Raw genomic sequence first — 117538 nt, forward strand, 5'->3', positions numbered from 1 at the left:
AATTGTAGCTAAGCAATAAAAGATCTGTGATGTGAGTCAAGCTCAGTAGTCTAAATGACAGACCTGCTCCTGCCAACCACAGATCCTCTAATACCCACAACATAAGACAGGCTATTCCCCAGCAGGAGCACTGGCAATAATAAGGGATATCACATCCTGTGGACATGTAAATGCAGCACAGAGGACAAATTTACATTCATATTTACATTGCGGTCCTATACTAAAAATATACAATTCTATGTGTTAGTCTAATAAAGCCTTTCTCTTTGTTTTGAGGGACTGTTTTTCCCCTGGAGCTTGCAACAAAAATGACTCGTTCTACAATAAACTGAGGAGCATCTGAATCCATTTTGCTTGTTTTTTTATTTTTCCATTTAAAGCTTTCATGGATAATGCACTAGTTAAATAGATTAATGTCCTCGCTGTGGGGTAAAATTGTTCCTATAAAGAGCGGGGAAATTGCAGTGGTCAAATTTCTCTCTGCTTGCCCAAAGTGCAGCGATGGCAGCGTTTCAGGAGAGAAATAATAGATTTTGTTTTGATCTGTGGAGCATGGAGTTGTCTGTCCCAGGGGCCTGCCAGGGTTAAACTCTGATCTGTACACTGTGACTTGCCCAAGGCTGTGTGTGTGGGGTTATTAAAAAGAAATATTGCTTCATAAAACCCCTCTGCACTACAGCCATGACTCCTGATAATGCCCACTGTTGCTGTACTATGTCTGAGGGGGAAATGGGATTTTTTTTTGTTTTAAATCTGTCCTATGACTGCAAAAACAATTAGTGTTTAAACTAGTGACTAAACTACACCTGACCAAGAAACCTCTATGAGAAGTATGAACTTGTATAATTGCTTAGAACAACAGACCTCCTGTACACTTCTTCTACAACTGACCGAGAGATAGAACAGTTAATATTAACTCAAGCATCTATCCACTCTGGTGATTTGCGATGCAATTTGCAATTTAAACAGTCTGCAGTGGCCATCTGGTCATGGAAGCACTGAGATGGCCAAAGGACATTTCACCCTTGACTGGTAATGGTGAAAAAAATGACCAGGAGGACTTTTAGCAACTTAGTATAACTAAATCAGTCCAAAATTCACAGAATATGGTGTAGAGATACGAAAGGTTAATAAGAAATTAACTTATATAATGTTTTCAAGATTAGATGAATCAAATTTAATGAATTAGCTACTGAGCTGGTGCTTACCTACAGTTATAACTTTTCCTGGCTGTGAAGCAGCAAGAAGCCACTAACTGACTTGTAATGTAGAAACTGGTGAAACATAAGGCTGTACTGTACTCTTACATAATATAATGGATTGCAGATGCATGAGCATACAACCTTTGAAGAGTTGACCTGACATGTGGAATTTTAGAGAAATAATGTGAAGTCTTTTTACTAGACTTTGATCTTTAATGCAAAATTCAATGCATGGGGGTCAGACCTTTAACATATTTTAATGTTGACCTTGATAATATCTTCCATTTATTTTGAACAGAATTGACAAATTCACTGTTATCAGAGTTAGGGTAAAGTATGTGCACATGTACTCACACACTTCAGGCCATAATCATGTAGGGCCACCCCAGTCAAAAAGCCCCGACACGCCCCTGTCAGGCATCACCACACACCTTACAGCCCAGAAATATTGAAGCTACTTGTTCATCTACTTATCAACCCATAGCCTAATTCCTCTGTGAATAACTGAGCTAAAATAGAAACCGGGAATAGTTAACGCTCAGCACCTACGCTCTTTCTTTCTTTAATTATTTTAGCTGAGAGAGCAGCTGTGACAGCCAGTCTGGTAGTTTAACAGTCGGATGAGTTTCAGAAGTCCGGTAGGTGGCAGTGAATGTCTCAGGTAGGGAGGGCAGGTTGTGGGGGGGCGTGTGTTCCTCTTGCACAAGGGCTCCCATGTTGCGTAGCCTGGAAACCTGACGTGGAGTGCAGCCGAGTGGTGAGTGACAGAGTTGCGGCGAGGCAGATCAAAAAGTGCCCGTGGCTGCGCTTCCCTCCAGCACGCGCGCGGACCGACACAGTCGCACGAGACTGGCAACACGCTCAGACACCGGTCTGCTGGCCGCGGGTGACCCGAGGATCTCACTTTGACGACCAGACTCGGGCTCCGCTGGCAGGAAAAGGTGGAACTAAACTACATTTGACTTGAGAGCGATGCACTGGCAGCATGGCCAAGTGGTTCAAGGAGCACCTAGGATTCAAAACTACCAAAGCACCCCCTCCGGCGCCTCCAAAACCGGACTACAGACACTGTCACACCGGTGTGCCCGGTGCGCCTGGCTACCAACAAACCAGCTCCGGGGCCACCTTCCCCAGCCCCGCTCAGCCGGACATCCTCGCTGCTTACAAACTACAAAAGGAGCTGGACTTCGAGGACCCGTACACTCCAGGTGGAAATATTTCTTATGGCTCCAGCTTGAACACTGTGGGGTCGCCGGACATCAAGTATGTGTCCCCAAAACACCGACTTATCAAGGTGGAAACAATCGAAAAGAGCAGTCCGGCTCCGGGCGGCGGTGTCACAGTCACACAAGCTGTTGCTGTGGGGAGTGTTAAATCTCCCACTTCACCCCCCTCGGAAAACGACAACAAGGAGAAGGTGGGTGAAGTTTGGTCCAGAATTTAGTCTGTGGTTAAATATAGAGCAGACACTACTACGTGTGGCATGGAACTTGCTTAAATGATGAATATAAGTCACCAGCCTGAAGACGAAACGCTTTTGTAGACTCGTTAACATTTTGTACTGAAAATGTGTGTGACGCTAGTTTCACAAAAAGCATTTTTTTCTCAGAAACACCGTGTCTATCTGTTCCCTAAATCTGACATGGTCAGGTTTTTGAAACACTTGACCTACTCCTGTAAGGAATGAATCGTTACAACCGGCAGAACTTGTTATCACAACCACACAACGGCTGTCCACAGTTGCGACATCCTCCCCCGTCTAATAACTAACCTGCACTACAGGGAGTGCTGCGGAGGAGCAGTGTTGACACATGCAGCTCAATATCTAACACGTATGACATGCTATGTGTCGCTTCCACTGAACTTGTAGAGTGCTGGTGACCTCCTAAACTGCTGCATATTCTCAAACGACATTGTGATGTAGATTTATTCACAGTCCCTGTGGCTAGATTGAACATTAATCTTGTCTTTATAACTAGAAAGCTCAATCATGTGAGGATGCTTTTTTTTTTTTTTTTGCAGCCTTGGAGTAAAACAACCAGGGATGGATTTATGATTGAGTGGCTCTAATTTGAGTTCTTCTAAGCACAGGTCTCAAGTTGTTGGCTATTGTTGCATACTCATCAGCAGCACACAGTGAATGTGGAGACAGACAGAAGCAGGCTGGCAGAATGCATGCCAGTTTTTGCCTTGGAGCACGCTGTCATGTCACGCTTGCTAGGAATTCATACACACAGAGGTCATTTGGAGAAACTCGAGACATTCAGTGTCAGTGAGGTTGCGGACAGAGCATACCATGTATGTGACCCTCCTGAGGAATGTTTTAGGATCTGCATGTACAGAGGAGAAAGCAGAGCTCGGTGAAAATACACACTGCCCACTGCTGCTTCCTCCTCAGGTCACGTCCCAATCACGGCTGTGCTGTGGAATATTTGTTGTCATCTTGATTTCTGCCCTTTGCTTCCTCCTCCTTTTTGTGTTTGCTCTCACACCTGTCTTGTAACTTGTGGTCAGCTCACAGTTGCTTTTAGATCAACTCTTTTATTTATATTGCACAGTGTCTGCAACCTGTCACAGAAGTGTTGCGTTGGTAGTGCTTTCTGCTCCCAGTTCTTGAAATTTCCTTCATGACCTCTACACAGTCTTGAAATCTTGTGAAGGTCTGTCTCCTGAGTTCATATTTGTCAGCCTCTCATTTTCAGGAGCGCTCATGACTTTGGTATTCTGGTTCAACAATCATACAGCTATGTTTTATCAGTAAAACAAGCAGGGAAGCTGAATTTTTCACCCAACCACTGCAGCTGTTCAAGCTGATCAAACAGATTAGAGTTGTCTCATGTTAATTGGTGCTTATTCAGATTCCCTCCCTGTCAGGAATCCAGTTGCCTTTCCTCCTCCTCACTTTTCGTTCTCTCTGCATGGGCTCATATGGCGTCAACAGGCATGTGGATGATTGTATAGTTTGGTGTAAGTACCTCACACCTCCTGGTCTAAATGATGTTATAGACGTGCTAAATCAGTACTGACAGCTGGTGGGCTTAGGCAATATGACAGCAGAAGGGTTTATAGGTTTCCTGTCAGGTGCTGAAGGTTAAATAAAAATGGTTTAATGGAGGAGACAGAAGTGTGAGGGAAAACCGCGAAGCTGTGCCCAGCGCAGAGTTTTGTCAGTCAAATCAGAACCTGCTGTTGAACTTGAAGCTTCGACGATTTGATTCTTTTCTTCCAGCTGAGCGCCACACAAGTCTTCTTCTATCATCCTACATTAGTCTCATGTTTTACCCTTAAGACACACATTAATCAGTCATCTAGAAGCACAAGATGTTGGCACGACATTAAAACATTTCCAGCCAACAAGTCTGTGAACATTTCAAGTCGCTTAACAATCATTTATAATTATATTTATCAATCATGTGATGTCTGCGAAGACAGAAAAAAAAAGATGCGCTTCAGGCAGCGGCAGCTTAGTTTGCAGTCTCTGAAGACTTAGAAAGTACAGCCAGAAAGACACAGACCTGTACCTGACACTGCTTTATTCCAGGACATATTTGGAGTGGACATGCTGGCTGGGTATATTTCAGGGGCAATAAATACTGAAGGAATCCTAAACCTTAAAACCAGCTGAGCACCTCCAAATGAGCAAGTGGCAGCTCAGCGCACAGCCCCTCCTACACCCTGATGTCAAAGATACCGAATAGATTTTTTAATGTTTAATATCTGCTGATACTGACTCCTGACCGGAAATTTGGATTTGCAGAGACAGACTTCACCAAAGAGGTAAAGAGGGCGCTGCACCCTTCTTGTGTCATTTACAATAATGAATAGTAAAAACTAATAGCTAAAAAAATACGTCTTGAGCTTATTAATTCCATTTACTACTACCAATCAATGAGGCAGGATGTGAAACCAAGTGGTTCAAAAATGGCTTAAGTCTTATTTCCCTATTGGCGCACACTGTTGGTGGGTTGATTTTTTTTATTGAACATAGCGGTTTGGAAAATATTGATTACTTGTTTGTCCAATCAAAAGCTCAGCTTATTGGACGGACGCCCTATAGCTGTTAGATAGGAAGCTGAAAGCCCACGTCATTTTTAATATGGCCCCTGCCAACAATCCGCTTTCTTACTCTGTATCAGGAACTGGGGGGGAGAGAAAGTCGATATCAGGAGTTTTTGTTTGACGGTATAAAAATCGTGATTCTTTATCAGAATTTTTTTTTTTCTTTTTTTAAATTGAAATTCTTAATTTCAGTCTTTGTTTGTAAACTGTATTGGAAAAAAAGTTACCAATTTTACTCTTGCAGTGGTTGATATGTTTCTCTAGCTCTTGTTATGCACATTTTATTGGAAAAATACGGCTCTTGGTATAGTCTGTAGACATTACCATCATCATTAACTTTTTCACATGGTCTGGTGGTAAAAAAAGCAAACAAAAAATCACAAAAATTGTAAATATTGAAGAATCACAATTTTAATCGAATTGGCACCCCCGCATCGCAAGAATAGCATTTTGTTCCAGTCCTATCAGGAACGGATGGTTGATTTAGCAGAGACTTTGTCCATATTTTTTAAAGTCTATGGTTATACATCAAGGAACCATACCTTCTTTCATTATTTTATCATCATCATGAGGTTCATGAGGCACACTCAGCAGGTTATACTGAGTATCAGCCTTGATCAGCAGTTTTTGCTCAATGACGGCTAATGTGATTGTTCATTTCAGACAAGACATTAGAAAATGAAAATCAGCCCAGATCAGATACTTGGGATCAGAAACGGGACATTCCTGATTTCAAAATAATTTTGATTTGGGCATTAAGCCTACGCTTTTATCCTCCAGGACTGTTAGTGTTAATCTGAGGGTGGATATTTTTGGCCTCTGATGAACCTTGGGAACAATGAACACTGACACTACTTTAGGTCTCTTAAACTGTGATATGAATGTTAGCCTTTTATGGAGCTGGTGTCTTTTATACTTTCAGTCACAGCGATCAATAGCTGTTTCACCTTGAGCTTGTGCCATTTTTTTTTGCAAAGTATCAGAAGTATTGTATTTTTTTTTTTAATCCTGCTGAGCTGAGTGCTTTCACTGTGTGCCTGACTGTAAGTCACCTGACACTCAGGAGGAAGAGGAACATACAATCAGTTGCAGCCTTTATTACATGTCTTGTTTATTGTGTTTCTGAACTGTCACATTAAGTAACACACACAAGTGTGTTTCATTTTGGATAAAAGATTAATTGATGGTTTGCAAAAGGAACCCTGAAGATGAGACTCAGTGCTCCGCTTTAACTACTGCGTTGTTTCACATGTATGTTAAAGCTTTTCTGGGGATTACTGTTGGTCCAAAAGAGAAGGATTTCCTTTCCAGCTGTGGCTAACCATGATAATTGTTTGTAAATCCTTGTTAGAAGGACTCTCCAGGTGATTTTAAAAGTGTAGTCAATGTGTGATCGTCCCATTCTAGAGACAAGACTTGTAACAACAGTCTCAGTGGGAGGACGCTCTGTTTGCTGCTTGTTTTACTCACTCTCCCTTCAGGCTACAGCGCTGAAAGGTTGAAAGTGTACAAGTTCACATTATGTCTTCTTGTTTGTTTTTATGGCTACTTTTCTCAAGGATTTATTTTCACAGACTCAGAGAGACATCCAGGCAGTGATTAAAAAGCAGAGTGTATAATGCAGACACTAACACAAACGTGATTGTCATCGTGATCCTCAGAGTCGGAGTAGCTTCACAGAAACTTGGTCATCGCAGTAACTAATGCACAGACTGAGCACTGCCTGCTGGGGCCTGAGCAGAGAGCACGCAAGTGGCTTAGCAGCACTGCTTGGTCACATTGATGTTTTAATTACTTGACTCATGAATGCTAATTATATCACTGCTTTCCTAATGCCTGAAATGCCAATAGCGACATCAAGTGAATTTCCACAGTCCATTTCTATTTGCCAGGTTCCCAGAGAGGAAACATGAAGCGGCTCAGATCAAAAGCATATTTTATGCAAAGTTTAATCTTTATTGTTTTTCATGACAACCACCATCTTAGAGGTGTCAGTTTATTCAGATTTCCTTAATGCCTGTGGTTGCACTCTTCATACTTTATTCTGATTGCTGCTTGTAGTTTCCATGGCATTGTGATGTGTTTTTCTTTGACTAGTGCCGAGCCCTTCATGGTAGAGTGAGTTGAGGGAGATGATCAATTATCATCCTGCCTTGCAGCTAATTAAAGGCCTCATCTCCCGGCTCATCGCACTACTCAGCACTAACCAAACTTCTTTCAAGGACACAGAAAAGTGATGACAGCCACCACTCGGAAATGTGTAAACAAAAGCAGCGTAACGCAGAGCTGATAGGCTGCAGCATCTTTGCAAAGAGGAGGCCGTCATCATCATCATCATCCGTCTGTGCACCTGGGAAGCTGCTGTTCCAATCTAACTGCAGCCTCCTCCATGGCTCGGGGACCCTTTGACTCAGTGATCCTCCCAGCCAGCTTGCATAACTATCTATAGAAACATGCAGTTGGCTCAGACAGCCAACAGAGACATCTGGATCCTCAGATTTCTCCTCTGCTTATTTTCTTATATCTCCACATTGCACCTTTTTACTCGACCCTACTCGGCATCTCAATTGATTTTGCTGGAGGTGGAAAAACCTCCTCTATCTTCTCCCAGGAAGTTGTGTCTTTGAACTTTTTTGTGTGTGTTTTTTCGTACGTTTACAACACTTCATAAAAATAGTCAACAGATTTTAGATGGAAAGCATGGCCTCGGGTCAGGAAAGAATTGATGTTTTTAGGGCAGATGCTGTCGAAGGAATCTGTTTTTTATTGAAAGGAGAAAAGTCTTTAAAAAAAAAGATTCTGTCTTTTGGTTTTCTGCCATTGTGGATGAATAAAAGTGCAGACACATCGCCTGTGCACAGAAAGAAAGATGCTTTGAGCAAAGAGAGCAGGCTTGTATTATTTCATTAAAGGGGACATATCATGCTGATCCCTGATTTAATACTTACATATAAAACAATAAGGTTGAAAACAAGACCTTACACCTCCTGAATTTTCAAAAATTAAGTGTTTGTATTTTTTCTGATATCCTAGAACGAGATTTGATGCCTCTGAAAATAGGTCATTGACATTTGGCTTCGAGATTTTGGCCTTCATGACGACACGAGGATCCTTTCTTTTTATTGGAGTAATCTGATAAAGCAGCTCCTCCTCTGTGAAGTCAGTTAGCCACACAACCACCACCGAGGGATACACCCACCGAGGGCCGAGTATAAACAAAGCTCCCTACTAGCTCTGGCTAACTTGACTGAGTGCTAACATAGTGAAGAACTGACGGTAGAGGCGATCTTTAGACTACACTTTCAGCATGATGGATAAAACAGACAGAGAAAAGTGAAGGAGCAGGATGGAGCCCTGTTATAGAAATAGTTTATTGGTGAAGTCTGCCTATATTTCCATGTATAAACTATACATGTTACAGTACTGGTTTGACTCACCACACTGAAGCGTCCTGAGATGATCTGTGTCGAAGTGGATTTTCTTCCTCCTGAGCTGCAGAACCATCCGGGTCTGACTTGGGGTCCAATACAAAAGGACGTATCCTACACTCTGCCATTTTATTAGTGCTATCAATGCCTTACGGTGAAGTTTTGGCAAACAGCAAACTCGCTCGGTCTGCTCCATTCAATGTGGCGATTTAGTAAATACTGCCATGCTGCAAAAACCGCCCCCTGGCTCTACCCCCTCCGCCCCTCTGATAGAACTGACCAATCAGAGCACAAAGGGCTGTGACGTTGCGAGGTTACTGGAGGTAATTCTGGAAACGGAGCGTTTCAACGAGATCTTCAGAATGACCTAAAATAGGGATATTGAGAACGCTATTGTGGGGCAATGAAGGAACTAGGAAAGACTGAACCATATGAAGCGTATGTTTCATCTTGATTACTGTAAAAGTCTACACAGTAAGTCAACACCAGTTAGATAGAAGTTGCCACAGTAGAAAGAAGACAGGTGTGACCCATGGGCTTCCAGAGAAGAGATACTATTTCATCCCTTTGTCTTTTGCATTCTTCAGGGTCTATTTGGGTGTGTAATGATAAGATTAAACTTCAGATGGGGCACAGCGGTATGTGAAAAAGCTGAATTACATTCTCACAGGCACACCTGCTGGGCTCACAGTCTTCAGGCGTGGGTAGAAGGCCTGTTTAACCATACAGTAGATTACAGCACCCGCAGAGCTCAGCTGAACTCAGCTCAGAGTCATTTCCCCACAACCTGAATATCTTCCCCGGCCTTTCACCTTGGCACTTCAGACATCAGTGGACTTTTATAAATACATCCCACCGGCCTTTCACGCTCTCATCTGTGCCAGTGATAGGAGAAAATGTCAAGCACAAACGTCAATATCACCTGAGTGTGTGAGAGCGGTTTTCTTCGGGGAGATGGAAAATGGACAAAACATGAAAGCCCGTCATGTTTTGTCATAGCGCGCCTTTTTGTGGGCAGTTCAGTGCTTTTCTGGATAAGACAAAGGCTGGGTTATTGCAGGTTTGACTGGATGTGGCCGTATTGGTCTACATTTACACAAACATGTTTATTTTGTTTTGTCATAGTGACGGAGATTACATCATACTTTCCTTACTTTTTTTAACACTCCTATAACTCAGGTAGGACTGTCATGATAACAAATTTTGCTAGACGATAATTTTTCAAAATATTATTGTTGATAAACGATATTATTGTCAATATTATTTTGATTTTTTTCCCATTTTTTCATTGATATAATTTTGATAAATGGGATAATAAAGTGAGTACACCATATCAAAAGCAAGAAACTTTAATTTCTTAAGAGTATTTAACTGTAATTAAAAGGTCAGGATCTTTTAAATTAAATAAATAAAACAAAAGATATAATAAATTTAACAAACAAGAAAGAGAAAAAAATACAATGAAAATGAAATGGACTCTCTTTTAGAAAAAAATACATGTCAATGAAAATAATTAATACTAATCAAAAACAATAAAACATAGACCCTGTCTCTAAAGAAAAAACGAAACTCCAAAAAAACCAAAAAAAAAAAACAATAAAAACTATAGCCTAAATAAAAGGGAGTTTATACAGTTCCTGAATTGTTTGTAACATGTACTTTTTCCCAGTCAATCCGTACTGTCTGTCAGTCATTTTTAACATTTCTGGCTTTCAACCGTATTGAAGGGCTGCATTTCTTTGGCAATGTAGCTGTCTTTGAGCGCCCACCATTTGGCGCTTTTATTTCTATTTACTTTGCCGACTAAAAGCCTCAGTTAGAGCGGATTGTCAAAGAACAAGGCTCCGCTGCACCTCCCTCTTCTTCGTCGCCACTATTTTCAAACAAATGCGACATATCAGCTTGTTGGTGTTAATGAGCTCACACTTCGTTCATTCTGATAAAAAACAAAATATTCCCACACTGGGACTGTGGCAGGCGGCTTAAGAACCCTATCTTTCGTGCCATCACTCATATTAGTGTGTGTTTCCTCCTTACCCCTTAGGACGCTCACTTCAGCTCTCTCCGTGTGTACGCGCGAGCAGCCCCGTCTTCACCCCAAAGATCGCATTTTTGACAGATGCTCACTCTGCTATAAATCTGCTAAATCCGCTATAGAACCTATGCACCCCAATGTAAGGAAAGATAGACGTAGTGAGCCATCTTCTCATTCAGCCTCTTTGGTCAAAAGAGAGGAGGAAAACAAACGTGTCAGTTTATTGAGGCTGGCAAACTTACCGGGGACGTTTTTATTTATCGTTCGGTTAATTGATTCATTGATTATCGTGACAGGCCTAAACTCAGAGAAATTAAATCTAACAGCACTAATGTTACCTTACATGTGATGATCTGAAGTCGTTTCCTGCAGCTCTGATGATGTGATTTCCAGGTTGAGAACATCAGCAGATTGGTGCTGCAGCTGTGTGGTTCATTTCTCAGATTTTGCAGCTGTTGTTTTTCTTAATTATCCACACCGTCGTGATGAATTTGTTGAGTCACATCTTCAGTAAGTGGATAAATCATTCAGCACTTCAGTTAAACAGTGTAAAAAGAAGAAAGTGCTTTGTAATAATTTCCCTGACTCATATCTGTAAAGTCTAGCCTGTGATATTGTTGACATGAAGAGCCGGACATGATTGTGAAATCCTCATTTCCACTTCATCCCATTCTTCACACATGAGTCAAAGAGTGGTATTCATTTCCTGAACTAAATTCAGTCACTGATCCATTCTCAAAAAGAAGCCCTGCTCTAAGTCAGGTGTGATACTCTGCTAATTTGCTGGTTAGACTTTTACTTTTTGCAGATTATCTTCCATACTCGCTGCTTTTTGTTGCCCCTTTTTGACAAAAGAGCACCAAATTCCTGTGACCTGAAGAAGAATCCTGGAAGGGCGCTTTGAGAGGAAGGAAGAAGCACAGAGACTTACCCTTACATGTTTAGACTCCGCCTCTCTGGGCTAGGATGAAGTCATCCTGTAGTAAAAGAAACACAGACAGCCTGAATGTCATTGCTTTGCAGCTCTGTTCCAAAAACTCCAGCTCATATCGATAAATCATGGAGTCTGATTATATTTGCACCACAGTGCTTAAATCCAGCATCTTTTACTGAAGGAACTGCTCCTGCTGGGGTTTAGTATACAAGCATCCCAGCACATGTGCTTTAAAGTTAAAGGTCTTGTTAAAATTATGGCCTTTAGCCGTTGTTTGCTCATTTTCTTCTTTTCCTCTGTCTGGGAGCTTTCTTCACAGTCTAAGGAGTCCCAGCGGAGTCGGTTGTGTTTCTTGCTTGATTTGCTTTTTCTATCGCTGCACCGGAACATCAGTCACATGATTCCACCAGGTCACAATTATCCTGCGCACCACTGCTGCAACCCCAGCCGCTGGGGAGCTGCACACACATGGCTCTGTTTTGTTTAATGACAGTGTGCGCAGAACCGAGTCTAGATGCAGGGAGTCCTGGTGGGCAGGCGTATCGTCACACGCAGATTAAAAGCAAACAAATTGAGCTTAAAGCTTGCATGCTGTCTGAGGCACAAAGAGAATATAGATGAAACATTCACTTTTTTTTACACTGTTTTTGAAAAACCAGTTGCCTTGCCCTTCTCTGGTAAAAGTATGTAAATTTAAGCCACAACCAAATCGTTATTTTGCATCCAAATCCATTCGACTGTGGAGATCATAGAGATTTGATTTGCCTTTTTTATCTCCTGTGTGAGTGTAGGCTGTTGTTTTTGTGTCACACTGCAGGAGGCAGCCAGACTTCCGCCTTGCGAACGGCTCTGCCCTGTGATCTGAGTGCCCACCAGGAAGCCCAACACTTCCATTTCTTCCTACTAGGATTCCAGACTCATTTCTTTAAAATCTGTGAATGAGACACGAGTCTGCTGAAAGAAAAGTGGGTCAAAGGGATTCTCACAGAGAGCCGTGGTCAAACGTTATCATCTTATCTTTTGAAAGTTAAAATTAGCTGCTGTTGTGATAAGAACAGTGACTGAGAAAGAGAGCCACTATCTGCATTTGTTTGGTGAAAAAAAAATAAGGAATGGCTTGGTTGCTCCAGGATTAAGGAAGTGCTCCCTTCCTGACAGGAAGTGTTTACAACTTGGTGACATTCCCTTTTTAACTTGACATGTCTGTGCTCGCCACTCTGTGCTGGCCGGGTGTTGTAGCTGCTGCTTGCTTGCTGAAATATAACCGGGCTTAATGTTCTGGGTTATTTCGACACAAGCAATCTAGATGTCAGAAATAGTGACAAACAGTGGCAGAACACGGCTGATGGGTGCTACACTGAGGGCTGTCAGACGCTCTGGGGATTGTCCCTCACTCCTGCTAATGTAGCCTCTCTGGCTTTGAGCACACAGAGGTGGGAAGCCACGTAGCTGTGGCCGAAACATGGGACTCCACCCTGTGTACTTGTTCTATTGTCAGTGTAGGCGACGTGCAGGGACGCCAGTGCATCCTCACCACACGGAGGCTATCTGAGGCCACAGAGCTTCCAGCCTCAATCAAGACGTCCTCTCCTCAAAATGTGCAGCTTTGTTTACAGCCTGACTGTGGCTTGTTTTTCTCCCTGCTCCATAAATCACCCTCCAGAAATCAAAGCTCCCATCCCAGTGGATCCCCACATGTTGTTTCATAAAGCCCTACTTTCCTAATTGTGCTGGTTTTTATCTTATAGGAGCCACAATAAACAATGATGTTTTTTGCCTTTGTGTTGTTCACAGCATCACACAGGAGTGAATTAAATGTGCACAGTGTGTGTCAGCATACTTGTGTGTTTGATGGGCAAACGACTTCATTATCCTCTTTTCAGCCTCATTCTCAACAAATTGGTGTTTTCATAATAACTGTAGTGATGAGGGAAATTGGTGTGGACCGTGTTGAAGACAAATTACTCATTCACATTGGCATGGGATTATCATTTTGCATAAAATTCCAGCAGTGTATTGTAGCACCGGAATTATTATCAACTCTCCTCACCATGTAGCAGAAACACTGCCAATAAATCTATTGCACAGGGAAGGGGGCAGAGGAAGGAAATTGGATTTTGTCAAGCGTGTCGTCAAGTACTTAATCTTGAATATCTGTCGCATATTAAGAGCACCTTCATAGGGTGCAACCCACGGCCTCCTCCCCTTTCTCCTCTGGAGGTCTTAAGTGGCTGTGTGGAGTGTGTTTCAATGAAGGAGGTCCTTGGGGACAAGTAAGGGTGCTTTTTGTGCTCCACTGCCCTGGGTGCTAAAGAAAAGTGCAGTCATTCATCAGAAGGGAAGAGAGACTGGGACTTTATTGAAAAGTAAGATTACACATTTAGCTACTTACTGTTGTTAAAGCCACAAGGTCATTTGTTGAAGTATAAAAAAGAAAGGGTGATGGGTGTGCACATGTTTACGCCAGAGAACAATTTAATCTGTTTATTGGATTTAACCCAGCAACATCTTTTCAAACACTCATTCTCTCTCTACAGCGTTTGGAGCTTTTATGTGTGGTAAATCGAAAACTCGGCTGGGACCAGAAGACTTTTAAAATAAAAAGTGTTTGTTTTTCAAACGAGTGACACAAAAAAACTTAGGAAGTTCTGATGGAAAGTTATCAACTAGGGGTGTAACGGTACACAAAAATCATGGTTCGGTGCATACGTTGGTTTTAGGGTCACGGTTCGGTACATTTTCGGTACAGTATGGAACAACACAAAACCTTGCATGCTTGTTTAGCATGTTTATTAAACCAAAAACTTGCCATTATACAGCGAGGGGGGAGGCTCTTCAAGCTCCAGTTGGTCGCTAGCAGCAGCCATGATGCACAATTCGGACACAAGCTCCTGTGGCTACGGAAGCTCTTTGATATTCATAGATAGATAGATAGATGGATAGATAGAAACTTTATTGTCTGTCACAAGTGATTGGCTCGCCGTGAGACGTCACGTCCACATGATATGCACATAAGCACCAATCACAGACCACTTTCCTCATGAATATTAAAACGCCTTCCCTGCTCAGCCAATCATAGACAAGTACTCATGTGAATATTAAAGAGCCACCAGCTAACGGCTAACAGCACTGTATCGAACCGAACGGCCTTATGGAGCGGTTTGGCACGGATATGTAGCGTTACACCCCTATTATCAACAATTGTCTTCTTCTGATTTGAGTTAAGGTTAAAAAAAGAGGGAGGAGAAAAGCTTGTGTTCAGTGTGTCCATGATAAAATAATCACCAGGATATGTCATGAGAATCCTAAAGGTTAAGACACTAACATAATTAGCAACACTTTGAGATGATTCCTTTCATTTTTGTTTTCTAGCTAGCCTTTGGGTTTGGAGTATCTTGAGCACAGTGCTGTGTAATGTTTGCATTTGACGTCTGAGAGATAAAAAAAGCAGCCTGGGATGCTACAGTAAACTCTTTATAGCCTTTAAAGGTGCTTTGGGGCAAATAATAATGTGAACAAGGCCTCTGCACCATTAATGAAATGGATAAGAGGGGCAAAATATGGTTGCTGTTCTGAAGTCAGTGAGGGTACAAAGCGGTGGTAGATCTATCTTTACATAAAGAGCTTTTTCCTTGTTCCGTTCTGACACTTTTTTTGCCATAGTTTTTTTGCACATGTTAAGATCACAATAAGGATGCATGTTATATATTACATAGGCTGTCATGCAAGTTATTTGCCAACTGGGAATACTCCATAGAGCTTTAATAGTTAACTAGAAAATATGATGTAAGTTGTCAACGATTTGATGCTGAAACTCAAAGTTCTATGGTGTATAAAGATAACTGTTGTGATAGCATGTTAAAGAAATAGAAGGGGAGTCTATTTTTAACAGCCTCGAGGTCTCAGACACATAAAAAGTACTTTTCACCATGATGTTTCATTTCGAGGTGTTCTTCATGATTGCCAAGGCCTGATGAGCTCCACTTTGAGCAGAATATGCTTTAATGCTGCCTGATTTGAATAAGCACTGACGATGAACTCCAGATACCTCTCTTTGCGCTGCACTTCCCTAACTTCAGCACACATACCTAAATTGTTAGTGCATATAGATCTACAGTCTCTGTGTCAACTATGACTGATGGTTATTTTAATATCGTACCGCTCTGAACTTAAGGGGCTTTCAAATCCAAGAAATGCCTAAAAGTATTAGCCTGTAAGTGCAATGTGGAGGCTACCAAGGTGCAAGTTTATGTCTTTTTTTTATCCTTGTTTGTTCTTTACGTTCTTACTATTTGATTATATACATACAGGGTGTCCGCGGGATCTTACAAAGTATTAAAAGTCGATAAATCAGTTGTGGGAAAATCAAGGCCCTTAAAAAGTATTAAAAAGTCTTAATCGTATGGTTATGAGGTATTATATCTTATTGGACATATCCATGAATATTTATTTTCCTCCTTCCGTCTGTTACAAACTAGCCTGACATGCCAGACAGAAGGTTCCATATATCCGCCACAGAAATAGTCTATCTGGTTCTAAATGTTTTCAGGGTCTGAACCTTCAAAAATAACCACACCTGGTGATTGGACGATCATTCTGCTCGTCACACTCATCACAGACCAGCGTGAGGATCTAGAAAAAGCTTCTCAAAATATTTCACTCTATATCACAAGAGTTTCTCAAGCCTTGAGAGAAAATTTCTTAGACTTATGAGGACCTGGGATCTTGGTTTCTTGTGATTTAGAGAAAGCTTCCCCTGATCTCAGTTGTTTTGGAACAAATTTCCTTTGTGCAAATCACCTTTTTACTGGATACAACGCGACAAGATAAGGAAATTATAAATACAGTTACGTAGCGCTATTGTTTGAGATGTGACAACAAGCAAGGTTGTAATTTTGTGAGGCGCGGGCTATATTTATCGCTAGCAGCCCAACATGTCCGTAGGCTAAAGTGACAACAAACTCAGTTTGTAGAGTAGTTTTGTAGCCGTCCGTATGTGACGCTGACAGAAAGCAAATAACACAATCTCAAGCACATGTCCTAAATTTTGACAATGATGAAATAAAATTCTTTTTTTTTTTTGGAAGTTGGCCTTGAATAACTGCTGTTACTTGTTGTGGGAATTGGAATGCCAATTAACCTGCCTTTAGTTTCACATATTCTTCCAAGCTTTATTCTTTCTCAGTTTACCTAATTTATATCAAAATGCAAACTACAACTGTCAAAGATTGGTTGCTAACAGCAGCGTAAAGTCGTAATAAGGTCTTAGGACTTTTTGAAAGGTTTTTAAAAAAGTCTTAAAAAGGTATTGAATTTAACCTCAGGATTTCAGCATAAACCCTGACATAGCTGATGTTGTTTTCTCGCTAAAGTATGGGGAAAGGTATCAGCATTGCTGCTGCTGCTGCATCTGGAAGCGTTCCTAGGATCAACAACAGGCTAAATCAGATGTGCCAAAAGAGTCTTCACCCTGGCTGCTGTGCGAAAGCTGCCCCACATGGTGGAGTGCAGAGATCTGAGGACCACATTTAATGTGGTCTGAATCTTAAATGGGATTTGTGTGAGTGTGTGCGTGTGAGTGTGTGTGATAAATAAGTCGGCAGCCAGAAGTGAGCTGTTCTTTGAACGGCACAGATGTCGCTGAGGGAGACGTATGTGAAGCTTGAGGCTGCATACGTTGATGTTCAGAATCTAATCCTCCAAACGTATATAGGACAGTATGTTTCACTCATACACTCGCTCCATCCTGAGCCTCATAATGATGGCAGCTGTCACTGTGAAGAAAACGCCATTTTTAGGCTGAATAGTAGAAAAGCAATATGGAGCGGATGTTGTTTTCAAAAGCTTGTTTCCAACTCTCACAGAGAAAACAAAGAAGAAGAGTAGGCATGTTATTGTCACGTAGTCTGAAGTCACGTTGATGAACAAGCTTTCAAGCGCCATGTTGCTGTAACTGTAGTTAATTCTTCAAACAATGACACCACAAATGAACTGGATTTGTTCATTTGCTTTCCACTGGTGCGCACACTGCTGTAGCTTGTGACTGATTATGGAGAGGTGTCTTTACAGCAAATACAATAATTTAATCACGGCTACACCTGCAGACTCCCAAACAGGCCTTTAACAGAGACACATCACTCTTCCAGCCTCACACTGGAGCAGAAGCTTGAGCGGCAACAGGGTTTCCTTGGAAACGCTTCAATAAAGTTTCATTAATGTCAGGTCTGCATGGTGGGAAATGCTCTCCTGCGATGTCTTTCGTTTGGAGGTGAAGCCCGCTTTCCTTGTGCCTAATCCATTTGGGAGATACTAAACCCAGCAGGGCTCGGTCTTCACAAGGAGCCTTTGCTGGATTGTAACCAGATTTTCACCCACTCCTTAGAAACTTGAAAGTATCTGGTTGGTAGCAACTGCCTTATGTCAACAGAGAAGCTGTGAACATTTTCACTAAAGTAAATTGCCTTTAGGGAGTTTTTCTTTCTAGAAGACTGTGGCAAAGATATCTCCAGATGACTGTACACTGCACACACAGCATTCATCCTGTGTTTATGGACAGAGATAAGACAGAGGAGCTATCAGCAGAGGCACTTCAATGACGCTCAGCTTGCTGACTTTGGCTTTTACATGAACGTTTCAACATTTTTTCAGCCAACAGGAGCAAACATACGTCATGCATGGCAGCTCAATTTTTGTGGAAGGACATGAAAAAATAGTCTCTCGTCATCTTTTGTCTTCTCTCCCCTCCCTTCCTGTCTGTCCTCACAATAGTGGCGTGTTTTCTTTTTTTTTTAAACTGAAGAACAAAAGAGCAATAGCAGCAAAAAGAGCCTTTTGAAAAGCCTTAATGCAATTGAGCTGCTAAGCACTGGGTTGTATTAGGTTATTGGTGGCTGAAATCCCCCGTGGCGTGAGACATAAATCACACACGTCAGTCCTCCTTCTTTCTCTTTTTTTCTTCCTCTTCGTTCACCAGACTGCTGACTTTTCTGGCAGCCTGAAAGGGGCTTCAACCTTGACGAGCCCCTGACACATTCAGCCCTCCCCAGACCAGCTATGACATTATATCACGTTCCTGTCCGCACCACTTCAGCTGAAATAGTCTTCATTATAATCAACAGTGATGTATGTTCCACTGACTGTCGCAGGATGAAATTATGGGCTTGTCATGTTGCACACTTCCAGGTGTTTACTCTGGATGTGTTTTGATCAAAAGAAATCAAACAAAGAGACATTAAATGTAGCTCAAATTTCAACTAATTTAGTTTGTGAAATGTTCAGCCCTTCAAGTGATTATCTGATAAGCCAAAAACATTCAAAGTGCAAGAGGGAGCCTCTCTTTTCTCGCGTTAATGGAAGACCAGGGCCCAATCGAATTGTAATCCCACAACCTCCAGCACGGTGAAACATTAAGCTAAAGTGGCAGGTGCCTGTTAAAGTCTCCCTCCTTCTCTAATGTGCCCCCTCTGCTCCCACTGATTTGAAGGCAGCTTCGTCGTCTGAGCGCCGTGGTGCATTTCAAGAAGGCTGTTTCAAGCAGCCAGAGCTCTGGCAGGTGTAAGACACGGCCAACCTGGGATCTGAGCTGTGGAGTGAAAGTAATTGAGTGATTTCTTTCTCTCTGTGCTGCAGAACAGTGAAGGACCACGCTGCCATGGGGACATGGCCTGAGCCAGTGAGGTGGCTTTGTGAGATTCATGCAGGCTTACAGTATGGCTTAGCAAAGACCTGATGGATTGAAGCTCAGCAGTCTTGTGCTGATGGGGGGAGTTTTGCTCCCATGACGAGTGTGGCTTGGCTGCAGTCCCCCCTGACACACCCTGGCATGCCGCAAGGCAGATGGTGTGTCCCCAGGCGACGCCACCGCTCTGTAGCGTTCTTCTCCTTAGAGCCCTGTGCGTCTCCTGCTGTCGAGTGGTCACCAGTGCAGTGGGACAGGAAGGACAGTTTGGAAGCATTAACCAACACCTCCACCCAAACATGAGCTGGCCCCTTAAGGAGGCAGTCTGTTAGTCAAAATGGTCAAGGACCGCAGGAATCTTTGTAAGCTAGAGTTAACAATAAAACGACTGAGATGATGATTAAACAACTCTTGTTAGTCATCCATCCTTCTGACACATTTTCATGAATGGAAGTGAAAAATCATCAGGCCACTGCATTCTTCCATGACCAGCCTCTTTCAGTTTATTTACTGTAATTGAAAGTTAGTCAGGCTGGAAACTTGTTTGCCGTCAGTCGTCTCTGCTGACTGGAATAAGAACAGGCGCCAGGTGCTGAAAAATGCTTTTACTGCTTTAAACTACACACAAAAACACTTCTAAACTGCTAAGTGTGAGCTGTTTAATCTCAGACATTTGCAGCCTCATTAAGGTCTATGGACTCAGGGGACATGAGATGTACGCTGTGTTAACAGCTGTAGATTGATATCTTCAGTATTGATTGTAGAAAGTTGCTAATGCGATACAGCTGCATCTTGTCTGAACGTGTTTCAGAATAATTTGGGGATGGACTGACTTTAAACCAGCATTCATGATACCAGCTCAGCTTTTAGCAAATAGAAAAAAAAGAGCAGAGCATAAATAGAAAATAATTGACACCAACTTTTTGTTTTTAGGGATGTACGATATTATCGGCACAATATCGGTATCGGTTGATAAAAGCTTAAAAACATGTTTATCGGTATTGGCAGATATGAAAATTTCTGCTGATAGGCAGAGCCAATAAGGTGTTATACAGACATTATTATTTTCCATCTGAAAAATAAACTCCTTAAATAAAATGTAGCACTTTATTTATTTGCACTGCAGAGCCCTGTGTCTGTCACCAGGTTGTTACAGTAGCTCTAAAATAATCAAATGCAACTTGGTTATGTTTAAAAATGCATTGTACATTTAAAGTTCATGTGATCTAAAGAAATAATTTTTCTGTATTTCAATACTGAATGTCTTGAGTTTGAAAAAAATAATACATTTCTTATTTATGGTAAAATCAAATGTTTTTTGTCTTGTTTTATGTGTCTTTCTTAAACAAATAAGACCTTCACAATAAGAGTAACATATAAATTCCAGTACAGGATAGACTCAGCTTTCTTTACAGTGAAAAAAACAAACAAACTTGTGGTTATCGGTATCGGTATCGGCCAAAAGGGGTTTGGATATATCGGCATATTGGATATCGGCAAAAATCCAATATCGTGCATCCCTATTTGTTTTGCTTTAGACCACTCATGCATCCTGCCTGAAACATAAGACTTTGATTCAGCCTGATTTGGATTGCTTGAAGCAGCAGAAAGCCCCGTATGTTAGAGTTCTAGTGAAGTGTAGTTTACATTCTCTGCAGTTTGACACACATCTACTTAAACCATTTGCAAACCAACATTTGCAGCCCATGAATGCGCAAACAAAAGGCCAAACTAAACAAAATGTTTAGATCTAAGCTTTGCTTTTATTTCTGATTTTAATCACACCCCCGGCAGAAATGTATCCGTCTTATAGAAGTTTTCATCCCTTCACCCTGTATTCCTCTGACATTATGTCTTTCAGAAAGGCCATCAGTCATCTATGGCTGATAAAGAGAATGTAAGATGTACTATTTGGAGTGTTTTATCTCATTTGTGGGCCATGGTCTCAAACTTCGGGCCGCTCTGCTACAGCATGTTAACCACAACCAAATGGGCAGTGGCCTTGATGCCTCCCCTTAAAGTGACTCATATGTTTTCATAGTGAGGGCTTCTCAGTCTAACCTCAGACTCTGCAGAGCCGGACTCCCATTGGCTGAGTTTCAGTGCAAGGTGCCTGATCAGATGGTAATGACACTATTGCATAAACTGCAGAGTGTGGGGTCTCTTGGGCTACAGAAATGATACTTGGCTGAATATTCATCACTTCATCAGTGAAATATGTATATTTGTGTGGCACAGAAACAAACCAGGACAATGTTTGTGTTGGATTTTTTTTCCTCCAGCTCAATTTCACAGAAGCAAAACATTTGAGTAACTCATAATTAAGCTGTGGCAGGAAAAAAAAAGTTTCTCCAAAACAGATGGAGTGGGGGATATTGAAGAAATGTGGTACTTACTTTCTTTTCTATAGCTGCTTATTTCACATTAAACAGGTTTTCAGCTCAGACATACCTGACGCATATCCCTGTCACTAAGCAGCTTACGAGAACATTTTAGCATTTGACACTAAGTTACTTCAGGACATCTCTTTTCTGTCTGACTTAGATGACACTTGACCTCATGAGAACTCTCAAAATGAGAAATCATGCATTGCACTTCTTTGCAGATGTCTTCGTTTGTGTCTGTATATGCGAATGTGTGTGTGTCTTATACAGTTGGCCTTGCTTCTGGGAAGCTTGCTCTCTCTGTGGCAAAGATGCCTCCACCTAGCCTCTACTTGGCAAGCATGAGTAGCAGCGCAGCAGGCATGAGGCCTGCTCAACCTCCACTCTGCCCCGCCAGGCCCCATCCACCAGATGAGTGATGAGCTTGTTTGTAATGAGACCAAATCTCTTCCTGTTACGCGTGACTCATGGGGTGTAGTGCCAGTCATCTCTGTGTTTTCATGCTTGCTTAGTTGTTTGCATAAGCGTGTCCTTATTTTTTTTATATCCACAAATTACAAAGTATTCAGCCCCTGTCTCCTAGACCTAGTCTGTCAGGAGTCTCAGCGGTGAAGAAATCTATTTTCTCACAGCTGGTCCAGCTCCTGCTGTCAAAACCCATCATGAGATCCAGTGTCCAAAAGGGCAGATGTCTCGGAGGGGAGTTAATTTCCTTTCTGAGGGAAGGTCCTACTTCAAAAGCAAGGAAGGAAACAAATATGCCCTTAATGCAGAGAAGATGCAGATCATTGCTCTCCCCTTTAAAGGTCTGAGTTGTATTTCTGGGTCTCAGGATGTCCACCTAATTGCCATCTACTGCACAAAATACTCAGCAAAAGAGCAAGACTGCAATTAGCCGTGGCTCGCTGCCAGCTTGGCATAAATCTGCCAAATTGTTCCTCTTAAGAAAGTTGAGCAGTTGTGGTCTCCTTCTCTCTACTTTTGAAATGTAGGCCTGTCACAGGGCTATCATATAATTAGGGCGACCAGCAGTAGCAGCAGAGAGTGTGCTGGAAGGCTAAGAGCTGAGGCACTGTGGCAGAGTGCTGAGGCATACAGAGGTGGGCTGTGTTCGAGTGATTCTGCCTTTATCTCCCAGCCTGCCTCTGTGGATATCACTCGGTCCTGTCCTGGGCCACAGCAGTATCTGTCATACAACCCCCCCTGACGTCTACCCATGTCGTCGTGTTCAGCAGAGCAGCAAACTGTATTCCCCTTTTGCTATTTCACTATTTTCCCCTCCCTTTGTCTCACCTTGCCTTGTTTTTTTTCTCTCCTCTGCAGCTCATTATTCTTGAAGACTATGCGGACCCGTTTGACGCTGAGCAGGCTGGTGGCACCCAGACCACGACGGAAAAAGTGACGACTGAGAATGATGGTTACATGGAGCCATATGAGGCCCAGAAGATGATGGCAGGTAGATGAAATGCTTCCTGGTTTTTTTATATAAATATGTTTAATGTCACTCAGCTCCCTCTGTCCACCTTCACACACACAGGACAGGTGACAAATAATTTATTTCATTCCTTTACTGCGGCTGCAATGTTGAGCTTCAATTAGCATGCAGTGTGATTTGCCCATATGTTTCCAAGATGGGAATAAATGAAGAAGCTCAGATGGCCTTTTGCCTCTTAACATGACAGGTGCAGCAGAGCCAAAAGGGCCTGCATGCCATGAATTGTGCCAAAACATTTTCAAAAGCAATGACTCTGCCCCTAAAATTCATACAAAGCCGCAATTGATTTCAAGACACAAATGTTTGTTTTCTGCTAAATATTGTGCATGTGGAGGCAGCCACTTGCTGGGATTTCCAGGAAGCCTTTTTTTTTGTTTTGGAGACAACAATAGCAGTGTGCTAACATAAGAATTCAGCCGGACCACATTCTCCACACGGCATTTGTCACAGTGCACATTCACTCTGTGGCTAGGGGAGCACAGCTCTGACAGGAAACAAAGAATGTGCAGAAAGGGAGCTGAAATGATGGAAAAAAAGGAGGAAACAGAACATGTGGCAGCTATTTGTTTGAATGTCAAACCTCAATCGGATGTTTCAGACTTTTGAATGTTATCAGAATTAAGGCCCTGATTTACCGACACAGTTATATTAACAATGCATCAGTAGCTGTCTCCCTCCTGCACTTACTGGACTCTAATAAACACACACCAGCTCAATTGCTCCCTACACAGACAGGGCATGAATGTCCCCGTCCCTCCACAGCAATTTTCCTGTAATGGGCCTCCAGACAATCTCTTGTTTTCATCTGTCTTACTGGTTTGACCTCTGGTCCAGTCATTGCCTCCACTGAGTGAAAAAAACTCAAGATTTATCGCCTCTCTCAGGTGGAGGAAGCTGTAAAGCTATAAAGAAGGAGAAAATCTGAGAAATGCTTTTGCCATACCACTTGAAAATTGAACTGATTCCAAGTTCTTCTTTGCTTTTTGAATTCAGCCAGACACACTTCAGTTTTTGGCTGTATTGACTGGATAACTCTGCTGGCAGCTGTTGTCTGCTTGATCTGATGAAGTCTTCGGTTTTGCTTTGTTTGCTTTGTTTGTGGTAGCTCCTGTCTTTGAAACCTGAAGAGGTGTTGTTTTCAGGCTCCCTGCTGTTATCAATCATATCTATTGATTGCCCTTTTTTGCCTGAGAGGAGGGAACAGATTTCAAATAGAGCTGCGTGGTGCTCATGGTATCCTATTTATAGTCTTAATAAAGAAGTGATTTATTCCATAGATTTTCTTTGAAATAATTGTATTTCATTTCACTCTGCAGAATATAAATGTCTGACTAAAGAGAATCAGATGGTCTGTTCTGTTGAGTCATAGTTACATGCTGTAAATATGAGTAATAACAACATTAGAAACCCTTTTTTCAGCTTTCTCTGATTCATTATTGGCTGCATATGTTGTGTGACTGATATTTCTAAACATTTATGTCCTGAAGGTAAAACACTGAGCATCAATGCTGTTTGCTCCTAATTAACCTTGCTGCACACATGCACCCTTGGAATCTGCCCAGTCCAGCTCCAGATGGTGCAGTTAGGGGTTAAGCACCTTGCTGAAGGGCACCTCAGTAATGTAATGTAATGTAATGTAATGAGCGCCAGCCTCTGCTTTTCTAACTTTCTCTCCTGGCACGACTGGATGCATACCCTCTTACATCAGTCTACTGACTATGGATGCAGTGTAATTGCTGCATCTCTCATTCTGACAGCTTATTGGTCAAGCAGAACTGCACGCTCAGAATGTTGGCTAAAGAGGAGGAAGAGGAGGAAGAGGAAAGATTGCATGGACTGCTGCACTGAAGCAAAGAAAAGACCAAACCACTTGTGTGATGCTCGAGCCGCATCTTTCTCAGTCTCACTCTGTCACTATTACTCTCTCTCATCTCTTCCTTCCACTTTTTTTTTATATAACTCAATGACAACCTGCACTGTTAACAACACTTGAGTCTCAGCTCTCTGACTCGAGCCGTGGCTCTCAAAGCCGCGCTCTTTTCCTCCTCTCACATCCTGTTTTCACAGATGGATGCAGATGGACACAAAAGTTAACAACACAACAGAAACTTTCCTACTTATAGTTGTCAGGTTACATTTTATTTTACAACCCGTAAAACTTAAAATATTCATTCTACATCCTCATAACACAGACTTTGCTGTCTCAACTTATAACATTTAAAAGTGTGGAACATATTGTTTCTTATTTAGAAGGATTTCCAACCAGATTTAAAAAAAGGACACAACACACACTCACAAATGAGCACGTATTGTAGAAATCACTGTAGTTTCATACACAGCATCTACTGATTTGATATTATCGTCTTACGAAAGAGACATGATACCTGGCTTGCGTATCATCCTGGGAAATCCCTGCTTGTAGCTCTTACTCTGTTTCTCAACTCACACCCACAAGCACTTACATGTCATGACTTCCCAGCTTTGAAAGCATGGTAGTATCGATACTGCTGATCTGTTAGAAGGTGCTCTCTAAAGCACCACTGTGACAAATTAATTCATAATTATTTAATAAAATTGGGTATTTGTGACCTATTAACCTGGGATGACTCCCAATGTGGCTTTAGAGGAAAATGTTCAGATAATTAATTCAGATGAAGCTGCAGAGATAGAGTGTGTAAGTTTTAGAGCCTTGATAAATAACTTCCTGTGAGCCTGAATCTACCAGGCAGTACAACATCTATGTGGAACCATCAGAACATGCATGTGGTGTAGGGCTGCATGATGAATCGATAATAATCGATTAGTAAAAGCGTCGTCAACGTTTATCCATAATCGATGCACTGTGCGTCATTACTGTATTAGTTTGTCTTCGGTTTGTTTGTTTTCTTCCTTTTTGTCAGGTTATTTAGCTGTTGGCAATTAGCTAAAGGTGCATTACCGCCACCTACTTGCCAGGAGTGTAGATTACCTGGGCTGCGGGGCTGTATGTGTCACATGTAAACAGATCAGCACGGCGGAGGAGAAGGTGAGCCGGCTGGTGAGGGAAACAAGTAAACACTCGAATAATGGCAGAGCTGGAGAAGCCGTTCGTCCAAAATTTTTCAGAGTTTGGGAGTATTTCACACTGAGTAAAACCACACAGTGTGTTAATTGACAAAAATGACCTTGCATGGCATGGCGCGATGACTGCAATGATCCAGCGCTTCAAACGCAAACATGTAGGGCTCACCGATGACAAGCCGGGGAGCTCAACAGCGAGTCAGTAGCTACAAAATCTCACGAACACTCCTTTTATATGTTGTGGAATGTATGGTTTGTCTTGTAGGACTTGTTTAGACTTTTCATCAAATTGTCACCCTGTTTGATAACCACGAGGAGCTCATTAAACCAACGTTAGCATAAGCGTCAGCTGCTACAGAAGTGGTAGGGCAGAGGGGGTGAACTGTTTGACCTGCAGGTGAAAAGATTCAAGGCGCATTTTTATTCGTTTGCCTTTTTGGCCCAGTAAATTCTTAATCCGATGGCAGAACAATATATTTTCTGTTATTTTGCCCATTCTGTTGATTCTGTAAGTGACATTACATTTATATCACTTTTTATACTTTATAAATTTAGCATCTGGTCAGTCTAATTATGTTCAAATATGTTTTTTCTTTGTATAAATCATTAAGAAAACGGTAGTCATAAACTGAAACAACAATGCATGTTTGGTTTTGCAAATTTACCATTATGCATTCTCATCGATTAATCATTGATAAAATCATCAGAGTAATCGATTACTAAAATAATCGTTAGTTGCAGCCTTAATGTGGTGTTTTACCCTGATCGTTTATCAATATCTTTCAAGCACAACCCTTCTTTTTGGATTCCTGGAGGTCTGTTAACTTAATCTGAGCAGTGACTTAGACACTGACATCACAAGAAACGGTAAACACAGTGTGAGGTCAGTTGCACTCATGCTGATTAAAAAAGATGTCACACCGTTTCCCCCCCTGATGATTTTACATTACCACATCATGACTTAACAAGCTGATTGATTACTTTTTGCTACTCTTTATTGATTCCCTTGTCACTTCCTCCTGGGAATTTTCTGTGTTCAAAAAGTCGGCTTTACAAGTTTTCTGTGATAACATTTTGTTGAGGTTATGAATAACCAAGTATGACATGACACTCTTGGTATTTAACACCGTTTGTTGACAGATATTTTACCATGTTGGTGGTGTTGCCACCCTTGCATGATATTACAGCATTGCACAAAATGCATTTTGGGTTGTTAGAGTCCTTTTGGTAAATGAAGCCAAGCTTTTGATCGCTTTTCCCTCTGCCATTGTCTTGGAAATTCAGCATTTGCTGGCTGATGAATGCAACTGATGTGTGGGACGTCAGTTGATGTCGACGTGAGGTCCTACCACTCTGGCGTAATCGACAAGGAGATGGATCGAACTATTTCAAATAGATTCTTAACAGGAACCAGTTATCAATACCCCTCCCTACTAAACATGCTGTCACTGTAAGTTACAGGAAGGATGTTTCATTTTCTAAATGGATAAGGGTCAAAAACTTGATCAGATCTTTTTAAACCTGCATATTTTACACTGTTCATTGAATTAGTTTGCTTTGAAAAATGAAAAACATGTTAGAAGCACGTTGTCATCCCTTAAGCCTTGGATACATAGCCTGTGTATCTTTGCTCTACACAGGGGAGGAAGTGGATTTCAAAACTATTCAGTGCTTTGTTGATGTACAACTGTTTGTCCATTGTCTTTCATACCTGTAGCCTAGAATCAGACTGCTGCGTTGATACATCAGATCTAAAGCCCAACCCTGACTCAGAACAAAGTGACTTATGAATGATTTTACTGTTTTCTTCAATCACAAGAGATCACATGCTTTAAACAGAGTGTGAAGACTCTTTGTGGAGAAACCGGATGTGCTGTTTTGAAGACACAATTCTAATCCTGTGATTACTAAACATTCACACCTTAAACACACAAACACACACACTGGACCACATAGTAGGAGGTGTGGCGTGTGAGCCTGGGGCAAAAAATGCCACAGCCATTTACATAACAGAGCACAGTGCACTCCTGCTCCGTGTACGTGTGTCTCTTATTTGCACGCACACACACAGTTATGCATGCTCATACTGCTGAAAGTGTGTAATCAGTACAGACAAGAGCCTGTGCTGTGTGTGTGTGTGTGTGTGTGTGTGTGTGTGTGTGTGTGTGTGTGTGTGTGTGTGTGTGCGTGTGCGTGTGCGTGTGTGTGTGTGTGTGTGTTCCATGTCTTTCTCTCCCAGGAGCGATCCTTAGTGTGGTTGAGCCGGCTGATTTATGGGCCTGCTGGAGGGGCATGTCACGACTTCCTTAACCTGAAAAGCCAGCCCCACTCCACCTCCCCCGTCCCCCCATAAGCTGCTCCACAGAGGCTGCCGGCTGGGGCTTACTGCACCACCTGCAGTTATAGTGAAGACATGTGCACAGCCACTTTGTCTTTACAATGTTTCCTGCGTGTGTGTTTCCAGAGTGCCTTGAATGTTTGTCATGTCTACACGCGTCCGCCACTGCATGTGCTATCTTTGTGCTGTGTAAGTCAGCCTGTGTGTGTGTGTGTAAGCAGGGTAGAGGATGTTTTTTTCCCCAAGTGTCAGCTGGTGTCGTATTGAAGGTGTGTATCTTGTGTTTTGTTTTACACATTTCGAAAGATTGCAAGCACGCCAAAGATTTCACACTGGCACCAAATCATGTTGCGATACCCTGCCGTCTCTTCCAGACGAATGAATACACACAGAAATGTTCACAGCCACCCATACAAACACAAACACACACCTCTTCAGCTGTCAGCATGGCAATTCCCAGCATACCTCAACACAACCTGCATGACCCAATCACAAGAGGAGCTGTCGGAAGAAAGGCTGCAACCAACTTTTGCCTCCCTTGACTCTGCTCCCTCTCACATTGCTGTTGCTGTTCAAACTTGTTACACTTGCAAGCACAAGGGGCGGGGCTACAACTGCACGGCTTTCTGCGTCAAGACATTTCTCAATAAACACACACTCATCGTCACACTTCCCAGTCAGTGAGCCAGGCAGGCAGGGAGGGTGGACGACCATGTGAGACTTTTCCCACAGTGCAGAGGAGGCGTGTTGTGCAAACAGCTCTGCCGAACAAACACACTCCACTCACTGATCCTCAAGGCATGGCCACCCTACCTCTACACCTACAGAGTGTGTTGGGGTATCAGACGACAGTAATCCCTCTGGTGTGAAATACTTTACACTGATGGTGAATTCACTACTCCCCGTGTCAAACTCAGTTTGTCCTCATCCCGTCTCTCAGGTCAGCCTCACACACTTAGCTGCAGGAAAGTTGTGCAAGAGAGTCTTACCGCCTGAAGGGAAAATCCTTGATGTTTTCCATAATGGTTGAGTCATGTTAGCTGGGTGTTTGCTATTTCTCTCCCTCTTTCTCCCTTCTGTCTGAGGAATGTGCTGGGAAATGTCTCCCGGCACTGGCACCTCCTCCAACGCACTCCCAACCATGAGGAGACTTAGCATCCAGAGCCAAGCAGATGAGTCATTAGCGATGGAGTTGATTATTTCAATTACTCATGATGGCATGGTGCTAAGCCCCCTGTTGGCTCTTCAGGATAAATGCCAGGAACACTACCGGTTTGGCAATGGTCTGAGTGGGTGAGTGAACATGTTCAGAGGTGAAGACGCTGGAGGAGAAATGAAAGAGGCGATACGAGTGGAGAAACAGAAAGGAAAAGCAGTCCCTGAAGACCAAAGAAGGGCGTAAAAATGAATTCAACAAAACCAGCTGAGCCAAATTTAAAGGAGTGAAGCGTTGCTAAAGAGGTGCCAAGAGGCAGAGCAGTAGGGACAAATTAGAGCACAGCACCTTTGAGTATGGTGACTGTGTGAGAGAACAAGGCAGAGGCAGTGAATGGTTTCCATCTCCTCCTTACACACACCAGCTCAAACTCACCGCAGGCGATGGCAGGTTCATGTGGCGGCACATTTCTTGGCCTGTAACCCTGCTTTTATTGCCCCAAGCTGTAACTTGAGGAACATCCGGAGCATGCACTAACACCGACACTCCTGAGTTTTTTTTCTTTTTCTGGAATCCTTGAAATCTGTGCCATTAGTGTGGGAAATTCACTTCAGTGTGTTCCAAGTGCAAAAGTATACCAAGTTATCCTCTTAGTTTTGTTTTTAGTTTGGTTTTTTATCACATCTGCTTTTGCAGAGCATTTAAGAATTACCTCGGCAACACATTTATGCATCACCCCAGCTGATTATAGGCAGCTATAAATAAGCTGGACTGCAAGGCCAGTAGCTGAAAACTGGAAAGGAAAGTGAATAATTAACACCCTCCATCCTTCTTTCCCACCACACAACAACTACTGTTTAAGGCTTTCTGTGCCATGCAGTCAACCTGCTGCTGCGCTTTGTGGCAGCTCAAATGTTTCAGTGGCCTTTAACAGTATTATTATTATTCCTGCAATCAACTGTCTCCAAATGATAAGTCAGAGACCTTAAAGTGATGCGTATAGTTCAGTAAATCAAGTCTAGAATACATTTGGTAAGGTGATATTTCTGTGAAAAGGTTTTAAAGATAATATCAAGTTAATAGGATGAATAGCAAATTCCAATGGTTGGCATGCAAAGAGTTACTATAGTCTTACTATAGCAGCAAAAACTGTGAACCTTTGTATATCCACATTTGCCATCATCAACTTGAAACTGAAATTGAAAGAAATTGCTTAGATTTCTCTTCATCTTCCCACTCAGTCTCTTCCAGTAAGCTCTCTGTCATGTGAAGTCAGTAAAGGAGGGTGACTAAAAACTTATATCGACCAATCCAAACCTAACATTGAGTGTTTAATAACTTATAGATGTAAACTTCACATTGAATTGATCCAGTCTTCCAGATCCAGAAAGTCATTATTCAGGGTTTTTAGGTTGTGGTTAGGTCTGCTCTGTTCTGCATGCTTTACAGAAGAACGGTTGTCTGGTTCACCTCTTTAACACCAAGCCAGCCTATTTTCCATTTATCTCTCCAATTTGCCTCACAGCCTTACGCCTCAAATACACCAGGAACATCAACTCACACCAGTTGTGTTCAGTCCAGCAAGCTGCATGACTGACAGAGAGCTGGAGTCACGAGACTGAGGAGTTCTCGCACTTCTCACTATATTGATCAGCCTGTCTTCGTTCATGTTGGGCTGTAAAACCTCAAACCAAATTGCTGAAGAGGGCCAGATGAGCTTGACATGCTAATTAATTACCATGAATGTAAGTTGTCATGGGTGGGATTCCTGCAGGAACATGTGGTTCTCCTGTGATCTTGTGATCCCGGGTATCCAGCTGCTATGGGCACTGCCCTGTGCTGTGCTCCAGAGACAAATCTAGTATATTTCAGCCGTTATTTGCTGGGGGTGGTGAAGGTATCATGTCAAGCTTTGGGTCATTTGTCATTACTGTTTTTAAACAGCGTAGTAATCCATCTGGCAGCCAGTCGCTGATCATGTGATGTCACTGCAGGTGCACTGGGCCCTGCTCTGTTCACACTGTCTTTCTCTAATGTGAATTATAAAAAAAAAAAAAAAAAAAAGTTTACTTAATTAAAAACTGTACTGTCCAAACCCTGACTGGTCATGACGTCCAGACCAGATTTCGTCAGCAGGAAGCTACCCACTCATCTCGTCTCCATGATCCCCTGAGAAATGACTGACAGTTATTACACACTGATCTGACAGGATGGTACTGAATGATGCAAAAACCAAGCTCCACTGTTTCAGAGCTGGTGTCAGGTGTCCTTTTTTTATTCTTTTTTTCTAACTTGGTGCTATTGCTGGAGTATTATTAATCCAGCATTTTATGGATGGCTTGTCAACAGCAGTCAAAGTCCAGTGAGAGCAGAGCTGGATTTCATCACCAAAAACACAGAACTATAATGAGACCCCTTTCGAGTGGATAACTACTTTTAAAGTAAACTTTTTTTAATGCTGCTTGTTTGTTTGAAAACTCTCTGTGGAATAACCAGTGTTTCTGGACTAAATGTTTTTGTTTGACCTTTCCAGAATGAAACTTATGAATAAAATATTTGTATTTCTTTCTGAGTTCTTTTGATCAATAAAACTTTCATTGACTTTCTGCTCTTCCTTACTGTTCAGTGTTAAGACAAACAAGGAGGATGAAACATGAAAAAACCCAGGAACAAATTGATTGAAATGACATTTTTGCATTTAAAAGAGACATTTTAAATTGAAAGCAGCTTCTCTGCCTCATAATTAACTTAGAGATGATAAAACCCCTCATAAATGAGCACAGCTTTCCAGGTTTTTCTCAGTGTAACCAGTGACTCAGCAGCACATCTCACCTCATTAACTCTTTACGTGGAGGAAATGGAAACCAGTCAGGAGGTTTTAATGAAGCATGTGGAGACTTAGTGTGACTCTTGTTGCGTTTAATGCTTCTGTTCACTTTTAAAAGAAGAGCTGTGATTTGTGTGTGATGCCGAGGGTCAGAACATGCAGATTCGCTGAGTGCTTTAACTCGTATCATGCTGGGAAACACTACAAGCAGTACAGTGCAGGGGCTCAGCAAACACTCATGGCTTGTATGATGGTCAGGTGAGCTTCCTTGACAGTGACACTGATACACCGTCCAAAAGACGCTGCATGTGTGGGTGTGGACAGAAGTCTATGTGATGCTGAGGGTCATTTAGCAAACCGGAAGAGTGGACAGTGTAGGAGGGCTGGTGAGAGGGGGAGAGCAGGAAGACTGACGACTTATTGATGAAATGAGAAATCTTTAAATATCTCCTCCCCCTCACTCTTGGTGATGAATGCTGCACAGCACTGCAGCTCGGGCTCCTCAGCTGAAGACTTATGAAGTATGTCCACAACATCTCATCACACATTCAGAGTGCAAGCATTACAGTTTAGCCAGGATTTTAATGCTCTGTTTATGCATTGTGTAAATGTGTTCATCTTGTGTTTTACATAAATTCACAACTTTTTCTTTTGCTGTGATTTTATTCCATCTCCATATGTTTCTTCTCCTTTGATCAAATCCTGATTAAGCTCTAATTCAAACACCACATGAGTTCAGACTTGAAACATCTGGTTGGCTTAATTGAGATCAGTTAGACAGCATCGATTTAACCTTGCAGTTTTTCATATTAAAACTCATAAGAACTAAATGTGTTTTCCTTGATGTGGGCCGTTGACTCAGATTTGGTTCTGTCACAGTTAAAAGTGTTGTGTTTTGTTTTTCACACCTGATAGTGCACAGAAATTTGGATAAATTTGCCTTATGAAACAGATTCTTTTAACAAGACAACACACTTGCTGAAATTACAGAAGTAGTGAGACTGAGAGGAAGAGTCCTGGCAGTAGTATGCCTGCTGGCCCCTGATAGCCCATGGTGCCAAGCTGTGCCAAGCCAAGGATGGATAGGATAGCAGACCCACTATCCATCCGTCACAGCTGAGTGGGTGGGGAGGAGTTGGAATGCTGGGAGGAGGGACTGGGCAGCCACTCTGGCACAGGTTGGAGGTGCTGAAGTCATTCATTTTAAAGGTAAGATTAATGACATCATTAATCCACGTCTGGGCCACTGCAGAGGAGGACAGGCCAGAATTCATACCCACTGCTGGCTACCCGGGGCCTGCAGCACACATGCAAGAGGCTTATTAATGCGCACATACATACAGATAGAGGAACAGCTGTGGCGCACACAGACACACTCTTTCCTCCGGGTCATTTGATATGTCAAGTATCCATTTGGCCTAAAGTGGGGATGGAACTGGAGGCTGTAGCTTGTGTCATTGTTGCGGGTTTACTTGATGGTTATTGGTTTGGATTTACAGGCTGCTGAGAAACAGAGGGACGCAGAGAGAAAGAGAGGATGACAGACTTGGTGAACACATAATAAACATGGACATGGCTGGCACCAATCTGATTACAGGACCCTTTTTTGCAAGCTGGAGAGGAAATCTGGCCTGTTGACTCTCTGGTGTGACAAAGAGCTATGAGGTGTGAGTGTGTGCGAGTAGGCGGTTAGCACTCTGCAGCTGTTGAAGGACACAACGGGAACAGATGGGCTCCAAAAAAAAAGAAGAAATAGATACTTTAACACCCGATAAACACTTAGAGAGAAACAAACGCACACTGTGGTAGTTTAGAAGTGTACTACAACACAAAAATGCTTCAGTTGAACAAACTTGTCATGCTAGTGACCCAGCAGCAGGAATTTGGGGGGAGTATTGTTGAGAAAGCAGAGAAAAACTTGAACTTTAAAAAAATGAAATCCATCCCATAAAGCATCGTGATAACTGACTGTGAATCCAAGCCAACCAAGCCGAGTTTGGCTTACCACTTTCAGCAGCTGTTTGAAGCAGAATCCTTGAGCAGGACCAGACTCATTGGTTCAAACCCATTTGCCTTAACATGATGGAATCACCTTCCCTCGCGTTGTTTGAGGAAGCTTTCGTTTTTCTCTGATTCATCAGATCAGAGGTCATTTTCCACCATGGCATCCTGGTTAATGTGAATCAAGACTAGCGGACACACTCTTTCCTGTCCAGGCTAATTTTAACTTGAGGTAGAAATGACTTTCAGTTTCAGTCTGACCCACATGGATTATAAGAAATACAGAAAGGCATTACTGTGCTCTGCTCTCAGCTTTTGTTTGATCGTTTTCACTTAACCTCTTCAATCTTCATCCTACAAATTATTATATGCAATCATTGGAAACCATGGAAACCATTTTTTTCCTTTCGTCATGAATGATGAATTAGCTTTTCACATCCAGGTCAAATCAAACAAGGGAATTAAGAAAGAGGACATTAAGTTGATAAACCATCATTAGGGAACATGCATCGTGAGACACTTAAAAATCAATATCATGACTCAAATCAGCTGAGATAAAAAAATAAAATACCACCCCCTATTTAAACAGTGGACAAATAAAATCAACAAAAATCATGTAAATCCTAAACTACCTTGTTAATCCTTACTAACCTTGCTCTGCTCTCAGCTTTTGTTTGATTGTTTTCACTTAACCTCTTCAATCTTCATCCTACAAATTATTATGTGATATGCCTGTTGGAAACCAGTTTTTACCTTTAGTCATGAATGATGAATTAGCTTTTCATATCCAGGTCAAATCAAACAAGGGAATTAAGAAAGAGGAAATAAAGTTGTTATACCATCATTAGGAAACAATGCATCGCGAGACAGTTAAAATTCAACACGATGACTCAAATCAGCTGAGATAAAAAATAAAAAATAAAATGCCATCCCCTTTTTAAACAGTGGGGGGCTGTTTTTCCTTAAAAAAACCAAAAACAAACAAAAAAAAAACATGTAAATCCTAAACTAGGAACACATGCAAACCTGAGATTGTTCATTTGAAGTAATTTGTTTTCTTTTAATAGTCATTTAGTTATTTTGATGTGAGATTTGTTTAAAAAGTACTTTTTTTATTCATTTTTTGTTACTCAAGATAAAATATACTTTCATTTGCACTTTTAAGACAAAGACAAATTTTGTTTTTCACAGTTAACCCTACCTCAGAGAACTGAAAAGAGAATTCTCTTTAATTTGTTAAAAATAAGAGGAAATATATTTTGTAATTTTCATACATTTAAATATTTGTTTGTATGTGTGTTTCAAATTTTGCATTCACTGCACTTTTTGTATTTTGCTGAAGTAATTAAATGACTCCTTTTTAGTCATATTTTGTCTGCAAGTTCATTCTGTTTAAAAAATCATGAGAAAATTTCATCATTAACCCAGTGTCGGAAAGTGTATTGAATTGTGAGTTGAGTGCATCGTTAAATCCCTAGCATCATCAACACTTCATTGCATTTGAAGATTGAAAAGTGGGAGAGACAGAAAAACAAAGAAAAGAAAGAACCGGAGATTTACAGATTGCAGTGTTAGCTCACCCCAGTCTGCATTTGGAAGATTTATGTCATGTTTAGCCACAAAAAGAGATTTAAGATTTATGCTATTAAAGACTTATGGTTATTCAGGTAAGAGATCATGACATCATATCGCTAATTTTCCAACAGAATACAAACTTATCCAGTTAAAAACACAGTTAAGAGTTAGATCATTGAAGTCATCGAAAGTATAATTTGCGGACAACCGTTGCTTAACCCTATCTGTTCCCCGTGATTTACTTTAGATACGCAGCTGAAAGTTTGGCTGGCTTGGTGAATAGAAACAGGTGATGTCAGTGTCTCTTTCTGTTTGTCTCTGTGAAACAGTGCAGAGTGGTCCGAGGAGAGTAGCCTTCAACTGCTGTTGCAGTGTGAGTAATGTAGCTGGGGGAGCCTGTTGACAGCACGGCTGGATGAGGAAGAGTATGAAGAGCTGGTGCACAGTGATGAAGCCGTCATCTAAGATCCTGCACAGCATCCGTCCACTCAGCTCGTCTTTTCCTGTCTGTCTTCTGTATGTTGGCTTGTAACATCACCAGCTAATTCTGTTATCTTACTTTTACCTCTGTAATGTCTTTATTTGTTTTTTTTTGTCTCGGGTTCCTTCTGTCTAATTCATTCTTTCTCCATCCATTTCATATACCGTGTATTGAATCTCCACTCCTCTGAGCCTGTATCCATCTTTTCCACTCTCTGGCTTTCTTTTCTATCAGTCTAGCTGGGAGGCAATAGTGTCTGGGACATTCCTGTTTTCTCTGTGATAGACTACGGTCTAAGCTCCTTTATAGGAGCCTTGTTGTCTTGTAAAATAACCCAGGGGTAGTTTTTTCTCTCTGGGAGCCAATTTATTGGCGACATTTATTCAGGAATGACCTTCTCTTGGTTTGTCTTCGAGAGACACGCAGCATTATCCTCCCTCACAGGGTAATCCAACAATGATTGTAACCTGATTTAAACATTTAGCCTTTCTCTTTTTTCTCTACATTCATACATTCTTGTGCTTCACTCAACACATGTACTATACTTGATGCTGTATCATCCATTTGTCATTTTTACTCCAGAGCACCTGCTTACTCATGCTAACACATTGCCGGGTTCTTTGCCGCTGTAAAGCGATGCTCTGCTTAAACTTGAGGCGACTAATTAATGAAAGGCAAGAACCAGCGCCATAAACGCACAAGGGAGATTATAACCTTATCAGAGCATGTCAAGTGTGTGTTCCACAATTCGAGATCCAATTAGCCAGATGGATGGTTACAGCATAACACACTCTCCCTTGCATACATTTCCGTCCAAGTGCTGTATTTTATGCCTAACAGCAAACTGATGCTGACATTTTTGGATGACTTTACCCCTGAAGGGCTGGAACGAACCATAATTTCATTGTAATACTCTGTAGCAGGTATTTCTGGGAGGAGATATTAAGGAACGACCTGTGTGGATCATGAGAGGAACGCTTCAGCTCTTCAGAGATGCCCTGAGAGACATCTACAATAAAAACTGTTGCTTCTTCGAAGGAAAGAGGGATATTCTTCACTCAGGCAGTGTGACCTTTTCCTCTTATTACTTATTCCATCAAGAGGATAATTAGTCATTGGAAAAGCTGATTTCTGTCTTAAAGGGAAAATATAGATGTCTATATCTTTATTTTTGCTTTCTCTGTGCCTCAACCTTTCTGCATTTCTATCCCTGAAACCAGCCTTACTTCCTTTGTTTTCATCCCATCTTATCAATCACTGAGTGTGATCGCCAGAGCAATGAGGTGAGGCGCTTGGTCTGCCCGGGGCCCGGCTGGTGGGTTTTGGGGGTTGTAATAGGCTGGTGTAGCCTGTTAATTTGATACGGTGTGTGGCTGAGGTCCCTCATTAGGGACATTGGCTCACAGAGGGAGACGAGGCTTTCCATCATGACTGGGACACCGCTGGCAAGAGCAGAATGGGATGGAGGCAAAAGGAGAGGATGAAGATTGGAGGAAGTGGAGAGAAGAACAGATAATCTGGAGAGAAGATAAAAGAAAGAGGGAGTGAAGACTCATCAGGTTCCCAGCAGCACGGGTCAGTGGGAAAAGTCGACCAAAACTATGTTATAACCTTTATCACAGCGAAGTTTACCTTCCACTTCAGATGTATATAAATCTTTTTGAAATGAAGGACCAAACATATATTCAGGGCTGTCATTCATCTACTGTTTTTTGCCACAGATAAAGAGAATGAGAGCGGGGAAGATTGAGAGTGTATGACAGCGTAAGAGCAGAAGAAGCTCTACAGGAAAGCCATCACCAGTCGACCAGAACAGCTGAGCAGACAGAGCTGCAGAGGAAAGCAAAAGAAAGGAGAAACAAACAAAAGGATGGAGGCAGAGGAAGAAGCAGGGAATGAATTCAGAGAGAGAAGTTCATTTCTATTCAGGCATTTTCGTGCATCGGTGAGGTGCTTTGGTCCTACTCTCTGTGGCTCTGAGGGAGATGAGATGCAGCCGTGGACAGAGTGAATTATTAATGTAAAGATTTCCCTCTCTGGATCCAATAAGTTGCGTATGATTTGTCTGTCAGAGAGATTGGTAGTCTGGGTCAGGGAAACTCCTGGATCACGTGGTGCCATGAGTTCTCCTCCCTGGGTAATCGACTCGTGCACAGTATTGACTTTCTGGTCATGGTGATTAAAGGAGCCCAAAGTCTGCCTCCTCTGGGTGGGTCACTGTACCTCAGAGCAAGCTTTTCCTGGGTGACCTTTGTCCTAAGTGCAGGGTGGTGGTTAACCCACAGCTCAGTGATCTGGAAACACTGATCGCTGTATCGATGGAGAGCAGTGGATGCTGAGAGCTTCTGAGAGGCTGGCTGAACAGATTCTTTGTTGTTCTCTCATGCCTCTTCATCATCTTCCTCTTTCTTTTTAACATCCTGCAAATCAAGCCTTCCAAAATGAGAAAGCCAGTATAGAAACCATACATGTTTTCATTCTACATTGGATGATATTGCGGTCCATCGGCTGTTTCTCACAGCTTGATGCGGTTATTCTTTTCCAAACACATCTGTTACAGTCAGAGTCTGTGCATTACTGTGTTGACATAATGGAGTGAGAAGAGCAACATGTCATTTTCAGTGGACTGACACACCCTCATTGATTTTTACATTGTATAGACAGCCAGGAAGTGGCCTTTTCAACAGGCATGACAGTTCACTGTCACCAAAACAAGTCAGGGTAACTACTTATTTCATTAAAAAGTGACTGAAGAAATAGCTTCTGAGGTCTTAGTTTTCAGGCTTATCAGTTATTTTTTGTATATGTGCACATCACATATTTGCATATTACCAATATTAGTGGGAGTTTTCCACTCTATATTCTACAAACTATTTCAAGTGCAGTTTTGCTGTCTAGACCTATATTTTCGGGCATATTACTGCCTGCAGCGCTAGTGTGAAAAGTGAAACATCAAAGTGCATAATTAACCTCAGAGGTAACAGCTTGACTAAAAAAATTACATGTAGTTTACTCTCTTGGTCTTTCTAGAGCTTCCGCCCTCAACACACACTGCCTTGAAGGCTCTCGTATCAAATGTCTTGATTTCTCTGCAAGATGCTGTTGACCTATTATTTATTTTATCATAAGTACTTTTTGAAGGTCCCACCTGATTTGGCTTTAAAACTTAAAAGTCCCATATTATGCTTCTTTTCTGCAGTTTAATATGGATCATTGATGTCTTCATGAAATGGTAGTAACATGTTTTGGTCCAAAAAGCCAATAAATCAAGCACAGCAGCATTGTTTCCAGGCTCTCATAGCCCCTCTGTTCAGAACGGTCTGATTTAGTCGGCGTGACCTCCATATGTAAATGAGCCACCGCTGTTGTACTGTCCAAAGTTAGAAAAGCAGTCGGCCGTGAAGTGACTAGCACACACATGCACAGTTTTACTGAGTGAAGCTGGCACATTTCCTTGATAAATGAACTCTAGCCACTTAGTCTTGTCTTCTTCTGAGATGGGAAGCTTGAGCATAGAACTATGTGGCTGTTTACAGCCAAAAACAAAGCAGTGATGGCTCTTCAACTTTGGCATTCTCCCCCCGGGGAGGGGAGTGGGCGGGGAGGGGCTTTGGGGGTATCTGCTCCGCTGGACCAATCAGGTCAGACTTGCTCCTGATTGGTCAAAAAAGGGAATCGCTGACGTTGGTAAATCCCAGAAATTCCAAACGGCTTGTTTTAGGTCAGGATTTTACATTAACAAGCACTACTGAAAGGAGGTTTTGTCATTAAATACCCAATTTTGTGAGCTGGGAGGAAAGCCAAAGACCCACAAATTTCACTAAAAGACTTAATAAACTGATTTTTGCATAATATGGGACCTTTAACACAGCATGGAGACACTTCACCCTGGTAAGAGGAGTTTAGCTAAAATATGTTCAACTCAAAGAAGAACTCGCTTTAGAATTTAATGTTATCTATGTGGATAAAAAAGCCATTTCCTTTCCCTTGACGCATTACATCATCACTCCTAATGAGGTCATGGCCTGTTTATCCCTCAAACGAATCATTAAAACTTTCTTAGAGGTTTTACTACCACACATGCAAATGTGTGCCCCAAACAAAAGTGTTATTGTGGTTTTCCTGACATCCAACAAGTATGTAGCCTTGTTTAACCAGCCAGACACATTGTCTGTGGCCTGACTTGTCCTTTGGAGGAACGAGGTACCCTGTCACTTTTCTGTGGGCTAGCTGCTCAGCACACACTAAAGTCGTTCCTGACATTTCGTTTAACCTTGTTGGCGTAGCTTGCTTTGACATAGTGACATTGCTAAAGAATTGGATCAACTCAAACAGACACAGAGCATCATAAAAGATATGAGTCATATAAATCTTTTCATTTGTTTACATTGTGCTAAGAAACACACACACCCTTACACATCATCTGATACTTCAGGCTGTGATATGTTCAGGTTGGCAGGCACGGAGAAAATTATGACTCAGTTGAAAATATCGAATTGTTTCTGCTTTCACCGTATACCTGCATTTGGCAGTTTCGTGTTTCCATTTGTGATTGCCTTTTTAACTTATTCCTGGGAAGCAATTTGTTCTCCTGTCTTGAAACTTGCGCAAGAAATAAATAATAGAGTATCATAATCTGCTCTCACCTCCTTAGTTACAATTTCTGTCATTTCATTAAAAGACTTAATCAATCTTGAAAGCAGAATAGAAAACATCTTACTTTCTGCAGATGCTTTCTGATGCTGTATTACATTACTCTTTGACTTCTGGAGCTTGAGTTGGACTTCAGGGATGAGAGACTGAAAGTGGGGAAAATGGCAGTATATATTTATCATAAAATCTCAACTTGTGACATTTCCTCTTGTCAAGCATCTCTGACAGCCACAGGAAATCCTCCATCCTGTTGAGAGCAGCTCTGTGGCGCACAGGTCACTGTTAGAGAGCATCAGTCAGCCCCAACCAAAGAGACACGTCAAGTGAGTCAACATGTGTGGTAAAATCATTCACAACACAGCCATCAATTTGTATTTTGCACACATTTGGGTGTTTTGGTTAATGACGGCGGTGAAGATGGCTGACACCATGTCTTTGTGCCCATTTACATGTTGCCTCTTTTTTTTCACATGAGTAGCCGTGTCAGCATCGTGGCTTAGGTAATGACTACTGACAGCTTATGAACGTCTGTTTTTGGTTTGTCCACTGCACATAGAGAGGGAGGAAATCCATCTCAGAGGCGTTCTCTGCAGGCACTAATATCATTATCAAGCCTCAGAGCTCATTAAGCCTGAGCAGATGTGGCAGACAAAGAGATGTGCAGCCTCCACAGAGAGCAGGTAAATTACAGACGACAGTGCCTCATGAAGGTTTGGTTACAACAGGACTGGTTGGGTTAAGAAAAATGGGAGAAGGGTTAAGTAAAATGGGATCTAAATAAACTTTTTGATGGAATTTCTGAAACTTCTTTACTGGAGATCATCTGAGCAAGTATGACGACACAACACCATATGATGGCAACCATTGGCTATGTTTACAATGCACTTAAAAGTGACCTGAATCTGATTTGCTTTGCCTAAATGTAACCATATCTGCTTTGTTTGTAACAGTCTAAACAGCAAAAATCACATTGAATATGACATTTTCAAATCAGATTCAGGCCACTGAATCACTTTCAAATGTGGCACTGAATTGTAGGGCTGCGACGATATGCTATTCTCACGATTTTATTCTATTACGATTTTTGGGGTGCCGATTCAATTTAAATTGTGATTCTTCTATATTTAAGATTTTTGTGATTTTTAGTTTGCTTTTTAAACACCAGACCATGTAAAAAAGTTACATGATGGTGATAATGCCTATAGACTATATCAGGAGCCATATTTTCCCATAAAATGCACATTATCTGAGTCAAAGAAAAAGATTTCAACCTCTGCTGGAGAGAAGTGGTAACTTTTTTTCCAATCCAGTTTATAAACAAAGACTGAAATGAAGTATATTAATTGGAAAAAAATAACAAATTAAATGATTTTTTGACTAAGAATCCTGATTTTGACATTACCAAACCGATTTTGAAGCGGGTATGTATCAGTTTTTTTTTTTTATGTGACTGCTGTCTGAACAGCCTGGTCGCATTTAATGCAACTTTGACGTCATTCTGGAGCAGAAGTCACACTCAGTGAATACAAACATGGGAGACAAGAAAGATGGAGATGGGAAGGGCATTAAGGAGTGCATGGGGAAAAATGAAAGTGAAACTTAAAAGTTCTTGTTCATGTTTCTCGTTGTGGAGAGCTGGGAGAGAAACTGGCGGGGATAATACAACCAGCAAAGCAAGCACAAATAAGCAGCTACACTTTAGAAAAAGAGCCCCATGGCCGTTTCTGTTAACGCCATCCTGTGTGTGACATCGTTAATGTGTAACTGAGTATGTGGGTCACTTCAGTAGCATGAGCATCATCAGACAGACCCTAAAAATGTAATATGCACAACCAAACAATAAATCGGTTTGAGCAGCACATCAGAATTAAGCATCCAGGACTGCAGAGTGAACGTAGCCTTGGTCTTTTGTAGGAGTTATATGCTTTTTTTGTTTGTTTTTCCCACACAATAGTCACAATAGTACCATACTCCAAATATCCAAAGTTAAGTTTCCTGAAACATCTGACATCACTTTATCTTGAAAGCCAGAAAGATGAGACTGTGTGTCTATGATAATTATAGTTTCCTACATGAATCGTTGAAATTGTCCGGGTATTCTTATGTGTTTAAAAGTGTTTGTTAAAGCCACTCCGATTCATCTCACAATGGTTAGGCAGTGTGTAATTTCTCTCTGGTGAAAAATGGATCCACCATGGAGTTCATTTGGAAGTGAGATTAATGACTAATTACATCATGAAATCCAGTGATTATTGCTTTGTGAATATAATCAATCACTTTGTTTACGCAGGACAATTCCACTGCCTATTTTTTGTCACGCTCTGATTGTGTGGGGCGATTAGGAACTTGTTATTATTCACAGCAATACACGCTGGGTATCTTAGTTATCAGATATACTTTCTATCTTGCTGTAATTGCAATGAGACGAGCAACCAGGGTTCATTTTAAAACCATTATGCTTTCCTCCAGAGCTCCTTGAGGGGATACTTCAATTTGAGACCCTTAACTTTTTGTTTTTCCCAGCAGAGTGAAGGCGCTGAAGGTCTGCCACTCTGGAAAATTGAAGAGTCATTTGTGGAAGTGAATGATTAACTGACTGTACTGGCTTGTTCCATTTTGTCCTTGTGCTCTGTCCATATTAGGGATGCACTGATCCAGTTTTTCTGGTCCTGATATAGATACCTGGACTTTGGGTATCCACCAAAACTGATCCTATATATTGGAAAATATTATATTAGGTAATATATTCCCATATATGAGATTTAGTATTTCTATTTTCCAATATATTGCAATATATGGAAAGCGGCAATCATTTGTATATTTTGCAATATATTGCAATATATTACATGAATATATATATTTTATATGTGCCCTCAATATGTTATTCCATGTATAACAAATATATAAAATATTGGAAAAATAATACATTACAATATATTACAATACATTTCAAAAAATAAATTGGTACATATATATTTCTTTTGTTAGGGAAGACTGGTAATGTTTTGAGTAAAAGACAAAAATGTGTACCTATGGAATCACTGAAGTTAATATTTATTTAAACTATAAGTGTTAAAATGTTTAACAGCACTTCAGCTAAAAAAAGCCTCAGAATTTACAGAAATGACTATTTGATTGTAAAACTTATACCTGTATTGCAAAACGATACCTGATCCAGCTTTGAGGAGCTAAATCGGCGCCGATACCCGGTACCAGGATTGGATTGGTGCATCCCTAGTCCATATGCACCTGTCTTTGCACTCATTGGCAAACAGAATAGAGGCATCAATTACCCCCCAGCCCCCCCCAACTTGAAGGTTGACCCTCTTTCGCCCAAAACAAAGTCCACAGATGTCTTGCTACATTGCTTCACTGTAAACTCCCCCAAACCCGAGCTCCGTCAGCTGACACACATGTCACTGTCAGCAGGCTTACGGGCTTGGACACCAAGCCATCAACACCTCCCTAGGGGCCCCAAGGCCACCTGGCAGCTAGTCGTGCTAGGTCAGGATGGACCCATCGTGGGGTTGTATGGAGGTGGACTGTCTCCTGAGGAGAAAGACCGATGCAGAAGCAGAAGCTCTTCCCTGATTAGAGCATATGGTCTCTGTGGTTATCCCGGAGCCCGTTGGTCACCTCTGAATGAAACCCCCTCGTAAAAGCAGGTTTTGTTGCTGTGTGCGGTGTAGTGAGGCCGTGTGTGTCCCTCTTTTGGCACAGTCTTGCCGCTCAGCGGGCACTGGGACACCAGAATGTGCCGGGAACAGCTGGCCCATTCAGAGCAGACTGTTGCCCTGCAGGAAACCCTCTCCATGTCCTCCTATCCCAGTTCATCAGCACCCACAAACACACAGAGGAGACTTGGCTCAGTGTCTCCCCCCTTCCCGCTCCCCTCTTTTCGGCTGCCTTGTGTCCCCCTGGATACCTTCTCGGTTTAGTAATCAGATTAAACAGGATGGATGAAAAGGCCCCAATGAATAACTTCACCAAATGAAGATGTATCATTTAGCGTATATGTGTGATTTTTCACAATGACGTTGTCTCCGCAGTGATCAGAGAGAATATCGTTGAACGGATGGCTGGAGTTGTGGACAGTGGCCTCTTGTGTGTGTGGTTGTTAATTAGTCAGGCAGTGTGTTAGCTCAGATTGTCTTCTCAATGTGTGAAGGAATAAAGCGGGCTAATGTGATTACACTGTTCAAACGAGAAGAGAGACTGACAGCAAACTGCTTCTCATGTGGTTCTTGGAAGCACAATTAAAGCGTTTGGCTCCGACAGTCTGACTTCAAGCCAATACTACTTTCCCTCAGGTTGTTTATACCTGTTTATACAAGTGTTCAGGATATGCATGCATACACTTTTGGAGGTGTATTTTCTGTCTTTGGTGCCCTCACTTTGTCATTTTGTCATCCTTGGCTGCGTTTTTACTGAGTGCCCTCATATGTCCTCACAGCTGCAGCGGTGCATTGATGTATGATGCTCTGATGAATTCCTCAGAGGAGAAATGTACCAAGGCTGCTCAGAGGGGTTTCTGAAGAGATCCTTACTCTCCTCAGACTCTGCTTAGTAGCTGATGTTTCCTCTGTGTAGAGGCATTATTCAGCACAACAAAACACTTGAGCAGTAAAACCTTTATACTTGGATTGAACCATGAGGGTCATTTCCTGACCGGAGCGAGATGGACTGTGGGATCTACAGAGCCATGGAAAAAACAATGGGCCCTTGCATTATCCTGTATTAGTCTTCCACCCTCAGTACAATGCAAGTGGTTACAATGCAATCGTCATCATGGTTGCATTGTAATGTTTGCCAGCAGTCGAGAGGGGAGTATGAAGAGAGACTGAAATTTGGAGATTCTGACTCCCTCTACAAATGAGAAAACAGCACGAGGACTGAGTGCAGAGGGTTTTAATTAATTAAACATGGATGGTATGAGCTTAAAATTCTAATATAAAGCTGGCTGTTTAGTTATTCCAACCAGGAAAATAAGAAGCCCTTATTTTAGCATTTCAAAAAAAGGTTTGAAGGCCATAGACCTGTGGCCTCTGGCAAGCTTTGGGGCAGTTTGCTGCAGTGTCCGATTGGGAATTGGTGTGAGCCAAGTACAGGGCCTTGGTGATCTGACAGAAAATGTTTGGCATATGAGATTGATCTGCATCCACAAGGATTAAAAAATGAATTTAATTCATTTGATTAACTGATTAATTTAGATGAAACCAAATGTTTCTAGCTTAGTGGCCTTGAAAAATAAGTTGCTCCCCAACATTTTGCATGCGAGTCAGACAGTCGAGGGTGTGTTTTGTGCTTTGTTCATCTCTCTTTACATAAAAAGGCTTTACCATACATTTAGAAAATACAACAGAAGCATTTAATATTTCGAATTTTCCTCTTGGAGCCGCTCCTCGTCTTTGACTGTCAATTGGTTGCGGTTTTTTTAATCTTACATTTATGTATGCAGGTAGTGATTGCACAGGCCACTGCAGGCGTACATGAAGTCAGAGTTTGCACTTTTGTAAAGAGTGTGAACAGAGTATTTAACCTGCCAGAGTAGCTTGTAAAAAGTGATACATTTGTGTCTGTGAAAGACGATCTAGAAAAGGTTATTCATGTCTCCACACATGAGACATGGCTTTTGCGCTGGTGGATTTTATGGCCCATCCCAGGAATGCTGGACGTGTAGTTTGAACGCATGAATGTAATCTGTGATGTCAGTTCATGCTGATCAGCATACTGCAGTATGTTGCACCCTCATAGTGGGTAATTAGACTCTTTGGACTTTTTCGAGCAGTGATGTGCCATGCAGAAAATCCCAGTGTGAGCAGCCCGCAGTGTTTCTCAGACGAGTCTGGACTCGTACTTCCAGCAGCGGCTGTGCGCTGTGAGTTTGCAGACAGGGGCTGCTGGGGGGAATGAAAGAAGAGGAAGGGGCTTATGCAGAGCCACCGCAGCAGTTTCACTTTTAGGAAACCTTGCGGCTTGCCTTTGTTCTCCATTTCTCATTCTAGCATCTCTCCTTCTCCCTAGGGAGTTACCCCCTATATTTATCAGAGTTTCTCTGCAGTTCAGATCAGGCCTTCTCTTTTCCATCTCTGCTTGCTCACCTCAAGCTCTGTTGTGTATCTGTTGGGGACCTGGTAGGAAGCTGAGGCCTGTGATGTCATGTGGGCTGATGGTATGTTTACCTGCTGAGGAGAGCTCTGTGGAGGCGTGTGGCGACGGAGTGGCCATGTCTGTGAAATAAGCATGTGAATGGAGACGGAAGCACCCTGCTTCCCTCCCACCCACACTCTCCACATCCTGACAAAGGAAAGCCACTCACTGGGTCATACAGTGCCAGACACTTTTGAGGATTGCCCCTCCTGCACTCCTTTCATTCCTCCCGGTCTCTCTTCTCTCTTTTCACTCTGCATCTTTCCCCTCTGTCACTTAGCCTCAGTGTTCAGAGGATTGCATAAGAGTTGGACTGCTTCTCCTCCAGGCAAGCCAAAAGATTTTAATTGAAAAGGAGATCCGGAATAGGAACTCCCGTTCCTTTTCAGGCCTCTGTTCTGTGAAAGCACGGAAATGTACCAAGGGAAAGAAGACGAAATGTACAGGGGAGTCAGTGAAAGAAATAGGTCATGTTCTTAAAACAAAATGAAATAGAGAGGGTCTGACATCCCGCTTGTCTCTGCACTACCTGTAATGATCTTTTCTCTTCTTAGTACAGTCTCACAAACTGATCACATACAGCATTCTTTCCTGTCCAAGGGAGAGGTGGGAGGTTTCACAATGAAGTGTAACAAAACAGTGGGTGTCTTGGGCACATAATAATATAAAAGAGTGACTGAAGCATTATTTTTTAATAATAAAATGATATTACATAAAACCCTCAGGGATGTTGGCTGTTACTTATGTGTTTCTGTACTAAGTTTATGTACACTTCAAGCTATTCTTGCCGCGGGAGATGAGTGTCTTCTGGTGACATGATTTGTAGATTAACGCAGATAGAATTAATAATGGTGAGTTTTGATGTTTATTATAATGAAACATCGCTGAGGGTTTCTGCCTGTTAAAGGGAAGTCTTTGCCTTACGTCTGCAAAGTATTAAGTACATTTGTTTTATATGCAAAGGGTCACCAGGCCAGTTCTGTAGTATTACAGAACAACTCAGTTAACTCTTCTTGAGTAGCCTTAAAGTGATACTCCGGGATGGAACAAGTTGGGTCCTTTCACAAGGTTTAGGGCAGAATTTACCCTACAGCAGTGTTTTTGTGCAGCAGAAGCCCAGGGCGCACGCACCAAACACCCCCTTCCCTGCTCCTCTGCTGGTTTCCTCTGCACTCAGACGGGGCCATTTTTTACTTGACCAAAAACACAAATAAACGGACTCCCACTGAAAAAATCTGATATCGGTCTGCATTCACGCTTTATTTAGGGAATTTTCAGCACGTTACTTTCACACAAAAACACCGCTAAATAAGGCTCTAGGTCTCATCGTGTCGTAAAACGGCGCTACCTCCGCTGCAGAGCCACAGCTGGCTACGAGGCGCTCGCCGCTCAGTGAATCAGTCCGCGCACGTGGCGTGCCAGATAAAAACAAACACAGGTAGTCTGCCAGGACGAAGAGACACGATGAAAACTACAGCCTTATTTAGCGGTGATTTTGTGTGAAAGTAACGCGCTGAAAATTCTCTAAATAAAGCGTGAATGCAGACCGATATCAGACTTTTTCAGTGGGAGTCCGTTTATTTGTGTTTTTTGTCAAGTAAAAATGGCCCTGTCTGAGTGCAGAGGAAACCGGCAGACGAGCAGGGAGGGGGTGTTTGGTGGGTGCGCCCTGGGCTTCTGCTGCACAAAAACACTGCTGTAGGGGTAATTTCTGCCCTAAACCTTGTGATAGGATCCAACTTGTTCCATCCCGGAGTATCACTTTAAGTTTGACATACTCAGCTCCAGATTTTGCTCTTAATCCAGCACTTTATCACTGGTGACACCAGCCAGTTCAGATGTGTTGATGAATTTAAAGCAAGGTCATGCTGACAAAGGGCAAACTGCTTTCTTGCACAAATATAGTGCCTGTAATCTTTAGCTGTCTCTCCTTTAAGAACACTGACCTGTTTGCTTGGTCTCCTCATGCCTGAATCACACTCTGTATTGTTAATCCCTGCTGCCCTGATCTTCACACTGCTATCAGCATACTGATGATGTGTACTAATGGGATTGGTTTTCCACTGACAAAGGTGGAGAGACTGGATCAGCTGATGTTTATCAGTGTTTCTTCCTCAGAATTAGATTTCTCCAAGGCTGCAGATGGACTAAACCTTGTAGGTTTACCCAGGAGATCCTGGTCAGTCTGAAACAATTAGTGTGACCTGCCATCCATACAGCAGACCTTCAATCTACAAAAGACGCTGCGCAAGTTTGCATCTGCTGTTTACACAAGATCCCTTTGGCTGATAATTTATTCAACAGAACCGAAGGCCTTACAAGGTTAAAAGCCACAGAGTCAAGAGGCTGCTCTGCCTATTAATTGCCTTTGATCAGTAGTTGATGCATAATTGAAATAGCCTAAGCGAGCTAAGGCGGGCCTGCAAAGTGTTGAATCAGAGAGATGGGGTTGCAAAGAGCAGAATCTAAATGCTGGCTTTGCTGAAATGCTGCCAGTGCAGACGTGGAGTTGAGATGTGCATGTTTCCTCAGGTTTTAATACCTTATTTATAAATGATCACAATGTCCTGGTCAGCTTTTTTGGCCCCTCATCCTGAATTTTTAATATTCAGTATCTTATCCAGAGGCCTGATCCATTGCCTGAATTTACCTCTAAGATATATAACTGCACAAAAGCTTCATTCAATACTAATAACCAGACTCAAAACAAATCACAAATGGTGCTGTTTTATAAGACATAACATGGATATAAGAACCACAAAAGCCATAGCAAAGATCTGGTTGACTAAAGCAATGAATTTCAACAGCTTCCCTGTATCTCTTTGGCCTATTTGCTCTCAGCAGGATATTTATTTTCCCTGTTAAGGTCCAAAGCCTGATGTTTTTGCAGAGCAGCCTTTTTCCCATTTGCTTTAGTGAATGTGCCACAATCTTCTGCATTTTTAGTGTTTTCAGCTGTGTCAAACTGCTGTTGTACTGAGTGTGTGTGAGTGTATTGCCTAACTAGATCTCATCCTCATTCCAGTGTGTCAGTGACTATTTTATTTCCACGATCCTTGAAAATGCACGCACAGCATTTGAAGCTAAATCAGTTACAAATATCTGCATTATACCTGTAAAAAATCTGATTTAATTTAAGCTCAAACTGTCTACTCTCCTGAGATATTTTTTTTTATGTTCATAGCCTTGACAACAGCTTGCAGTTTAATATAAATTTGTACCTGAGGTAATGGCTGCTCTGGCTGTGTGATAATAGGATGAAACACTAGTCTATATGCCAACAAAGAAGAGTATTTCACCAATTTGGCAAATAAAAACCCAGTGAATTACAGGAACATTTTTAAGAAGAAATTCTAAACCGCTTGGGACCTGAGTAGGCATATTGTGAAAACATATTGTTGCTAAAACAGCCCTGTGGAGAGTCCATTCCCCTAGAGATCAGTCATTTTCATAGAAAGTTGGCTGTACTTTATTTGTAAAACTGGGAAGCTTTGGTTTATTGTTAAAAAAATAAAAGATTCACAATGTTGAATTGCCATTCTCAGATGATCTAAGACCAGAATTTAGTCGTGCATGTACAAATGTAGTTAATCTATGCTTTTACTCGTCTTATCTCATTATTGTGCAGCAGCCAAGTCCCTGCTGTTAGACCGGCACCTTTCTGTCAGAGCTGATTGATATTCATAGATCATGTCCAGCTCAGTCCTAACATGACCTTACATTTTAACAACAAGTGATTCTGCAGAGAGGACTCAGCCTTTACAAACACAACTGGGATGGTGCACGAGTGCTGATCACATTAATAAGTAATAAGTACTGCAGATGATCTAAATTAAGCACATTGATGGTGTGTTTTCCTCATGGTAACTTTACACTGACTATGCAGATGTCTTACTCGTTTCTATAAAACGATGTCATTTAACCACGCTGGTTAGATCATGTTCAGATTGTGTAATTGCAGCTCTTGGTGTGTGGTGCTGTGAAGTGTTTTGCAGGACACAAACAAGACGTGTAGGTGAAAAAACACATTAGTCGCAACATGAAGACTCTGACCTTCCAGGTCTCAGCAGACAACTACACCACCCTGCTTCTCCATCGCTGCTTTTATATCACTAATGAAGAAGTGAAACCTGCCATTTCCTGAGTAAAAGACCTTTTTATCCAGTGAGTCAAACTCCACAGTGAGGAGTCAGGTAAAAGCAGCTTAGATTTGACATCTGACTGCACTCTGTCAGAGGTGCTGAATTTGAGAACCTATAAAGAAACATTTCTCTGTCTCAGCTGACATTTCAGGAGCACTCTTTATCAATCCTGTGTGGAAATGTCAGAATGAGAGTGCCTCCATCCCTACATGCTTTTTTTTAATCCTGGGGAGCTAGACATGGTGCAGGGCCCTCCTATCTCATAAAGTTTTTCTGTTGCAGCTTTACATTGCTCAAGTGCTTGTGAAATAAGTAGATAGACCACTGGACACTATCAGCTTTGCTTGGCTGAGTATTATGATAAGGAAACAGAGCTGAAGTCAAGTAGGATGAAGATCGACCTGCAGATGCACACTGACTTTTAAACTTGTTTACCTCTCTGCAAAGGGAATTTGAATTTGGTGCCCACTAAATCCCATCTCCTTTTTCTACAGCCACTGTCTGTCAAGCTCTGAGATGCTTAACAGTAGTTTACCTAACATTATATACACTTTGTATGGTGTTCTTACTCTGTAGAAAGCCAAAGTTTACAACAGCAGGTTTCTTATTTCTAATGTTGTTCATAAGGGATGTCCTGATTAGAGCCCGACTGATATGGGATTTTTGGGGCCAATGTCAATACTGATACTGGGGGCAAAAAGAAGCCGATATCCGATATATCGGCCGATATCCGATATATCAACTGACATCCGATATATGTGCTGATATATGTAATAAATTCATTGATATACACAGGATAAATACTGTATATGAACACAAATTATGACTAGCTATTAAAAAGTTCCATCTTCCATTTAATGCATGAGACTAAACTAGATTTTAAGAAACAATGTAGCTGCTTTTAAAACATGCAATAAATACAATTACAACAAAATACATTGAAACATTTTCAAAAAATATTTCAACCAAAACAATAACTGGTGAATTTATAAGCCCAGGTTAATCCTGCATGGCATCATAAAGTGAGGCGCTGTGCAGTAGCCTTATATTAATTAACACACAGAAACAGGAGCGACAGAATCTCCGCGGGGCATTTTTTTAAAAAATAATTGGCTACATTTTGGCCGATGTTGAGTAACGGTGACAGGCTATAATTGGCCCGGTTAATCGGGTGGGCCGATTAATCGGTCGGGCTCTAGTCCCGATCACATTTTTTTTGCTCCCGATCCAATTCCGATTTTTTCATTTTGAGTATCTGCTGGTCCCGATATTTCCCGATCTGATCTTTCAGCAATGCATTAAGAAAAAAGAAAAGAAAAAAAAACTCCTACAAGTTGCCCTTTGAGTTTTTTTTATGTGATTTAAATGAAGGTATCATTCTAACCAACAAGGATATAGCTTTTTTTCTCCACTTAGTGCAGCATTGGATCAACAAAATAAAAATAAAGCTTCTCAGTGGTGCACCACAAGATTACCTTGTATGTGTGTGACAATAATGTTGCAATTTCTTGTTTGCGATTTTGTGGTTCTGGTTATAATGACAAATTAAGTTCTATGCTAAAAGGAATGATGATGTACTATTAAAGGCATTTTAATCAAAAACAAGAACTAAGGCCCCAGGCTTTTCCCGATTCCCTCTCCCCCGATCTCCGATCATTAAAAAATGCCCTGATCAGCCCCAATTCCGATCGCATGATCGGATCAGGACATCCCTATTGTTCATTTATGCTTACCCTATGACTTGGATGTTGAGCATAATGCAGTCTCTGGCTTACCTTTTTTAAAACACAAACTTTGTTAAAAGGCAAAAAGTTGACAGTCCTGTCAGATCTACAAACAACATTGTACATAAAAGTTTTAGTTTGTGTTTTCAGTTAATAATTGTCTTTTAGCCAGAGAAAGCAGCTGGGAAGGATTTGCAAACGTAGTGCTATCATAATGGGCTTAAGGACATCTGTTTCTAGATATTGGGAGCAGTGGGTGGCAATTTTGCTGCACCACTAGAAACAACCACAAACATGGGAAAATGATGCAAACTCTAGAGAGACCACAACCAGTTCAGAGCAGCTAAAATTATCACAACCTCATGAAAAGAACGACCCAGGAGCAGCACACCAGTATGAGAAACTGTAAAGCTGAGCGTACCAGTAACCAAGCAGTGAACTTGAAGAATCCAAATAGATCCTCAAGGTGCCATTCCTTTTCCTTCTCATTTATTTGTCTACCAGCATTTTTTCTGGCCCTCTAACAGTGCAGCCTCCCAGGTGCAGCTTTCAGTTTGGCTCTAACCTCCATTTTTCAGTTCACAGCGGGAACACACCCTCTTATTTCTGCTAAGAATCCAACCGTCACCTTTCAATTACCCACCGTGCTCTTCACCTCCTTTGTCCACCTCCTGCCAGCATCTCCTACCATCTCCGCTACAGTTGCTCTGCAATTATTCCCTTTGTCAGCGCTGGCTGTCACAGCACACACCTATCCGGTCAAGACACGTTAATTAAGACATTCTTCATTTTACAGCTGTGTAAAGACATTTTAATACAGACAATAAAACGCTAAAGAAACAGAGGAAGCTGTAATGAAACAGCTTTGATTGAATTAAATAAGATAAGCTGTGGTTTTAAATTAGACTTGTGACTTCAGGACACTTGTATCATCTGAGTTTTGGAGACAGAACCGCTCAGCAGTCTGAGTAGCAGGAAAATAAGAAATTGGACAGGGTTGTTTTCTGATGATTCTGTAAATCTGATTACTCTTCAGGCCTGAGATGGATGTGCTGTGGATCAGAGCCATCTGCTTCCTTCCATTAAGAAGGCTATTAAAAGGAAAATTTAATGTTTGTTTAATTCTGCCTGTCATTGTATGAGAAACGGTGTGTCCCAGCTGTGAAGTAAAGTTACACACTCCTTTATTAACAGCACATCCTGCAGGTGTTCTGCTTTCCTCTGAGCTCCTGAGGTATTTTTAGCCTTCAATTTAGACTAATATCCATTTTGCATAATTTTTTTTTTACCAACATAATGAAGTGAGTCTATATCCTGAGAGTCACTCTCGTATTGAGGAGTATAAAATAAAAATCATGATCACCATCCATGGAAATCTCTGTGAAGCCTCATTACAGGCTAGAAATATTCCAATGGTTCAACCTTTTCTAAGTTATAGAGTTATTGGTGGACCCCCATGGCGCATCTCATTAGACGTAATGTTCATCAGCGCTGCCATGGAGGATGTAAGACGCAGGAAGTGTGTAGCAATGAGCCGCTGTTTGGCGGCCTGTCAAACCTCCATCACTCTGACAGCAGTGATGACAAAAAAACTCCAACCAGCTGCCCCAGCCCATTACAGTAACCTGCAGTGCTGAGAATACACACACACACACACACACACACACACACACACACACACACACACACACACACACACACACACACACACACACACACACACACACACACACACACTTCTCAATCACTGACACATTTAGCTGTGTGGCCTTTGTTCTAATGGAAGAATCGGCATGGCTTTTAAAAGTGGTCAATTAAGCCCAATTGAGAGGAGGAGGGAGATCAGCATGATACTTAATGAATGTCAGGAGACAAGTAATTATGACATGTCTGCAGAGAGGGACTCTGGCATGAAAATGAGCCGATCCGGACTGACTCATTATGAGAGTAAGATTTGTGTGATGGAGATGTATTCGCCTGTAGCATGTTCTCTTCTGTGGAGCAGGACTTGTGAATGGAAATTAGCTGATTTCTACAGTCTGTGCTTCAGCAGAGGAAGATGGTGATTACACGCCACCTTATACAACCAGAGGGTCACAGAATAGACTGCTGCAAACTTTAACAGTGCATGTTCTGAATGCAGCCTAGTGAAAATGGCTTGGTCCTAGACGCATACCTGTTTATTTTCTCTTGATTAACTGATCTCAGTGTTAGAAAAAAGGTGTTAAATGCCCATGTGTGGCATTTTTTATTCATAAAAAAATACATTATACTTTTAGAGATTTCCTCTTGGAGTGATTCTTCATATCCTCCTTTTTATACGTTAAAGGTAGAGTCTGCAGCATTTTTCTAAAAATTAGAATATTAACTTTTACAGGAATAAACATCCTTCATCGTCTCTCATGCAAACAACTTTGTGTGTTGATAATAGCGAGTGGACGAAGGTATCCCAAAAGGCTACGATAGAAGATGAAGCAAGGAGAAAGAAAAACAAAACCAAAAGAAAACAAAACAGAGACAGTTGGTGGAGTGGAGGCGGTGGATATGTGCTGCTGCTGGCACTGATCTAAGGAGGAGTCCATTTTGAATGTCGTGTTAACTAACAAGTAAGGAAAACTCCTGTAGACTCTACCTTTAATACAGGTACTTTGAATTTTACAGTTTATAAGGGAAACTACACCATTCTAGGGATTATTTGTATTAACGCAATCCCTGTCTTCAGATGACAGCGATGATCTCTTTGAAATAAATTGAAGTTAAACTTTCATTTGCAGTGTTAATGCAAAAACACTCCATTGAACCCTGCATACTAAATTCTGCCTCCCGTATGCTCCCAAAGGTTAACACAGGTGGTCCTTTACACTGCTATACCTTGAATCTTGTCATCCTATACTTCTAACCATGACAAGATGAAAAAAAACATCTTTTCTTGTGTTTTATTATCTACGGATGTCACCTGGAAAGTAGCTTCCATGTCTCCTTTGTTTTCTTGTATCCCCTCTACAGCTGCCTGCCCGTTCTGTCTCGTGTGTTTGTAATCATTTGTACTCTCATAACATGAGTCATGCTGAGATTTTGTTCAGGTAATGTGAGAGGCAATTTTTTTCTCATCTTTAAGGGAAATTCCAGATGTGAAGAAATTAGAGTAATTGGATTTTAATGTTCATGCTCTACAAACCCAGTGATGCGTATGTGTAAAGTAAATGACACCAGCACCGTAGACGCTGAATCTTAATGCCCTGAGGTTCTGAGTCCTTCTCTCCAGCTCTCACCAGACTCTCCTGCTGTTCATTAGCTTTGTTTGTAGATCAGTGGAAGTTGGAGATGACGGTTGTTCCACTTAGCTAGAAGTCATCTCTGTCCTCCTGCCAGCCATCAGGGTTGTAAGCACAGCAGCACTTCTTGCCAAAGCACTTCCACAGATGGCTCAATGAAGCACTCTGCCTTGTTGTTCCTGTTTATTCAGCACTGCTCATCCCCATAATGAAATAGCTTCATTACAGCAATTTGCCCTCTTTCAGCATTCTGGGAGCACATGCAGATGCTCGAGTTGCATTGGTAAGCTGCGAGAAAACAAATTAGTCCCACCCTTTTCAGAACAAAACAGTCATCAGGATGACACTGGAAGCTTTACATTGTCAGAGTACATGCGTGCAGAATGAAAAGCACATAAACCTTTCACTGTTAGGCTTGTTGAGAAAAGCTTTGAGGGTGCACTGCAGGGGAAAATATTTACAGTCACACTTTGTCCTGGAACTGTGCCACTCATCTGCATGGCATGGATGAAGGGTGGTCGAGTTTTCACCACACTGTAAACCCCAAAGTTCAAATTGCTCCATTGGATTAAGCTATGAAAACTTAAAATTTGTCAGTAAGTTCAATTTACTCAAATGTCTGAGTTTTCAGTGTCGAAAATGATGATTTCTAAATGGATTTAACTTTTGTTACTGTTTCAGTAAGCACGGCTTAAAATCATTGGTTTGTGACTGTGTTTTGTAACCGTGAGTGAGGAGGGGATGCATTTGATATGAGACCCTGCTGTACTTCTATGTGTTCAGCAGTGGCACAGGTTCTCTGTGGTCCACATTATACAAACTGTTGGCCACGCGTCACAGCATGGACCAGCTGTATGTGCCCCTTGTTGCATGGATTAGCTGTCCATGCTCTACGGGGTGTGGACTGACTGTGTCAAAAATAAATAAACTCTGTACACTTAATTTTAAAATTGGCCAAAATAGCATGCTGGTTCGGCCGAAATTTCATTTATAAATATATAAGGATTTAGGCACACTGCCAAAGTCAGTAGGTACAAGACCCTACAGTGCCCCCTGCAGAACAATATTTCAAGATACAGCAGGCTCTCATATCTACTGCCTTCCCTCCTCACTCACGGTTACCAAAATAATGAAATTAGAGCTGATTTTTGGTGTGGCTGTGTTTGTAACCATGAGTGAGGGGGGAACACTGTGGATTTGAGACCCAGCTGTACTTTAAAATGTTATTTATTTTAGATGTTCAGATCTGCTTAAATTTTTATCATCACATTTACTTAGTTCATAAGGCAAATTTCTTGACATCACATCTTTCAGTTTTGAGTAAAGTCAACTTATTATGTTTTACAGTGATGTACAGCATTTTTTTTAAACATTACTTAAATTTTAATTTGTAACAAACAGGCAAAGGGTTTATTTGATTAAAGGCATACAGTAGAATGAATAAACCGGATTACAAGCATTTTTCAGGTAAACTCAACTTATCAGGCTAACAGTGAATCAAGGCCTCTGTTGAGCTCATACTTTGAGTAAAGATCTCCATCTGAAAAGATACACTGATCACGCATTAATTTCACAAAATGCAACAATTCTGAAAAAAATGGAGAATACCAAAAACAACACAAACAGCTGCACAGATTGGATGATATTTAGCCTTCGGCTGCTAATCATGAGATGCAGGCTAACTGGCTAGCAAACAAACAGCAGGCTTGGTCTAAAGTTGTTCATTGATCCCTGATGAGTTTTTTATACAAGCTAATTGTCGCTAAATTATTTCTGCAAACGAATGACTATTTACTATCTGCTTCACAGCAGACTCTATTATTGCATCAAGTGAGGATATTGCTTTATCAACGCCTCCATCTCTTACCATTACAGCTGGATACTAGCCGCAGAGTTAAGATTGTGGGATAGGTAAAAGGAAACATTTTAGCCTATTTTTGATAAACATGCATGCCATGACATGTAAACATTTAATCTTTTCTGGGATTCTAATGCAGAGAAACATTGGATATTAACCAACAGTTCAACACGTACACACTGATTTGTCTTCAGAGTAATATTATAAATCCAGCGCTTGATGATGACCCAAGGGGAATCCCAGCTTTGATATTAATTTGTTTCAAGTGTCTATGAATCACAGTTCAAACCAGGTATTGGCACACCTCTGTAGTGCTTGGCCATGCAGCTCAGCAAAAGACCAAAGAGTAGACCCCTTTACTCCTATTATTCACCTCTCAGCATCAATCTTTATTCCAGCTTTAATCAAGCAGCCTCTCAACATATCCTTTTACAAAACTCCTCTTTTTGTCCCTTCATGATGCTTCAAAGCTTAGCACAATGCTGTCAGAGGGAGTACAACACTGCTATCTTTTCCATACAGGAAGGTGAGTCATTCAGTGAGTTTCTCTCTGAAAAGTCTCACTCATAGCTCCAATTCTCAGCTGTCACACAACTTTCCCATTTTCTCTGTGACTCTAAGTGAAAAAAATCCAGCTGGCATCGGCGAAATAAAGACATGGAATTCTAAATAATTTGCTAGTTTTCTTTACTTCTTTTCTTGTGAGACATTTTTGATAAGACTTTTTTTTCCCAAATCCATATTGATTACATGATAGGATTGGATTCCTAACACCTGTTGGGTATTTAAATTCAGTTGTGGCATTTGCTTTGGATATTACTACCCCAGCTCTGCAGTATGTGCCCTGATCCTGCTCCCACCCTGAAAGGATGTGGAAAGTAATTTTCCTTCTTCTTAAAGGTCATTTGAGAACCCAGTCATTTAAAAGATAAAGCTTCACATGTGTCTCCGGTTCCTGTCCCCATAAACAACCAGGAAATTGAAAGTAATAATTCCTGACAGGAGGGTGAACCTGTCTGAGATGGGTTTTCCATGACATTTGAGTATCATTTTCTATCTTTCTACTACTTTCATTTCCGCAAATGTCATTTTATTTGCACTCACATGGGTGGTGTGGACTTGTTTTACAATCTGTGTTTGAATATGGTTCATTCACTGTGTACTGTGAGCTCTGTTCCTCATCAGAGAGAGCAAAGCATGGGACTGTTTCACAAGATCAGAGGATCAGGATAGTCTTTGATCAAAGGGAGGCTGTGAAAAAGCAGCCTGTTGATTGTGTCTAAAACTGTGGAGAATGCAACACCAGTGGATCTCACAATTTCCCCCCAGTAGGAGCGAAGGATTGTTTGTTTTTTGTAACAACAGATATGTTCACAGTCACAGTGTTTCCTTCAGAATGACTGTAGGGGTGGAGATGGTGACAGGGAGGGTTGGTAGCATCCAAATACTGGGTTAAATCACCCTTTTTGTTTGGGCTGAGACGATATGCTATTCTCGTGATTTGATTCTATTATGATTGTTATGTTGCCGATTCGATTAAATTTGCAATTCTTTGATATTTAGGATTTTTGCAATTTTTAGTTTGCTTTTTAACACAAGGACCATGGGACAAAGTTAAATGATAATGATGATGTCAACAGCCTATATCAGGGGCCATATTTTTTAGTTAAAGAGCAGTTATTTTTCAAATGAAAATTTTTCTCTTTAAGAAATATAATTTTCTGTTACAGCATGTCAATAAGAGCACTTGCTTTGGTAGCTCCAAAATTTGCCAACACACTTTGACACATTTTTTGTGCCTTTTACATCTCATCAAATGTTGCGGCACCCATTTCGTAGAATGACCCATTAGTCTCTAAACTCCAGAAAAGAAGCTAAATTTGTTGCTAGTTGCTATTTTGTATAAGAGGTAGCTTGAAGGGTCTGAAAACTCTCTTGATATGGCCTCAGCTCTTTTTGAAATACCACTCTTTGATCTTCTTTAAAATTAAATGATTCCTCGAGGCGGAGAAAATGACTCAAGTATTTTTTGTAATCGAGTACCTCGAATCATTCGAGGAATCGTTTCAGCTCTAGATATATCTATTTTCATTTTTTCTCCCACCCCGACTATTTGTTTTACGTTATGCTGTATATTTTTATTAGCTTACTTGATGTATTATTGTTTATTTTCCAACTCTTTTTAGTGTGTGGTTAAAATTTCTCACCTTACTTCCTTTTAGTTTTCACTTATGTATCCCACCCCCCATTTCTACATTCTTTAACAAAATCACTTAGCAGCATGGTTTGTATGGATGCCTGAATAACACAACTCAGATTTCAAATATGATTGATATTTTTTGATCACAACAAGTGATTTTCCATGTGGACAAAATTGATCAATGATGTCATTTTTTGCAGCACTACAAATCTAAAAAGTACAGAATTAGAATGTCCTGCTTCAGTCAAGCAAATGGCTGTAAGACAGAAAATGTTGCAGGATCATCTCTTTACACAGGAAACATATTTGGAGATGAACACTCTTTCCAACAATAGCTTCCTAATTTAGTCTACTTCTGCAATTTCTGTGCCCTCAAAAGCACTTGGCCTCCATTTTTCTTGCCCCCATATGTTAAGCATTTGAGTCCAACATGAAGGCTTGTGGATGTGCCTCAGGCCTTTCTCACAGTGTGGCAGATGGTGGATTATCCAAACAAGCGGACAAATTACCTCGGATTCCCCTCTGTGGCTGGCCACTGTTGAGGGCCCACCAGCCGGACCTGCCAACAGTGGGTCAGCTGGCACCGAGGGCCGCTTGCACACTACCCCGCTCACCTCCTGGCATCTTTATCTTTCCTCTGTTGCCGTTCTTTCCCAATTCACTGCCATCTAACACTCGTTCTTGGCTCGCAAAACTTGGAGGGTTTCTGTTTCAATCAGAGTTATTTTACTTTGTTTCAGTGGCGAATGTTCAAGGTTTTGATTTGAGAATGATTTGAAATGAAGTCAGCAGATGGGTTCAGTTTGATTGATTCCATCTCCGTCAGTCATGATGAGAGGCCAAAAAATGGCCTGTGTTCAACCAGAATCTATGGCGGGAAAACTAAGCTAGTCTGCGCTAATGGTTCCACTTTCAGGAGAGATGCACACAAGGCTAATCTTGTTTTCTAGAAGCCACGTGTTACCTTCCAGAGAATGTTCAGGACAGCTAATCTGCCGTTGTCATACATGAGACCTTGATAGTGATAAATTATGCTTTTAGGACGTGACTCTTTAGTCCTAATAATGATCAAGTGGCACTTTCCTAATTAAATTGTCCTACAGGCATTACACAATCCATGCAAGTGTATCAGGACAGACGGCTGAAGATTCTCTGTGCTCTGTTCAAAAGGACCCTGAATGGCTAATGAATGTTATAAATGAAGCCTGCTAATGCAAGCAGACAGCCATTCAAATGTTACAGTTTCAAGGGAACAAAACAGTTATGATGGAACAATCCTCTTCATCCACAAAAACCGCATCATCTATTTTCATCCTCCCATGCTTTTTATTCATGACTTCTCGCAGTCGTCAATATTTTTCAGCTGGATCTGTCGCTCGTGAGCCGCCTCCCTGTTCCTCTGACTGCCAGCAGAAAGGTCAGCTATCATTTAGCCAGCAGAGGTTGAGTTTGCTGGTGCCACATCTTCTGCAGTGTGTCCACAAGAATTTACGCAACAGCCGTGGAAAATGTCAGTACACAGCATAATGATAAGGCGAGTGCAGCATTACTCTTGTCTACCTACGATGTGATGTAGAAGAATTAGCTAAAAACGACCTCGCAGCAGACAGGCGTAACAAGTGATGAGTCATGCTGTTTTCTTTTTCACAAACACACAGTAACTGTTAATAATGTCACTCCACAAACTTCTTTCTCTGGATCTTGTTTGTGGTGAAAGAAAAACTGAGGAACTCCGCAGAATCTGAGCCACAAGAAATCGACCCCTCCTGTTCCTTACAGGATTCTGGTAGCTTCCTCTGTCTCAGCAGGAAGGGCAAGAAGTCAGACTTCTGGGTCTTTCATCTCCCCGCCCACAGGACTGCAGACTATCTCCTCCATACGTTTAGAAGGCTGTTTCACCAACTGCTGGAACATTCTGCTTTCATGTTTGTTTTTTGTGTTTCTCACATTTTTCCCTCACACAAACACAGAGATGCATAGAGGTTCAAACACTCAGTATAGACTCCAAACTTCTAGAAGTCTCTTATACCCTTCCAAAGTTGGCAGACATTTCTTCCCTCCCCCTTTGCTAATTTCCTGTCAGTCCCTCAGAGACTGCCTCTCAGCAGAAATATGTTTTATTCATCGGAGGAAACAGAGAACTCAGAGTTAGAATTACACTTGTCAGAGGTTAACAGCACAACTGCGCAGAGCTGAGAGATTATGACTGCTCGACATTCAGCCACCTCACCGGAGTGGAATCTGGCGTGTGTGCTCCCTGAAGAGAGCCGATGAGCAGCACTGGGCTGGGAGGCAGCAGGTGCGAGAACGTGTTAGCAGCTCTGAACGGGATGGGTCCTGTCAGCCCACCCTTGGCACACAACAGGGGGGGAGGGTGTACTACTACGGCAGCATGACGTTGGATTATGGGTGTGTGCAGGGTTTCCAGCCTCTCCTAAATTTCAGTAATGTACGTGCATTTGTGCAAGTCATCTGTGTCCATAAATGTAAACTTGTAAAGACAGGTCTCACTTTTGTGTGTAGAAAAGACCTTTGCCTACACGGCTAGAGGAAAGGAGGACTGGAAACCTTCTTCCACTAACTGACTGAATACCAGGCTAACAGCAGAATGTCTGCCTCCTGAGGCCCTGACGTGGTATTTTCGACCTCAGTAATGGATGGTTTCACCCTGCAAGGTGGAGTTTTTCTTATTTGTGTGTCTCTTTGAGTGTGTGTGGGAATAATTATGGTATAAAATGGGCTGTAAGCTACTCCTTCTGAATAGCATGACGTATAGAGGGAGATGGCTTGAATCAACATTGGCATTCCTTTTTGCGAAACATGCTTGGCAGCTGCTCGTAGCCCTGTGATAACTCGCTCCCTGCCCTGGTGACAGAATGAGCCTCATCCCTGCTCAACGGTCGGGCTCTTTGTGTTTTGCTTGCCTCCACATTTTCTGAGAGAGATTTTGGCAATGAGGAAGGCATTCCTGCTGGTGTTGAAAGAGACGGCCAAACCACACAGAGGATGATTACACTCCTTAGGGAGACGCCGGATACAGTGGGAGAATGAAACCCCAGTTGGTCACATCAGTAGTGCTGGGTCTCCGCCTGCACCACCTCCCTCACCTTTTTTCCAAGTGCATCAGAACACATTTCTTTTTGAATACCTCAGATGACCTTTTCTTTCAGGCTTAGTCACCACATGAGATTCACTTCCTGACACATTTCATCTTCATCACTCAGTCACACACTTAAACAAGCACTTCTCTTGACTTGTAACGTAACATCCACTTCTTCTGCTGCATCAGAGCTGTGATCCATAGCTTGGCACTCTTATATCGGCCCTCAACTGTGATTTTTCCACAATGGCAGTAGCTTGTTATTGGATCCGGGAAAGGGATGAGGCAAAGATTACTCACTCAGCATCACCCGTTTTTATTGGCTTGAGTGTTTTTACGGGATTGCCATTGACTTTTTAACTGCAGGGCACAAAGATACTCTGTGGGACAGTGCCATGCAACTCCACAGCCCGATTCCAGTCAGATGTGAATAACTATTCTGCAAGAGTGACACTGCTTTTCCCAAAACATTGTGCTGGCAGAGCTCCTCTCTCACAGACATATCGTTTCATTAGTGGTGGGGTTTTTTTGGGGGGGACCCGAGCTATAAAAGTCAGTGGCATGCTGACGGATATTTGGCAGAGGTTCCCGAGCAAACTTCTCCCCGAGACTGCTGCTGCTGCTGTTGGCGAGGTCGTGGAGAAGCCCACGTGGCGTGCTGAGGCCACATGTCTGGGGCCCAGCCAACTGTGAGGCTCATAAAAGTCAGGTATGAAGCCTTGCGCAGCAGATACTGACATGGTATTATTACAGTGTAATCCTTGTTCAGCTGGAAGCACTAATGAAGGCAGCTATTAGTCTTTTTAAACATATTAATAACACTTTTTATTGTGTTTTTATAAGGGTTATGACTGAGCAAACACAGTTTATGATATATAGAGGTGATGTCATGGTTATGATCCCAGAGAGTTCTTGTTAGTGTAAATCTACTTTGCCTGAAACGCACATGTAGGTAGCATTTTAAAGGTGTAGATTTCTTTTTTTTGTCACTAAGAGACGATGGGTTGAGCTCTCATCCTGCACTAGAGTTTCTTATACAAAAGTTATGTCAAAACTCGTCCATAGCTAATGTTTGAACCATAGTTTTACCATTCATTGTGTTAAGTTGTTGATAGATTAAAAGCAGGGATGCACCTTAAATTTGGCCATATACATTTTTTTGCCAGAAATGACCTGAAAGTGCACTTTTGTTTTTTTTGGCAAAAGACTTAGAGTAAGACCCACTTGTATAGCAATTTGCAAATCATGTAACACGCACAGGACACAAGGGACCAGGCAATGTAGAGGACCAGCTTGAGATGGAGAAATGCACAGCGCAGATGAAGAAAAAGGGGAGCAGAGAGCAGTGAAAAAGACTCATCCCTTTGAACCAGATCAGGGGCAGTTCTCTCTTATAGATCAGGTCCTCATTTTTTGATGTAACTTGATGTTTCTTATCTTATTTACATTATGGGATGGTCACATGTCATAGCCAGAAATGCAATGGTGCTAATAACTGGCATGATGATTTCTTCGAGTGTTTTGGTTTTCAGTTTTGGTTAAGGTTTTTCATTTCAGTGCATCACTAATTAAAAGTAGGGATGCACGATATTATGGGCACAATATCGGGATCGGCTGATAAAAGCTTAAAAACACGTTTATTGGTACAGCCGATAAGGTGCTATTCAGTTAGGATTATTATTATTTTCCATCTGAAAAATAAGCTCCTTAAATAAAATGTAGCACTTCATTTATTTGCACTGCAGAGCTCTGTGTCTGTCACCAGGTTGATACAGTAGCTCTAAAATACATATCTTATTTATGGTAAAAATCAAATGTTTTTTTGTCTTGTTTTATGTGTGTTTCTTAAACAAATAAGACCGTCACAATAAGAGTAACATATAAATTCCAGTACAGGATAGACTTAGCTTTCTTTACAGTGAAAAAAACAAACAAACTTGTGATTATCGGTATCGGTATCGGCCAGAAGGGGTTTCAATATATCGGCATATCGGATATCGGCAAAAATCCGATATCGTGCATCCCTAATTAAAAGCATTCAAAAGTAAGGAACTTAGAGTAGATGAGAGACATTAACAAAAAGAAAGGCATACTTAACCTGCAGATTAGGTTTATGACCAAAATACATGACAGAGATCTGACTATCAAGATTAAACATGCTGATGACTCCATCAGTAGAAGATAATATTGCCAAAGCACTACTTTAACCTCAGGTCGCTGGGGAATTAGCCAGAAATCTTTAACAATAATCCCCACACACCATCCATCAGCAGCCTCCAGAGCTGTCTGCAGTTTATAAACTACTTTATCTATAGTGTAAGACTGGCAGTGCAGCAGGAGGTGTCGAAGGCTTTGCTCATTAGCCTGTGATAGAACTAGCTTAGTCAAGGTTTACATTGCAGCTTGTTTTTTCCAAGGTAATCAGTTTTGTCTACAAGAGCTCATTTTCTACAGTGCGCCCTCGGGGTCGATTTGCATTCATTCCTCTGGGGTTCTTGTTGTGTGTTTGACTCATTAAGGAAAATGAGCTTGCCTTTATGGGACAACTCTTAGTGTAGTGTGACTAAAGCAAATTTGATGAAGATTTGAATTAGGAAGTTCATTTCATTTGAAGTGAGACTAATGTTTGAGTTGTGTTACATACTGACATGACTCACAGAACACTTGCTGGCACATTTGGTATTTTATTGTCTTTGGTTTATTTTAGCATACATACACCTCTCTGTTAGCATGCTTCCTGTTGGATTGACAGCCCATCTTTTCTGCTTGCTCTTTTGTTTCGTCTTGTTGACTCCTCTGTTGCAGGTGCTCAGCAGTATTGATATATAACCTCTGCTCATGAATTTTAAAGCTGTTTGATTAACAGTGAGCCATGCAAAAAGCTAATGAAATTCCAGAGCTACATCCCCTTGTAAAAAAATTATGCATCATCCCATGCTGTGTTGTCAAATATCGACTTAAATGCCAACAAGGGAGCAAGAATTTTGATTTTGATGCGGCATGACAAATCAATCCAATGAAGTATGAGAGCTACAAAATGTCAGGGGATGGACAAAGTAATAAAAAAATACAACAACAACAGACTGGCTTTAATAAAAACAAAATTTAATCCATGCCTGTCCTGTGCTTGCTGCAATATTTAACTCAGTTTTATAGCCAGTGAAAAAATGTAGGATAACAATCATCACAGGCATGCAGAAGCATTATTTCTTTTCATCTCTTAAAACGTTCCTTTTTTTCTGTTACAATTCAGCTACTCGCCAGAAAACAACAAAAAACAAACTTCTGAATATTGGTCATCCATCACAGAAAGATATTTAGCAACAACATAGCATGATTAACGTAAAATAAAGAGTTTGCATGTTCTGTTTTGTCACAATGACCACCTCAGACGTATCCCTCTCCCTGTGTGCTTCAGAAAAGTTGTACAAGAAATCTTTACCTTGCACATCTCCCACATCCTCAGAGCCTCGATGGCACAAAAGAAAATAATGCAAATGACCATCTGCTACCTTGTGTTCATTCTTGCAGGCTGTACTGTACAAGGACATGTCTGTGGAGCTAGGTGAACATATTTGTGCCAACTGCTTGGCATGTGGGTGGGACAAATGAAAATGAGGAGAGGTTGTCTGAGGACTTCTCTTTTCTTCTTTCACTAATAGTTTGTGTGGATCAGTGACAGCAGAAAGTATTCATATTAGTTTGTCTGCGTTTGGTCTCCTGTGTTATAGCATTGACATCATGCCAGCTTATCTCGGTTTTATTCTTAAGGATGTTTCTTCACATGCGTCCCCTGCGCTGTCTCGGCTGCCCTGTCAGAGTGAATCAGTCTGAACAGATCTGACTGGACTCCAGAAACTTCTCTCCAGGCCCCGGGTGTCTGATCTAATGAGCTGAAGACGATGGACAGAGGAGACACTGACACGCACACACACTGGCACCTCAGACTTACAGACCTGTGGAGCTGGCTGGGTACAGCACTGACACACAGACAGAATCTGGAGTGAGCAGACATTGTTAACACAGAGCAGGAGAACAGTCTGTGTGCAGCTTTCACCATTATGTAAAAAATAAGATTCTGTGCTGTTACTTCTTTTGTTAAACTTATCTGGAGTAAACAACAACAGCCTGGAGCTGGGGAAAAGTACCACAGGTTCTAATTAGACACAGGTTAATTGCTTTGTGTGATGTCTGACAGAAGGACTGAAATTTGTAGACATCAGCAGCTTAGCCTTGTAATTTGGTGTGCATTCAATTAAAAATGTAAAACATGGTAAATATTAATATTTTACAAAATTGCTAAAAAGGAATCAAGGAGCATTAAATTCACTTAAGAAAAGGATGCACCAGCTGATTAGACGTTCTCGATGGAAAAATGACCCTGCAGGGATGGGCCACACTGTGTAGGTTTTAAACTGCTGGTGCTCTTAAATAATCAGAAATTTTTCAAGACCTTTTACTTTCATTTGATTTTCTTACAGAAAGTAGAAGAAATAAATCACATTTGAGCCTTTTTTTCCTAAAAGTCTAATTGACAAATTTGCAAACATAGATATAACTTCAATCCACTCGTAGTACCCTCATGCTACAATTGTTTCCATTGCTGTGAACTAATACATCCACCAGGGGGAGCAGCCCAGAGTCAAAAGTTAATGACAACAACAAACTCAAAAATAAACATGGCGTCAGTGAAAGAGGTATTGCTGATGTGCCTCTTGCATAAAAGACATAAATGGAGCGTTGTGGTTGGTCAGGCTGTTAAATACAAGATGTTATTTCTTTTTCGTGTCTCACGAAAGCTACGTATTAGGTAGTTACAGCAACACTGCCCCCATGGTTTGCGCTGGTACTGCCCCGTTTTGCCCGTATCTGTAAGCTTTATGGAAACGTGCAGAAATACAGACAAAAAGAACGGAGAGCACGGACTGAAGGCTGTTCAGTATCCAGATCCATATTTAATGTTGAGCATAAATGAGCCTTAACTAAACAGCACCTCAAAAAACAAACAAAAAAAACAACTGAAACAGTTGAAGCCTTTAACCTCTCTGTCCTTCCTGAAAGTCTGTCACAGTTTCCCATGTATAAACAGTTTGGGTCATGTTTTGATTTATACGTTAAGATTCTGGACAACCAGAATCAGATCACACACATGCCTGTAAACACAGTTAGCAGCTTACTGATTTAATCCACCCGTACTGTATTTACCTGCTCCTTGTGTATTGGTTTGTCGCCCACAGAGAGGCAGCGCTCATCTGAAGGTCAAAACAGCACATGCGTGGAAAAAAGACTGTGTAACTATTTGCATTGCCAGAGCTGAAATAATGCACGCCTCCCAGAGGACGTGCACGTCCTGTGGACCGACTGGAAGGATTGGTAAACAGGTCACAACGTGGCTCCAGCTGAAGTGGCCATCTCAGATAAATAAAGGGAACAAATCAATACCAAGCGCTCCAGAGACTCCCTCTCTGCTTCCCTTTTTGCCGGCGGATGCAACCTCTTTTTTGACATGATGAATATTTATGTCTCTCCGTTGAACTACTTACGCTTTTTTTTCATAATTTGCTGCAGTTTCATCTTCATTTTATGCTTGATATCCTTCATAATGAGCCCTGACTTTGAAGTTCAGGAATAGCATGAGTGGCTTTATGCTTTATTTTTTAAGTGTTCATGGTGTGTAGTAGCAGTAGGAACCACAGTTTAGACTTCCTGGCCAATTACGAACGGGGAAACTGGGGTCATACAGAGTTCAGCTGTGTAATGTAGCCACGAGAGAAGATTTGCCTCTCTCTGTTTGTAACCCAGTTTGTGAGCAAAATATGTCAGCGTTTGAGCATACATCCATCTCCGCTAATGAGAGGCAGCCTAAGGAGAGGACGATGACTGTCAGCTCTGCTCAGCGTGGAGGTGATAGGACTTAGTTTCCCACAGATGCCTCGCTGCAGCCTCTGTATGCATTGTTGTGCTGCGGGGAGAGATTATCGGATTATCACAAAATAAAGAAATTTGTCGAAAAAAGGTGGATTTCAGAAGAATGAGAATCCTCTGAGGTGCTTATTAGAGTCTACAGCTTTGCTCTGGCTTTCTTTGTGTCTGAGGTTTGCAGAATGCAAGGAGAAAAATGTTGATGAGTTTGTCCTGCACTCACTGGAAACGCTTCACCAGCTCATGACAATGTCCAGTTGAGTCAAGGACCATCCTTAACCTTGATGCTTTCTTGCACTGACATTTAAAAGCTCAAATGTAAATGTCAGTGTGGTTGCTGAGAGTTCATGCTCACTGACCTTTTTCTGACCCGTGTCTGTACGATCCCCAATCTTTGGCTACAGCCTTCCCTTTGTGCCACCAATAAGACTTTTCTCCCCCATGTCATTCCTTTCACAATCCTATCTCTCCAACCGAGAGGAGCCGATGAGCAGTCTTGACGTCCCCTGGAGCAATGTGAGCCAGTTGAAGGTTGAAGCACAGATTTGGTAGGGGGCTGGTGAGTGGGTCTATGCTGGAGGCCTATCACGATTAATGGGCTATTACCCCCTGTGAGGAGAGGGCACCAAGTGACTATTCATCATAGGCACGTCCACGTGCCGTCACACTCCGTCTTTTTCTTCCTGTGAGACCACACAGGCAGATCAGGCATCAAGACAAGAGCCATTCACTGGCATGGCTGACAAGTCTTTCCATTCATTTCCTTCCTCTTCTCTCCTCTATTTATTGCCAATCCTCCTCCCAGTCCCCTTCCCAGAACCAATCCCATTCCTGTGCTGTCTTCTTCTCCTGCAGCTGTACACAACCTGAACTCTGGGTGCACTCTCCTCTAATCCACCGCCGGTCTTATCTCAGCACAGGAACAATAGCGACAGAGCGAGCACAGCTCAGAACCAAAGCCTGCAGAAAAATAGCTCCTCTCCCTCAAGGCTGTGGGACCCTCAGCATCCAACAGCGTCAGCCAGGCAGCCTGTCAGTGCTTGGCATTAAGTCCTTCTCAGTGCGTGTCAGGAAGAAAAATCCAGCTTCTGTGTGTCTGACTGTCGGCCAAATGGAATTTCTATTACTGCAGTGCAATCGACGGCAACGGGAAATGACTGATCACATCTTAACTTGGTGTCGCCTTGTACGCATGCTGATCTACTGCTCGTCTCTTTGTTTGTTTGTTTGTTTGCTGCCAAGCTGCACAAGTTAGCTGCAAGGGCTATCCTGTGATTCATGTAGGTAGATGGGCACCTTTCCAAGCTGCTGTCTCCATTCATCTTCTATTAATGAGCTTTCACCTCAGTCCTAATGAGCTGTAATTGGAGTTGCACTGTGCATAGGAGCAGCACCACTGTCCGTGCAGTGAACTGGCCTTCTCATGGGGAGGCCTTCTGTAGGTAGCACCACCACACAGCATCAAATGACGAGGAGTCGCTCAATGGTGTTAAATCTCATCATAATGAGCCGCAAATCCAGTTAAGTTCTGTCTGTGGGACTCAACCCTGAGCTCTGTCTGAAAGGATGAACTCAACTTTATCAGGGCTTTCATTACTCCTGACATTGTCATCAAGAGGTTGAAACTAAAATGAAAGTTTATAAGTCTTAAAGGCAGTTGGGTGCATTTACTGTCCCAAGACCATTAGATTTCTTAAACTCTTCTTTGGCATCATAATCAGTAGGGATGTCCCGATCAAGGTTATAATAGTTAACTAAACGAAACTAAAAGCGAAAACTAAAATTTAAAATACATTGCAGTTAACTCAAACTAATAAAAACTAGAAAAGAAAACAAAAACGATAAGTAAACTTTTGCTGAATCTTGTGTTCATAAAACTAACTGAAACTAACCGAAATTATAGACAAAATGTCCTTAGTTTTCGTTTTCGACAATATTAAAAGCCTTTAAGATTTAAATTAATCCGACACATTTTCCCAACCAATTTTACGACAGTTTTCAGCAGTTGTCAGTGCCATACAGCACCATCATAGCGACGTACTGGGACGTGCTTGTTTACTGCACTGACTGGCTGTGCGCTGTGCTGCGACAAAACGTAGTGGAGCAATGAATCAGAGCATCTGTAATAAGTTAATTTCATCTGAGTCTGCCTTTATTGTTACAGAGTCCAAGTTTATTAAAGCTCATATCATATTGTTTTATATAATTTATTTTTATGTTTTTTTTGTAATTAATGTTAACATTATTTTTATATAATTCATGTTTATGTTTTTTATATTAAGTTTATATTATTTTCTTGTGTTTAAGGCAGCAGCCAACAGTTCAGTATCAGCATTGACTGAGCAGCGAGCACTATGATGGACTGGAAAATAAACAGTATTACAAAATATTTACTCTGACCTTTTTGAATCCTGCACCTGGTTAATAAGGTATGAAAAAACAAAAACTAAACTAAAACTAAACTAAAACTAAGCCTTGTTGCAAAAATAAAAACTAAATAAAAACTAGAATGCCTGCTCTAAAACTAATTAAAACTAAACTGTAATGGAAAAAAAATGTCAAAACTAACTAACACTAAACTATAACGACAAATCCAAAACTATTTTAACCTTGGTCCCGATCTGATTCACTGATCAGTATTGGCCCCCAATATTTTGGAGAATCAGATTGCATCGGATTTAGTTACGTGATTGGGACCTATCCAGTTTTCATGTGTTTTCAGCACTGCAAGGCTTAATGGCTGCTGTAAATCAAATCAGTGTGCAAACATGTCCCCTCTGTGGGACTACTTTACTTTGGAAAGCAATGATAGTGAAACAGCGTCTTGCTGCATCTGTATAGTGAGTGTTCCTCAAGGAGGTACCAACAGGGCTCACTTTAATACAACAAATATGACTCATTTTCAACGGGATCACCCAACAGAGTACAGCATTTATCAGAGAAAGATATTGAATCGGTATCGGCAAAATATATCATGACAAAATCAGATCGGATTGGAAGTAAAAAAAATCTGTATTAGGACATCCTTAATAATCAGGTCAAATTTGTCCAAAACGTGATTTTCTACTTAGTTGTTTAGGTTAAACCAACTTACACAATTGATGCCAGTCCCATTTTCTCTTCATACAGCAATATTAGCAAGCTGAGATGCCACAATTACACATCAACATGCAAACACTTGCTGTTGTGTATAAACATGCTCATTGGAAAAAGCTGTAGCGCTTCATTCTTCATACAAACACACCTAAAGGGATTTGGATCCCCTCGAGGAAAACTCAGATTTTACACTCTGTTGCTGAACGTGCAACATGAAGACTAAGTGTGCTGCAGGTTGGAAATGCATATGCATTCACAAACAGATTCCTGTATGCACTAACAGAGGAATGCCAGAGAGAAGGTGGTTCACATGGGCATAGTTTAAAGAAAACACATTTTAATGATGTAAATATAGAAAGCCAGAGGCAGAAGCTACAGAGATTACATTAAAGACAATGTACGTGATGTTAAAGTTGCCAAATGGTGATTTAAAAAGTGCCGTCCTGTTTAACATAAGCTTATTGAAGATCAGGTTGGTGAATGTTGAAACTCATAAGTCACTTCAGAGTTATTTTCAGTAGTGAGCTTTCAAGTGCTGTGTGTTCATCAGCTGCTGGCTATGAAGAGCCCTTCATTGATGTGCATATTTATTATTCCTGCCACTCTCCTCTTGTGTCTGTTTCTCCCACACTCTCCCTATCACTCTCCTTGACTTTCTGTCGAGGTCTCTTTGTTTATTTCCTCTTCCAGGACGAGCTTGCATCACCTGCCTGTCACTAATTTAGCATTTTTCTCCTCCCTTTTCTATTCACTCCCTGTCGCTTTTGTTTGTTTCTCTTTTTTTTTTTATTCATACATCCCCATTGTCTCTCCTCAGTGCTCTGCTCTTTCTCTCTCTGATACTTTGTCTGGCTTACTTCCGTCATCACCCGCCCCTCTCTTGTTTGCTGCTTATTGTGTGCTGTCTCTTTAGACTTATTCCACTGCCTCTGTAAAGGGGATGAATCCATATGTCAGTGTGTTGTGGATGACTCCTCATCTCCTGTTTTCCTTTGGGCTTATGGGAAAACTTAACACATACACAAATGCACACACCCAACAGTCATCCCGTCCTGGGGTTAGTACATTACCTGCTGCACAATTAAGATTTCTATTTAGATTTCTCATCATCCTCATTAATATTGCCCAAAAAGTATGGCTTCCAGCTGAAACAGAAAGAGAGTTACAAGAAAGTACAAACCAAAAATAGCTCAGCATGACCCAAAATACTCTCCTCTCTGGGCGAAGCACAAGTAGACTTCACTGGCTTCCAGGCTTCCCAAAATTACACATATAAATACAGTTTTTTGTTTTGTGTGTGTGTGTGTGTGTGTGTGTGTGTGGCACAGGCCTCCAAGTTTACCCACCACAAGTTTGGCACAGTGTGAGTCAGGAGTAAGAGGAGACTGAAAAACAAACGGCACGGCTGCTTCTCCTCTATCTGCAGGAGGCTGATGGAGCCTCAGCATGGCCCAGCCTGTCACACTCAGAGACAAGCAGGAGCATGACTGTAAACATTTAAAGCTTCTTCATTTACGACACGTTACTAATTGTTTAAATATCAAACAACGTAAGGAATGTTGTAATGAAGTTGGCCGTAAAAAGAGGATTAAACTGAAGCACACATGCTAATTTATTCCTTTGTCTTTGCCGCCCGTGTTCCTTCCAAACACTCTGAGACATGAAAGTAAAATCAAAAGAGGAGCACAAAGCTGACAGGATTGTTTTGTCTTTGCTTATCGTAACTATTCTCCCAAAGGGCTGCAGGGAGCGGCGGGGAGCAGAGGAAAGCTATAACCTCCTCACAGCGTCACTCGCTATGCAGAATGACACTTAACAGCAGGCCGCCATGGGTCAAGGAGCTAACACCCTTGCTTGTCATCCAGCTTTCCGACTGCCTCACAATACCTGTGGGTGGCCCCCTGATACAGCTCCAGTCCCTGATAGCCAACATCACAAGAATGGCCGTGTTAGCTCCTCACAGACCTGTGCAATCAAACCAAATGAAATCAAAGCTCCTTGCTACGTATGACCTCTGCTGCAGACGCTTCAGTAATCAACCCTGCAGTATTTGTGAGTCTTTGTTATGGAACGAAAGTGGCTGGGCAAGTGTGTCGAAGTTTGTTCTGATACATTTCAAACATTATCGTTCAGGAGCTCAGGAGCAGGGCATGGTTTTATTGAGCGTCTGCTTTATCATTTATCTGTTTAATCCTTTAAAACAGTGCAAAGCATTTCACTCTAATGTATCTACACTTACTCTTTTTTTTCTTATTGATATTTTTCAAATGCATTTGGCAGCAATCCACCCTTTGAATAACCAAGCTCTCTGAAATCATCCGAGATCCACAGGTTCAGTATTTCTTTAAGAGTGTCTGAGCACACAGAGCGGGCAGAGTAAATCCTTGAAGCCTCAGTATTTTCTGGCCATTGTTTTCCTGAGGTGTAAAGTCAATCACATTTAATCCTTCACTTGTGCTCCAGAGATCCCCTCAATCAAACCCAGATATTCACCCTGCCCCTGCGGAGGCTTCACGGCAGCAAATTCTCTCTGGCTCAGTGGGAGTGGGTGGGTGTTAGTCATGCGGAGACAGATAAATGTGTTTTCCCCTAAAATATTAGAAGCTTTAGCCGTGCAATAAAAGCACAGTTATGCAGCTGTTTGCAAATTTCTTGCAAATGCAATCACTTTTAGTAGTTGGCAGTAATGGAGTCGAGGGATGAGTGAGACTGGAGTGGTCTGGAGGATGAAGAGGATGATGATGATGAAGATGGGTGGATGGCGTGGTCAGTCCTTTATGTGCAGCAGGATGCGGCTGCCAGGTTGGTTGCAGTTAATGTTTTCTGATTTAATCCAGAGCTCTCTTTCAGCCCATGAGCTGCCATGATAATATGCCTGGAGTGGAACAGGAGCCTCAGTGCAATGAATATATTTCTCCCCCTCTCTCCCATAGGATTAATCTTTCTAGTTCATGAACCAGAGAGAAAGATGATAAAGACTAGATCAGTCTCTTGTTTCAAAGATTTTTCTTTTTCAGCATTTCAGAATTTTTGCTCACTAGGGGAAGTCAACATTAAACTGATTCTCCTTTTTTTTTTCTCATTTGAACACAGTGGTGTGTAGTTTGCATGCAGATGTTTGCTTTTCAGTAGTTTGCTGCGCTGTCGCTCTGGGATCTTTTTATTGGCCCTTAACAGATGGTTTTGGTCAGAGCTGCTGCTGCTACTTTACTGTTGCCACCCCGTTGAGTACAGCACACTTTCTAGATGTTAAATTGTACCTTAAAACTACTTTAGCCTCTCAAACTTTGACAATATACGTATTACTTGTAGGGGTGGGTACTGAATTAGTTACTTTTATTGGTACTGACCGAATTCTGTCAAAAGTACCAGGTACCGATTCACGTAAAATCAAAAGGTGCCATGTTTAGGTACATAAACGCAACCTTGTGACTGTGAGAGAATGAAAGAGGAAGCAGTTTTCCATGCTGGACATGAACATAGCATTTCAAGGTTATATCTTGAAGAATAAATATGTTCAGTTGAAAGAAATTTATGTCATGATTAAACAAATTGATTCCTTTTTACCACATAAACACAAAAAAGTACCAAAAATTGGTACCATTGATACCATGAGTACCTGTACCGAATGCCAGGTACCGGACATCCGTACCGTATCGTTTCAAATATGAAAGGTACCCAGCTCTAATTACTTGGAGTTGTAAACAAGATGCAGTCTGCTTTTTTAGGGTATGGAAGTTGGTTTCAAGGAGCTAAATAGAGGAAGTCCAGCATCTGGACAGGAACTGTGACATCAAGGGAGGGTGTGGTGTCTGACCTCTGACTCTAAAGAGAGGGCAGAGGTCAAGACAGACGATAGACTGCAGCTGTGTTGCAACATGCAAGCCCACTTCCATGCCAATCACTGTAATTTGCTAGACAGATGTATCCCCACCCACTCTACCCAGCATGCCTTAACAGGAGCAGGACGAAAGAAAAGAAGACAGGAAACAAGGAAAATGAGGAAGATTTGAAGGAGGAAGGATATAAAAACGGGTCAACAGGACTCCTAACTCCAAAGCAAAGGTTTCATCCTCAGGAGCTGCCAGGAGTCTCAATCCATCGCAGCAGTTTATCGAAGGAAGCGTGCCTCCAATTAAAGGGCTCTTCCCACTGGATTTACACCCCTCCATTAATACCCTCCTCCCCTCCCACTCTCATTTAACCCTCTCTCAGAGCTTCTCTCACTCTCCTCTGGTGCTATTTGTTCTTCTGCAGGGGAGCTAGGACCTAATCATGCCAGGATCTCGTAAAACCACTGCGAGATCAAAGAGGGTGAGTTTGCCTAATGCAGGATTAGGTTGTGATGCGGGACCTGGCAGCCTCACCTCACTCTACCCCTCCGCTCACCACCACCACCACCACCACCACCACCACCACCACCAGCGGGTAGCTCCATTAGGCTCAACGCAATGCTCATTTTTTCCGCAAGAGCTCCCCTGGGCTAAGAGGCAATTATGCAGCAGTGTGGCATAATATTTCATTCTCTTCACCTCGCATTACTCCATGGTGTTGCTAGCCACTAACAGCTTCATGTGGCCCAAGAGGAAGGGTGCAGGCTGCTAACAACTTCATATGAGTGGAGGGAGATGGGAGAGGGGTGGTGGGTAGGCGGAGGACGAAGATGAGGGAGAAGAGAAGAGAAGAGTTCACGAGGGCATAATGCTTCATTAGAAGTTGAGTCTGTTTCACCTCCTCACATGGAGAGAAAAAAGAGCTGCAGCATCTGAGTTAAAGTCTGGTGATGTTGAGCAGGCTTGCTTTATGAGGTAAAAAAATAGCGTTTGGATTGTTGTTCTTATCTCAACATGCATTATTAATTCAGAGTCATGCTCAGGTAACTTCTCAAAATTTAAAATGTTTTCTTCTTAAAGATTTTCACAACATTGTTCAAGCATTGAGATCAGTTTCACTGCTGTTTGAGATTACATATCCCATCCTTCAAGAGCGTGCTTATTTATTTATGCTCTGACATGTATACAGAGAGAAAACAGGACACTTCAAAAGCCAAAACACTGATACTTCACATCTCTGGAAATGTTCCTCTGAGTGTTGACTGGTGTCTATACTGCAGTTTTTAGTGCATTTCTACACTGTGTTCATGTCGCACATGTTGAAATGCCATTATGTCCTCATTTCTTTGTAGCCGACCACCACAGTGGATGAATCTCTCACATTGTGAGTTCAGCAGCTTCTCAGTCTGAAATGCTTGGATGAGTGGTTCAGGCTGCAAAGCAGTTCATTTTAAGAGGTTACACTTCAGGAGCCAAGTGGTATCTCCTGCCTCTACCTGAGGTTGTGAAGTACTTTTGGAATAGTGAGGCAAGGCTTGGTGTGCTGATTCTCCCACAGACTGTTTGAGAAGTGGAAACTTTGATACACCTTGTGCTTTTATGCACTGCTATTATCAATATTTCAGCTTTGAATTTTATCTTTTCTGTTTGAATTTTGGGACCATACATGATCATATTTACACAAAAGTGTGGCGCTTTGGAGGAAACGCCTCCATCTGAATCAGATATTACCACACCCTAAATCAGGGATGGGCAAACTTTTTGATTCGTGGGCCACAATGGGTTCTAACATTTAACATAGGGGCCGGACCAGGAGCAGATAGATGGAGTGCTTTGGTAACCATCAGGGTATCATTTGTTCATTCCATATCCGTTTTAGAATCCAAAATGGGAAAAACAGATAACGACTTATTTCATTTTTTTGTTTTCAAATCAAAAATCAGAAAACAAATAACGGTCTATTTTTCGCTGTCTTAATTTGTTTTGAAATTGAAATTAGACTATGAGAGAATGGAATTATGATGGGATTTTTAATCCATGTATGGTTCGTTCTTTTGTTATTCTGTTTCAAAACAAAATAAAAAAATAAATTAAAAAAAGGACTTGTTTTTTTGTTTTTCTGTTTTAAAACCAAAATGGAAAAACAGAATTTCAGAAAAACAGAAAAACAAGTTTTTTTGTCCTGGTTTTAAAAATGAAAAAACAAAAAAGAAAAGATTGTGTCAAAATTGTTTGTGTGATATTTTGATATTAAATGTGAACTCTATATAGAAAACATCAGAATTGCAGGGAAAATAAAACATTAATAAGGTTTATTCATTTAACTTTTTCAAGTTCGGTGGGCCGGATTAAAACTTTCAATAGGCCGCATGTGGCCCTCAGGCCGTAGTTTGCCCATGTCTGCCCTAAATCATTAGGGATGGGTACCAAATTAGGTACCCTTATAGGTACCAACTGAATTCTGTCTGTAGTAACAAGTGATGATTCAGGTAAAATTAAACGGCACCATGTTTTGATACCTAAACGCATCCTTGTGGCTGTGAAAGTGTTGAAGAGTAGGCAATTTACATGCTGGACATGGAAACAGCATTACATGTTTAGAAATTAAGAAATAAGTATGTTAAATATTTACCACATTAGCACACGCTAAAGTCCTGAAAATTGGTACTGTTGAGTATCAATACTCATTGCCAGGTACCAGGCATCTCTACCAAGTCGTTTTATATGCGAAAGATACCCATCCCTATAAATCATACCTTGCAATCAAATCCATACAATCATAGTACTCGGTTAATGAACTACGTGAGAATTAGGGTGACTTTCTCTGACTTTTCCAGACTTTCAAAGTGGCTGCTGTAATGATCGCCTCTCTGTGTAGTGTGTCTTTAAATGCTTTTGGGTTACTATGGTGATATATGTAGACGTAACGACGTAACACACACACTTCGAGGAGTTTTCCCGGGATCGACATGCTGTTTGACTTTTTGTTTTACCCTCACAAAAGTGTGCTTAGAGGATCACATGAAGGATGTCTGATCTCTCCTGCAAGCAATAAACGTGCAGTGTGACGGCAACGAGCTGTTTTGAGTCGTGTTTTCGACCCTTCTAACCCGGGGAGACCCCCCTCCTCACTACACTGCGTATTAGCTGAAGAGTTGTAAGGTCAATCCTAGCTACAGCAGTCACTTGGACCCAGGTTGCTCTGTATGACAAAGTCAGTTATGTGTGAATGTGTATGAAGGAATTATTCAATACTGATACTCCTCTACAGTGTCCTCTGCCATGGGTAAATGAGGCAGGTTGTTTCAGAGTGCTTTGAGTGCTAGAAAGACTCAAAAAGCACTAAATAAATACACTACATTTAAAATTTGCTAAAGCACTTTTCTAGAAGTCTTTTCAGGCAGGATTGAGGATTCAGACACAGGAGCCAGGCGCATTTTCTCAACTTCCATAAGAAATAACAGGATGAGTTCTGTTCTCATAATCTTACCAAAATAAGTCTCTAAACATGACTGATGTAAGTCCTGCTATTGGTTTAATAGAGATATTAATTATTGGAAACAGTGTTCATAGGGAGTCATAAAAAGAACAAGGTAGAGGAGGAAACTGGCGCTTTCTCTTCATCCATGTTCTGGCAGAGCAGACGTGCAGCCCGGGGCAAGGTTGTTGAAAACGGTTGTGTGATTTTCGTTGTATTCAGGGAGGTTACACTGCGTGCTACCACTGGTGCTCAGCCTTCCAGGTCTCTTTCTTATCCTCTTATTTCAACTCTCGTCAACTTCCCATTCCTGTCAGCAGTTCAACTGCAAACTGTCACCATCATTCACCTCAGGTAAAAGGCCCCTCACACATCCATCAACATGTAGAGTTTCACTTTTCTGACTGGTGCTGGAGGGAGGTTCAGCTCTAAGAACAAAAGAAGATTAAATACATGTGAGAGTGCTCAATGTACAGTTCTGATGGTGCTTTGGATTTTTAAATGTCTTGTTGAAACACACTTCAGCCAAAGTTTGACTGCATCTATTCATTCAACAAGGACCAGATGGAAGTTTCATTTTCATTTTCACTTGAAAACTTTTTGACAATGCCCAGAAATGATTTATCAGGTGTGAAAAATGTGACATTTGATGGGCTTACCACTGCTGTCTCATTTTAAGACTTATAAATGGTTTCAGTTTTGTTAATAAGAAGCTATTTTGTATCCAGTCATCATTTAAAAAGTGTCCCCATGTCCTTTACACTGAATATGTGAGCATCCTTTAAAAGAGGTGTTCGTTAGTGTTAAGCTACTGCATCCAGACCCACAAGTCAACATTTTTAATTTGCTGACTGTATTCTTCCCCGCTAAAGCAGCTTCATCCCTGAGTAATTTATTACCAAGCTTAAAAAATCCTTTTTTCTCCCCTCTTTTCTAGAAATACGTTCTGGAGGCCGAGGAGCGAAGGATGGCTCTGTGAGGCAGCTGCCCCTGTACGACACCCCGTATGAGCCAGCTGAAAACGGTGGAGACTCAGACCCTGAGCGCTCACGTTGTCCCAGAGAAAGCCGACTGCCACAGGATGATGAACGGCCCCCTGAGGAGTACGACCAGCCCTGGGAGTGGAAGAAGGAGAGGATTTCCAAAGCCTTTGCAGGTAAGACAGAGAGAGCATAAAGTCACGAGATATAATCTTATTTTTTAAATCCAGGTAGAGAAGTAGTCTGAATCAGAGGATAAAACAGAGAATGAAAGTCTTTCTGCTTTGCAAAACATTTTTAGAGGTCCTTCTGCTGCTGTCAAAATAGTGAAGCTGACCGTGTAAACTAATCCATTTAAGGGATAAATTTCTGTTGGGGTTGCTGTTTCTAAATTTCCAGTTTTAACATAATCTAATGTGAAAGTACTTACTTTTCTGCTCAGCTAACCCTCTTGTCTAATTTTCCAGCTCTAACAAATCTGATTTTTGGCTTTTGTCAGGTTTTTAGGGTTTTGCTGCTGCTGCTTCAAACTCTCTGTTAACACATCTTTTCCTATTCTCTGTTAAAGCACCTGCTTAGTTCGCTCGCAGGCGTCCAGCCTACTGTTTGCTGTCTTGATCCAACTGCTGCCTTTTGAACTTAGATGATACCTAGGCTGCTCGAGGGGCATGATTGGTTGTTCAGGTGCATGTAGGTGCAGGTAGTCATTGTGGTTTTAAAGCTTTAGCATGGCTAACACAGCCATAACATCAAACAGGGCTGTTCCTGGAAAAACAATATGGCTTTGGAATACAAATATGCACCCCAGATTTAAAGCAAAATGCCAAGCCCTTTATTTATTGTAAGAAAATAAAGCCACCAACCTTTGACTCTATTTTTCATCGCCCCTTTTCTCTTTATATTTTGTCTTTTTATCCTTGAACAGCTCTGCTTTGTTATGACTGCATTAGCTACGAGGGCTCTGTAAATGGCACTGGATCAGAAACTCCCGGAAGAAAGGACTGCACCTCTAAATCCCTCACAGGTACCATTGGAGATGGGGCTTGGGAGTGTCTGTTGTCTTTCTATGTATTCATTTTAGACTTTTATGCCTTGAACTCTCAGAGTTGCACTGCATCTAGAGTTTTTAGATTTATGTCATACTTAAATCTTAAGCGCACAGTTTAAAATGCAATTAAACACTGATATAACATTCAAATTAGCAGGCTATCAGCAGATGTAAGATTTGGTCCACTGCAAAAATGATCATTCTACAAATCAACTCCACCAGTAGTTGAAAAGGTCACCCATTTACAGTAAAATGCTAATCAGGTTGTTAGAGATTTGCTGAAGTAGTATGACATTATCTGAATGCTGGTGCAGTGATTACTTAGTCCTCAAGTGTACGAATAAATCCTCTTTGAATCATCATTTCAGTGGATATGTGGGTGCAACAAGTGCAGAAAGTGCAGTAACATTTCTGCTTCCTAGTGAGAAGTGATGAGTGTTCCAGGCTGAGCAAGTATATCTGTGTTGGCTCTAACTTCTAAAAGTTGAAACTACAGGTAGAAAAACACTGAACTACTGTTTTTCTTTTACAATCATAGACCTTGAGCTGAGTCACTGCAGAGGGATATCCACTTTTCCGGCTGGTCAAAAAGCTACATCATATTTCATTTTTTCTTAAAAGAAAAAAAAAACAGAAAAGCCAATCACTGATTATATACAACTTTTATCGGCTGTTTTTTTCCGCTGTACCACAGACAAATGATTTGATTACTGTCAGACAGCACATGTGAATCTAAAGGTTTTATAAGTCCTCAACTTGGTGAAATTAAACTTAAAAATGTGTGCTTTGATACAGATTAATAAGTTAATAAGTTGATATGTTCATGTTAGTTTATCGCGTTATAAGAGTATTATGAATATGCATTGCCTGAAAACTCAGTGTTCTAAATAGCTTGAGAACAAGTTTTAAAGTTTACCTTTTATTCTATCTTTTAAAGTTAATTTAATGTGTGAGTGTGCTTGGATTTGATTTCTCAGAGAAGTTAAAAGTGGAGCTTTATGAGATCATTGGGTTTCTTGTCATCCAGATTTAATTAAGACTGACAGCCCTATATTTTATTTTTTTTTCTTTTTGTTATTGTTTTTTTTCTTTCTAATTGACTTGAATGCTATTCATCTCATTTGGCAGATTATAGTTTAGTTACTACAGCCTATTATTAGAAAAGTCATCTTGAGTATTTTTTAATTGGGTGGCGAACGACTGCAGGGCAGTCAACATTACAATCGACATACCCCTGTCCCTGAAATGTTGAAATTAGGGGTGCACCGATCACAATTTTCTGGCCGATCACCGTTCTTTAAAAAGCCTGACCTGCTAATGCCGATTTTGGCTGATACCGATTTTTATTTTTTATTTTTTAGAACTGACAACATACACCTTCATTCTCATCAATCTTATTTTATTTAAAGTGATTGAACAATACCTGTGAAACAATGAAATCGTTATGTTTTAAATTAAACAACCAATAAAGTGTCCTAAGTTTTAGATCTCAGAGCAAAAAGCAACAATGGCTGGTTGTCAGACCTTCCTGGAGGTATATAAGATCAGTTTCATATGTAAGGATGGGCCGATCATCAATCACCAATCACTGATCACCGATCCCCCAGAATTAAGGAAATCAGCACCAATCGATCAGCCAGACAGATTGATTGGTGTATGCCTAGTTGAAATGCTCTCAGGGGGTAATCCAAATAATCAACGCTGATAAGATTTGCTGAATTGATTGTTTTAAATGCAAAACAAACAAACAAACAAAAAAAAAAACAGTAGTACTGCAGCATGTGATAAAGAATTCGGTGACCTGAATTGCTATTGAAATAATAAATCAAAGATTGTTCATTTAACAGCTCTAGATCTGATCATATTCTATCATTGTTATTATTATACTTTAATTCGTATTTTGATTTTTTTTTTTTTTCCCTCTGGTCTGTTTGTCTTTTGCCTTCATGGTTGTGCACACTGTTACTTAATGAAAACATGAATCTGATCATCACTGTGTCGTATACATAGTAATAATTGGTCAGATGGATTAATGTAATACATCTCAACATATTTTTGAGGCTCAATCTTAGAATCTACCTCACCTCTGTTTATTCTTTCCTCACTTTTTTATATTTAACTGTTTTCTCTCACTTTGTTTCTTTTTCCTGTTTTCTTCAGCTTTCCAGGCTCTGAGGGACTCTCAGCAGACACGCTGCTCTGCCTCCTTCTGTGATTAGTTAAATAAGGGGATGCTGCATTCTTAATCACTTTCCTTTTCTCCTTTATTATTTTTCTGTCAAGCACTCAGAAGTGTTTGTTTAGGCCATGATTTACGAACACATCCCTCTTTCAGCTTCCCTTTTACAGCCACCATCCCTCCTCTGAAAATGATTAATTTCATTTCTATTGTGTGTCGAAGAGTCTGCTCGGACTTGGATTGATAAGTCCTTAAGTCGTCTTTTAAAGAAGAAAGCTGCAGTCTAAAAAAGTGCTTTGATTTATTGCACGTCTTCTTTCTGTGTTGTGTTTAATTCAGGCAGAAATAATTCTTCACTGTGTGGAAGGAAAATAAGGGAAGACGTCTTTGGAGCAAGCCTCATCAGTGCAGTCTTGTTTTTTGTTGCAGGTGTCAGGGTAGGCCAGCCTTGGATCCAGACATCAAGGGGCTTAGAAAAAGTTTCCCACCTTTCAAGGCATGAACTGATGTGCCTGCACCCAAGTCTCTGATCTTTCCAACCAGCTTACTGCTACTGTCAAGAAATTATACACTGCTTCAATATTTAAGTCCGCTTGTGCGTTGTTCTTAAGGGCTGTTGACAATCCCACTTTACCAGTCATCCTTGTCTCATCCCCTCTGGCACTATTTAAAGGACTATCTCACCGCCTGTGGTCAGATTTTCCCAGGGTACCCAGCTCTCATCCTGGAGTTCCCCGTCCTAAACCCCTGCATGAACCACCAGATTAAAAACTGGCCTGCTGAACAGCTGTTCTCGACATATAATGTCAATAAAATTGCAGCCGATCGATTTTCCACTGCTATAAAACTTTGGTATCACATTTCTCATACGCACAGTTTTGAAGTATCTTGCCTCCACACTCAAAGAAGGGTGACTGGAGGTTCACGAAACGTAAGACCGTAGTCATAAGGTCATAAGCTTACAGTAAGTGAGGGTTTGAGATGTATGGACGTGTTTGCTCAAGTCCTCGTGGAATCCAGGTTGGGGTTGGATGTCATGGTGGGTTAAAATCCTATTTCTTTATGATTTACCTTCTGTAGTTGAACCTGTAATTGGATCTAAAACCAGGGCCACGTGAGGCTGATGGTAGTAGCAGCATGTAAGGTACATCCACCAAAATCTGAAGAAGAACAATCAATGAAACTATAAAGATGTCTTCACATCCATCCCTTTGCACGCGATCTTGACATGAACATTGCCTGTCACTGTGGCATGGCTCACTGCTGCTTCACCCACCATTGTGATGTAAACATTGTGCTATGGCTTCTGCAGTGAGGCTTTGATGCCATATTCTGCCTCCTTAGACTCTCCCCTGCTCACCAACCTGCTCATCTGACAGGAGAGGCTTCATGCTGTGAGGGACATAAGCAACTCTTGAAAACTTCTGGGGGATAACACCCTGAAATGTTTTGAGAATTTATGAAGTGTATACACTGAAGAGACTGTAGACATATAAATTGGCCAACTGCAGCAATGTTTCATTGTTCAGACAGACTATCTAAACTTTATTTCAGTTAACTGCCTGTAAAGATTTGTAGGTTGACCTTAAAATCTTCTACTTGACTCCACCACAGCAATGCTGCTGTGTCCTCGGATGTCAGCAGCTTATACAAATGCTGCCGGTTTTGCTATTTCAGGTCTGATTCAAGCACTCCTGTGGGCAGATGGTCTGTTTTAAAGGCAGCCTAACCACAGCTCTATGTGCTGTTAGGTTTCTAGAGAGCAATTTTCCCTCAGTTATGATTCTGTAGTAGCTGGAGCACTTTATGGCTGTGTAATATCGGTGACTAATGATACCTTTCACCGCCTGAATTTGGAAGAATTTTTCTGTGCTCATCAGAACCTTCACAGTTTGTATGGCAACAATTATGTGGGAAATGAAAGTGTCTGCAAACAAAGTATTAGTAGGTAATGAAAAAAAAGATGCACAGCCTGACTAAACTGTGGAGTGGGTGTAAAAAAAAAAAAAAAAAGACGGGGGAGATTAAACACATGCCAAGTGCAGCCTACGCCCTCCCACCATGGTACAACATGCTAATACAATCTGCATAAAAGACTATTTGTCTTCATTAATGATAGAGGAGGGGACGCAGAGTAATGCTCCCTGCTGTAGCCTCTTTTTTACCCAGCTGTCCCTATCACTGCCCGCACACTCGCCTCTTCACAACACTCAGTCCAGCGTTATTATTCACTGCTGGGCTATCTCCTGACAGGTATGCAATGGAATGTAAATTCCCTGCCTTGTTAGGGTGTAGGGGGGCTGTGTACTTGCAGTTTGGTTAATCACTCATCCTCTCTGACCCCCCTACACATCACAGACTGAGCACACTCACCCCAGCTTTTTTCCTGCCTTCCCCTTGGCTGCTGAGTGCGTGATGGATGAGTCTGAAAGTGAAAAGTGAGGCAGACACTTCAGAATTTGACCATAAGAAGAAACCTGTAAGAGAAAGTGTGCTGGCATGTCTATCAGTGTCAGCCCAAGTGCTTTGACACTGCGTATGGCACACTCACTCACCCAGACATGGACATGCCACCAATGGAAATCTGAGCCTCCTCACAGCAGGTAAGACATGGAGGGCCATTGTTACTTAATCTCCTTGCCCTCTGTTACCTGCTACTTGGCTCCCTCCACTTGGCTCCCGGCCAGCAGGGTGCCATACATTTAAGACAGGAGATAAGAGAAGGCGCTGTCGCTGTTTCCCTAAGGTCTTGAGCAGCTTTATGGATTTTTAATGAATCCTCATGTGCTTAACGACCCAGAAATCTGAGGCTCAAGTCTAATGTCCCAAAATAAATAATTGATTCAGTTACAGTGCTGTGCTGGTTATTTGCACTGGAGTCAAACCAGATGTTTTTAGGGGTGCCATGGTTCTCTTCCTCACTACTCGGCTGATCCGGTTTCCCCACTGCTGTCTATGTGTCCAACACTCCTCTGCTCCATCCCAGCTCCGTCTCATCCTCTCAGCGTCTGCTGCAACACCCTGCTGATAACCTTCCTGACAGCCCGCTTTCATGAGCCTCAAATGTGTCCTGCCGCCTTTCACCGCGCGCTGCCACAGGTCTTATCTTCACTCACACACATTGGCCACACACAACAACAACACTGTATATATACACTCAGAAGCAGCGCACCTCCATCCCCCACCTCCTGAAAGTCTTTTCATCCAGCTGTCACTTATACAGTTCTCTTCCTCGATTAGAGCAAAGGTAAACGCCGTCCTGTCATCTCATCTCCATCCATCACATCCATCTTTGCATTTTAAGAGAGCTGGATGTGATGGATGGAACATTGGGGAAAATGTCCCTGTGGCATTACACAGTTGTTATCTGTGATCATGCAGATGCCAGAGGAACAAACGTGCCTTGAGAAGGTGCAGGTTTGGGTTTTGCCATCTTCTGCTCATAATGTGTGGCATAAACATTGCGATCTTCCAGCTTGTTTTGAATATGCATGCAATTAGCCGACCAAATTAAGCAGAACTAAATTAAATAGCGACGGTGGAAACAAGCATAGCCGGTGATTTATGGTGCAGCACTGTTTACAGTGATGAAGTGCCAGGGGCTAATGAAAAGCCTGGGTAAACAAATACCTGGTTTGAAAATGGATCTGCTTGTGGAGGAAAAAGAGAAGGTAAATGCAGAAACAACATGCCTCTTTTCCATTGTTTAAGCTCTGTTATGTTCTTTCTTTGGGTGAACTGCACCATCAGCATAGCTGTAAAATAAATGACCACAAAGTGTTTCAATCCCTACTCTTTAGTTAACCCTGTCTTTCTAGTGTTACACATCTCCAAAGCCAACCGGTCGTTGGATAGTTGCACAACATTTTCCGGTTGTTTGTACTAGCATAGCCATGTTTGCATACTGAACCAGACTGGCAGATGCTTCATCCGCTTAGCATCATGTACATAACCTTTAGATCAGGAGCAGTTGTGTACTCGTATGGATTTAGGACTATGCAGACAAGTGATGGTGTGTTTATCCAAATAGATCATATATACTAACAAAGATGAAGTCATCTTTGGATCAGAAACATGTTTCCTCATAGAAACAAATATGAACACTGCTGCCATCAATTACAAACCAAAGAAACATACTTTAATAGAAACTTAACATGTTGCCTGGCACAAGCTGTCACTGAAGTCAGATGGAAACTTATTAGAAAATATAAAGGTTGTATTGTTGTGATGTGTTTCTAACTAATGTTTTCTATCTGATATTCACATTTGGTCCTTAAAAGACTTGAAATGAAAATATTAGTTGAAGTGTTAGCTCCAGTTTTTGAAGGCGTTATGTGTCATCACCTTGCTTCTGCATTTGAATGCTAAAAATTGTAAAGCTCAGTTATTCCGACAGCAACATAACATCACTAAGCGATTACATGAAGAGTAATCTAAAAGTTTTGGATCATAGGATAAGTCCTGACTTTTATATTTGACTTTTGTATCTTATTCCAGTCACCTAGAGTTTTATGAAGAAACACAACACCTGGCATATGACAGTTTACCCTCATTTTCACAGGACCTAAATGCTATTATTTAGCTGTGCAACCAAGTAAAACTGAGCCTCACTTGCCCGAACCGTCTCCTCATCCTAACAGCAAGGCTGCAGAGAGCAGGCAGCCCCAAACAATTACACGCTAATCTGCAATGTGAAATGAGCATTAGGCTTTTAATCTCGCAGGAAAAGAGTCCCCTACTTCACCCCAAAGTGTTAGAAGTTGAATTATCTCCCAGAGCTTCTGACCTTCAGTCTTCATTCCCCACCCTCCAGCCCAACTAGTCCCACCTCCCCACACCTCTCCCATCAGGACAGGCAGCCAGCAGCTCCTCCTTCCAGACACCTTTCTCTAGATTAGCCCCCTGACACCACAAGCCCAGCTTTTTAATTGCTTGTCGGATTGAATATTCTGAATCTCCCCCTTCATCAACCTTGCAGATATTGCTTCTCATTAGCCTGTCCTGTACCACACCAGCTGCAATTCCTTGCAGGGTGAAAGACAGACAAGTTCATAACATTGTGTAAACACAAGCCTGTGTACCAGCTAGTACAAGACAGTGACAAAGTAGTGGTTAAAACAGCTGCGTTCTTTCATCTTAGGCCGCTCAAGGAACACTGAGTCAGCTCTGAAGATAAGGCTTTAGAATATGACCCTGCAATAACTCGTTAACAACCATAAAAACTTAAAGAAGACGAAAAGATGTCTTCTTTATGTTCATGTAGAATAAACATTACTCTAAACAACGTGATGGCTATTAAATCAAAGAAAGACCCCCTTGAAGGAAAACATCACAAATTTTACATGTAAAGATATGTCAACACTAAAGGTTAAGGAACTTAAATAGCTGCACAGGTTGAACCTGTACTTTTCACAAAGAAACTTTTATTTTGCATATCTTACATGCGCCCTTGCAGAAAAATTTAACAATTTGTATCTTCTTGCAGTACAAACAGAGTGTCTCTTAATGACCCTGGTTTAGTATCAGCTAACTAATTTGAAAGTCTACATCTTCCTTAAAGACTTTATGTGAGGTCAAATGAGGCCGCCATTGTCCTCACATAGAGAATTTGACTTACAATGTAAAATGTAGCTGCCATGTTGATGATTGCAGTGTACTTTGGTGGAAAGTCTTGAAAGCTTCCACTGACTGACGTTTCACCAATTTTATTTCAATCATATCCAATGCAAGCTTTTTTAGATGAGTTTTTCTCACCTTGTAAATGTGAGTAGTTTCTGGTGTTTTGGCTCTAAATACTTGTTCTTTTCAGGAGGGGAGCACCACACACATGATTTGTTTTTTTGTGTTTTTTTTTTTTTGAAAGCTATCAAGACGTTGCGCAAAGCTTCTCTGTTAAGTCAGAAATTCAACCTGAATTCAATCCGGTCATTGGAGGTTTGTTGTGCTTTCTTTTATCTTCCATAGCTGCTTCTCCAGCATCCTGGACGGTGGCTTCATACTGTTGCATCCCCCAAAAAAAGCTTTTGAATAGCTCTTAAGTTCTCGCCTGGGTTGCGAGGTCAGATCCTGACTGTTGGGTAGGGTTGGGTTTAAAAGCATCTTTTATAACTCAAACATGATATGCAGTTTGCTCACTGAGACCAATTCATCCCAAATCTTTTGAACAAAAACACTGATTTTTTCAAATGGCTTGATGAGGTAGTATGATCCACCATGAACTGGATCCCAGATGAACCCAACCCTACTTTTTTCTTATTTAAGTTCACTTCTTTTTTCAATCCTGCCGTTGATATTTCTTGTCTAGTCCACAGCTACTGCTGATTCTTGGATCACAAAACAAACCAACTCTCCACCTCCACGCTAGCATCTTCTAATCTTATCTATTTTTCACTTACTCTTTTTTCCTTCTCTCTCTTATCTGTATTCTGTCATAATCCCCCTCTTTTCATTCCTTTTGTCGTTGTCCATTTGTGTCTCCCATTGCTGTCCCTTTCCTTCCCTCCCATCTCTCCTCTGGTGACTTGGGCGACACTCGCAGTAGAGATTAAAGAGATCAAGGACCTACCGTGGCCGCCGCCTGTCGGGCAGCTCAACACCGGCCCTCCCCCAGTGGAGGAGCTGGAGTCTCCCACGCAGACAGCTCAGCCCTCGCCTGGACAGACAAGCTGTGACCAGCACCACCAGGGTGGGTGTTGGTGTTCACATTGTCCGGCGTCATTCCTGTCAACTACCCTCCACAGACCTCCCATTCTAACCCCTTTCCATCCATCAGTTTACCAACCCATCGTGCTTCCATTCACCCACCTGTCATTGTAAATCTGTCTATCTGTCTGAGAGCTATGTGGTGGCGTTGTACTTCATGTGTTTTATATATCTGTGCTTTTAGGCCTCCATCAATGTGGATATCTTTAGCAGAGGTTATACATAATTTGCTGCTCATCATCTCCCCAGTTAAACTGCTTCCTTCACTAACTCTTAACACTATAATCTTGCACATTTTTGACAATCGTTCCAGCAGCTAAGAGGGGCAAACCCTGGTAATGTGAGAGTGTCTTGTAACACTTGACTGGTCAGTGATGACTTACTGAAAGACTCCACATCTTTTAGCAGCATTACACAGTGTGACGTTGGGTATTAGCTCAGTAATGACTGCACTTTTCCATCTGGATTACATGTGGCAGAAAATCACTAATTCTTGTGCAGGTTTTTAGGGCTGAAGGCTCATTAGTTTTAATTGTGCTGAACTGCCTTCTGCATGCGTAATTGCCATTTGCTGTGACCCCCATTTCCTCTTGTCAACATACTCATAACTGTCCCAGATGTCCCCTCAGCCTGCTGCTCTCTACAAGTGGCTGACATGAATTGGGAAATCAGACTCATTACAGGAGATTTCAGGTCTCAACCAGAGTCTCTTCACCTGAAGTTTCATCATATTTAGCATCATATCAAACGCATAATGGATGAGTAATTTGTGACGAGTAAAGCCTGTTGTTGATTTTTGAAGCCCTTCCATAAGCTCGCAGTCTGACTCTTGCAATCACTAAATCAAAAGAGGGATGTCTAACAGAGCAAACACCAGGAACGGGATTCCCCCTGGCAGAGTGGGAAGGCTTAGAGTGAGACCATGTAAGAGGACACCGCTGTGTGCTGTAGGCGAGGACAGGGTGAGGGGGTTGATTTATGTCCATAAATCCATGGGAAAGATTCTGGTTCCCTCTGTGCTGCGAGCGAGTTTAAGATTGGCGTCCAGCTGTAAAGTGATCCCCTCTCAGTCTGAGCCAGTGTGGCCCCATTCTGCATCTTCGGGGTCAAAGGTCACTATGGCAGACATGGGGGACGATGGCCTCAGTGACCCTGGTGAATACAGTTACAATGCACTCTGTTGACCCCAGCACACAGGCAGGCTCTCAATCACACACCAGGACACAAGTCATCCGTTACACCCAGGATTGCTTCCATCCTGCTGTGAGCGGAGGGTTTGTGTGTTTGTTAAGATGACTGTGGCCGTCTTTATGTAGATTAAGAAAAAAAAACAATGTGCCTACAGATCAGGGAAATCAGACTTGTGCGTCAGACCTCATTATCAAAATTTGAATGCAGCTTGACAGCATAGATATTACATCTACATATAAATGGAAGCACTTTTGTCTCAGTATAATGAAGAGCTTTTCCCCTCTTGTTTTTTTGTGACATGAATTAATTATCCAGACTTTCAGGCAGTTTTCTTACCTTCTTTCTCCTTTAATCCAAGAAGCCCTAAAACAAAAGAAAAGAAAACAAAAAAATAATTAAAGGGTAGCGGGGTTAAATTTGAAATACATTCCCCAGCTGATAGTTTGGAGGGTCACTCTTTGTCCTAAAACCCAATTAGATTTTTGGAGTTTATTTAAAGAAAGCATATTCATAAATGGCAACATCCTGTTACTATGTCGCTAAAACCTACGTGACCAATTATTATTTGACTTGCCAATGCACATAATTAATATCAGCAAAAAAAGTGAATCATTTCTTACACTACCATTTCCTGGAGTATTATATCACGCTCAACACCATTTTCAGTCTGCAGAGCATTCTAATGAGCTGCAGACCTGTTAATCATTTCTCATGTCCTGGCTGGTAAACTTAATTTTCACCTCGCAGCGTCAGGAATGATAGCACACTTCACCCCTCAGACTAGTCATCCTTTCTGATACGAGCACCATTAGTAAATGAGAATTAATTAGCCGGATTAATTAGAGGCATTTGCTAAAGAGTGTGTGCAGAGAAGGAAGAGAAGTTCAGAGCCTTATGTGATGCAATTCTTTATTACAAAGTTTTTAGTCTTCCTTCTCACTGTAAGTGTTGAGTACTGTGGCTGTAAACCCTTGGGGGGTTTGTGATTACTTTTTAATAGTGTTTTCTGCATTCTCTCTGGTCTTAGATGATAGCAATAAGCTTCTTTCTTTTAAGTACATTCTCTTTTTTTACATTATTCTATTCTTTGTTTAATTTGAGCTTTTATGTTGTGAATCGGTCACAATGTAATAATTTAAGCTCAATTTTAACACCGGTGTTTATGTGTTCAGCCTCCCTCTTCCACTCTCAACCTTTCTCAACATCCTCTTTTTATTTCCTGCCTTCCAAAGCTTTCTAAAGGAAGCTATGTATCTTGAAGGGGGCAGGTCTTTTAGCAATCAGTCACCATCTGACTGACAGTTCAATCTGATACACAGATTCCATTTGCTGAGCTTTACAGGCAACAATACTGATAACACACACAGATGCCCCTGTGCATTTACTTACGTGTGTGTCAGAGTGTGTACTCACCCTCTTGTCTCTCTTAACCTGCCTCTCAAGGCTTTTGTTTTCCACTGAGCCAATCCTCTCACCAATCTCCTGTCAACCATGTTTCAGAGTGTGCTCCAGAGAATGAAAGCGGGAATGAGTTTGGCTCTCCTCTCCATTGATATTCAACCTTTAAAAACAATTCCATTGTAGTCCATTCTAGCGATGTTGAGCGGGCTGGCATCAAAGCAAACTGCACGGCAAATAAAATGATAGCCTTAGTTTAGTTTGGAGGTAATACTTGTCTTGCAGAAGCGTGCACTCTGCCTGTGAAAAAAGACTGGGCTCTGACAGGAAAGGTTGATGGGGTGAGCTCCTCTGAGAATAGCCGCTCAAGCCTTTCAGGGTGGTGGAGGGAAAAATGGGTTTAATCAAGGTCAAATAAAAGCACTGATGGTGTTGAATCCGGGGGAGAGGAGAAATTAGTGTGGGCACAGGAAAAATGGACAGAATGTGGAGAGCTGAGGTCAGGCCAATGGGCAGGACAGCTTTAGATACACTGAGAGGTGGACTGGCTGAAAAACACAGATAGCAACATTCATCCTACTGCCACACCAGCAGACACCAGCTTTGATTACAAGTGGGTCAATAAAAGGTCAGAGTATGTTTGTTCATTTTAGATTGATATGTAAACAGGTCAAATTTGATTATCTTGCTGCATCAGTACTTGAAACCCCAATGTCAGGACTGTAAAAACCCACCTGAGATATCAGACCAAAGCTGCCACTCCCCTGTCACTAGTTTATTTCTCTACAGACATTCCTCCATGGTCCATTTTCCCTGTCTTCCCTGTCCCTGACAAACAATATCTTTGAAAAATAAAGACAGAGATAGAAGAGGAGTGTGTTAGCTGGAAAGATCAAAAGAAAAGGTCAGGCAGAGACCAAGAGGAAGGGCGAGATGTATGCAAACAGGAAGAGAGAAATCGAAAGTGAAGGAGGGAAGGGAAGGGAGAGCAATTGGCTGCGTCTTCATGTTGTGATCTGTCAGCATTGACAGGGATGAGTGGAGCAAACATGCATCTCCCTTGTCCCCTTGGTCAGTTTCCATGGAAACGCTATTTCTCACCCATACCCATATACTGTATGTTCATCCAAGTTGCAGTGTATTCCCAGCAGTCAGCATGTGGTTCAAATGGACTGATTGAAAAAGTGGGACTAAAAATGAGTCTTGTGTGGACTCGGATGCAGCATGGGGGCATCATTTGACTGCAGGTAGTCCAAGCATCCAACCTTGAGAAAGAGAGGCTACAGATCCTGTCTTAACAGAATCTGAGGTTAGAGCCCCAATTTACCCGGTTGTCGCACAAGAGCACAACCCGACAGCTGTACGACGACTGGGCCGAAGCCTTTTAACAAACAGCAGTGGAGAGGGAAAGGATAACAACCGTATTTGTCATTTGAAACAATCATTTCCATGACTTTGTGTTTAGGGGAACACATCACTGAGCTCAAGGCCAGTGAGTTCAGCCTTTAGATGAGTGAAAGTGAAGGGGAGCCCCTGGTGGTCAGATGTGAAACTGCAAAAGCCATGTTCACACACATGTTCCCTCTGGTTCACTTAGAGCCTGGACTTCTGTTAAATACTTTTTTCAGGAGAGGGTTACAGGGTATGCTTAAATTATTTGCAGTTCATTAATAACATCACATCTCAAACAAATATGGAAAAAAACATTGTTTAATTTACAGTATCCAAGGACAGATTTTTCTGTCATGTAGCCCACTTAGAGGTGTGCTCACGCTCAGTGAAATTTGTTGACATGGTGTTGTCTCATGTAGCCTAAATTGATTGATTGATGCTATCAGCCTCTCCACTCAGTCTGCTGCAGGAGCGCTTGTCGAGCTCACAGAGTGTAAAGTGTAATATCATCCTCTTACTGGAATTCACCGTCTAGACAGATGTAGACTCATCCCCACCAACATGTTCACAGTGCCTGTCTGTCTGCTCACTGTCTGCCATGTTTCTGAGATCTGCTAAGACACAGGCCTCGCGGTGTGTGTAATCCTCATAAAACATTAACTCGTTCCATGGAGGGCTCAGCTTTGATTTGTTCTCAAACCTTTAAGCAGCCAGCAATCTCTGGTGAAAGCCTGTCATGAAGGTGTTGCTGTTACTGCTCGAGGAGCGTGACAGTGGCTCTAAATAGGTCTTTCCAAAGCCAAGGGTGCTTTGACAGCCATTACAGTGATGGATGATGGAAGAAAAATGTCTAAGACTCGCACGTACGTGCACACATCAGCACATGACCACAGTGCTACTCCAGCCTTCACCTCTGAACGTTTCTCTCTATCGGCCTTCAATACGTCTCTGACAGGAGTGAGAATTCACTTCTATTAGCCCTCATCCCCCTGCACACATTACAGTTTCTGATGTTAGCTTTTGTAAACACATGCAGATGTTTGTCTGTGTGCTGATTGGCTGTGAATTTGCCCAGTGACCTTCCCAAGTCACGTCGTGGTCACCTCCAGCCCTTTTCACACACCGCTGAGCACGTCCCCTGTGAGGCTGCCAGACGAGCTTGTCCTGTCCACTGTTCACCGTGAGAGTTTTGAAAAGCCACTTTAATATTTAACTTGTTGTACTTGTGTGTGGGATTTGTGTGGGCAGATGTTCAAATGATGACTGTTGGAGGAAGTTTGAGTGTGTTTTGTATGTGTGTGTTCTCACCGTGTGATGTGTACACAGGTGACAGGATTGATTTATGCTGCCTCCTCTGTGTACATGTCCTTCAATTGGATGAGTTACAGTGACACTGTGTGTTTAATGTCTTTGTTTTTGTGGGTGACTGAGTGTAAAAGCACAGTTTTGAATTTCTGTTCTCACCTCTTAGTGCTGATAGTAACAGAAATTTATACCTCACCTTTTTAAAATTTCTACTCCCTGTTAAGCACACAAGCTTTTCCAAGTGACCTTTACTTACAGAGATGAATATACTGTGAAGTTTTTTTCTGTCTACCCTCTATCTATTTATTATACTCTTCCAAATTAAAAGCTGAAGTATTTTTCTTCTATTATAGTCCAGTTTGATGGTGTGGAGAAGTCTCGAATGTCGCCTACCAAGGAGGGGAAAACGCGCCCGTTGCAGCGACACTCCAGTGGCTGTCTAGTCAACACCAAACTGTCCTCACTGGACCACTCCTCCCTCGGGGAGCGTATTGACCCAACTATGCCTCTGGAGAGTCAGTTGTGAGTTGGATCTTTGTGTTCCTTTCTTCTGACTGCATTTTTATATCCAATAAATCACGTCATACTCTTGTCTGCTTTGTACTCAGACGTGGGTTTGGTCCTGGCGGGATTTACAATCTTTTGTTCTATTATCTTACTCTCACTTTGTTCCTCGTTTCCCCTGTCCCCATTTGCTATTGTTCCTGGTAGCTGGTACCATGGAGCGATAAGTCGAACAGATGCTGAATCTCTGCTCAGGCTGTGTAAGGAGGCCAGCTACCTGGTGAGAAACAGCGAGACAAGCAAGAACGACTACTCCCTCTCCCTCAAGTAAGGACAACACTTCTTATCAACTTAAAAAGCTACAATCAGCATCGTCAGACACTAAAGCAAACATAACAGCTGTGGCTATCATATTTCAAAATGCTAACAGGCTAACATGCTGAACAAGCATACCTATTACATCTGCACACACTGAACATTAAAAGTCAAGTGTTACTGCTGCACAGACTTGCTACACAATGTGGTTAAATCTTACATCTATCTCAAAAAGTTCCTTGTTCCCCTCTGCCCAGATAATCTGCTGACTCTGCCTTTCATTATGGTAATAATTTTCACCTCTCAGACCTCTATCTTCCACCTACATCCTTTCCCGTCCCTGTTCCTCCACCTCTCTCTGCCGACCCTCTGACACTGTCAGCTCCTCGATTTTCTGATGAGCCCACATTTCAGTTAATTCTGCTCTTCATAAACGACCCCTGACCTCCAGCCGTGTCCAGCAGAGGGTTCAAAGAAGGGGCTCTGATTTTTTTTTTTTTTTTTTGGTACGCATGTAGTTCAGTCACATCCTATTCTTTCATGAGAACATGTAAGTTTGATAGGTTTAGTTTAATGTTTTTCACCCTCACTTGTAAGGAGTTGTTGCCATAGCAATCACAAGAATGTCACTGGCCAATGAAAACCTGTCACAGTCACATCGGTTAATGTGCTCAAGCCATTAGCTTTAAAATGCAAGTATGCTTTGTGACAAATTGTCTTTTCATATTTCTATTATAGGCTGTTAGTCATTTTATGGCAGACTCAACTGAATGACATTTACAGAAATCTCCTTAACTCCCTGACAACCTTCAGATGAGATGAAACTTTAATACGCTAAGAGACATTGATTAGCCTTTGTTATCACACAGAGCTCATCTCGCTGGAGGCTTATATAGCTTGGCAGAGAAACATAATGCTTTCCACTGCTTCAATTCCCTTCATGCTACTGTATCTGACTGGCTGTCTAACTTCCTGAATCAGTGACTGATCAGCAGCTTACACTCATGAGACTGCTCCTCTTTTTGTCTTTCTGAGTCACACAAAGCTTGACTTACTGTCTGCTGCACTGCTCTCCAGCTACTTGTTGGGGTGCAAGAAGTCAGTGTATTCATTGGTGTAGCGTAAGACACTATCTTGTAGGTTAGGGCTGTAGATTTTCTAATTTTAAGCTTTTATATTCCAGTTATAGTCCGTTATTAGATACAGATATGCAGAGACACTTCTGGCTAGAATCACAGGTCAAGATTGGAAGCAAAAATAAATAGGAGAAAGGTTTCATGTTGATAAAATGTCATAGTTTGGTTGTGGTAACCTGTAAATAACTGGGTGTGTGTGAAAAAGGAGTTAGAACTCAAAAAAGAGACACAGGTACAACTGAAAACAGAAACCTCTGCGGGGTTTCCAGAGTTGGATGATCACTTTAAAACAGACACCTCTGAAAAACAGTTCTAATTACAGAAATGTGTTAGTTATAGTCAGACTGAGGCACACTGAGTGACTGCAGAGAATGAATTTGATAAATGCACCTCTGATAAGCAACAAATCAAATTTGGAGCATGAAGCTATAATTATACTTTATTAGAAGCCAGAGATAATTAATACACTTATCTTTTTAAATTGCTAAAAGGAAAAATGTCTGAAGCTTTGGGTGTAACTACCCAAATGAAATCACAAATTGTTAGATTTTTAATGATCAAAGTTTCATTTAATGTATAGAGCACACATTATTTAACTTGTTCTGTGTAAGGTAAAAAATAAGTTTACAACTGTCAAAGTTAAGTAATGGGTGCACTTACTTTCATTTACAGCAGTTCACGTCCCAAAGCCATCCAGCTGACCCTCAATAATGATCTGCACTCTACGAACAGATGGTCGGAGATTTAAGTCAGAGTTTTCTTAACGTGCTGCTCAGTTTTTCAGGTGCAGTAAAGCTTCACAGGCAGTGCCAGAATTATGCTCAAGTTATTCACAACATGTAAAGAAGTCTACTCAGCCACCCCTCTCTTTGACCTAAAGGTTAAAACACATCATTGGACATTCTTTATGGTACTCTGAATAGCTGTTTGTTGTATTGTGGAGAGTAAATAAGAGAACACTTCTCTTCTCCGACAATTTGAGGCCACAGGGGCCAGCTTTAAGCTTTTTGGGGGCTCCAAGCATGGGATACAGGGCAGCTCTGGTGGCCCTTAGCACACTGCAAAAAACTGAAATCTTTTGAAGTGTTTTTGCCTCACTTTAAGTAAAAATTGTCTTATTATTCTTGATATGAGCCACATTCAACTGGTCCGTCCAGAAAAATGTCTTGTTTCAAGCTATTTAAAGACAAAAACGATGTCTGAAGTGCTTGTAACAAGTAAAACTAATCTGCCAATGGAACAGGAAAGAAATCCTCGAAAATTTGCTAAAACTAGAATAATGTCTCAATACAAGTAACTTTTCTCTTGTTCCATTGGCAGATTTTTTTTACTCGTTACAAGCAATTCTGACCTAATTTTTGCCTTTGAATAACTTGAAACAAGACATTTTTCTGGACTGGTCAGGTGAATGTGGCTCATATCAAGAATAAATAGACGTTTTCTACTGAAAATAAGACAAAAATGCTTGGTAAGATTTTGATTTTTTCCAGTGCAGAGACTTGTTCTTCTCTTGCTTAGAGCAACAGTTGATACAGTATGAGAACAAAGTTTGTAGTGAAGTTTTTTTTTTTTTTCTGGTGGAAATTGAAGTCCACTACAGAGGGGATTAGAGCTTCTCTGTGGAAGCTGCAGATGGCAGCCTCAGAGGATATAATCACATCGGATTTCAAAAACTATTTTGAAATAGTCACTTGTCTTCTTCTCTTTTTCTTGGAGTGATAGAGAATACTTTATCATAATTGGTTTGCAAACTTTGAGCTGCACTTGACAGCAAAATAGCTGGATGGCAAACCACCTGTAGATGGAGTAGGTATCGAGATTGAGTTGGCAAAAAGAGTCACACTGAGCATGTTTTTTAGGACCCTGTCTTTTAGTGTTCGTAGACGGGCATGTGCAAATTTGTATGACTCAGTTTTCAAGAGTCCCTGAACATCACATCTTTCTCTTCCACTGTCCATCAATTCAAGGCTAGCGCACAGTAAGCTGCCAGAATCAGGAGAATGACAAGTGCCTCCGCTCTGCAGGCAGGGTTAACTCTGAGTTCACCCCTCTCACATGAGCCTGTCTCTCCAGCTGTCCCTGAAAATGAGTGAAAACCCAAGGTGAAGATCCTCCATGTCTGAGGTTTCTGAAAAATGTATAAGGCCATGAGGTGGCACGTATGTGTATTGCATTATTGATAAAGACAGACGTTGCTGAGACCTCCAGCCTCCAGAGTCCTCTGGCTTGACAGAAAGCATTTTCTGTCGGTTTTTGCCCTTGTAACCCCTTTTTTTCTCCTGTTCACCTGCTCCTTCCCCTGCAGCCCTCCTTCTCTCTGAGTTCCCCACCAAGGGAGAAAACCCTTTTAGGCGTTTGAAACATATTAAACCCTTCTCAAGTCTCTCAGAGCATAGTGTCATCCTGTTTCTCACATCGCAAGAGAGCGCTGCACAGCATGTGTCCTCTGGCTGAGCACAGAGAAATTGTTGGTGGAAAAAAAGAATATCTTTCCAACAAAACCTATTTGATGCCTGAACACAGACAAAGGGGAACTAACAGACAATTGAGAGAAACCATAAAGCACCGGCAATTTCTCAGCTCTTCCAAAGGCTTGCGGTGCTTTTATGGTGTCTTTCTGATTATGTCTGGATAGAAAGGATCTAATTTCCTTTGTGTGAGACTGACGAGACGAATGTCTGTGCCCAACCAAAAGCAAATTTGAATCAGATTTTTTTTTTCCAGTAATCTAAGCCAAATAGTTCAGTGTTCAATTTTTATCAACCAAAATTGATTTAGATGGCAGGTGCAGTTTCTCAGACAACACCATACCTTTCGTTAGTATTTTCCAAATTTTACTACTCTGGAGTGAATTAGACTTTTAAAGTGGCATATGCATCAGCCCCAGTGGGACTTAACATTTGTGAAAAAAACTGTCTAAATTTTTATTACAGAATGGTAGGACTCATCCAGATTGTCTGAAATGATGAGTGTGCAGGGTATCTGATGTCCTGGTGCTTAAAAAGGTCATTGCTGCCACCCAGGGATCTTTTGTTTTCCTTATTTGGGTGCCTTGGATTCACAGTAGTGAGAGCATCATTCATGGAGCAATCCAATATGCTGAAAGTAGAGATAAGCTGTGATTGCCGTCATGCTGCTCCTGCTTTGAGGACTACAGGGTTCAAATCAAAGTCATAAACCTCAATAAACAGGACAGCAGACCTCCCTGGTGAGATTAATCCTGATTAGATTTCACAAATCCACAAACACAAGAATATGATAACACCACAAAAGTAGCCTCATATTCCTTTATTAACACACCAGTGCTGCTCTGCTGTCCTGCTTTCAGTTTCTGCAGGACTGTAACATGATACACATCCCTGAGCAGCGACCAGAGAACCAGCAGGGGATTTAAAAATGACGCTATTGATGTGTTTTCCTTTTTAAGTGTGGCTCTGTGTAACCCAACGCTCATCTCCCAGCGCTCCACATGAGGACTCATCTGATGCACTTTGCAGGGAGGATTTTTTTAATAGGAGCACTTCAGGCACCGCACACAAATTGGTGAAACTGCAGAGACCTGTGGCAAGGGAAATGTGCCCCTCTCCTGTCAAATCATGATGAAGCTGTTAATGACATGCTCAAATATCACGACGAGAGGTGCAGTAATGCAGAAGCCTGATAGCAGTATTTACTTTGGTTTAATGGCTCAGCAAGCCTGCAGCTTTTCCCCCCATAACAGTTATCTTATCTCTGAAATTATTTTAATACCTGACATAGTTTTAAAAAGCATGAATCTGATTTTCTGTTCCAACTACACAAACAAACTGTCTCTAAAAAAAAAAAAACATCTCTGAGTTGAAATTTCTCCATTATCAGTTGTGATGTTTTCTTACTCTGAATGGATGTCCTTAGATTGAACTCAGAGCACTGATTGCTTCCTCCACACTGTCCCTGCGCTGGTTTCTCTCTGAGCATTAGGCAGAGGACACAACCGCAGGATTTACACATGCAATTACGAGATAAGTAAAGAATAGATTTGCTTTACGTTAAAAGCGCCTCAAGCCAAGTTTCTGCTCCTGTTCATCGCAGATAATAGGCATATCCACCAATATGAGCACGGATTCAGAGTGAGATTATATTGCCTGACCTTAGGAGTATGGATTCAGTTAATTTTCCAGGCCTCTCTCCAAATATTTATGAGCTGATAAAATATAAATAACAACAACAAATATACATGAACAGCCTGTGTCAGCCTCATCAGCACTTCTATTTCCTGCTTATGTTTGAATGCTTCTGGAAGATTCTGTGCATACTTTAGAAAATAATTCACATGAGGTTGATGACATGCCACAATTCCCACTTGCAGAAAGTGAGAGCACTGCACTTGAGCCTACACTAATCATAGCTTTTTCTAGCTCTATCTGCTGATTACAAAAGCTATTATGCTAATATATTTCTGCAAAGACAAAAAAAAAATCAAATCAGTGCATTTACAGTTCCATAGATGGATATTTTTATCAGTCCCTTGCTTAAACTCACTTTTGCATCACTTAGCTCCAAATAGTAGAAGTTTTCTTTTTTAAAGCAGCAGATTACAGACAAGCTGTGAAATGTATTGACTGTAGGCTCCCAAGAACACACAGGAAGCTTTTAATTTGCTGTGCATTTATTGTTGTAGCTTAAGTGATTTATCCTGGAGGTTCATTAGCCTTATCCTTATGCTTTGCATGTAAACCCAGCACCTTAAGCAGACTACCTTTTAGTCTCATCCCCAGACAGCTCTAAAGTTAGCTGTGCTAATCCAGCTTTCAGGAGAATGTTGCGTGCTGTAGGAAGAAACTACTACTGGAGGTAAGAAGAGCGGCGTTGCCAGAGAAAAGTGATGGGTTGAGCTTTCTATATCTTGAAATAATTGCATAAGTCGTTTTTTCAAGTTTTCTTTTTAGAAAACAAAACAAACTGAGCTGCATCATGAGGAGTTGAGTAAGGTTTTTATTTATCAAAATGACGATGTGTTCAGGCTCTTTGCATACATTTCAGTACGCTGATGGCAAGAGAAAGCCAGAGAAGGAGAAGCTCCCTTAGGTACAGCTTGTGATCAGGGTGTAAGGCCTCAAGTTAAAGTCTCTCCTGTATGAAGTCAGGGGCCATCACACAATACACTACACCACACTATGCATCCCATATAAAAGAAGTATGCTTTAAAAGTCTTCTCCAGACCCTGTTTTTGTGTGTGCTGTTCTGTTTTGGAACTAACATCCTTTCTTCACCACTCTTTTGTCTCTTTGCCTCCAGGAGCAGCCAGGGCTTCATGCACATGAAGCTGTCACGGACGAAGGAGAACAAATACATCCTGGGACAGAACAGCTGCCCTTTCGACAGCGTGCCCGAGATCATTAACTTCTATTCCAGTCGCAAGCTGCCCATCAAGGGAGCCGAGCACATGTCCCTGCTCTACCCTGTAGCCATCAGGACACTATAGTGCTTTGGGTCACCTGCAGGCCACCCCTGCAGCACTCCCTGGGCCACCCTGTGGCATAACACTTCCTGTTCCTCTGGACACAGCCCAGTGGGCTCAGTGGAAAATTAACAGTTGTGTCCCAAAACTGCTGATCTTGACTCACCTCACTGGCTGACAGATTCCAGGCCTGTGCTGAAGGCCTACTGCAGACTTTACTATACATACAGACTCAGTGATGCAGAAGTCTTTATTATTCTATTATATTTTATTTATGACACACATCCACTTCATGACATCACAGACTGACTCTTTAATGAACATCATTTCATCTGGAGCTGACCTCCCTTAGCACTTCACACTCAGAGACAAAGAAAGGTACATTAGTGTTACATTTGACACAAGGGTGGAGCATGATCACAGAGTTATTGTACCTTTTCAGTGGCGAGCGCCTTGTGAGAATCGTATTTGAACAGGTTTGTCTGACTCATTTGGTTCGGCTCTGCTGATACTGTAATTGTTTTCTAGGGGACCTGAAGATTGTAAGTGCTGTGTAAGGGAAGTGACATTTATGAGGCATGTTGTGGGATATTGTCCACATGGGCCCCATCCGGCGGCCAGGATATTGAATAAACCGTCCCTGTATGAATGCTGTGTCCCCAGCTGCGTGGAAATAACAGGCCTGTGAGCCGCACACACTGATCTCTCTATCTTGTCATAGTGCATGCTGTCCGCTATCCATCACTGAGTGGGTGTATCATACCAATGACAGTGTAAGTACCATCGTGGTTAGACAGGCAGGAGAGCATGATGGATGGGTCAACCCATCTGACACAGAACAATTGGCAGAGGCTGGAGACCCAAGCCTGTCCAAATGGACCAAATTAGCCCCACTACCCCCTGCTTTGAATGGCTTTGCATCGGGAGAATGAAATATGCCTGCATTGTCTACCTCAGAAAATCAATTTCATTCGCCCATCTGCAGATCAATAGGTACAATGGGATTGCAGACATTGATCTGTCTTCTCCTCGACATTCCCAATTCCTGTACAAATACGTCATCGGTTTTAGGAAAATGTTTTTGAATACAGCTAATCCAAGTTTTTTTTATGAAAAAGGCAAGCAGATTTTTCAGATCAGCAATTGTATGTATAGCCACTAATATGATACTCTGTGATGTCAGTTACAAATGTTTGGTTTTTGCCTTATAATGCATGGGTCAAATCAGTCTGCAGCTGATTTCCAGTTCTGCTTTTATCGATTGTTCTGTGACTGTAATTTATTCTGGGGTAATTATTACTGATGCGTTACTCCTCGCCCTCATTGTTCCGTGCCGATGTGATCGTGTTTTTGGGACTACTCCGGCCTCTTAAAGTGTGGTGCTTTGCTTTTTTTTTTGTTGTTTCAAGTTCTGCTCCGTGCAACGTTTGGCTCAGTGGCCTGGTACTTGGGAAACCGGTCACGGTGTCTCCTGATCAACGGGATCGTCAAGCCTGGCGTAAGAGCTGATCACGTGTTCCCTCTGGACCAACTGCAACACATCCTGTTCAGATCCGATTAATACCTTACCTTTGCATTGAAACTTTTTTGCCATCTGCTCCTGACGACAAGATGTGCAAACATGTGAGAATGTGTGTGTATGTAGAGTGAGTTCATGTGTGTATGTATGCTGGTTAGAATGTGTGCACTTTTTTTTTTTTAACCTTGCTGGTACAACCTGGTGACAGCCCTTTGTCTGAACCTCATTGGTTGTCAGGAAGTTTTTTTCCCTCCCCTGAACAAGAAAGAAAAAACAGTCCTATGACTCTCAGTCATGTTTCTCTCTGAGGACTTAATTTAAGAACTAAACATTATGCTGTTTTGACTCCTTTAATGCAGTCAGTGTATCAGACCCAATCATAGTTTAGCCTCAAATGGCAAAGACACCGTCAACCATTTGTTAAGGAAGCCTTAGCAAGAAGAAGCTCACTCACGTCAGTGTAAGGAGAAACCCAAACTTTCAAGAAATATAGGAGTTGCAATTTCCTGCTGTAATTGATGTAAAAAAAAAAAAAAAAAAAAAAAAAAGAAAGAAAGAAAATCCTTGAAGTGGCACTTGGAATAAGGAAATTGACCACTTTTTCTCCAAAGTCAGCTACTTGCTTTGACTTGAATCTTCACTGTGTGCTATGCAACTGTCAACTGCAGTCATTCAGGAGGAAATGATTGGAGTGTGTTCCTCCACTAAATATCCATGATAAACAAGATGGTACAAAAACATCCACCACAAGGAGGAGATGTAGTCTAAAGAATTACCTGATGAGTAAAAATGTAAGACGTTGGATGTGTGTAGACGTTAACTTTGTCAGTGCAGTTGGTGAGCAGACACGCTGCTGTCATTAGATACTGTATGAAAGCCATGTGAGGGCTCTAATGAGACGAGCTCCGCAGCTTTACTGAGGAAGAGTATGTTGTCAAAGTGGACCTATGTATTTCCTTGAAAGAGGTTATCCTAAGAAGACATGCAAGTTAAATAAACTCTTTGTGTGATGTATGGAAAATGTTCCCTGTTCCAGAGATCGGATGTTAACAGTAGAGGCTCTGTATTTAGTAACTGCTGCTGATGAGTGTTTCTACTAAAGGAGAGTCTGCATTTGATGGCCGCACTGCCTAGAGAGAAGAAAGAGAGGCCTTAGCTTTAGAAAAGAGAGACAATAAAGGAGAGACAGAGGAGGGGAGGAGGAGGAGGGATTCACAGCAATCAGCAGACACACTCTTCTTGATCCTCTGCTTCTATTCTGAGAACCTGAATGAGCCCTTCTCCTCCCTCAGAAGTGTCTTAAAGCGTGTGTATGTTCGCATACACACTTACTGAGCATGCATGACACAGTGTATGTTTGAGTGGTTCTGGATGTGTGTTTGCGTGCGAAGATGTGTGAAACCATTAGCCATTGACTTGCCCCTTGCGTGTGTGTTTGTGTGTCTCTCACTGTGGGAAAGTGGTGTGAATGAGTTTTTCTTTTTGTACATTTTTGTGCCACGTATGTATGCACTACTATAACATATCTCTGTACAGTCCCTCATGGCCAAATGTATATACTGAATGTATTGTATGGGGACAAAGAGGCGTCAAGGTTCAAACAAATAAAGTTGGGTTTATGAGTTGAAGTGTGGTTTAATAAGTCTGACACACAACAAGACAAACACAATTATTTAGCAATGCTGCTTCCTGTGTCTTCACCATCGCTTGTTTCCATGGTGAAACCCATCGACAGATTGAAGAGGAACCATTGTTCCAGTCAAGGACAGAAAGCTGGAGCTGTTATGAAGCCAGTACTTCAGCACTCGTTGTGTATTGATCCACTTTAAAGCAGCGTCCTGTTCATCCTGATTGTGTTTGTTTTACTGTGTGTGTGTTTGTCTCAAGCTTTCTCATTTTTAAAAGAGAACGATGGGGTGCCCAGCTCCCAGAATTCACACTTCTGGCCCTTCCTGATGAAGATTTTAGTGGAGGACATTCTTGCCTGTCCTATCAAATAAGCCACGTGTAATTCAGATATCATTTGTGGCATTTAAAGAAGTCTTACAACAGGTTTAGAAAATGTAGAGGAGGAAATGTTGTAGCTGATTGAATGGAAACAGTTATTTTTGTCTCAATTTCAGTATTCTTCCAGAAACTATACTGTACAAAACTATGTAACAAAAATGTTACATAGTTATTTATAAATACCTCTGCGTTTCTTGACTCTAAATTCACATTTATTTATTTGTAAACTAACAATTTGCACATTTAGATGATCTGCAGAGCACTGATAAAAAAAAAAACTGTATATGTTATGCAAGCAATTATTTTAAATTAATTAACTGGAAATGTACCAGATGACCTCTGGCTCCATTTTCCTCTAATTAGTGCCAAATTGCATCGTGCTTAAGATGCAGCCAAGTACCAGCAAAAACATGATTTATGGGATGCTTTAAATTTTTGTTTATGCTTTTCTTGCATTTTATTAGAAAAAACAGGCAGATCTCAAGCCTGAAGTTCACAGTGTCCATTCCCTGTGCTCCTGGGATTGTGTGTTTACTATCATTATCACTACGATAATTCAAAGCCTTCACACTAACCATTAGTGTAACCGTAAAACACAAATACAAACCCAATGCTTAGTGTAACACCGTAACAAACCAACGCATAACCCTTACCCTAACCCTGAAACACACAAACCCTAACCTTAACCACAACCCTAATTTAACAATAACCCTAACCCTAACCACAACCCTAATTTAATACTAACCACAACCCTAATTTAACACTAACCCCAACCCTAACCCAAGCCCTAATTTAACACTAACCCTAACCACAACCCTAATTTAACACTAACCCTAACCCTAACCCTAACCCTAACCTAACCCTAACCCTAACCCTAACCCTAACCCTAACCCAACCCTAACCCTAACCCACAACCCTAATCAAACCCTAACCCTAACCCTAACTGTATCCACAACCCTAATCTAACCCTAACCCTTACCCTAACTGTATCCACAACCCAAAATTTACCCTAACCCTCACCACAACCACAACCCTCTTTTAACCCTAACCCTAACCTTCACCCTAACAATAACCCTAACCACAACCCTAATTGAACCCTAACCCTAACCCTTACTGTATCCACAACCCTAAATTGACCCTAATCCTAACTGTATCCACAACCCTAATTTAACCCTTACCCTAACCCTTACTTTATCCACAAACCTAATCTTACCCCTCCCCTAACTGTATCCACAACTCTTAATTAACCCTAACCCTAACCCTAACCAAAACCCTCATTTAACCCTAACCCTAACCCTAACTGTATCCACAGCCCTTCTTTAACCCTAACCCTATCCCTCACTGTATCCACAACCCTAGATTAACCCTAACCCTAACTGTATCAACAACCCTAGATTAACCCTTACCCAAACCCTAACCACAACCATAAGTTTACCATAACCCTAACCACAACCACAACCCTCATTTAACCCTTACCCTAACCCTTACTGTATCCACAACCCTAATTTAACCCGAACCGTAACCCTAACCCTAACTGTTGCCACAACCCTAAGTCAACCCTAACCCTAACCCTAACTGTATCCACAACCCTAAATTAACCCTAACCCTAACCCTTACCACAACCCTCATTGAACCCTAACCCTAACTGTATCCACAACCCTAATCCAACTCTTACCCCAACCCTTACTGTATCCAAATCCCTAAATTGACCCTAACCCTAACACTAACTGTATCCACAACCCTAATCTAACCCTAACCCTAACCCTAAATGTATCCACAACCCTAGATTAACCCTAACCCTTACTGTATTAACAACCCTATTTTAACCCTAACCCTAACCCTAACTGTATCCACAACCCTTATCTAACCCTAACCCTATCTGTATCCACAACCCTAGATTAACCCTAACCCTAACTGTATCCACAACCCTAAATTAACCCTTACCCTAACTGTATCCACAACCCTAGATGAACCCTAACCCTAACCCTATCCACAACCCTAATTTAACCCTAACCCCTACTTTATCCACAACCCTAATCTAACCCTTACCCTAACCCTAACTGTATCCACAACCCTAGATTAACCCTAACCCTAACCCTAACCACAACCCTAATTTAACCGCAACCCTAACCCTAACTGTATCCACAACCATAAATTAACCATAACCCTAACCATAATCACAACCCTCATTGAACCCTAACCCTTACCCTGACCCTAACTGTATCCACAACCCTAATCCAACCCTAACCCTAACCCTGACTGTATCCACAACCCTAAATTGACCCTAACCCTAACTGCATCCACAACCCTCATTGAACCCTAACCCTAACCCTTACTGTATCCACAACCCTAATTTAACCCTAACCCTAAACCTAACTGTATCCACAACCCTAATCCAACTCTAACCCCAACCCTAACTGTATCCAAAACCCTAAATTGACCCTAACCCTAACACTAACCACAACCCTCATTTAATCCTAACCCTAACCCTAACTGTATCCACAACCCTAATCTAACCCTAACCCTAACCCTAACTGTATCCACAACCCAAAATTAACCCTAACCCTAACACTAACTGTATCCACAACCCTAATTTAACCCGAACCGTAACCCTAACCCTAACTGTTGCCACAACCCTAAGTCAACCCTAACCCTAACCCTAACTGTATCCACAACCCTAAATTAACCCTAACCCTAACCCTTACCACAACCCTCATTGAACCCTAACCCTAACTGTATCCACAACCCTAATCCAACTCTAACCCCAACCCTTACTGTATCCAAATCCCTAAATTGACCCTAACCCTAACACTAACCACAACCCTCATTTAATCCTAACCCTAACCCTAACTGTATCCACAACCCTAATTTAACCCTAACCGTAACCCTAACCCTAACTGTTGCCACAACCCTAAGTCAACCCTAACCCTAACCCTAACTGTATCCACAACCCTAAATTAACCCGATCCCTTACCCTATCTGTATCCACAACCCCATTTTAACCCTAACCCTAACACTAACTGTATCCACAACCCTAATCTAACCCTTACCCTAACCCTAAATGTATCCACAACCCTAGATTAACCCTAACCCTTACTGTATTAACAACCCTATTTTAACCCTAACCCTAACCCTAACTGTATCCACAACCCTTATCTAACCCTAACCCTATCTGTATCCACAACCCTAGATTAACCCTAACCCTAACTGTATCCACAACCCTAAATTAACCCTTACCCTAACTGTATCCACAACCCTAGATGAACCCTAACCCTAACCCTATCCACAACCCTAAATTAACCCTAACCCCTACTTTATCCACAACCCTAATCTAACCCTTACCCTAACCCTAACTGTATCCACAACCCTAGATTAACCCTAACCCTAACCCTAACCACAACCCTGATTTAACCCCAACCCTAACCCTAACTGTATCCACAACCATAAATTAACCATAACCCTAACCATAATCACAACCCTCATTGAACCCTAACCCTTACCCTGACCCTAACTGTATCCACAACCCTAATCCAACCCTAACCCTAACCCTGACTGTATCCAAATCCCTAAATTAACCCTAACCCTAACTGCATCCACAACCCTCATTGAACCCTAACCCTAACCCTTACTGTATCCACAACCCTAATTTAACCCTAACCCTAACCCTAACTGTATCCACAACCCTAATCCAACTCTAACCCCAACCCTAACTGTATCCAAAACCCTAAATTGACCCTAACCCTAACACTAACCACAACCCTCATTTAATCCTAACCCTAACCCTAACTGTATCCACAACCCTAATCTAACCCTAACCCTAACCCTAACTGTATCCACAACCCAAAATTAACCCTAACCCTTACACTAACCACAACCCTCATTTAACCCTAACCCTTACCTTAACCCTAACACTAAACCTAACCACAACCCACATTTAACCCTATCCCTAACCCTAACTGTATCCACAACCCTAATTTAACCCTTACCCTAACTGTATCCACAACCCTAGATGAACCCTAACCCTAACTGTATACACAACCCTAGATGAACCCTAACCCTAACCCTAACCCTATCCACAACCCTAAATTAACCCTAACCCCTACTTTATCCACAACCCTAATCTAACCCTTACCCTAACCCTAACTGTATCCACAACCCTAGATTAACCCTAACCCTAACCCTAACCACAACCCTAATTTAACCCCAACCCCAACCCTAACTGTATCAACAACCATAAATTAACCATAACCCTAACCATAATCACAACCCTCATTGAACCCTAACCCTTACCCTGACCCTAACTGTATCCACAACCCTAATCCAACCCTAACCCTAACCCTGACTGTATCCACAACCCTAAATTAACCCTAACCCTAACTGCATCCACAACCCTCATTGAACCCTAACCCTAACCCTTACTGTATCCACAACCCTAATTTAACCCTAACCCTAACCCTAACTGTATCCACAACCCTAATCCAACTCTAACCCCAACCCTAACTGTATCCAAAACCCTAAATTGACCCTAACCCTAACACTAACCACAACCCTCATTTAATCCTAACCCTAACCCTAACTGTATCCACAACCCTAATCTAACCCTAACCCTAACCCTAACTGTATCCACAACCCAAAATTTACCCTAACCCTTACACTAACCACAACCCTCATTTAACCCTAACCCTTACCTTAACCCTAACACTAAACCTAACCACAACCCTCATTTAACCCTATCCCTAACCCTAACTGTATCCACAACCCTAATTTAACCCTTACCCTAACTGTATCCACAACCCTAAATTAACCCTAACCCCTACTTTATCCACAACCCTAATCTAACCCTTACCCTAACCCTAACTGTATCCACAACCCTAGATTAACCCTAACCCTAACCCTAACCACAACCCTAATTTAACCCCAACCCCAACCCTAACTGTATCAACAACCATAAATTAACCATAACCCTAACCATAATCACAACCCTCATTGAACCCTAACCCTTACCCTGACCCTAACTGTATCCACAACCCTAATCCAACCCTAACCCTAACCCTGACTGTATCCACAACCCTAAATTAACCCTAACCCTAACTGCATCCACAACCCTCATTGAACCCTAACCCTAACCCTTACTGTATCCACAACCCTAATTTAACCCTAACCCTAACCCTAACTGTATCCACAACCCTAATCCAACTCTAACCCCAACCCTAACTGTATCCAAAACCCTAAATTGACCCTAACCCTAACACTAACCACAACCCTCATTTAACCCTATCCCTAACCCTAACTGTATCCACAACCCTAATTTAACCCTAATCCTTACCCTAACTGTATCCACAAACCTAATCTAACCCTAACTGTATCCACAACCCTAAATTTACCCTAACCCTAACTGTATCCACAACCCTCATTTAACCCTTACCCTTACCCTAACTGTATCCACAACCCTCCTTTAACCCTAAGCCTAACCCTAACTGTATCCACAACCCTCATTTAACCCTAACCCTTACCTTAACCCTAACACTAAACCTAACCACAACCCTCATTTAACCCTATCCCTAACCCTTACTGTATCCACAACCCTAATTTAACCCTAATCCTTACCCTAACTGTATCCACAAACCTAATCTAACCCTAACTGTATCCACAACCCTAATTTAACCCTAACCCTAACGGTATCCACAACCCTAGATTAACCCTAACCCTAACCCTTACCCTTACCACAACCCTAATTAAACCCTTACCCTAACCCTAACTGTATCCAAAACCATAAGTTAACCATAACCCTAACCACAACCACAACCCTCATTTAACCCTTACCCTTACCCTGACCCTAACTGTATCCACAACCCTTATCTAACCCTAACCCTAACCCTAACTGTATCCACAACCCTAAATTAACCCTTACCACAACCCTCATTGAACCCTAACCCTAACTGTATCCACAACCCTAATTAAACCCTAACCCTAACCCTAACTGTATCCACAACCCTAATCCAACTCTAACCCCAACCCTTACTGTATCCAAATCCCTAAATTGACCCTAACCCTAACACTAACCACAACCCTCATTTAATTCTAACCCTAACCATAACTGTATCCACAACCCTAATTTAACCCTAACCCTAACCCTAACTGTATCCACAACCCTAGATTAACCCTTACCCTAACTGTATCCACAACCCTAATCTAACCCTAACCCTTACCCTAACTGTATCCACAACCCTAGATTAACCCTAACCCTAACCCTATCCACAAACCAAATTTAACCCTAACCCTAACTGTATCCAACCCTTATCTTACCCTAACCCTGACCCTAACCCCTAACCCTAAACCAACCCTTACCCTAACCTAACCCTAACCCTAACCCTAATCTAACCCTATACCTAACTGTATCCACAACCCTAGATTAAGCTTAACCCTAACTGTAACCACAACCCTCATCTAACCCTAACCCTAACCCTAACTGTATCCACAACCCAAAATTAACCCTAACCCTAACACTAACCTCAACCCTCATTTAACCCTGACCCTTACCTTAACCCTAACACTTAACCTAACCACAACCCTCATTTAACCCTATCCCTAACCCTAACTGTATCCACAAACCTAATTTAACCCTAATCCTTACCCTAACTGTATCCACAAACCTAATCTAACCCTAACTGTATCCACAACCCTAAATTTACCCTAACCCTAACTGTATCCACAACCCTCATTTAACCCTTACCCTAACCCTAACTGTATCCACAACCCTAATTTAACCCTAACCCTAACCCTAACTGTATCCACAACCCTAATTTAACCCTAACCCTAACGGTATCCACAACCCTAGATTAACCCTAACCCTAACCCTTACCCTTACCGAAACCCTAATTAAACCCTTACCCTAACCCTAACTGTATCCAAAACCATAAGTTAACCATAACCCTAACCACAACCACAACCCTCATATAACCCTAACCCTTACCCTGACCCTAACTGTATCCACAACCCTAATCTAACCCTAACCCTAACCCTAACTGTATCCACAACCCTAAATTAACCCTAACCCTAACCCTTACCACAACCCTCATTGAACCCTAACCCTAACTGTATCCACAACCCTAATTAAACCCTAACCCTATCCCTAACTGTATCCACAACCCTAATCCAACTCTAACCCCAACCCTTACTGTATCCAAATCCCTAAATTGACCCTAACCCTAACACTAACCACAACCCTCATTTAATCCTAACCCTAACCCTAACTGTATCCACAACCCTAATCTAACCCTAACCCTAACTGTATCCACAACCCTAATCTAACCCTAACCCTAACCCTAACTGTATCCACAACCCTAGATTAACCCTTACCCTAACTGTATCCACAACCCTAATCTAACCCTAACCCTAACCCTAACTGTATCCACAACCCTAATCTAACCCTAACCCTAACTGTATCCACAACCCTAATCCAACCCTAACCCTAACCCTAACTGTATCCACAACCCTAGATTAACCCTTACCCTAACTGTATCCACAACCCTAATCTAACCCTAACCCTTACCCTAACTGTATCCACAACCCTAGATTAACCCTAACCCTAAACCTATCCACAACCCAAATTTAACCCTAACCCTAACTGTATCCAACCCTTATCTTACCCTAACCCTAACCCTAACCCCTAACCCTAACCCAACCCTTACCCTAACCTAACCCTAACCCTAACCCTAATCTAACCCTATCCCTAACTGTATCCACAACCCTAGATTAAGCTTAACCCTAACTGTAACCACAACCCTCATCTAACCCTAACCCTATCCCTAACTGTATCCACAACTCCGAGATTAACCCTTAGCCTAATCCCATCCACAACCCTAATTTAACCCTAACCCTAACTATATCCACCACCCTAACCCTAACCCAACCCTTACCCTAACCTAACCCTAACCCTAACCCTAACCCTAATCTAACGCTATCCCTTACTGTATCCACAACCCTAGATTAAGCTTAACCCTAACTGTAACCACAACCCTCATTTAATCCTAACCCTAACCCTAACTGTATCCACAACCCTAATTTAACCCTAACCCTAACCCTAACTGTATCCACAACCCTAATTTAACCCTAACTGTATCCACAACCCTAATCTAACCCTAACCCTAACTGTATCCACAACCCTAATCTAACCCTAACCCTAACCCTAACTGTATCCACAACCCTAGATTAACCCTTACCCTAACTTTATCCACAACCCTAATCTAACCCTAACCCTTACCCTAACTGTATCCACAACCCTAGATTAACCCTAACCCTAACCCTATCCACAACCCAAATTTAACCCTAACCCTAACTGTACTCAACCCTTATCTTACCCTAACCCTAACCCTAACCCCTAACCCTAACCCAACCCTTACCCTAACCTAACCCTAACCCTAACCCTAATCTAACCCTATCCCTAACTGTATCCACAACCCTAGATTAAGCTTAACCCTAACTGTAACCACAACCCTCATCTAACCCTAACCCTAACCCTAACTGTATCCACAACTCTGAGATTAACCCTTAGCCTAATCCCATCCACAACCCTAGTTTAACCCTAACCCTAACTATATCCACAACCCTAACCCTAACCCAACCCTTACCCTAACCTAACCTTAACTGTATCCATAACCCTATATTAACCCTCACCCTAACCCTAACTGTATCCACAACCCTAGATTAACCCTTACCCTAACTGTATCCACAACCCTAATCTAACCCTAACCCTTACCCTAAATGTATCCACAACCCTAGATTAACCCTAACCCTAACCCTATTCACAACCCTAATTTAACCCTTACCCTAACTGTAACGACAACCCTCATCTTACCCTGACCCTAACCTTAACTGTATCCATAACCCTATATTAACCCTCACCCTAACCCTAACTGTATCCACAACCCTAGATTAACCCTTACCCTAACTGTATCCAAAACCCTAATCTAACCCTAACCCTTACCCTAAATGTATCCACAACCCTAGATTAACCCTAACCCTAACCCTATTCACAACCCTAATTTAACCCTTACCCTAACTGTATCCACAACCCTTATCTTACCCTAACCCTTACCCTAACCCCTAACCCTAACCCTTACCCTAACCCAACCCTAACCCTAACCCTAACCTAACCCTAACCCTAACCCTAATCTAACCCTATCCCTAACTGTATCCACAACCCTCATCTAACCCTAACCCTAACCCTAACTGTATCCACAACCGTGAGATTAACCCTAACCCTGATCCTATCCACAACCCTCATTTAACCCTAACCCTAACTATATCCACAACCCTAATCTAACCCTAACCCTAACCTTAACTGTATCCACAACCCTAAATTAACCCTAACCCTAACCACAACCCTCATTTAACCCTAACCCTAACCCTTACCCTAACTGTATTTACAACCCTAATCTAACCCTAACTGTATCCACAACCCTATATTAACCCTAACCCTAACCACAGCCCTCATTTAACCCTAACCCTTACTGTATCCACAACCCTATTTTAACCCTAAGACTAACACTAACTATATCCACAACCCTAATCTAACCCTAACCCTAACCCTTACCCTAACTGTATCCACAGCCTTAGATTAACCCTAACCCTTACCATAACCACAACCCAAATTTAACCCTTACCCTCACGCTAACCACAACCCTGGTTTACCCCTAACCCTTACCATAACCACAACCCTTTATTAACCCAAACCCTAACGAGAACCCTTATTTAACCCTAACCCCAACCCATAATTAACCCTTACCCTAACCCTTCCCCAACTCTTTCCCTAACCATAACCACAACCTAAATGTAACCCTAACCCTAACCATAACCACAACCCTTATTTAACCCCAACCACAACCCTAGATTAACCCTAACCACAACCCTAATTTAACCATTACCCTAACCCTAACCATAACCACAACCCTAATTTAACACTAACCCTAACCACAACCCTAATTTAACCCAAACCCTAACCCTAACCATAACCACAACCCTAATTTAACCCTAACCCTAACCCCAATCACCACCTGAACCCTAACACTAACAACAACCCTTACCCTAACCAAAATTACAGCCCTAATTTAACCCTAACCCTTAACCTTACCCTTACCCTAATTCAACCCCAATGCTCACCCTAACCCTCACCCTTACCATAACCACAACCCTAATTTAACCCTAACCCTAACCCTTATTTAACCCTAACCCTAACTACCCTAATTTCTACCCTAACCCCAACCCTAACCACAACCCTAATTTAACCCTAACCCCAACCCTTACCCTAACCCTCACCATAACCACAACCCTACTTAT

General features: G+C 41.7%; 1 protein-coding gene across 4 annotated transcripts; it reads left to right on the forward strand.

Annotated features, from left to right (window-relative positions):
* Window positions 1-1872: 1872 nt before the first annotated feature.
* On the forward strand, window positions 1873-106802 carry shf (Src homology 2 domain containing F). 4 transcript variants are annotated; one of them, XM_074666595.1, is made up of 7 exons: window positions 1873-2619; window positions 23044-23176; window positions 81022-81240; window positions 81990-82088; window positions 96633-96801; window positions 96991-97110; window positions 103512-106802. In XM_074666595.1, the coding sequence occupies exons 1-7, from the start codon at window positions 2188-2190 to the stop codon at window positions 103696-103698; spliced, it is 1359 nt and encodes a 452-aa protein (XP_074522696.1). In that variant the 5' UTR covers window positions 1873-2187; the 3' UTR covers window positions 103699-106802. The 4 variants fall into 4 exon arrangements, with proteins under 4 accessions (XP_074522696.1, XP_074522695.1, XP_074522697.1 ...); XM_074666594.1 differs by lacking the exon at window positions 81990-82088 and adding an exon at window positions 90833-90976 and having other exon boundaries at window positions 1876-2619; XM_074666593.1 differs by lacking the exon at window positions 81990-82088 and adding an exon at window positions 90830-90976 and having other exon boundaries at window positions 1882-2619.
* Window positions 106803-117538: the final 10736 nt, after the last annotated feature.

This window comes from Halichoeres trimaculatus, unplaced genomic scaffold (assembly GCF_033239565.1).
Source record: "Halichoeres trimaculatus isolate MK-OKI-2021-1 unplaced genomic scaffold, fHalTri1.1 fHalTri1_scaffold_3, whole genome shotgun sequence".
NCBI lineage: Eukaryota > Metazoa > Chordata > Actinopteri > Labriformes > Labridae > Halichoeres > Halichoeres trimaculatus.

Excerpts from the sequence above, each read along its gene's own strand:
- shf (XM_074666593.1), top strand. The coding sequence starts at position 2,188 with ATGGCCAAGTGGTTCAAGGAGCACCTAGGATTCAAAACTACCAAAGCA. Across the intron at positions 2,620-23,043 it reads AAAACGACAACAAGGAGAAG|CTCATTATTCTTGAAGACTA; the intron begins GTGGGTGAAGTT and ends TCTCCTCTGCAG. Across the intron at positions 90,977-96,632 it reads CTGTGACCAGCACCACCAGG|TCCAGTTTGATGGTGTGGAG; the intron begins GTGGGTGTTGGT and ends CTTCTATTATAG.